Source organism: Pithys albifrons, chromosome 7, assembly GCF_047495875.1.
Source record: "Pithys albifrons albifrons isolate INPA30051 chromosome 7, PitAlb_v1, whole genome shotgun sequence".
NCBI classification, from domain to species: Eukaryota; Metazoa; Chordata; class Aves; order Passeriformes; family Thamnophilidae; genus Pithys; species Pithys albifrons.
The window spans coordinates 8930166-9074344 of NC_092464.1; the positions used below are offsets into that span (position 1 = coordinate 8930166).

The 144179-nt window shown below is 41.4% G+C and overlaps 2 protein-coding genes across 6 annotated transcripts in view; one reads left to right on the forward strand and one right to left on the reverse strand.

Annotated features, from left to right (window-relative positions):
* The first annotated feature begins 7716 nt into the window (after positions 1-7716).
* RBM33 (RNA binding motif protein 33) lies at positions 7717-111031 on the forward strand. 5 transcript variants are annotated; one of them, XM_071560965.1, is made up of 19 exons: positions 7717-7954; positions 19884-19962; positions 25442-25490; positions 27436-27512; positions 29382-29682; positions 30785-30895; positions 36794-36965; positions 44644-44852; positions 46555-46852; positions 51926-51984; positions 67881-68040; positions 68924-69255; positions 70328-70570; positions 71386-71673; positions 78868-79500; positions 93957-94160; positions 95592-95780; positions 104020-104108; positions 104304-111031. In XM_071560965.1, exons 1-19 carry the CDS (start codon positions 7927-7929, stop codon positions 104350-104352), a joined length of 3570 nt encoding a protein of 1189 aa, XP_071417066.1. In that variant the 5' UTR covers positions 7717-7926; the 3' UTR covers positions 104353-111031. The 5 variants fall into 5 exon arrangements, with proteins under 5 accessions (XP_071417066.1, XP_071417067.1, XP_071417068.1 ...); XM_071560966.1 differs by having other exon boundaries at positions 93960-94160; XM_071560967.1 differs by having other exon boundaries at positions 46696-46852.
* Positions 111032-134644: 23613 nt separating this feature from the next.
* Positions 134645-144179, reverse strand: part of SHH (sonic hedgehog signaling molecule) — a 10985-nt gene continuing 1450 nt past the window's right edge. The window contains exons 2-3 of the mRNA XM_071560811.1: positions 140054-140315; positions 134645-136543 (exon numbers count right to left, since the gene is read on the reverse strand). Of these exons, the coding sequence (XP_071416912.1) occupies positions 135837-136543; positions 140054-140315 (969 nt within the window). The 3' untranslated portion in view covers positions 134645-135836. The remainder of the gene's footprint in view (positions 136544-140053; positions 140316-144179) is intronic.

Sequence of the window (144179 nt, forward strand, 5' to 3'; positions counted from 1 at the left end):
AGCGTAGCTACTTCTATAAAAGGCTTGAACACTCATGAAAGGATTCTATTTAAAAAGTATCTGTAACATTAAGGATTAAATCTGCTAAATCCAAAGATCCTGTCCCATTTTCAATCATGTAGTGGCCCTTATATGCTTTTCTCATAAAAAACATATGCTCTTCTCTCCTTTCTCTGGAATTTCCTCTGTGTTTTTCTCCACTGAGCCAGTAGTATTATTTTGTGTTTTCCAGTGTGTTCACCTTATTCTAAGTGCCAGTTCTTGTTATTCTAAGTGCCTTAATTTCTATATATGTTTTCTGTTTATATGTCTTTATTTCACATAGATAAAGGACTAGAAAATCAGGTATCATTTAGCCTACTTGACAACACAGTCATAAAAAGAACTGTCTTGAAATTATCTGCATCCCTCATTTTCTTCTATTGCATAATCCCATTTTTTTCCTAGACATTACAACATAATCACAATTATATCCCTCTGAAACCAGCAATGAATGAATCTCTTCTATGACCACAGCATCATGTAGTCACTGGAAAATCTCCTGCAAATCAAGGGCTAAATTTCCACTTCAGCTGAGAGCTGGTGCATTGTGAATAAAAACTACATAAATCCTATTAATTTCATGCAGTGAAAACCACAGGTAACATTCTTCCCTATTACAACCTCCCTTATAAAAAAAGTCTATCTGAATCTTTAATACTAAGCCATGAAGAAAAGACAACAACATAGAACTTAAAAAATAAGGTCTTTTCAATTAAAGATTTAAAACCAGGAGAAGGCACCTTATGTACCTTTTTCTTATCTTTCAGATAAAGACCCCTTGGGTAAGCTTGGTAAATCCTTATCTGCTAGATAAAAGTCCACTATGATGGGTCTTATCGCTTAATTAAATCCTAGTACTATGTACAATGAAGTCAATAATTTGTTATACAAGATAGCACTTCAAACTGTGCTGCTTTGGATAACGCATCTCTGTCGGTTCCCTGTACCTGAGCCTGCTGTTATGGGTCATATTCCATCACCTGCTCCTGGGCTGCCAGGAATTCATCACAGTAAAAGTGCCCAGCTTAACATGGATGGGCTGTGATAAATGAATCTGTTGGACCAAGCTGATAAACTAAGGTCACCAAATGAAACTGATTTGATATGTAAGCCCTCATTCTATCATTCTTTCTGGAGGAACTTACCTGATTGTGAAAAATTTGTGGATTTTGGCCCAAATAAAATACTGATTCTGTCAACCACTGTAAGGGGAAAATAGTATAACCAAAGTTAATGTTAGAAGATGTTGTGAAAACTGTGGAACAAACACAGCTATAGAAAAAACCCGATATGATAAGGTCTAAATCCTGACCATTCTTGTGTTCATTAAGGTTCACATCACTCACTGCATTTACATCCACACATATCAGAGGTGAAAAAAGAAACTGATCAATAACAGCTATAGTAACTATCACCACATATCATGCTGGCAAGGTCTTCCTGAATGCTAAACCCAGTTCAAATGATTCTCTTTTCCACACAAACATATTTGCATAAAGCAGCCTAATAATAGCAATGCTTCATTTCACTAATTGGCTTATTGGTAATGTGCTAGAGTGATGTGTTCCTGACTCTGTTTGGCAACAACATTTTTGTGCATATGGAAAACCCATCAGATCAGGTACATTGTATCTCTGAAGGACCCCATTATAGCCCATAACCCATGACCCATCAGGCCCAGCAAACACAGAAATGGCTTTATCCTGTGATATGCATGGAACCTCTACAAGCCAGGAGTCTTTTCCTGGTAAGTATGAAAAATTTTAGACTCGAGATCTGCTACTGGCACTAGTCTTGCCCAGTAGCGTCAAAATTGAAGCTCTTTATCTGGGATTTATCTCCCTTCATTTTGATCAAAATGAGTCTTCCAAAGCTAAGAGCTGCCATTCCGCCCATCTAATGCAACTAAATGAAGAAGGTTCACACCATGGGTTTAGCTTAGGCATATGACCTTTAGACAATTAGATGTAGAGAACATTTATCCTTTCTTTAGAAAAAATCCCCAGGGGATGTCTGAGCATACATCTGTAGCATTGCTACAGGGCAGATATCTGTCCATGAAGGATGGGGCATCAAAATTTTTGTGTGCTCAGTTAGACAAAATGTCCAGATGAGGACATCGTTCATATTGAAGATGTTGAGTGCTCTGGAGTGTGTTATCTTTACTTATTATGCCAATGATGTGCTCAGTCCTACACTCTCAATATTAAGCAGAGACAACTCCCAGCCACTGGGATAAACAGAGTAACCATAAACCAAATCTAGAGTATGCCAAACAAAATCATGCCTATTAGGACTATTCTGTAAATTTAGCATCTCCACACATTCACAGGGTTCACTGCTATCAGATTCATGCTTTCATAAAGCTGAAGGCATAAAAACTGGTTCCAGGAATCACTGGTATTGATGCCAGACTAAATAGGCTCTAAGTTACTCGGGTTGTGTGCAGGAGTTCCTGGATTTCACAGCTGGGTACTTCTAGCAAATTGTACTCCTTTCTGTGCATAGTCCCAGAGGATTTCCCCACAAATACATAGACCTAGTTCTCGCATGTCTGGCAAACTCTTCTTGTATGCTTGCCAAGTTTTAAAGGGCAAGGAATCAACAGCTGATAATTTATGCCAGGAACCTACAATGATCCAAACTCACCCCTCGTGTAATTCCAGTAAAGTCAGCAGAGTTCCAGGGGAGAAGTTGTTGGCTTAGCAAAGTAAATTTTCACTGACATTTGAGGAATACACAGTATCAATTAAAGCAGAGCTAATTATTGCTACTATTATTTGCATTGCAGTAGTTCCCAGAGGCTTTTAACAGGATTATAGCTTTCTGGCACAAGGAGTTCTTAGGAACATAAACTCTGATCTGGAAGTTTTGTGTGATAGCTCACACTTGATACCTGTGCATGATGGCTCTATGTTCAGTGGGGCTCCACCAAGCACGGGGCTTTGCTCACAGGTATGGGTCACAAGAATCTGACCCACAGGAGCTCCTTGAGACACTCTGGGGCTTGTCTGGAGCCATCACATGTCCTGCTCTTTTACAGCCTGGCCTGTGTCCAGAGAAAGCAAGCTCGTCCCAAAGCTTGGCCTTTGGGCAAGGCCAACAATGATGTACGTTGGCTCCTTGTCAGGAAATCTTGGGAAACACTCCTAACCTTTATTTATTCTGATACGTTTATCATGGGGTACCACTCCCTTACTTAAGAATGGGGGATCTTTGACATTTTCCACTATATTACTTGTCAGCCACACCCCAGTTCCCCTGTTGTCCCTGACACCAGATGGGCTTCCTGGTGAAATGAAGCAACGCTTGGTCAGTAAGACTTCCAGCATCCAGACTGAAAAAAAAATTAGAAATAAAACATATTAATATATTTAATGCTTCAATTCCCTTGGTGTTTCTTGATTTCTTTTCTCTAGATCCCTAAAATATATTGTAAACACTGGGATCCAGAGCAATAACCAGGCTTCTGAGTGCTCTTAGTTCAGAACCCAAAGTACAGCTTAAACCTCCCTGCAGCCAGTTGGAGCTGGTAGTAATTTTTGCATTTCACACTACAACAAGATTTGTGTTCTGTTGAGATTTTGATCTTTGGTGGTTGACCAGCTTTCTAGGGACTCCACACGTGACACATTAATAACACAGTTGACACATTTCTTGCTCAGCCCATTTCTCAGCTCACAAGCTCTCCTGTTTTCCATCCTCAGAGCTGCTTCAGGGATGCCAGGGTCACATTGCTCTGAAGAAATTACAGTTGAAATAAGATGCATCAAGTGGATTGCAGACAACAAGGCAGATAAGATGCAACAAGAGGATAAATATGTAACAAGAATGCAGGAGGAAACAGAAAAATTATAGTGATGTCAAAATTTGGTACACATGAACACTGCCCACAGCTCTGAAACTACAGTTAGCCATCGGGCTGTGACACCCGCAGAGTATTGTCTGTCCGGTTTACCACAGCAGTGCTTTTCATATACTCTGTATTAACACTTTTACTGTTCTCTTTTCTTAAGTAAGGCATTTATTAGTTTTTAAATCTTTCCCACTTCCTAATGAACCTCTGCCTTTCACGGGAACTTGCTCAAAGACAAAGCACCTGCGTCTTTTAAGAGGCACTGCTGCCTCCTAGGATTGCTGCCACTGACAGTGTGTCACAGGTCAGGCCCAGTGACACCTTCAAGAGAGTGAATTTGCTTTTGCAGCCCTCATTTGTACAGTTTAAATCCAGAATTTCCTGTCAGGTGTAACAGAACATTTGCTGCATCAGGTGTTGCTGAAATAACCCAGGAGCAGTTTAGAGTCCCGATTGGAGAAATTCACCCCAAGACAAGTTTAACTTTGAATGGAAAATGGTGCCTTGGAGTTGGGTGCCACTTTGAGAGGTTGGACACAAGGAGGTTGTGAGCCAAACCCACAACTGGACCATCCACCTTGGGCAGCCTGTCATGCTATGAAAAGTCAGTCTAGTTTTGTCAGACTAGAAAGAAATCTCACAAAGAGGTAACTATGGTTAAAAAATAAGTTAGAAGCACATTTTCTCTAGGGAATTAGGAACCATTTGCTGTTGATAATACTGTTCTTAATGCCCTTGTATTAATCTTAAGTGTTTAAATAATTTGAAATTGAAAGGCTGCTGTACTGGATTTCTGACTGGTGATTTGAGTGTGTGTGCAAAAATGAATAATTATTTAAATATTTAAAAAGTTAAAAAAATTATTGTGCCCACTCCAAAAATTAGTTACTAAGTATTTGGAAAAAAAAAAGTTAACATCCAAAACCAATGTAAATAAAACTGATAATAACTATTTCTGTGGAAACAGCTTAATGTACAGACATTAGGACACAATAATTTTTACTGAAAGCCTTAAAAGAAGAGGTTTACTATTTTTCTCCCAGCTTAGAGAGGGAAATAAGAGGCAGGAGATGCAAAGTAACCTGCTCCAGTAAGGCAGCAAGTGCAGAACTAGGATTACTGGGTCTTGAGTTCTCGGTTATTCACTTAATCCCCTTGCAAGGCAATCTGTTGCACTCCAGACTGCAAATGCATTTGCTTTGGAAGACTCATGGGCAAATATACTCTTTATGTATAACTTTAAAAAGTATTTAATAAAATCCTCATGACTAGTTTGCATAAAAATTTTTTAATTCATGGATTCCAGAGGCTGCAAGTATGTTAAATTATAGAAATAGTACAAGCACACTTGCATTTTATAGCACACTGCATTTAGCACTGAGACAAAGGTGGAGTTTTTTATACAGAATCCACAGCAAGCGTAGTTCCTGGAATTTGAAAACTCATAGAAAATCCTGAATGAAGATGAGCAGAATCACTTACTGCTCTCTGTCATTATCATTCAGGTCCCTGTTCCACACCTGCTGAAGATCAGACATCTGGGAATTGTCACTTTTTTTGTACCAGAGCTGTGCAAAATGGCTGAAGTACCTGTATATTAACAAAATAATAGTTCAGTATCCTGTTATTCCTCTTTAACATTGGATTGGTGTGTTAAGCAAATGGAAAATTGATTTCTGTTTCGGCTGTCCACTGTAGCAATCAGATTAGATATTAAAATATAGAGCATAAAAGATACACAAAATACATTTTCTACGTATTTGAATGCCACAAAAGCTGCTCATTGTGAATACTGCTTATGTTTAACACTTAATTTAGCAGCCTCACTCAGAACGGATACAGAGAATCACAAGAGCTGTGAATTTTAACAGGCTGCAGCTGTGACTGGCTGAGTCTCACCCCACACTCTTCTCCTCCATCCAGCCTTTAATGGGTCCAGGAAACTCCCTCCCTTGCCAGGAAACCCTTTTGTATTGCAAACCAGCTTCAAACAGAAAGATCAATACCAAGGAGCAATAACTGAAATCCTGGCCCCACTGAAATCACCGTGTGTTTTTCCCATTGATAGCTGTAGTATTCACTTACAGCTCCTGTGTCAGGCAGTCAGAGCTGGACTGAGGGACTACACACTGAAATTATCAGCAGGCACTGCTGTCGATGGTTTGCTTCCTAAATTAAAGACAGAATTTGGCTGTGAGTTCATAGAACACATATAGAATAAACCTCTGGCTGCACAATTCTGAAGAAAACCTGAAAAATGAGATCAAACACAATGTAGAGACAAGTCTTCAGGGAGAGCAGAACAAAGTGACATGAGAACTTCCCTATTCTCAGAGCGAGGGTTTAATCAGATAACGCCGATAATTTAAATACTAACATTGTTAATTATTTCCATGAGGACTTGTCCACCTGGGAAAGTTTTGCCGTTTACTTGAACTAGTCTTGTTATAGTAGGCTCCATTAAACTGTTTTAGAGCAGTTCTGGTTTCTTCACAAGTAGTGGCATAATTTTATATTGCATCTAACCTGGTCTGTGCAGAATGCCACAGGTCCCGATTTCCCCTTTTAAAACTAGGAGAAGGTAGGAAGGAAACTCAAAAAGAAAACTTTTTGTAACTGCTTTTCCGTGGGATCAGTGATACAAACTGATATACTTGGCAGGCACAGGATCGCTGGGTCCTTTGGAAAGGAGAAAAGGGGAGCAGGTAGCCAAACAGCCAGGAGGAAACTGCTGGGAGCGACAGCAGAAAAGGACTCACAGCATGCAGTAAACGAGACTGAGCGTGTTGTAACCCTGAACCTGTGAAGTGTGTACTCGGGTGACGTTTCAGTGGTGAGGCAAGAACCACACGGTCTGAACTGGTTTAGTTCAGTTTATACACGTGTTCACTCCCCTACACACTCAACCTTTAAAAGGTGGGGACAGATCTGTGTAGCACTCCCCAAACCATCCATTTCGTGGTGTATTTTAACCCCATTAACTCATGGGTTTTTTCTCGCCCAACAGGCAGCTGAACTCAGGGGTTCAAGCTGGACCAACGACCTAATGAAGCCTCAATGCAGCCCAACACGGCCAGTTCTGGAGTCCTCAGTTCAGGAGGGACATTGAGGTACTGCAGCGTGTCCAGAGAAGGGCATGCGAGCTGGGGAAGGGTCTGGAGCGCAGGTTCTGTGAGAAGCAGCTGAGGGTGTTCAGGCTGCAGAAAAGGAGGCTCGGGGTGACATTCTCGCTCCCCACAACTCCCTGACAGGAGGGCGTAGCCGGGCTCTTCTCTCAGACAACCAGCGATAGGACGAGGACAGTCTCAAGCTGCGCTGGGGGAGGTTTAAGTCGGAAATCAGGGGAATTTCTTCACAGAAAAGGTGATTAGACATCATAGTGGGCTGCCCAGAGAGGTGGTGGAGCCACCATCCTGGACGTGGCACTCAATGCCATGGCCTGGTTGACACGGTGGTGATGAGCCAGACACTGAACTAGATGATCTCAGACGTCTTTTCCAACCTAATTGTCTCCGTGACTGTGATTCTATATGAGCCGGGCATTCCAGTGGTGGTGCGAGCGGCCACCCACGCTGGCGAGAGACACCTGCAGACCTTCACCAGCGAGGTGTAGGACCCTCTTCCTCGCACTTCTACTGCTTGTCCGGGAAGGTAAAGGCCCGGTTCATCCCGCTCCCTCCCTCGATCCCTTCCCCGCGTCGTCCTCGCCGCCATTTCCGCCCTCCCGGCGGCACCGCCCCCGCGCACGCGCCCTGCCCGCCCCGCCCCGCGCCTGCGCACGCGCACTGCGCTCCCCCCGCCCCGCCGCCGTCCCAGGGTGCAGCGCGGCGGCGGCAGCGGCGGCCGCCATGTTGTGTTAGTTTGTTGTTCTCCGGTGGCGGGAGCGGCGCCCGCACAGAGCTCGGTCCGGGCCCTTCCCCGCCGCCTTCCCCAACTCCCTCCCCGCCTCACCGGGACCCGCCAGGCCGGCGGGCGGGGCCGGGGCGCTGCTGTGACCCGCCGCCGCCCCTTGGGCCGGGCGAAGAGCCATGGCTGCCGCGCTGGGAGGAGGCGCAGGTGGGTGCGCGGGGGCCTCGGCCCGGGGAGCGGGGCCGGAGCGGGGTACGGGGAGCCGCGGGGTCCTGCGGGGCCGCCGGGGATGGGCGCGGGGCGAGGGCGGCGGGTCCCGCGTGGCCGGGGCCGGCGGGGCGGGGCGGGAGCTGCTCCGGCTCCGGGAGGCCCCAGGGCCGCCCATCCTGCCCCTGCGAGCCCAAGTGTCGGGAGCTGATGTGGGAGCTGCTCTGGGCCCTCGGCCGGGGCACGGGCAGGAGCTGCACCCCCTCCGGGAGGCCCCGCGGCCGCCCCTCCTGCCTCTGTTCGCCCGTGTGGCCCATGTGTCGGGAGCTGCTTTGGCTCTTGGCCGGGGCAGGGGTGGGAGGGAGAGCGGCCTCGCCACTCATGGGGACTCTGGGGGAATGGCTGTGCTTTATTTAATGGCGTTCACAGAATCAGCGAGACTGGAAAAGAGCCCTGAGATCAGCGAGTCCAACCCATGACCCAGCACCACTCATTGCCACGTCCAGGCTTTCCTTAAAATACCTCCGGGGTCGGTGGGTTTTCGTTCCCATAGTTTTTACAGGTGCAGGGCATGATTTGTTTAAGTAACATATCTCTCATCCAAGGTGTGGTTATAATTTATTTTACAGACTGTGGTTATAATTCATTTTACAGACTGTCCAGAAGTAGAAGGACTCACTTGCAAGGTGTAAAACGAAGTCAGTGTTTGACCCCAGGACTCTCAGGTGTTTCACTGTCCTTCTGCTTGATTAAAGCCACCTCTACACGTAGCATTTTTAATGACAGCTCAAAGCCCTCTGTGGTTCTAATTAGTATATTAAGCAAACTTTGAAATGAAGATATTTGATTGTGTGATTAAAGAAATGTTTGCCATGGTCACACTGGGGTGTGCTAGAGAGGTACAGTTAAGAGAACATGTCAGTTTCTGCTGCCGTGGGCCTTGATTTCCCTGGGAATAGCAGTTTGGAAAAAGACTGGTCAGAATTGTCATTTGACCCACCTGACCTTGTCTTTACAAAAGTTTGTGGTGATTTAGTCCCTGTAAACTGTCAGTGAGAAGAGTGGTGGCTCACGCCTTGCTCGCTCAGCTCAGTGTTCAAAAGAGTTCCACTGTTACTCTGAAGGATAACAGATAATTGCAGTTACAATTCCTGTGGTAAATGGCACCATACTTAAATGTTACAAAGAAATTCCCAAATGTGGGAGTCCGGATTTGGAAGAAGATGAGGAAGGACAGCACTGGTTGGTAAAGTAGCAGGTATTTAATTATCTTGGGCATTGCTTTAATGGTATTAAACATACTGCAATATAGAAGTTACTTTACAAAAGTATTTGTGCTGATTTTTGTGGTTCAGGTCAGTTCTATGTGATGGAAAAGCAATATTTGGGTTCCGTGTCTGGAAGCTTTTGCGGCATTGCAAGGACAGAGCAATTTAAAGAATGTGCCACTTCTGAAGCATTTTGGTTCCTGTGTTTAAAACTGCTGCGAGTCCCCTGAGCCTGGTTGCACAGGCAGAGGCGCAGGCAGCACCAGACAACCTTCAAAAAAGTGGTGAAGCTGCAGTTTCAAGATGGATTTGTCATTGTTCTTGTTGTAGAGTTGTTTGTGTCTGTTCTTGGATCTGGTCCCCTTCGGCTGAGAGGGCACGAGCAGTTGTTTGTTCAGCGCTAACGCCGCGCTCCTCAGTAAATGGTGGCCAATTAAACACGATCCTTGCCCCATATAAACTGTTTGTTTAGTCTTGGTGAGCTCTGTGCGGCACTTGCTGAATGAAGGAACTCAGAGGTGTCCCACACCTGTGTCCGTGTGACCAGTTGGGGAAAATTCCTGCTTGAAGGTTTTAAACACAGTTTTAAAACTCAGTAAGAAAAGTCTAGAACCTGCAGAAATGGAATGTGGACCTCTTTTTGGAAAGGGACTACTATCTAAAGGCAATAGTGGCAGCATGGGAAAGAAGCTCAGAACTAAGTGGTTGTTTGGTTTAGATGATTTCAGTCATTTAAAGTTTTAAGTGTAGAAAATAAGGTTTGGGATTTAGTTTTTGAATTTTTCATGGCAGGGTATCTCTTTAAAATATGGAGATAACAGCACCCTGGTGTTTTCTTAAAAAAAAAAGGGGCTAATGACTGGCAAATCAGTGCAGAACAGGTTTTGGAAAAAAATTTGTGTTGTTAAGTTGAAGACATTGCAAGGTAACAGTTGACAAAATGAGCTAGTTTTGACTTGTAATGATGCAGATCAAAATTAAACCATCTGTGAGGATATTTTGCAGGGTTGAAAAATGTGAAATGTCTGGCAGTTGAACATTTCAATATATTTGTTGGAAGGAAAGTGATTTGTCTGTTGGACATCGTGTGTGGTCATTTATAATCTTTTAGGCTCTTGGGAAATCCTGGCTTGATTGATAAAAATAAAATATTCATCTGTCCTTCTGTGACCCGAGGTGTTCATGCAGCAAAGCTTTCTAAGGGTGAAGGTGAAGGCTCTTTTGGTGATGTGTTTCACAAACAAACTAGAAAGTTTGCAGGTGATCTGAGATTCCTGGGAGCAGTTCAGTTTCATGTGATGTCACCAATTCTTTCCTTAAGCAGCCTGATTCAGCCTCCCTCCGATTCCAGAGTATCTGTGTGTTGAATCATAGAAATTCGAGGTGGGTGTGTTAGTGATGAAGCACCTCGAGGGCTCAGAGTTGCTCATTAGTTCACAGATAAGGAAAAGACAGCGGTTCCCAAACTTTGATTCAAACTTTCATATAAAAACAGAACCAGAGCAAACATGTTGAATCTTCCTTAAAGGGTGGGTACAAAGAAAAGAGAGGCTTTCTTTTCACAGGGAGTCATGTGGAGAAGACAAAGGGCAATGGCTACAAATTGTACCAGGAGAGGCTTCATTTGATATAAGAAAGACTTTTTTTTTCAGTGGGAACAGTCAATTACTGGGAAAATTTCTCTGGGGACATGATGGAGTCTCCATTACTGGAGGTTTTCAAGCTATGATTGGACAGGGTGCTGGATAATTTATCTCATCTACACTCCTTTTCTCATGGGAGACCAGGTGGTCCTTGAAGGGCCCTTCCAACCTGGACTTATTCTATGATTTAATGATCATTTGTTTATAGTGTAACATAAAAACTGTTCTGTATAGATGCTGAAATTTTTTGTTAGTATTTACTGCAATCAATTTACAGCTAGATTTTAATCTCATGTAGTGTGGAATGGTTACAGGGTAAGTGACAAACCACCACCAGAACAAAGCAAGGAGCTCTTCACTGGCTGCCCTACTGAACTAAGGGAAAACTATTGTAAATTTTCTTACTTTCAGATTAGTTCCCTTCTGATGAACTTCAGTGGCCTAAAAGACTTTTGAGTGTAGATGACCCTGAGATGAGCTCGGTTGGTTAAAACTTGGTTGTAATAATGCCAAGGTCATGGGTTCAATCCCCTATGTGGGCCACTGACTTAAGAGTTGGACTCGATGATCCTGGTGGGTCCCTTCCAGCTCAGAATTGTCTGTGATTCTGTGATGTCCTTGAGGTGTGAATCGTGACAGGCTGGGGTGGAGGAGGAGCTGAGTGGGGCTCCATCAACACTCCCTGCTGGAATCCTGTCCCAAGAGTAACGGAATGGGTGTCTTTACAATCACAAGCCTGTTTTGTTATTCCTCCAGCTTAAACTAAAGGTGTCACCAGTTTGATTTCATTTGAACACACATGATGGTTGCTGATGCACTCTTAGCAATGCAGTGACTTGAAAAACCCCTTGTGAAGCTGTTGATAAAAATTGGAGGGCAGCTTATACTGCTGGCACAGCAAGCACCTCCCTCAGTGCTGTGGGCCACTGTCGAATTCCAAATCTCCAGTGTGACAAATTCAGTGGAACTTGTGCTTCAGGCTATTCAGCAGCGTGTACAGGGGCTGGAAATAGATTCTGTGTTTGTGCCTGGATGAAAGTGGGTGGAGTGCTGGCTGTATTTTTGTCTCTGTGTGTATGGCATCTTACTTTAATAGATGGACTGGTGCAGCTGCTCACAATATTTTAAAGTTATATTGGAATATGCACACACTAAAACTCCTTTAAGTGCTAAGGGTCTTTATAAGGAGTTTGCAGTTCATGGAATTACTAAGATGTTGTACCAAGAACTAGTGCCAGTGTATTGCACTTAATATTGTAGTAAGAGCTACTGCCAAGAAACATTACCACCTCAGTGAGCTTGTGACAGGGAGATTTCCTTTAAACACAACATTTTTGAATCTCTCTATGCTTTTCTGACAAGCTTTCACTGAAAGTCAAGTTCTTCTGAGTGTTCTCTCTTTTCAGGTCATCTGAATTAAACATAACCTTATTATCACTTGTTTTTGCAAGAGCCAAACAAGGCTTTATTGCATCTAATATTAAGCCTCAGATTTTAGGTCACACAGAATTTGTTGTTCAGAATGAAGAGAAAACATGAAATACACTGATCGAGGAGCATGTTGGGCAATTGTTTGGTTGTTATAAATATTTAGTCACCAAATACTTAAAGGCTTCTATGAGTGATTGTTTACCAGTGTGAAGGCTGCATGATGTGTGTTCCTGAACAGATAAACTGAACTGTTCATGTCTGACTGTTGTGTGTTTGTGCATAACGTGGTAGTGGATTGAATGTGATTTTGTGGTGGTGTAGAGGGATTGATTTTCCATAGTGAGTGGGACTGTGCATGGTGGGCTTCATGCCCTGTGAGGTTTCATGAGGACCGTCTGTGTCTGTAGCACAGGTTGGCAACAGAACTCTGCCTCCAGCAGCAGCTGAGTGAAAACTCCTGGTAGCAAATTGTGGCAGCATCTCACAGGGAAAAAACACAGGTCAGAAGGAACTCCTGATTGTAAATCCATGAAGTTCTTTTGCATCACACAGCAAACAGTACCAGAATGTAGTTTGCTGTAGGGGTGTTTTTACAGAGTTTACTCAGGTGCTGAAAATAGAAATTTTTGCAATAACTGAGCTGCATTACCTTTTACAATAAACTACAAAAATATTTTGTAGAAATAAACTATTACATAAAGATAATCTGGTGAGCTGTGTATAATCTGGAGGCTTGTGCTTGAAATGCTGTCAAGCTGTCACGTTTAGTGTTTTGAATATGGTAGATGAAGATGGACACGTTCCAATCAGCATTATTTGGATGACAAACAAGTGGTGTTTTTTCCTCTGGTAAATTACTTTCCCCTCTAGTTTTCTGTTCTTTTTAAAACATTTTTAATAGCTCTCTTACCTATCATGGAATCATATTATAGGATTTGTTTTTATTTTGCCCCAAACAGTGAGGCTTAGTTACCTCAACAAAAGACCTGTTGGGTAAAGAGTGAGTGATACTTTTTTATCCTTTGAGCTGTAGGATCATTGTGACGTCATCATCTTTTGGATGAGGAGAAATCGTCAATGCTTTTTAATGCCTAAAACTGGTATCTTGATAGTGTAATATTGAAATAAACCAAAGTGCAAAATTTTGGACTGTTAAGGTTTGAGGCGGCATGTGGAGAGTGTTCTGGGAAGCTTTCAGGTGTATTTCTGGGGAGACTGATGGTGCAGTCATCAAATGTTTTCCTTAGTCCAGAAGTCTTGGCCATCTCATTGCAGTAAAATACTCCATCTTAGCAACAGTTGCTATGTGGGACTGCATTTTTAGGCTATGTTAGTAACATTTTAAGATGTTAAAAGCTCTGCAGTCTTTCTGCTGATTCATCTTCTATGCCTGTGAGACTGTGTAGCTTAAGACTTCCATTTTACATAGAAAAATTAGCGAAGGTTTTGTTGAAAGGGTGTCCATAGAGTTGGAAGCTGCCATCAGCACGGCCAAGAGGAAATGAGGCTTGTATTTTGTGGATTTCTGGAGGGGATTATCTGTTCTTATTGAACAGGAAAAAATACTCAAGTTCTGAGAATATATCATAAAACCAGAACATAAGCTGTGTAGAACAACTCGCTACACTCCTTTATGCTACACCAGGGTAAGTATAAAGAAAGTAGGAACCTTTTAGTGTGGGGCCCAAGTGTGTTTGTGTTTATTCTGGTTCACACCTGGCCAGAGCCTTGTGAGGCAGCCTGGTCTAACAAAACAGGCAGCATCAGTCTGTCTGCAGCATCCTGAATCTTCTCTGCTGCTTTGATCATGATGGTTTTCCTAGAGCTGCAGGAGGAAGAGTCAGGTGGTGGATTGTTTGGTTTTGGGGTTTTGTTTTCCTCTGTAACTGGCCTGTTCTGCTTGTTTATTCAGGTAATGCTTTTGTGATATTTGATAGGTCTTGTTCAATTCCTTCCGGGGTTTTTTTTGTTTGTTTTTGGTTTTTTGTTGTTTTGTTTTTGTTTTGTGAAGGGGGTTGTGGTTGTTTTTGTTTGGTTGGTTGTTTTTTTCCCAACTTTCTAGTGCTGCCTGGCAAGTAGAGAGGGGCTTAGTGTGTTTCGTGATCACCTCTCAGTGGCTTCCAGTTGGTGACCAGCTGATGCAAACACATCATCCTGGTGAGCTTTGCCAGGAGAGCCAGAACTGCAGGGAGGAGCTGCAGCCAGTGCATTGTGTGTCTTACCAACAATTTGTGTGTGTGGCTGCACTGAGACCACTGGAAGAACTGCAGAACCTCTTCCAACTTCTGCAATAGACATTTTCATGTTTTAAAAGCTTATCTTCATGGATTCCCACTCTCCCTTTTTTTCTTCTTGTCTCCTACACAGTAGTACTGAGAATTTTAATAAAAAATTAATGTTTGGCTGTTGCTCTCAGTGGTTTTGTGCTCTGTGGATACTGAGTTTTCTTGTTTCTGTACAAGTTGATGCTTTACAGCCATTTAACCACCCTTGGCACAAATATTGACTTAACAAGTTTCTCAAGGAGAAACCTTTATAAATCTTATGCTGACTGTTGTTTACTGCTCTGTTCCAATGTTATTGCCTAGACAGGTAGAAGAAGAATGAAACTCTGTGTGGTTTCACAAATGGAGAAAAAAAAAGATGCCTCTGGAAGTCTGTTGGGTATTTGCACTGGAGGTGCAAGGCCTGTGTCCATGGCAGTCCTTGCTGTTTCACAAGTGAGGAAGCTGGCAAGGAATGCTGTTTGTAGATGTGTGACTGTTGTGACCTCCTTTAAAGGAAAGCTACGACCTGCTTTGGGCTCTGGCAGCCCTTAATGTCAAAATGGCATAATTTGTGATGTTCATCGTGTCACCTGTCACAGAACAAATAAACATAAAAAAGGAAAGCTGTCTCCTTGTGTCCCAAAGATCTTTGTGTGTTGAGATGGGGAGAGAAGAGATGAGAAGAGAGAGGCAGTGGGAGCACATGTGGAGCAGTTCTTGCAAGCTGCAGTCACCACACAGTCATTTTTGAGGCTTTGCATCCTGCTAGAGGCAACTTGTGAAAAGGGCCTTGTTGGATGTAATTCAGCTTTGAATTTTGGTAGAAGTTACTTATAAGTAAGGAATGGGGTGTGAGAAATTTGGAGTGGTTGGATGAGCTGGAGGTTCATGATGTTGCTGGAGTGGCAGGGGTTCAGATCCACAGTGCAAATTTGCCAGGAATTTGGACCCTCTTTTGGTATTGTTCTTCTTCTTGATAACAGGTTGAAGCACTTCTATGGCTGTGAAACCTACATATCTGGCCTGCAAAAATGCTCTGAAGTGTACTGAAAACTACATCTTTTTGCTGTAGAGAGATTTACAGAGAAGTGTTTGGTGTGTGATTTCCTGTTCTCTATTAAATCTGGCTCATATGAAGGTCTCACTGAAAGAATTGTGTACCAGGAGCTGAGATCTTCTAGTGCTGTTGGTTTATGGTGCAGCTCTTTAGTTCTAATGTGGTGCCTGACATGAAAAAATATATTTTGCAAGTCAGCAGGCATTGCTTGAAAAAAAGTGAGTCTTCCTGATGGTGATCGTTGTCTTGAGCTGTGTGAGTCAATGCATGGACACTTGTAATTTGGGTTCCTGCCAAATCAGTAGCTTTACTTTTAAAAAATAATCATTGGCAGTGGTTGCAGGAAGTCAGTGCATTACAGCGGTCCAGCTGTAGGAACAGGGGCAGGGCAGGGTAGCTGTGCCCTTAGAATGTCCATGCACCAGGACAGTCACTGCAGTGTGGTTTGGAATGACCATAAGGAGAGCAAGGTGGTCTGTTTTTCAGAGACCATAAAATTGGATAATTTAGCATTCAGGAGGAAGATGGAAATGCTTATGTATATATGGCTTTTTTTTCCCTGTGGGTGACATAGGAATTGGAATAGAAGTAGGTTGTGATATGTAGGTGTTTTGAGTAGAAAAAGGTTAAACAACTGTTTCAATGGTGTTGGCCAATGCAAGTGAGTTTAAATATGAAAGATAAGTTAAAACATAAACTTACCTGTAGATAGTAAAGAACGTGATCAAGGGGAAATATTTCTTACCTAGGCTTTCAGAACAGAAGAGTTGCCACACTTGTCATGTTGCATCATAATTCATACTGAACAGTCTTTCATAGCTATTTTTGACTGAAAGTGCTTGAAGATCTACACTTTCACTTTTTAATGATTTTGCCTCCTTTTAAACTTCTGTCAGTCACTAACACCAGTATTTTGATAACATGGAGTGAAAAGTGAATAGGTTTGTCATGGCATGTGGGGAATATTCACTGAAGGATACTGGGCTGAGTTTAAAGTGTTGAAGATGGATTGGGTTTTGAAGGTTCATTAAAGAAATCAAACAAACACAAACCCCCCCAACTGAATAAAACAGTTGTGTGGCATTGTACTTGGTCGGAGTTGAATGCAAACAGAGTCAGGAGGATGAGTGGCTGTAGCATCTTAGTGATCACCAATTCAGGCTGTCAGACTGCAGGGACTGGATTGCTGAGCCTCCTGTATTTTGCAGACCATTAAACTCCAGCAGTTTCCCCCGTGTTGAGTAACTTCTGTTTGCTCATTTGTTTGATTCTTGGTGAAGTCATTACAATGTTTGGAAAGAGAGTGGATCCAGATGAGCATTCCCTGTTGGGCTGTAGCCAGAGGATGGGGGAGTGAGGGTTCAGTGTTTCTGAGAGTATGTGCTTCCAGTTTACAGAGGACAAGATAGGATGCCTGCAGAGCAGATGACCTTTGCATTTTTGTGCAGAGAAATGGAAGATTTAATATTTTTAAGTAATGAAATTGTCATTTGCAAACTAAGCTATGCAAGATGATCTAGTAGGCTAAAGTAAGGGTACTTCTTGAGAGAAATATGTGGAGCCCCAGTTGTGTCTTGGAAGGCGTGTGCCTGCTCAGGCACTCGGTGTAACCTGCCTCAGTGACTGCTCGTGGTTTTACTGCCCCACCTGACTGCCCTCCCCTGTTTGAAGTTGCTGGACTGACCTGCCTGAGGTTTCCTCCTATTTTCAAAGTGCCTTTGCAGGCTTGATAGTGATGAGCTTGTGGCCCAAAAGGCAGGTGGAGATTTCGCAGATACTGTTCCCTTCACCTCCAGTACATCCCAGTTTTGTGCATTCTGGGAAGCTCCTGTCTCTGGATTGACCTTCATTGGCAAAATTTTCCAGTGGTCTATCTCATACTCTATTTTTTCCTTGAGTAATCCTCACCTCAGCAGTGGGCAAAGGGAAAGCTGTGTAGTACATTGGGGAGTTTTTTAATTATTGAAACATGGGGGTGTTGGTTGACAGTGGCTGAACATGAGCCAGCAGTGCCCCAGGTGGCCAGGAAGGCCAGTGGCATTCTGGCCTGTGTGTGTGGCCAGCAGGACGAGGGCTGTCGTCATCCCCCTGAACTCAGCACTGGTGAGGCCACAACTCAAGTCCTGTGTTCAGTTTTGGGCCCCTCACTTCAGGAAAGACATTTTAATCACGGAATCACAGACTGAGTTGGAAGGGACCCACAGGATCATCGAGTCCAACTATTAAGTCGATGGCCCACATAGGGGATTGAACCCATGACCTTGGCATTATTATAACCAAGTTTTAACCAACTGAGCTGATCTCACATGGAGGTGCTGGAGTGTGTCCAGAGAAGGGCAGTGGAGCTGGGGAATAGTGTGGAGCACAAGTCTCATGAGAAGCAGCTGAGCAAACAGGGGGGTGTTGGTCTGGAGAAAAGGAGGCTCAGGGAAGACCTTCTTGCTCTCTGCTCCTTCCTGAAAGGAGGGTGTGGACAGGTGAGGGGGAGGCTCTTCTCCCAGGTGACAAGGGACAGGACAAGGAAATGGCCTCCTCAAGTTGTGCCAGGGTATGTTTAGATTAGATACTAGGAAAAAGAAATCACGGAAAGGTGTTACATGAAAAGGAGGGACAGAAATGCAAAGATTTCTTGTGCCGCCTGTATTAATATAAAGTTATTAGCTCTAAACATCCTTGGAACAATCAAAGCTTTATGGGCCCAGCACTGCCTGTCTAACAATGGACAGAACACAGGCTGGAAAGGTTTGTGACCTTCCTGTCAGGACCACACTTTAGCCAGGGAGAACTTATTATGTAAAAGCATCTCCAGAATATCGAAGTCTTATGAACCCAACACTGCCTGTCAAACAATGGACAGCACACAGGCTGGAAGAGTCTTCAACACTCTGCTATGAGGACCACACTTAATAGCAAAAAAAAAGACCTTTCTCCACAGCAGCTCCCAAAATAACTTTTATTAATACAGTATGCGACAGTTGTTGTGGGTTTTGTGTTGCAGGTGATAACGTTTAGCTGCATGATTGTATTTAATTGATGACCAAAAACCCCAAAAGAAACCAGCACAAAACACGTTCTGGAGAGACAAGCACACCAAATTCAAGTTTCTAGAACCCCCCCAGTCACACAGAGCGACAAAGTGACCTGCTGACCACCTTCTCTGTAGGGCAAAGCAAGAGGAAAGAATGTAGCTGTTTGCCATTAACAAATATGTTAAAAGAAGGGAACTACGTACCTTAAAGAAACAACAACTAATATAAAGTAAAATACATACTTAGTAAGTCACAAGGTGTAAAGCAAGTTAGAATTATTAGTATTAAAGTAGCTAAACACAGTTAGTAAACAAGGTGCCTTTAGAGTAGAAATATACCCCAGTGAAATTAGTGAAATTATCATCAAAGTAGCTGTGAGGTAAAAGTGAAAGCATATTATAGCAATATAAGGTAAGATACAAGGTATAGGCATTGTAAGAGAGTAAAGTATAAGATATAAAATACAGAGAGTACGTGTTTTTCTCACCATTACATTGTCCAAAGGTGTGAGGAGACAGGGCAGCTGCTCTCAGCTACCTTCACAGAGACCATGGCATTACTCCCTGGTTTTTTGCTCATGCCCAATTTCTTTTATACCTTTCTTTTTCTCTTAGGTGGTTTGAGTGGCTTTAGTCAATAATTGGTTTTGGGGTGATAGCATAGGCCTGAAGGGCTCCCTGTGTTAGAAGATACGCAGTGGATGGCCATGTCATCTTCACAAGACTCCATCCTTTGTTAATCTTATCAGTCTGGCTTTAGCACTTTTGGAAAGCCACTGGGATGTCTGTCCTCTGAAGTGGTTCTGGGAGCACCCCTGTAGAGGGCTGAGATGTTTTCCCTCAACTCATCAGGAGTTTATCAGGGCTGTCGCCCCACAAAAGGGTTGTAAAAGCATTGGAACAAACTGCCCAGGGAAGTGTGGATTCCCCATCCCTGGAAGGGTTTCAGATAATGTGTGGATGTGGCACTTGAGGACATGGTTTAATGGTGGATGTGGTTGGTGGTGCTGGGTTGCCAGTTGGACTTGGTGATATTAAAGGTCTCTTACAACCTTAATGGTTCAGTCATTCTGTGTTGGGTATTTGCTTTCCTCATGTTGACTGGAAAGGTAGGAAAAGGTATTTTTGCCTCTTGTGAGCGCTCACACCCCTCCCCATAAAATCCCGTCTGCGCGGTTGCTTTGGAAACCTTTCATTTCAGTAAGAATTATTTAACATAATCCCCTTCTTTACAGATGATGACTTTGATCAGTTTGATAAGCCTGGTGCAGAAAGGTCTTGGAGAAGAAGAGCTGGAGATGACGACTGGGACAGGTAGATAGAATGTTTTCATGTTCAGTTTCTGTATGCTGAATTGCGTTGCTGTTTTCCCATTCTGGCATTTTGTATTCCAACATTTAGAGCAGGGCACATTTAGATACTAATGAAGATGTTGGTTGTTTTGCATCTGTCAGCCGATGCTGGATCTGCCAAATGTGCACTTGCCTTGAGGAATACGAAGCACTGCGAACAGATACCATTTAAAATTGGATAAATACAAAGTATTTGTGGTGTGTAATTTTGCAATTGATGTCCTGGTTTTCCTTTTTAAATATTTAGTAGATCTTAGTGCTCTAAATACTTAGAATTTGCTAGTGCTTGAATTTGCTCAACTTAAGGAAAAGGAATATTAAAAATTAACTAGATGTTTAAATTCTTATCCTCAAAGTTCTACTTCAGTTTTTCATTGGGGAGAGTAGCAGAGCTTAGGCATGGGCTTCTTCATCAGTGTGGCTGTTGTAAAGATTTAGAAATGTGTGTGCTCTTGGTTTTTTGCAGGGAGAATAAGTGTGGGGTTTTTATGGGAAAGGAATCTGGCTGGGAAAGGAATCTAGCTGCTGGCTAGACTTCTCTGTTCTTTCTGGGAGAAAACTTATTTCTGTTACTTTTCTAGGATTCCTTTTTAGTAACAGACTTGTTCAGATTTTGCCAGTGGTTTTCACTGTAAAAGGCAGAAATATTCACAAACTCTTCCAAATAGATTTCTGTCTTCTCTAATAACCACTCAAATGATTGTAGTAAACAAATTTTATTCTCAGAGCTCAGCCCTTGGGGTGAATCAACTGCTCCACAATTGTTGTCATTCCAGAGAGATTAGTTTCCTTTTCCATGCTTTTCTGCTGGTTTAACTGGGTAGTTTTCATTGCTCTGGAGGCAAGGATGTGGCTAAGGAATTTGGACAGTAGCTCCAGCATACAGGAGGGTGTTGTGCTGTTTGCTGCTCAGGAGTCTCTGCTGCTCTCTGTCAGGCCAGCACAGCTGTTTGAGGGTTGGATGGGGAACCGCACCAAGGAACTGCTCTGGATTGAGAATGTAATTAATGTAACTTGTCCAGGCTGGGTCACTGCACTGCGCTATCTCCCAGTCCCAGGTCTGGATATTCAGAACCCCTAAAATCAGTGTTAGAGGGAAAGTGTTTTGTATTAATGTTTTTTGAACTTTTTGCCTTTGCTGACTTTGTGGTGTGAATAGGTGAGCACTTAAATGCTGACTAGTCACAGTTGCTTTTAGCTGTCCTTCTCATCTCTTCAGGAAATGTGGGGGAGTCAGGCAGCTCAGGAGTTTTAAGCTTATTCCCAGTGGTAAACTCCCTGCAGCAAAGCTGTTTTGATAGGACTTGAGAGAGGCTTTAGAGTATTTTCACTAAGCTAAGACTTTGAGGCACACCAAGATTCAGTTTCAGGAAAAAGAAATAATTTGTGTTTATTAATACTTGCATATAATTTAAGATAGATGATCAAAAATTCAATTGTTTGCTCAGTGAAATTGTAGGAGAAGTGGTTTCAGGGGCAGAGTGGAAGATTCTAGAGCTTCATTTTGTTCTTCATTTAAGAAATTTTTTTGCAACTGTATCTAATAGAATATTGTTTACACTTGTTGGAATGTTTTTTAAATACTATTACTCTTTTCAGATTGCCAAGTTGTCTTTGGGAATGTTAATCCTGTGGGTGTCTTGGCAATTACAAATGCTGCCCATGGACACGTTGCCTGATGTAACTGTGCAAGGTTTTTACCTACTGGCCTAATCTTGAAGATGGAAAAAAGGCTGAACTAATGCAGTGGCCTTGGGGTGTTTCAATCCTTCGTGCTTTATTTGGCAACCAAAGTCCTATTTTGGGGGGAAATGAGGGAGTTCTGCTGTGAGTGTCTTGATCAACCAGCAGCTTTTTCTGTTACTTGACTGAGTCCCATTCCCCAGTTATTTAAATAATTGTGCATTTCAGATATCTGTCCCTTCACTGGAGATTGATAACTGAGAGCTGGGATAACTTTGCTCTTGGAGAATTTTTCCCATTACATTTTTTTACGAGTTCTTTTCCAGAAACATTTGTGTCCTTGCTGCTGCTCATGTTTAATGAGTCATGCTCGTGAAATTGGAGGCCAGAAAGGGCCAGTCTGACGTCTTTATCACGGGCTGTTAATTTGTACATTTATTTCTTTGGGTAACCCAAAGCTTGGGTTTGGGAAAAACATGGAATTCTGCTGCTCTCCTTCAGGATGACAGGAATGATTTAGGAGTTCATTTTTGCTGAAATTCACTTGTTCTGACCCTTCCCAAGAGTACTCATTTCTCAATGATGGCAGAAAACTTCACACCTTTTGTTATCTTGTCTTTTTTATTATTTTCTTTATTTAATGAGCTGAATTTGTCACTGAGGGGAATGTTAGGTATTGGAAGTTGACAAAGCTAAAGGAAATGGGTCTATTTCTTGTGAGAGCACTGGACCCTTAGATTACCTTAACCCAAAATTTCTTAGTACTGTGGTTTTAGAAACTTTTGTGTCTTGATAGTGATGGTGAATTGACTGTGGAACTGTTACAGATATTTTATTCCAGGTCCATTTATTTTATGTGGCTTTGTGTGATAGCAGATTGCAACCATTCACTTCTGTCTGTTTTTCTAAGATAGCCTCAGATATTTTCGTATTTAGGGCTTTTTGTATGTTTTGTCTCCTTGTGAGTTTTTTGTTGTTTTTTTGTTTGTTTGTTTTTTTAAAGGTCAGATTCAGGTACTTCTGGTTCCTCTTCTTTCTGATAGATAACTTCAGACACAGCTCTTTTACAAACCTTGAGATAGTACAGCTTTACTGTGCAGGCTTTTCATTGTTACTTTGTTTATTCAAAAGGTTATGCTCATTTTAATTTTATTAATGAAAATACTGAATGACATTTAATATTTGAGAGGTTTACAACAGCATCCTGTGAAAGACTTTTGGTTTTGATAGAAGCTTGATTTATGTTCTAGTGCTAATTTTTTGACTGCCAAGCAGTAAGCCAAAGCTTGTAAAATGTAGAATATGTGTGCATTTACCTGCATTGTTAATTGCTAATCTTTTACTAAAAAATCACATCAAGGATGTTTTTAGTACTGTGTTAAATAGCCATAACTGTGTTTAGAAAATTAATTTGATATTTCACATTCTTTTCTATTCCATTTTTTAATCTGAATTTCTTACTTCCTGAACTTGTTTTTTGCCTTTGAATGCTGCTGTAACACAGACTCTTGCCATCCTTTGGAATTTTTCTGGTGCAGATTTATTAGAGGCTGTCAGTGAAGGCCCACAGTGCTGGGAAGTATTTTCAGACACTTTGGTGCATTTGTCAGATTACTGGCATTGAAGAGGTTAGTGATTTTTTTGGAGACAAAATTGGAGTAGGAAATGCTTCTGCAACCATTTCTGTTAGGCAGAGTTTCCTGTCTCTGAAATAAAGGTCTTAAATTCTATTCAGTTTGCTCTTTGCAGTGTGTCATACATTTTCTGTCCCAATTTTTGTTTAATATTATATTAAGCACAAAAGAGTTTGTTAATGTTCAGTCATTCCTGGAACTATTTGAGATCAGTAACCCTGGATAAATTCTGTGTTCTGATGACAGTGTCCTATTTAGGGCTGATTTGGTGTATCATCTGTTCTTTCCTAGCCCACAGGATTTTTATTCTTACCCCCACTCCATGTTGTCTGTGCAGTAACTGGCTCTGGAAAAGACACATCCATCTGCAAGAACAACTGTTAGCAGTGACTTGTGTCTTGGGATTGCATTCCTATTTTCAAGTATTTACCATATAGTCCTAAGGAAATTTACACAAATTCCTATTCTGTTCATGTAGCACGTTCCCACTTTGTAGGATTTCATTGTTAGGTAGTATCTAAGGCATGGGGGTTTTGTTCATTTGCTTTGTTGTTGTTTTTTGTTGTGTTTTTGCTTGTTAGTTTTGGTTCAATTTTTCTGTTTTTTTTTAAGGTGTGCAGGTAGAAGTGTCAAATTACAGCTCATATTTCAATGCACTGACGTTTAAGTGTTGATGTGCATATTCTAATACATGCAATTGTCTATAAAAAGTGTTTATTATCGAAGGGGGAATCTCCTTATTCCTTGATATTTCTTTCTCCTTATGTCACTTGATATTTCTTTCACTGAAGGGAGAATGAGTTTAGCAGTTGTTCTAAAGTTTGACCAACCTGGACTGTAGTTCTTTGTGTTGAGTTTTATTTATGGAGCAGCTGCTGTGTGATGGCAGAGGTTTGTAAGCCAGGTATTTCTGTGCTTCCTGAATTCTTAGGCACAATTATAAAAATGGTGAAACATGCATCTGATTTTTGTCACCCTACAGATGACTGTTTGACCTTACCCTCAACTTGAGGGTGAGAAAGGAGGAAGTATTTAGGGAAAATCTAGGCCTAAGCTTGGCCTTTGGGAAGGATCCAGGCTCCCAAGCCAGCTGGACTCCCACCCACCTTTCTGAGGTGCATCTTGGGCCACGTGGTGACCTGTAGGCTGGATCTTGCCAACAAGACATTCCCATCTCACTTCCTTCCTCCCCGGGGAGCTGGAAATCAGCAGTTTGGACAGAGTAGCCTTGAAGTGGAGGATCTGGAATGGGGACCTGACTGTGTTTGGCCTGGCTGTGCCTGCATTTTGGCTACATTGCTGTGTTCTTAATTGTAGAGATATGGAAGGGAGAGCATATGGAAATGAAACCACAGCAGACATTTAATACATGGGGTCTCTTGTTTAGCTGAAAATATGTATCTCCTCCTAAAAGGAAGGGCTTGTGCAGACTTTGTGGCAGTTCTCCTCATGTATCCTATAAAGTGTGAAGAAGTCGGGGCCTCAGAGAGGTCTGTAAAGATGAGGTAGGGCTGAAGCAGGAATGCACCTAACATTCAGGCAGGCCAGGCAAAAGGGGAACACCCAAGAGATAAGGCTTGAGGCTCATCCAAAATAGGGCAAAATATGCATACATAGGAATAAAACAGAACAAGCCGCCCTGAAGAAAGAAGATAAGGATTTCACAGCATCATCTTTGGCAGAACCCATCTTAAAGTCAGCAAAAATCAAGCAAAGTTGAAAAGTTCACTGAGGATGAGGAGCTGAGATATGACCCCCACCAGATGAAGTAAGAGGAACTCCCACCATAATATTCCTCAAAAAGGACGACTCCTCCCCGACTCTGCCTGAACTCCACCTGCTATGAATATTATACTCAAGTGTTGCAATAACCTGAATATGCGTGCAAAAATGATGTAACCTGTCACTGAAAATGTGTAAATACTGTAGCTCTGCACTGATGACTGTGGAGCTCTTTTGTCCGATGCTAATCGGAGGGCTCCCCAACGTTGCATCAATAAAATACCTTTACTGTTTATGGACTAAAACCCTGTCTCTAAACAGTTTTATTCTGCCTCTTTGGGCATCAAGTGTTTGATTCTGTTTTCTAAGGTTCAGCTTTTTACATTTTTTACTGTTTTCCAGTGAACTTGATGATGACTTACTTGGAGAGGACTTGTTAACGGGAAAAAAGGTAAGAGATGTGCATTAAAGTGAATTGTTACAGGTATTAAAATGGAAATGTTGTTCAACTTGGCCCCTTCAGGTATTTGGTTTGGTCTCCTGTTTTTTAAAATCACCTCCTCAAAGCCTGACAGCCACAGGTACCTCAGATCTGCCCCAATGCCAGAGCTCTGCACCCAGGGTTGTTTCCTTTTGTGAAATACCTCCAGGTGTGGCTTTTAGAAAAATTGTTTTTTTCTTGAGATAGTATTTCTTCTCATAAGACATGGTTCAAAAAGGAGATGGTTCTCAAAATTAGTTTATCTGTAGCTCATATTGACTTAACAATTGGGGGGGAAAAAAGGCAGAACAAGAAAACCCAATTAGGCCTTCTGAGTGCTGATCAGCATGCTGGAGAATTTAATTCATGTGCCAGTTCCCTGGCTATTAAAAGTCACATGTCAAAATAGCAGCAGTATTTACCAGAGAGTAAACAAAAAGGCAGTCAGTGGTGTCTGCTAAAGATCACAGTGTGCACAATCTGCTTTGCTTTGTCTGACTAGTAGGCAGAGGGTTTCCCCTTTTACAGTGAGAGGAAAAACACGGGAGCAGCTGGAACTGGAGAACATTAACAAGTTCTCAGCGTGTCTGCTCTGGTCTCCTCATGCTGATACCCATTTCCAAAACTCAGCTGTGTGAAAAGAACTGTGTGTTTGGATTGTCAGATATCTGCAGGAGAAGACAGGATTCCTGTTTGAGAAATCAAACTGACTAGTCACCTCTCTCTATATTTTATCTGCTACATGAACTCATTTAGAAAGTAGTTTTTAAAGTTTTGGTTGGAGATGAAAAGGTTTGCAAAGAAACACAGATCTCTTAAGGGTAGAGTTTTATTTGATGTGGCTTTTTTATAACCACACTCTGTATGTTGCAAATAAGCTGCTAGAAATTATTCTGTAAGAATTCCCTATTGAAGGTGTGCAGTTCCTTAGTCTCATGTAGTGGTTTGAAAATGAAAATAAAATTCCAGGAATTGCAGACATGTGTTATGCAGTTATCAAAAACATAAGCAATTAACTTTGTTTATGTCTTTGTTGTTGAAATGAGAGTTGATAAAACCACTTGCTTATCTTAAAAATTATAAATTTGCCTGTGTGAATACTAAGCAGTACTATATTCTCCAAAATATTTTTTCTTGTGCTTTTTCTATTCTTTCTTTTCAGTTTGCCATGTTATAGGGCAGTATCTGTGGGTATGGAATTATATGGTGGAGTAATTATAGATTTCTCAGAAAGTTTTTCCTGAGCTATTTAGGGTAAACTACCTTCTACTTAATCTCTAGATAAATCCACCTTTGTATAACCTTCCTACCTCTTACTTAAGGGGTTGGAAATGCTGCTTAGCAAATCTGCAGTTATCTTTTCCTACTGGGTAATTATTAAAAAACCCAAAATTTGACAGACAAATTATGAGGGGTACAGAAAAGACACAGTATTTGCTTCAATTTTTTTTTCTTCACTTACAAAGTAGTCATGATTTTCAGTTTTCTTCACATGACTGTATCATTTTCTCCAGTCTATCTCTGGTCTCTAGAAATTGCAGTAACTTCATGCATTATCTTGACTTGCCTATTGCATCAAGGTCACAAGGCCATGAACTGGAGCTAACCTTCCTTCCTTCCTGGTCTTTAAGTGAGTTGTCATCTTTGGCTGTATTTGAGAATGGATCAGGGAAAAATAGAGAAGGAAATTTGCAAACTCAAATCTTCATAAGATTGTCAGAGATGTATTTTAAGGTTTGTTGTCTTGTGTATTTTTGTCATCAAATTAGGTAATTTCCTTGGAGGTGTTGTCTTAGTCTGGGTTGTGTTCTTCTGAAAAAAATACTTAGTGTTCAGAAGTTTCAGTAGTTTGAGTACCTAACGAGTTAAAAGTTTCTATCTTTTGTGTTCATGATTGACTTTTTCTGAAACCTAGAATCAATCAGACTTGTCAGATGAGGAGCTGAATGACGATCTTCTGCAAAGTGACAATGAAGAGGAACAAGAATTTCGGTATTTCTTTCCTAAATCTTGTTTTGGATAATTCAGAGCTATTAATGACTACTGCAACTGGTAACAGATAACTAGCAAAGAAAGTTACTGCTATACACTTAAAATGGTTTTGGTTTTCACTTAGCCAGTGACAAAAATGTACAGAGCGTTGTTCTTTGCAGCCTCAGTATTGTTGTAAGCTTCCTTCTCCTGTAAAGTCCCTTTCTGCCATCTTTCCTTGAAAAATATCTTACCTTCTAAATCCCTGAGGAGGGGAATTACACACTTGGCAGGGCTTTATCTGTGGCTTAACTATTTGTGTCCAATTACACAGCAGAAAATTTTGAGCAGAGTTTATAGGCTGGGGCAGGTACTTTGTGGGAGTTCACTGAGGATCCTGCCCTGTGAATACTCTGGTGCTGCAGCTCCACAGCTGACCCATGGGCGCGACAACTCTAAATGAGTGCCTTGTTTTTACTTTTCAAGCTGGATTGAAGCAGAAGGGAAGATGCTTGTCATGCCAGAGTGATGCAATACCTCTGCTGCTTTTAATGGCCTGTGTGTTTTTCCAGCTTTTCCTTTATTTATTGCGTGCTGCACCGGGCATGTCACATGGAGGGGTATGGATGTATATATAACATACCTAGGTACCTCTGTATCTCTGAGGTCTCCTGTCTTCTGCCATAATCAGGGTAAGGAGTCCTGTCCCTGTGTTGGACTGATGGTGGTGTGATAAAACACTCCAACTATCAATCTCTCCATTGGCTACTGTTTTATTGCCTGCAGGAGTGAGGGCTGGACTATTCCCTTCAAACTGGGGAATCCCAGTTGGTCCTTGCTGTTTCTGCACACTCCTTGAGACCTCTGGACAGCAGGGATGGCTGTGTGATCACATGAGTGATGAGAAAGAGCAATAATAGTGCTCAGTGGAAGGAGGTTCTGTAGACAAGTTTTGCATTTTTAGCAGTTTTATTGCCAGAGAGTGAGAGCCTTTCCCTTCTGCTATTTTCATTCAACATGCTTCTGTATTTGGGAGGGTAATGATAATCCTGCATCATGTCTTCATTTTTGTGTTAAATCTTCTCCGTCTTAGAGATGCAAATAGCTCAGAGCTGCCTGAATCTTACTGTCCCAAATGTAGGAAAATGGTGAATAATAGGAATGGAACTTAAAAAAACCCTAAAAATATCTTTTCTTTCCTTATACCCAGAGCCCTCAAATAAAGAAGAGTTCCCCTGTTCCACTTTCCTAACTAGTCTGCAGTTGGTTGGTTGCTCTTCTACGTGTTGATGGCACTAGCTGTTGTAAACAGTAAATTCTGAGCTTTGCCTGCAGATTATAAATTTGTCAGCTTTTGTATTGATTGTTTTTTTTCAGTGTCTGTGCCAATGCTGATACTAATTAAGAAAGTCTTAAGCATTTAAAATACTATTATTGACTATATATTTTATACTCTTTTAGGCAGAACATTAAATATATCATAAAAATATAAATATGAATTCAAAATAATCAAGAATGAACTATATTAATACATTTAGTAAAAAATATTTTACTAGAGTATTCTGAAAGATTGGGAAAACAGATGTATTTTTTGTTAGTCTTGGAATTAAAATTGAATACGGTCTGCTTTGGTTACCAAGCAGGACTTCTGCCAGTTTGACCTGCTAAACCATCTGGTTCGTTTGATTCCCCTGGTCAAATAGCCTGCAGCTGGTGATAAGCTGCGGTACATTGTGCATTATGAGAACATGGCATGGAGTCAAACAGTGTATGGCGTGTAATTCTGTCCACCAACTTAGAGAATTCACGTTTGTTGGCTTTGTTTTGCTAAGTCTTTGTGAGTAGTTGACTGTTACGCTTCAGCCTCTGAATTCTTCCCCTGTCCCACAGCTCTCCGGGTGTCACAGTGAGCCTCAATGCCACATCTGGTCTGCTGACATCGTACAGACTCTCCGAGTCCATCACTGACCCGTCACTAGAACACGAGTCCGAGTATGACCAAGGGGAGGATGAAATTGGTTATGCCAAATCTGAAGCACCTGAAGAATATGCTTCAGAGTATGCAGAGGAAGGACATTATGAAGGCAATGATCCCGAACTAACAGAAGACCAAATAGAATATGGGGAGGAGCCTGGAGAAGAAGATGAAGTGCTAGACCTTGAAATCAATGAACCCCTCGATGAATTTCCAGTGAGTTTCTTTCTATTGTATCTTCAAAGATAACATTGCTTTGCGTGCATAGGGTTTTAGACTGATTTAAAATCTGTTTACCTCCCTAGGGAGGAGAAGAAATTAGACCTATTATCACTGTCTGCCAGTTTCTTTATCTAGGCTGTGACAAAGTTTGTGTTGACAGCTTGTTTGGCGGTAGGTAATGCTCCTTTGTCATGCGGAAAGGCAGTTGAGAATCATGACCTTGAGGATTGTATCCTTAAGGAAGAAAACAGCTTTGTGTGGTGGAGATACACTGCCAATTGTTAGAAGTACTTAATGCAAAAGCTTTTATCCAGGCTTTAGACAAGATCTGATAAAGTCCTTCGAAGGTGAAAAGATTATTGACCTGCTAAAGACATCTTTAAGGTGCTAATATCCCAAAGTGATTGATGTCCTGCTCGTTCATCCTTTTTGTAACTGAGAACTGTCTAAACCTGAATAAAGAGATTGGAGGTTAGTTCAGAAAATGTCACCTGCATAATTCAATACAATTTAAGCAGTGTATTAGAGAACATGCACTGGCTTTAATTGCTAGTGAAATGATTTAATCTTAATTAAACCTGTATGTGATCGGTGAGGTGTTTTAAAATATAAGCAAAATTACTTAAAGATTTTACTCTTTTATGTTCATAATTTTACAGAGTTGAACCTCCTCATATGCAAGCACTTTGCACAATGTTTTAAGAATGTTTATATTTTGATGGGGTAAAATCTGATATTAATGTAGATGTGCTATAGATGCACATTTACTTTGGTAAGAAAGTACTGCGGTGCCTTCTTCCTGAATTTGTAATCGAGAGATGTAGATATATAGAAGAAGTTGGGACCCAGTGTTAGATAGGATCTTTATTATGACATTAGAATATGAATGAAAACTGTTGATTGTGATGATGTTGAAATTATTGCCTTGTTAAAAGCCCTGCTAATTATGCTGTATATATGTCATATCACATAAAATTGACAGTTCTGATAGAGACAATAATTCTGATCCAGTCTGGAAGCCATAACAAAGCAGCCAGGTTTGCAATTCTGAACAGTTGATCTTGTATCTTTTCACCTTCATGTGGTGTTGCTTTAGGATGAAGATTACATGCAGTCATACAATGAGCAAGCAATGGAAGAACAAGGAGAATATACAGCTGATGAGGAGCTGGAGGAATCTCAGACAATGGCAAATGAATCAGAAGAGGTATGTTGTGAATTTAATGGAAACTTAAATAGTTATTTTAGAGTTTAATTTCCTAGAATTGCACCTCTTGCTGAGTAAGGACTGATGCACTTTGCCAGTGTTGAGTTATTGGTGGTATTACTCTTTGCATAATATGAATTGTGATAACATACATATTGTCAGATGCTCTCTTCCCCCTTGGAATGAAAATCATTAGGAAGAGGCTAAAATGTGCATATGGAATGTTGGCTTTGACATTAGTAACTTCAGGGGCCCATTTGGGTCAGAGAATGATGTTAACACTGCACACTGTCTGTTAAATCTCTAATAGCTGTGGTACCTCACTCTCCAAGGGGATCATTTGTGCTGTTCAGAGTGTAAATGTAGTTCTTGTTTATCTCCCTTCGAGAGGAGGAGTGTGAGCATGGAAAATTTGGTATTTTAGAATGGACTTTGCCAGATTGTTGTTTTGAAAGAGGTTGTGTTGGCACTGAATTTCCTGTGAAATTCATCTCGCCACTTCTCTGTGGCTGGTTGTGCTGGCAAAATGCCAACTACTCAAACAGAGTCAGAGTTCCCCCCTCCAAGGGAGAAGGGAAAGAAGGAAAAAAACCCTAAAACTTAGAACAGAAAACTGTGTTATATATTTACGTGAAAAAGGGAAAATTAGAAGTAAACTGCAATATAACACACACCCACACTAGTTAGATATAAAAAATAATTCTTTCACCTCCCCACCCAACAGCAAACTTAACCCCTCCGAACACAAATCTTACTGTTCTGGCTACAAAACCACCCAAGTGAACTCAGCCTCCCGAGGGACAGACCCAAACAGAGAGAAAGCCAAGAATAAACGTTTTACTTTCCTGAGACAACATAGCAGTGAAGAGCTTGGCAGCAGCATCCTCTCAGTACCAAGGCCATGGTCAGGAGAGAGAGAAGTTCCCTCCTCCCTCTTTTTTATATTTGAGATGACGTCAGAACATGGTATGGAATACCACTGGCCAGTAGAATTCAGCTGGCCTAACCCAGCTCGAGTCAGGTGTTAATCCAAAGCCTGCTCTAAAAACTAAAGCCTGAATTTAGGCCTACGTAAACCCAGAACATTCTCGTAGAAAAAAAGAATGAGTTCCTTCATTTGCAAGAAGAAAGTTTATGCCAAAGACTGCCACATGAGCATTCACTGATTATAGCCTAGAACAGTGGTATCATACCTGTTTCTAATTTGCAGCAAGTTTTTGATGGGGGATTTTTTTCCTTTCCCCACCAGGAATCTGCTTTAATATTACTTTTATTCCAGTTCTTAATTAAATAGGATTGAATGGATTACCTGCTGAGAAGTGTAGTCAGAGCGTTTTTCCTCTTTGGAGCTTTAACTCATCAGGAAATGAATTCCTTAAAGACACAGCAGTGTTGCTGTACGGAGTTCTAACAAGTGGGTGTGCTGTGATGCTCTAGTTGTATTTTAGTAAAACAACGTTTTTTGGTGGGTAGGGGTCTGCACTGAAAGGGGCCACCTGCCTTGTCCAGTCTTCACTGTTGCAACCATGACATCCTGCACCAAGTAAACCTTAATGTAGTTATTTCCTACTTCCCAAGTGTTAAATATACCCTTCAAAAGAACTGTGGAATACCTAAGTACTTTTTGTTCATTCACTGGATTATAGATACTTTCTTTATGATATTTTGGGAGTGGACTGATATGTTTTTTGCTTTCTACAGTCACAGTCTGAGATGATAGACACAATGCTCATCCTGTAAAATTAAGTACTTAGCTGGGATTCACTGTCAAATTTACTGCCTTAAATAAAGTACAGTTTCATTTTTAGAGTATGAATTAGTGAGAATTCTGTAATAATTATGTTGTCTAGATTCAGCCAATTCAGAATTAAATTCCTTAAGAGGCACCATTAATGCAAGTTTTCAATTGATTTTATTAATAGAACTTTTACAGAATTTGTTTATTATATAATGTGAACGTTTTGGTCATATCTTTATTTGGTTACTCTACATTCTGGCATTATTCTAATGGTCTACAGATTGCCACAGGTTTTTCTTTCCAGAATAGATCCATCTTTTATTTCATTATTATTTCATATTTCCTTTACATTTGGCAGTAGGCTCACAATTGCCCTCTCTAGATGAGAATACCACCAAGAGGGAGAACCTCTATGGAGTATCCACTTGTATTTGTTGCAAGGTTGGATGCTACCCTCAGCTCTGAAGAGTGTTGTTCTTTGAGTGTTACATAACATCACTTTCCTTAAATCTCAGCATTCACTGCTGGTAAACAAGGGTTGTCATTCTGCTGTAGAAAATGCAGCACAAGAATGGATCTGTATGGATGCAAAGAAATAGCATCATTATCTCTTGATTGAAATTTGGCATGTGAACAACTGAGAGCAAGCTGTTAGAGTGTTTGGTGGTGGTGTATTTTAAGCTGTTTCCACATTAAAACCAAATAAAGCCTCTTACTATATTGCATGAAAAAAATTTATAATCCAAGAGAAAAACTGACTGGATGGGAAGTTGGAACACGATGGCAAGAAACAAGTGAATAAGGAAAGTGAGACACCTGTTAGGAGTGGTCAGGTGGGAGGTATGAGGGAAAGGCAGGTGAAGTTTGTGCTCGAAATGGTGCTTAGAATTTGGATTTTAGATAAATAACACTCTCCGTGGAGCTTGCTTGAAAAATGTAGCACTGGTTCAGTAAATATTTTTGCCTTCTTAAGGTACAAAGGAAAAACAATCAATACCCAGAAGTTTCAACAGCAAATGGGTGTGGTGGAACAGTCACATGAGACAATATGTCCTAAATATTTTTAGAGGAAAAATATCACTAATTACTCCTGTGAAATGTGAATGTGAAAAGGAACTAAAAGTAAAACCTCCTGAAATTAGAATTTGTAATTTCTTTGTTTTATAGTGGAACTAATAAATAGTGTGATAGGGGATTTGTCATTGCATAAATTTAAACCATGTCTTGGGTTATGCTCATAAGAAATGTAGAGGACTTTAGTAGAGAAAACATTTAATGAAAATGTCCTACATACTACTTTTCTTTTGATAGAATGCAGGCTTGGAAAAAAAGGCCAGTGCATCTGTCTGTGTTGTTCCATCTGCGTTTAGCCAAAACTCTTCTGCATTTTAGTTCTGTTGTTGAAGTTTGAAGACACTACTTGTCAGCCTAGAGGAGAATTATGAAAAAAGTGCAGATCAAAGCAGCCAATTTTTAAACATATTTAAAGGCACTTAAGGTTTATTATTTTAGTCACATTTCTGATCTGTGGAGTTGAGGTGTCCTTGGAATAGGTGTAACATGCCCTCATCTGCACTCTTATTTCTTGATCCCCTAGGATTGAACGATTGCTGCTGGTTCACTGTTAACCTCTAGTAAATGCCTCCACCGCATATTTTCCAGCTAGTTAATAAAAGTTCTTTGTTTCACCTTTGTAATGTTTCTGGTTTATCCTTTACAATGTTTACCTGTTTTGCACATTTTCTGTGTCTGGCACTGAGCTCTCCTGAACACTTGGCAGTCCCAGGTTTGGGAGGATCCCGGTGACCAGTGTGTTCTGTTGCTTTCCGTTGGCTCTGTCTGTTACCAGCCCTGCTGAGCTGGCTGGGGAAGAGCACTGGCCCCTCCACAGTGGATCATAACCCAGCAGGGCGAGTTCTGGTCACTGGCTGGGATTTATGGAATAGCTATTTAATTAGGATGGCAGGAACCTCTGCCCTTGTGGTAGAAGAAAGGTCATTCCTTTTCTTTGTAAGGGTCAGCAAAGCTCTTTGGTAGCTTTGTGCAAGGTGTCAGAATGGGAAATGTAAAGCTCCCTTTGAGAAGAGCTGCTGAGAAGCCTTGACTGGTGAGTCCAGGCAGGTGACCTCAAGTGGCCATTCAGGGACTGTTGATGTATATGCAGAGATATTCATGATTGTATGTATGGCCAGACTTCATGAACGCAGATTTGGGAAGGGCTCTCCCCACGTGGGTGTGCCCTTCCAGCCTGCACAGTGGATTTTTTAGGTGAGGCACAGCTTGTGCAGAACTGGCACCACCGTTTCAGTCCTAAGGTCCATTTGTCACGGCCGAGCGAGCTTGGACAGTGACAGGGAAGTCCTCAGGACTGTCACAGCACCAAGTACTGACCGGGGCTGACCCTGCTGAGCATCTGAGATCTGAAGAGATGGGATGGCAGGGAGGCTTGAACTGCCTGGGGACGGTCCCACTGAGACTCGAACTCAGGTCCTTGGAATTCAGAGTCCAGAGTGCTATTTATGATTAGCAAGTATTAAAAGCAATTCCTGTAAGTACTAGTATGTCTTAATTCTGTGTCTGCAGTTGTGTCTTTCTGAAACATAGGATCCATTCATACACTGCAATCTTGGCAAAACAGCTCATCCTGTTTGGCTGGAAATTGGAAAAAAAGATCATCTAGAAGTCTTGCATGCTACAACTGTTGAACAAATTGCAGGGGAAGGGTGTGTGCTCCTACACGGCTCAGCTAACCTTTCCTGGAGCTGTATGGAGAGAACATATGGTTGGCTGTCAGACATGTTTGTGTCTCCATCGCAACTAATATAAATCCCTCAATAATACCTGTAATCAGACTTGGACATGGGTCAGTTAGCATTCTCCAGCACTGCCTTTCCTTGGTGCCTTCTTTTTCATCCACTCCTTTGATTCTTTTTTTGTCTTTGATTTTTAATGTTTGTACGCCTATTATTTGTTAATAGGTGACACGAGCATTGTGCTGATGAATAAAGTGAGTCAGACCAAGAAGACTACAGACTTGGTATAAGTGGCTAAGAATAGTATAGTGCTAGTCTAGAAAAGTTTGAGAAATATTTTTTTGTTTTATAGGTAAGTAGTTGTCTTGTAGTCTGTTACAACTTGTGTTGTTTTCTTTTTAGAGTGGATTTTTTTTCCCATAATGAATAGTTGTCAGAAGGCAACATTTTCCACAGGTACTTTCTATAGCATTTCATTAAAACATGGCAGAACTTTTCAGGACCACTCAGACTTCATTAACCTTTCTAATCCTGACTCTGAAGTCTGAGCTACACATTGAGAGCCTTGAACGAGTAAGGTTTGCACTCACAGATGAGATTACATGACCGAGACCAGTCTTTGATTAATTAAAAACTGGAATTCCAATGTAGCTTTTAAGGGGCATGGACATAGAGAGTGGATTTGTCTGGGATTTATGCTCTGAAGTAAAGCAGGAGGCTCAGTGTAGTGAGATCAATGTCTTGCAAAACAGCTGCTCCAGTTCCAACTTCCAGTTCTGATGCTGAAGGGAAAGTCTCTAAAAACAAGCACTGAGACACAGTAAACTTATTAGGGAGTTTATGATATTTAAAACATTTAATAGAGATATTGCTACTCCTTCTGGTAGTCCCTCTTTTGAAAGTAAAATCCTAATCCAGTCTTTCCCACTTGTTTGTTTTTATTAAACCACCTTAGCATCTCTTTCCTTGGTAACATCCCTCCTCTGTTCCATGAATTTCAACTGCCTGTCCTCAGAGGTGTTTTCATTATACATGGATATGTTAATCAGACCAGTTGTGCTCCATTTGGATTTGCTTTTGGGTTTTGGATTTCTTTCAGTCTCAAAGGGTGGTTTTTCTTTTTGCTTGCTTTTCTGTATGTTTTTAACTGCTTTATATATAAATATATATATAAAAATATATTAAAAAATATATATATATAATTTTGGCTAATAAGCAGATACATTTCTAAATATAACATGAGGTTGAATCTGGAGGTCAGTTCTGACTCAGGGCCAGTTCAGGCCTCAGCACTTCAAATGCCAGCAAAATTTGTACAAAGGAGCCTTTAAAGAAAGCTTTGCCTTTTGACACTGTTCACAAGAAAATAGATTTTTCATGTTGCATTTCCTCTATTTTGTGATTTAGGCAGCTATTGGATCTCTGGAACTTCAAGAAGAAACAAAAGAAGAATCTGATGAAGAGGAGGATGATGACGAAGAGTCTGGACGATTACGTTTCAAAACCGAACGGAAAGAAGGAACGATAATCAGGCTCTCAGATGTGACAAGAGAAAGAAGAAACATTCCAGAAACTTTGGGTGAGGTTTTGTGACAATGGATTACTTGGCAAAGCTGTAATAAATGAAAGTAAAAGACCGGCTTGCTCAAACGTTTTTTAGAAGAGTTTAACAGCAAAAGATACAACAGTCCCTTTCTGAGTGAGACTGGGCTATGTCCAAGTGATCCAAAGTCATATTAGTCCCTTGTAGTACATGTGATGTCTGTTTGCTTGGGAATAATGTTTAAACATATCATGTTTTGAAAGTCTTCTTTATATTTGTTTGTTGGGACTCTCGTGTCTTCAAAAGCTTTGCTGTATCCAAGCAGCAGCTCTCTGATCTGCTTCCACTACATGTTGTGTGGGAATATATTTTAAGGAATTTCTTTGAACAATTTTCAGCTGATAAACCAAATCTTGTTACTTGTGTTCTGCTCTGAAATACCTCCATGTTTGCTGTTTTCTCCCAGGAATATAAGCACACTCTGAACCTGTTGTGTTCCTACTCTGGGATTAGCCAGAACATGGAAACCCCTTTTTTCTGGATTTAGCTCTTCTAACATGAAACAATTTGGATCTCTTAAACCCTCTTACTTGTTTAGGCAGTGTCTAAAAATATAATTTCTTTGTATTTGAGTAACGAAACATGAGTGTGTTTGTTTCACTGCTCAGTGTATCTTACGAATTTGCCACTGCTAGTTCAGAAGAATGGGTAGATTTGGACCTTTCTTGCAGTTGCCCTGTTTTAGTCTATAAATAAAATCACATTTGTTTATGTCTTTGAGAATTAACTTCAAGACCTGTCATGTGCCCTGGGTGCTCAGGTATATGAAGCTGATGTATCTGCCTCACTGGGGATAACCTCTTCATGTTGGCCTTACAGTGGTGGCAGTAATAATTAAATAAAAAGTCAAATTAAAATTCTGGTTTTAGATGGGCAGAAATTAAGTTTTGCTTCCTGAAAGATGTTCCATTCTCATAGTTTTGCTACTGAACCAAAGTATCAGTTCAAACTATGGAAAAAAAAGCCCATATGTTTTGAAGAGAACCAAGAGAAGTGAACTGGTAATGAAGGCAAATTGTCAGATACTGTTGGATACTTATCAGATGCCACTGGGAGGTGTGTGGTACTTCAAGTTTTGCCAGACTGTAGGGTTAGATTCTTCACACAGGATCCTTTAGGAGGGTGCCATGCAGCCTGAGCTTGGAAGCTGGATGCTTTTGCTTTCCTTACAGATGAGTCAGTGTCTTTGGACAACAGGCATTTTGGAATTACGTTCCCAGAGCAGATACAAGATTACCAGAACTCATCTTGGTTACATTTTCCTCTTACCTTAAAAGTCTTGCTTTGCAAAGGATGCTAGTTCTAAGCATTTTTCTCTTGAATTACATAACCTAGTAATTCTTTAATCTGAATGGAAGGAATTTGGGCTGTTACTACACCTGCAAAACTTGAGAAGCCTTAACTCTGTAACAGAGGTGGTGTGGCTAAGAGGACTTGTTCGTGAGCAGCAAGGAATCAGCTGTAGATGCTGAGCTGGACCTTCACAGGATATTCATGTAGGCTGTGCCATGCTGTGAGAGAGATACCAGTGCTTGATTTTGAATGAAAGTGCATCTCATCTGTTGTTCATGTTTAGCAAATAGCTGCATTTACTTGCAATTTCAGGCAAAGAGTGTATTAGGGCCTTTATTCAGAATTGTTTTAGGAATCAGGAGTTGATTCTGATTAGCCTAAGACTGAAGGGAACCCTCTAGAGGCACAGATTAGTCTATATGGGCAAGGGGTATTTGTCTAAGGGGTGAGCTGGCAAAGTGCCAACTGCCCAATACAGAATCAAAGCCTTCTTCCCCCCCACCAAGAAAAGGGACAAAGGAAAAAAACCCTAGAAGCTCAACAGGTTTAAACCCAAACAAATTATATATATTTATTCAGAAAAGAGAAAATTAAGAGAAACTACAATATAACACACACTTACACAAATTAGAAATAACAAGAAGTAACTCCCCACTGAAAACAGATTCTATCACTCTAGATCCATAAGCACCCTAAAAGACCACCCAGCAAGAAACAGAAAGTATAGCAACAAAATGTTTCTATTTCCCTGAAACTCAAACAAAATGCAAGTAGCTGCAGCAGCAGCAGGGCCCAGACAGCAGGGCAGCAGCTGCGTGTGTCTTGCTTCTACTTAGGCCGTGATAGAATTGAGTGAACACCTCCCACTCCTGTATTCGTATGTCAGGTTTGCGTCATCTGGTATGAAATATTTCTTTGGTTACTTAGGTCAGGTGATGGCTGTCTCTCCTAATCTACGTAGATTCTCTGAGCCTGCTAATTTGAGGCCTGGCCAAAACTACCCCAGTGTTTTAGCTGGGGTGTATTCCGTGTGTGTTTACAACCATAAGACCATGTTTGCATACCTCATACAGACCATTTATTATTTACACAAAAGGTGCTGGTGGCTTTACAAAGTGTAAAATTTTAAAGACAAGAGTGCACTAAAACAAATTTCTTCACATGATAGCAAGGTGAATGACAATGGCATGTGCTTTTGTGTATCTGTGTCTTTACTCTTTATTTTAATATAAAAACAAGACCAGCCAATGAGAAAATAGTCAAGCTCTGCTGCAGGTTAAAAGAACAGTGATCTGAATGATATTTATTTTTAAATGCAGTTTTAAGTGATTTGGGGTGTAGCTCTGAGATAAAAGGAAGAAATGAAGCAAAAGTGGATGATTCTATAAAGTAAAGAGATTTTTTTGAAATTAGTATTTGCCAAAAGTACATTCTCACTGTTGTGAAATGGTTTCTGTTCATACTAGTCTTTCTTGTTAATTTGTTGATAAAGAGAGCAAATGATTGACCATGTGGTATAAAGTTAAACTGCAAAAACATTCTTGTTTGCATATAAATACCTACTTCCAATTGAGATTATAGAGCAAATTTTTACAGATGCTGTAGTTTAAAAATGAAATTTCATTGCAGACCTACATCTCCTTACTTTAAAATATGAACATAGTTCAGAAAACACTTAAAGAGGAATTAACATTTCAGTTGAAGTTACAAATGTAATTTCCATCCTGTCACATTTTGGTGACCTTTTGTGACAGCTTGTCTCTATTGGAGGAGTGCATTCTTACTTACTGATTAAAGATGTCATTTGAAACCATTTTATTACCAGCGATAGTGAAATTAATCTTGACACTTAGAGACACTAGAAAAATAATTGCTGATTCACTGCATTAACTGTGTGTGTGAGAACTTTACAGTAGTCAAGATGAGACTAAGTGTGTGTTTATGCTGGTAAAAAAAAGGTAAAAATATGAAGTGTTCTCGTGAATGTAGCTGAGATATTTCCTAAACATTTCTGTAGCCAAGATAATGTAGATAATGGCTTTTCAAAGTCCAGAGGAGAGGTATTGTAGGATAGCTGTGCAGTTGTTTTCTAGTGATACCAAGTTTGTCATCTTTGAAAAGAAATACGTAACTTCTTTCAGTGCATGTAGTTGAAGTCTTCTTGGAGTGGAAATTGCCATTACTCTCTGGATTTAGTTACTTGTTAAGGAATGTGAAGAGAAAAAATGTCTTTGTTATCACCAAACTAAAGTATTCCCTCTGTATCTCATTTAAGAAAAAAATCAAATCAAACCCTTACACTTATTCAGAACCATTTGCAAAGTGGTAACAAAGGTTAATTGGACGTGGCAGTACTTTTTTATGCCCTGCTTAGTTGGCTTATGTTCACTCTGATGAGTAGTGGCTGAGATTTCAGGCAGGACTGCAAAAATTGAAGTGAGGGGTTTCACTCTTGTCCTGTTGCAGAAGCACGGAGTGTAATCAGTGTGCAGATCTGGATGATGAGGAAAAAAGTTACAACATGCTGCATATATATGTAAATGAATATTGTCTGTGGATATATTTGTAGCTGTTTGGGAATGTGATTTGTATTAAATCTCTGCATTGCCCAGGATAATACGGATTCTGGGATTTTTCAAAGCTGTGGGCTTGAGGTGCTGGGACTCTCAGGGAGCAGTGTGAGGCAGGAGTAGCCACAGGGGGGTGTGCTCAGGGTTGGTGGAGCAGGAGCCATGGGGAGCAGGGCAGGGAGCACAGCACCATCCAGCTGGGCCCAGGGTGCTTTGGCCACAACCTGCACAAGGTCTGAGCCAGGGAGAAGCACTGGAGGGAAAGACAATCCCTTCTTCTTCTGCTCATCACCTCTTTTCTAGTTAGCAGTGTGATCTGTCTTTCAGGGAAGGCAGGGATTGTTTTCGTTGCTTCCTGCTCTGCAAAACCATCTTCCATGTTATGTCCTCTCCTTGATCTCTGTTATGTGGCACAAAGCTCTCAAATGCAACAGCACCCCAGCTAAGGACTGAGCTGCCTGTATTTTGCTGCGTGGTGATGTATAGCCATACACAGCATTTGAGGTGTTCATGACATGAGTCTTGACTTTTGCAGTCTCTGTGGTTCTGAACCAGCATTTTTGTGTCTAGGTGAAATTGTTCACAGCTACAACACTGTTGCCTTAATGGCATGATTTGTGGGGGAAGTATGTTTGATGTTAATGTAATCTGGTTTTTAAATAATCAGAAGTTTATATTGTACTTCTCTGGTCATTGATGTGAAATGCAAGTAATAATGCTTGCTGCAGTGAATTCCTGAGGGTTTTTGTTTGGGTTGGGGTATTTTTTTGCTGTTCTGACTGAAAAGCTGAACAGATGCATTGTGCCTTTAGAATCACAGAATCATAGAATTGATTGGGTTGGAAAAGACCTCTGAGATCATCAAGTCCAACCCTTGGTCCAACTCCAGTCCCTTTACCAGATCATGGCACTCAGTGCCACGGCCAATCTCAGTTTAAAAACCTCCAGGGATGGGGAATCCACCCCCTCTCTGGGCAGCCCATTCCAATGCCTGATTACTCTCTCTGGAAAGAATTTTCTTCTGATCTCCCAGCTTAAATTTCCCCTGGCAGAGCTTGAGCCTGTGCCCCCTCGTCCTATTGCTGAGTGCCTGGGAGAAGAGACCAACCCCCACCTGGCTAGAACTTCCTTCAGGTAGTTCTAGACAGTGATGACATGGCCTTTAAACTTTGAGAAATTTTTTGTAAAGTGAGGAGCAAAATTATTTATTCATTTTTAAAGAGAGTGAAAAGTACCTGCACATCAAAAGATTTTTGCATGGGTGCTGTCACCCCTTTCCCAAGCTTAATCAGCACAGTGCTCTGAAGTAATTTTGTTTGGAGCAGGCCATTTTTTTTCTAAAGTTGTTTAAATTCAGTGTCCTTCAATATGTGCTTGGGAGGCTGAGGGTCTTGGACCTAATCTTGCCTTTCAGGAAGCCTGGCTCTATTCCTGGGTTCATTAAAAGTTGCTTTCCTCACGTGTGATTTCTAATCTTTAATAGGAAGTTGCTTCTTATCATCTTGCACGATTGTTAGTGGTGGATACTTGTTGAAATAACCAAACTTCGTTTTCCAGCCTTGCTGAGTTGAGGGTTGTAGTGTGGAAAATGGCAGAGAAATTGTCCTGCCTGTCCTATTCCTGGGGAAAAAACCCACCCACAGCTGTCCAACTAGCACGATGCCCAGGATGCTCTGCAGGATTTGAATCCTCTCTGGTTAAAGGGAGGAGAGTTACTCCTTTGCAATGCAGTGACACTTATTTTTTCCCGTAAGGGAACTAGTGGTCCATCTTGCTGGTAGGCCAGGTCAAAGCCCACATTTGCCCTTTCATATTTGTAGGCCTGTGAGGAAACAAGACTTGCTGCAGGTGTGGAGAGGAAGGAGGCTTGAAATCAGAGCTCTTTTTTCCCACTAAACCAGCTTTGTTATCCCTGACAGCCCAGGATGGCTGAGGTGATTGTTTTAGTTGCATCTAATGCTTTTGATTGTTTTGGACAAGAGTACATTTGTCTTAATTTTCCTCAGGAATCACAGTGTGCACATATAATACCATACTAAGACTTGAGGGACTGTGGTTCCTAGCCTCTTTCTGAAGCATGCTGTGAGATTTTCCTGATTAAGCCTGATTGTCTTGGGCTCTGCTGATATCTCCAGGCATGTGCCTTGAGGGCAAAGGTAGCATTTCATAAGAGTATCTGCTAAGGCTTTATGCCATTTAATTGTGGTGTCAGAGGGGAGAGAAAAGGGCATAGAAAAACTTTTCTCCTCACCAGCATGCAAAAATGAAATAGAAAACTCTGTGACACATCCTGGGCTTTCGGAGGTCTGTGGTGTTTGCTCTGTTCTTACAGGCCATCATCAAACTCCAAACTTCTCTTTTTATAAAGCCACTGCTCTGTGGAGGTGCTGAATACTTCTGAAAACTGGGACATGCAAATTTACAGTCTCTGCAGCTCAGTCATGCAGGTAGTTTTTGTAGCCAAGTAAGAGCAACTGTCGCAGTGGGAATGCACAGCACTCACCCTTTTCTGCCCTTCTGTCAATCCTCAACTTCAAAGACTAATGGAGATTACTTATGAAGATGTTTAAGAGTGTGGTTTAAGTAGTTTTGGCTTTTAGACTCGCAGGAAATTTTAAGAGTTTTCTAATGGCTTTGGTTATATATTCTTGGTGGAGGATGTCTGGTGGTGTGGAGATACAGCACTGGTGTCTCAGCTGGCAGATAGAAATGGTTTTTATTCTGATATCCAAATATTACAGACACTGTGTGTAGTAGTATGAAGTATATATATATTAATTCAAAGTATGTTTTTGTCACGAGTGTTTCTTGTAGAGTAGTTTAATTTTGTCTTCTTAGAGAGAGAAGTCAATATTAAAGGTAACGAGGGATCTGATTGGCAAATGGCAAAAGTCTCAGCTGCATGTTTGAGTTAAAGTTTATTATCCTGGTTTATTATTTAAACCTGGTGTGTAACTCTTCTCATATTGTCATAGTGTGTTTCCTGTAGTCTGTTGTAGACTTTCCTCTGTATTTCCAAGTAATGTCATTAGCTGGGTCTATGACTGTGTAGTTTTTCCACTTAAAATTGTCAGGGTTGTGCAAGGTTTTAAGTAAATTTGTCAGTCTTTGTTACGTACCGCCTGTTCTCTGGTATTTACCTGTGATGTGAGTTGGGTGGGTGTTATCAACAGCCATGTGTGTGACTTAAGCTGGGCACGGATTTTAACTTGTGCTCTGTCTTTGGTGAAATGATTAGTTGTGATGTACAGCTGGGTCTTAAACCACATGCAGTAAAATAAATACTAAGTAGTTACATACTGGAAATTCACTTCAGCCACCAGAAAGTGCTTGTTTGGAACTGGACACTGTGCAGAAGCATCTGGTGGACAAAATCTGTTTATATGGGACACTCAATAGATCCTTTACTGTAAGGTTTACTGGTTACACTCTTGACATCTCTGCAGATAAGTGAGATGCTTAAGATAACAAAACTTTACAGCCTTCTCTTACAGGAGAAGGCAAACCTCAATATCATCTTAAAAAAACACAACAACCAAACCTTTTTGTTCATGTTTGTTTCATTTATCTCCTGCTTTTTGTCTGTGTAAAAGACACAAGTATGTGTGATTTTTCTTTCTAAAGATGTCTTTAATGAAATGTTAACATGCCACCTAAAGGAGATCAAAGTGCCTGCAAATTTTATCTTAGTGCAGGGATTCTTTTATAGTTCTAGCAATGTTTTTTTTCATTGTATTTTCCATCTTTTCAACACAAAGCTAAAATATTTTTCCCCATTTCTCCCTTCTCAGAGCTTTCTGCAGAAGCCCAAGCAGCGTTACGTGAGTTTGAAGAGAGGGAAAGGCAGCTGAAGCAGGGACGATACGGCTCCAGGAGAGGAGGGCGAAGAGGAGGCTCCGTTATGTGCCACGGAATGGGAGAACAAAGAAGAGACAATAATGACAGGGGAAGAATGAAGGATCACAGGCCTGCACTGCTGCCAAATCAGCCATCAACAATGGTACCTTTCAATCCTTAGTGTTCTTTGAAATTCCTTTCAGGAAGTTATGGAGAAATGCATTCTAAATCATGAATTTTTGCAAAGGTGGAATATATATTCCAATGTTGATGGTTTGCTCTTTTTTAGGCAGGATGGGCTTTGTGTAATGTGGTGATTGTGAAGTATGTGCTTCCAAATGAAAAGTGCATTTCAGCTCATACAGCAGTCAGACTTACCTGCTGATTTGCATGAGAATGGAGGAAAAACTTAATTCCTCTGAGAAGTCCTCTACATGCAACAAGGAAACATGTTCAGTCCACATTAGTAATAGTAATGCAGTTTAAAAATTACGATTCTGTAAAAAGTATGTGATTATAATCAAAGTAATATTTTTACTCTTCTTAAAAAAAACCAAACTATTTACCTGTTAGCCATGCTACTGTGGAGGTAAGTCAAACCCTAGGAAGGTAACCATCACTTCCCTACTAGATAAGTTATTTGAGATTTCAGATGAAATTTAGCTGTATTACTACTGGTTTTTTGTGTGTGCTTTGTACCACAATCTAAGAGACTTCACTTTTTCCATCCAAAAAAACCTCAACAACTCCAGCAAGTGTGTGATCAAGAGGTAGCCCACATTTATTTTAATTCACTGTCATAAAATGTACTGGAAGCTGAGATTGTAAAACAAAGCCTTGCAGGATAAGGTCATCTGTGTTAAACAGAGGTGATTTTTCCCAACAGCAGTAACTAGGTGCTGGTCACTGGCAGGAGTCGGTGTAGATGTCAGCGACTGAGAGCCCAGCAGTAGAATATTTCGTGCTTTTAAAACAGTGAAGGTTGAATAATTTATTTTTCTGTTTTTCTGCAGTCTTTGCTAGCGCTTTTGGTTTTAAACATTGTAAACATTTTTGTGCTCATCACAGTATCTTCTGTGCATACTGTGTAGCTGCTTTGCTTTATGTATATGGCTGCTGAAAAGATTGTGTCACATCTTTGCTGCTAAAAGGTTGCCTCTTTGGGACTCTTCCTGCATTACTATTTCGAAATTACTGGACTAGGACTGATATCTGGTATCAGTGAGTTTGGAGGCAGAAGAATGTCTCTGAAAAGAAACTTTTTATTAGATCTGAATTGGGCCATTTGTTTTTAAGTGTTGACAACACGAGACTTCCTTTTGTGCTAGGAAAGGTACCTTTGAAAGGTATCTTTCAAGTAGTTTTTTCTTGAAGCAGTATGGATAGGTTTGCTGAACTGGTATCTGAAGAGTCGAGCTTAACTGTATTTTGACTTTTTTTGCTAGTGCTAGGTCTGTTTTCTAAGGCTCTTCTATACATGAGACAAAAGTTAGTGGATTTGTGTTGGTACTCAGATTTCCAGTGATCTTCACATACACCTTATTGCAGCTGGACACGGTTTCCAGTGACATGCAGAACACTGCTATATGAAACTAGATTGTTTCACTGTTAAAAATAAGTGAGTGTGTCTGCATGCCCGCTGTGCTTCCTTGCTCTCTGCTCTCCTTCACATGAAGTGCCTTGATTGCTCCTTTGCTTTATTGTGCTGATGTTTCTGAATGGTTCCAGTTGATATAGAGAAAATAAGTTTTTCTGTTCATAATTGGCCTTAGTTGCTCTCCAAAAGTGTCTTGGTTTTGTGTTAATTTGTGTCAGGATATTATAACTTTAAAGCCTGGTGACACTGTTCTTTTGTCTGACTTTAGACGCACTCACAGAGGTTAATTCCAACACACCAGCAACCTGCTATGAGTCTGTTCCAGCAGCAACAACAGCAACAACAGCAACAGCAGCAGCAACAACAGCAGCAGCAGCAGCAACAGTTACAATCTGTGCTTCCTTTACAGCATCAGCATCATTCTTCTCCTCCTCCAGGGCTACATATGCCCCCTCCGATAGAAACGCCTCGAATAATGATGACTCCACCTCCAGTGACACCTCAGCAACCGAAGAACATCCACATAAATCCTCATTTCAAGGGGACAGTAGTGACACCTGTGCAAGGTAAGCTTTCTGAACACCTTTCCAGTCACGCAAGAGTGAGTCATTCTTTGCCAGAGGTGCAACAGTTTGTTTGTTTACCACTTCATGGAAATGAGCTTCAGGCTGCTGCTATTTCCTTTAAGCTTGAAACAAATGTTTTGCCTGAAGTAAGACATAATGTTGTTGGACTGTGGCCAGTGGAAATAGCAAAGCCTTTTCAGCTTTTATGTTTGTTACTCTAATGGAAAGCCTGTGAAGAGCAGTAAAAATGGAAACTGAAAAGAGAATGTGCTTTTTAAAAATAATAAATGTCAGCTCTCAAAACTAGGTAAGTTCTGCAGTTTGTAATTTCCACACGTGGTTCCACCTTCAGCTGAGCATTCACAGAATGACCATCCACCCCTTTCAGTGAGAGGGTACCGAGGCACTCCTTGCACTGTAATTGCTCTGTGAAAGGTACCAGCCACTGTCCTTTCTTGACAAGATACATGCCTTTAGTTCTCCTTTCAGGGCCACATTTGTAGTTGTTTGATTCACAGCCTGCAAGTACATTCTGTCTGTAAGTTAAACACTCTTTGGGCCACATTTCTTAGGGGAGCTTTTCAGCAAAGCTGTTAACGTTAACTGCTTATTTAGCAAGTGTTTAATCCCTAAGAGGGTAAAAAAAAGACACCTGCACAGCTCTGATTTGTGAGTTTGTTGGGACTAGATAAAGAAATACATAAATATTTTTACCATTAGGCTTTCTGTATTTTTCCCTCTTCAAATCAGCAGAACTCTAAGCCAGTGCTATCTTTGGTTCATTTATTTGACCAATGAAAAGTAGAAACTTGGCAGGGTAGCATATTGCCAGTATATGGAGATCTATTAGGCTTCTCACAGATGGTTTTGTAGTAGCTGTGTTGTAGAGCTTATTTTGCTTTTCCCTGTGGCGCTTTCCACAAAATTATGCATCAGGACAGATTATCTGGAAGCACTCCAAAAGATCCTTTACTCTTGCATTTTTGCCTTCTGTGCATTTTGCTAACATTTCCAAAGTAAAATTACTGTCTTGTGAGAAGCAAAAATTGCTTTCTCCTGTCTCCCTGTGAGACAGTCAACAAATCTGCTGTATCTTGGGGAGCAAGTGTCCTAATGATGGGAATGGCTACTGAGAACTTGTGCCTTTGCCTAATGTCAAAGGTATACCATTTTCTTTCTTTTATCTGAGGGTTTTTTCACATTATTGGGCAGCTTCAGGCTTGTCTCAGCCTTACCACTACATCTGTGACACTGTGGCTGTTGCAGGTCTCTTGCTTTATTTTGAGCATAGTCTCTTTTTCAGTCTTCCCTTGCAGATCCTTGTTTCAACAAGGTTGTGTATTTCCTTCACTTTAGGAGATCATCAGTGTTGGATCTGTAGTACTTTTTTTTTTCTTGACTTGTAAAATTCCGATTGTTCTCTTAGACTGAGTGATCAATTTTTGAATGGTGTAAGACCTAATTTCAGTAAGGAAGATCTTTGTGTGTTGATGGCTGGTTTTTATGAAATACCTTTGTGTTGTTCATTTTACTGAAGGAGTCATTGGCAAGAGTAGTGAATTTTTCTAATATGTGTGCACCATACTATTAAATGCAATCTTTTGAATCACTGTAGAAATTTAGTCTTTTTGATTAAAGAGCATGTATTGGAAGTTCTGTCTCCTGCAGTGACTGAGAGTAGTGGCCATCTCAGTCTTAATCTGCAGCAGTACAGTTACGTTACATGAAAGTGCAGATTTGCACACCTAAGGAAAATGTTGGAAATCAGGAGCCTTCTTCAGGTAGATGGGCAAAATTCTGAAATCTTCAATGATATTTGCATATTAAGATTAATTTTTAAGCAGTCACTGCAGGCAAATGGTAGTTAGAAATTCCAGTGTAGGGAGTCCTGTTCTAAACTTCCTCTTAAAAAGTGTTTCTCCATTTAATGCCTCTGCTTGAAGCCCCAGTAGGCAGAGACTGGTGGCTGACAACATAAGGATGTGTTTCACTTACAGCATTTTTTATTTCAGGTAGTGGGAACTATGAATAATAAGACTTACTTCCATGTTCTTGATGATGCCCTGCCCCTTCTTGGCTGAACGTTTCTCCAGATACATGAGGGTTTTTACACATTGGAAAATAGTCAGATAGGTGCAGAGTTTATTGGGATTCTCTTGTTGAGAACGTGATGCCTAGAAGCTAAAAATGCCATGTCTGGAAGTGTATGATATGCACATTTAGGTTCTGGTAATTTTAATGGTGTGCTGTCATGTTTCATTGTAGACTGGCGTTTTTTCCTCTCTAATTTTATGGCAGGATTAAGCTAACATACTTCTAATTGTCAGCACCAGTGACACTTTTCCCAACTGCAGATCATAGAAATACACTTTTTCAACATCTTTTTGGTTTGAGTTAGTCTTGAAATGCATTGAGTATATCAGTATTTTCTAAAATAGACTCAAACCTCTTGCAAATTGTTATGAAATTTTCATGTGAATAGAGGATCATACATGAGAGCTCTAGTAGACAGCTACTCAGTCTGAAAGGAAGTACTCTTGAAGAATCTGTCATTGGCTTATTACTTTGATGTTTCAAAGGCAGATCTCTCACAGTGGCCACCATCTCCCTGCCCAGCCTTGAATCTTGGCTCAAAAAAACGTGTTTACTTTCAAGTCTGTTTTGTTTCAAATGAATTTGTACTATTTTTAGTCTTTGAAGCTCCATAAATGATTAAGGACTCAGTCTATCAAACCTCTAAAACACAAGACTCTGTGAGTACCTGCTGCAGGTCCTGTGCAGTTGGTGCTCAGTTGTGCCTCCTGTGGCATTTGAATCCCATGTCTTCTAGATCCTTACTTGTCATACAGTTTTCTCTTTTTTGTGTCCTATTCTGTAAACAAGATTTCAGTTGTAAGTAGCAATTTTTTTGTCCAAATTTGAGTGCGATGAATTTATGCTGGAGGACTTTACATTGATGGACTGTGAATACTGATCCAACCTGTGATAACGAGTATTGAGTTTTTTCCCCTTAAATATTTGTACCACAAGTAGCTATTTCAAGAATCCTGTGGCACTGCCAGAATTGACATGGACTAATGAACAGTTTATGGCAGCTCTGTATGCTATTTACCTTTTGAAAACTCCTTGGTGTCTTGGGAAAAATCACATTATAATTCTCCTAAGTAATAAATATGGGAATTGCTTCTTCATCTTTTCAGGTATAGAATTGAAATTTACAACAAGAATCAATTTAATCTTCTTAAAATAGTGTTTTAGAACATGCTGTGTGTTATATTTGAAACATGCTTTTCAAACCTATGGAAATTTGACATCAGAAAAATGAGGGTTTATTTGAGACTTTTTTCTGCTGAAACAAGTGTCCAAGGATTGAAAGGGCACAGAGTTTGAACTACTATCTTTCATGAGTAATAAATTAATCTGTTTAAAATGTATAAATATATCTCTCACTCTGTGCTGCTGCCAGAGGCAGGATACTGAAATAGACTCGAGTGCTTTGCTCAGTTGATATGTCTCTATATTTCCCACTGTATGCCATTTTTCTTGGTGCCTCTCTGACCCTTAATACCTGAACTATTTTAAGACCAGGTCTGTCAAGAGGAACCTTTCAATTTTTTCCAGGTGGCCATGGCTGTTTGATATTGACAGATGTTCATTAGAAGTCACGATGAGACTATTTAACTCATTTTCTCATGTAATTTGATACAAAGCTTGCACACGGTCCTCCTCTGCTGAGGGATGGCTGCAGTTCGTGTGCCCCATCAGCCTCTGAACCAGCAAACCAAAAGTACTAAACAAAAGTGGACAGAAACCAGGCAGGGATATGAACTAAAAACAACCTCTAATGCATTAGTACTTTTGCCTCAGTTCCCGAGTAAAAAGAGATTTTTGAGGCCTCTTAGCAAACACCTGCACTGGGAAATGGACCCAACTTCTCCCTCAATCTGGGTTAATTTCTTAGCATCTTTCCTGCTCTGAAGTTTAATACAGTGGCTGACTACAAGTCAGTGTTTAACTCTATAGAAAACATTTTCCTGTCACTTTCAGAAGTTCTAAAAGCAAACTGAAGAATAAACAACCTTACTGAAAGTTTTTAGTAAGTGGACAAACGCATTCAGTGCTGTTTGAAATGCTTTAACTTTTCTAGGTCTTTTGTTTAACATAGAAACATTTGTATTTTTAAAGACTTAGACAACTCAGAGAGGAAATAAACAAAGGTGCACTGGAAAACGGGAGATCTGTCATTAAACTTTATGTTGGGAATCCAAATACAGATCAGTCCCCCAAGGTGATTCAGCTGTAGCACTTTGTGGATTATGCCATAACATTAAGTGAATGTTTTGGGAAATATTTTTTGTGACCAGTGTTTTGAAGTTCAGTTGTATGGACAAGTCATCTATGCTAATGCCCCTGAAATACTAGTTTTGGAAGTTATTTTTTGGGAAAGGGTCCCCTAATTAATTCTTAGTGGATCTTTATGCAATAATATTCTTTCATCTGAGAGCAGCAGTTCTGTGATCACAGTAACATACACCTCTGTGGTGGCAAGGCCAGAGTAAGTAGTTTTTGTGTGCTTTTAATTGCTGCCTGCTTCGTTTTACCCTCATGAGCAGTGATTTATACCAGTTAGTGTCTCTCATGTCTGTGCTTCTTGTGGTGGTTGGTGGTGAGACTGGGAGATACCTGGGAAATGATGAGTGGCATGAAGTAGAGAAGGCAAATTAATCATGTATTCTTCTATTTGAAACATGAAATTATTGTTAGTATCTCTGTCAGCTTTGTCTGAGAGACATCTTTGGCTGAATAACCGTTCTAGTTTTTCTTCCTTCAACAAGGATCAATTTAATTCTGGAAAATGCAGAACTAAATTATGTAAATTAACTAGGAGTCTCCTAATTACCCTGTTGCATGTTGCAGGGAAGGCAATGGTTGCCTAAAGTTAATTGTAGGAGCTGTGACACATGAGGGTAAAAGTAGCAGATTTTAACCATGTCTTTTTATTGCAACTGCTTTTGGAAATAACAACAACTGTTAGATAAAACAAATGGTGTTAAAAGGTGCTTCTTGTTTCAGTGCCCTTGCTGCCAGTTCCCACCCAGCCAAGACCTGCCATAGGACCCCAGAGATTTCCTGTGAGTAGCAGCTGTTTCTTCTTCTCTGATATGGATAAGCATACATTTGCAAGGAAATATTAATATCGCAAATAAAGGCTGTTCTAGTGAAATATAATTTTAAAGATTTGTAAATATTGACAATACACTCTGCAGTTGAAAATGTTTGTTAAAAGCTTAAGGTCAATGGATTTTTGAGAGTAGAATTAATTCTGTTTAACTGTAAAATTGTTGAACCAGTCTCTCCAGTGGGAGAGGCATGAATGCATCTTGTCTTAAGGAATATGGGCTTCATTTTATTACTTGACTCTTTCTGTATAAATAGAATCCTTATTTTATTTGATATAATAAAGGGCTATTTGAAATAATCCCTAAGCTTAAAAAGCAGTAATATTATATTTATTGTAAAACTCAGCAATCATTTTTATCATTACTTTCAGGCATTTCACTGTCCTCATGTTTTTACATAAAAAGTGGAACTGCCTTTCTCTTATGTTTCTGACTTTGAAAACAAACAAGACACTTCGCTGCTTCACCAGGCAAATTTCACTTCATTTTTTTTTAATTCTGTGAATGGAAGGAGTGCATGCTTCTAGAACTTTTCTCATAGTTACAGTTGTTATCCTAAATTTCTGGAGGAAATGGTTTGGAAAGTATCAAAATAAGCAAAAGAAAACTTAGGTTGCAGTCTGGCCTTAAATATTTTCAAATAAAGACCTGTATGTTATGCTTCCCAAACATATCAAACACAAAATAAATTATTCTCTGTTCATGTGTGCAGTGTTGAAGGAGGCAAGTGGATGTCTGAACATCTGTGTAGTATCACACAGTAAGTTGCTGGTACAGAGATCAGATGAGTTTGAAAGAAGCAGATTTCAGAAACCTGCTGTGACTTCCAATTGCCCTGTGCAGACCTGGTTTTGATGCAGAATATTTTTCATAGCAGGACATGTAGCTGAGGAATTGTGATGTCCATGGTTTGTACTGAAGCAGAGTTTTAAAATTGCTGTGTTTCTTCTGTGAAGTCTTAAAAGGTTAAGCTGTAAAATAGTTTCATTAAGTTATATTTTATCATGTTGTATTTCGTGGGGTTTTTTATTTTTCATGTTATATTTTATCTTTGTTAAAATGTTTTTGGAGTTTTTTTATTAAAAATATTTTAGTTTTCAGAGGAAATTGTTTTCTTCAACAGCTTTTAGTGTTACGTGGAGATGTTATTTACATTTTAAAAGTAATTTTAATTGTTCTTTTATGAAAACAATGTCTCACTTGTTTTTCTTTGACACTAAGTTGACGAGACAATAAATGCAATTTTGGATGGAAAAGGAATTGGAGGATAAGTATTATCTGCAAAGACATTGTAATTGGCATCGTTGAAGTGTGTTTACATCCGTGTAGAAAAACTGAAGATTAATTTTTTTAAAATTGACTGTGAAATTAGATTTTATTTCTGTTCACTTTTGGTTTTGTAAGTTGAGAAGTACTGCAAACGTAGCTAATCTATATGCAACAATTTTTAAAAGGAAATAAAATAAATGGAACATTTTTTGGTAGGACTCTTGCTCCTTTAGCCTGCAGGAAAGACTCTACTGCTTGTTGCCTTTTTATTTATATAAGTAGTACACCAGAAAAGAATCAGTGTAATTAAGTTTTCATAAGGAGAAGGAGGGCTGGCACTGCCATTGGTTGCCCTGACTGGTTTGGGTTTTTTCTGCTTCAACTGGTAACATTCTGTATGACCCTGAGAAAGTTACTTCATCTTTCCATGGCTCCCTGAGTTACAAAGTGGGTACAAAATGAAGTACTTTATAAATTTTGCATAGGTTATCAGTCATATTAAGATTAGGAATTGTGTCGCTGTGTACATATCTCATGTTTGTTTTATTAGATGTAGTATGTTGGCTCTTGAGCTGAAGTCAAATTTACTTTCTGACTAACATTCTGTCTTGCAGAACTACTTTTTTTGCTCTGTTACCTGTCAGGTGCCTTTTGTGCCATTACAATTCACTTGTTTATGTATAAATGTTGACTTTTGACAATACAGCAATTGTTAGACAACTTTGACAAGCCATGTGATGAAAAAGATCAAAGACTTGTTCCAGACTATAGTTCATTCATCCTTTACTTCATTGTATAAAGAATCTTTGGATATGTAATAACTTGAATTTGCTCTTGTTTTTGGGATTACATAATCAAAGGAATAGTCAGCTGATTTTTTTGATGACTTTATTTCTAAAAAACTGTGTGGTTAGAATCAAATATTTGCAGTCTGCTTTCCCCTTCAACTTTAAACTTGAATGGTTTCTTTTGATTGGACAGGGCACAGGTGGAAACAGGAAAAGTAGTGATGTTCTTGGAAGGAAGAGACCAGGAGTGGCCAGTGCCATAATTGAAGCAAAAAATCTGCCTCCAAGTTCCTTCCTTATCTGGGAGAGAATCCTCTCAGCACCAAGAACTTCTTGTGTTCCAAACATGGAACGAGCTTCAATCAGAGCTAATCAATTGCCAGTCATAAATCTATTGGAAACCAGGTGTTATTAATTTAGGACTGATGAAATGACTTGTAAGCATGTAATGGTTAATTCTTACAGCCCTCTGCACAAGGAAGTAATTGAAGGGTTGAACAAAGTTGTAATGAGCATGTTAACATATGGTGTGAGTTCTAAATTACTGGAAATAATGTAGCACTACACCAGGGTAGTGTTGATCAAAATTGAACCTGCTTAGAGTGCAGACTGATTAAATTAACTTAACCTTGAATCTCAATTTTAATATTTCAGGGTAGAGCTCGTGGTTCAATTATGTCTTTCTTAAAACTTAACTCATGGAATGTTTAGAGAGGAAATGCTAGAAAGGATGCAAGGAAATGAATCTTTGTTCCCTACTTGTTATTTTAACATTTACAGTAATCTTGAATCAAGCAATGAAGTTGTCTCTTACTTTGTAAGCATTCGAGGTGACTTAGTGTGAATAATGTTTGAGTGCTGTATTCCACTGATAGATAAATGGTGGATCAGACATGTGTCACAGCCAAGAAATGTGGTGGACTTGTGGTAACTGGGACTTAGACGTGAGTTCTTCTGTCTGAATTGCACAGTACGCTGTGAGTGGCTGTAGTTCATAGTAATCCAGTCTTCAAGCTTATTTTGAACATGGAAGTATGCAAGTGCCAACTGCATGTTTTATTTAAACTGTTTAAAGAACTGATTAAGGAGACCTCTTTGGGAGAGTCCTTCCAAAGGTCTCGCTTTTGTCATCTGCCTTTGCTTTAAAGTGGTTAAAATGCCTTTTCCTGAGTTCTTGTCTCAGCATCGCAGTTGGTATTTCACAAATAACAGTCTGCTTTGGGAAATGATCCATTTAAAGAAAGGTGAAAGAAGACTTTGTTCTCAGACTAGTAGTATGTCAAAGGGAAGGTGTCAGCATTCTTCAGCCAGAAATCATGAGGTATCCCTGTGATCCAAATCTGGGGCTCCAGTTACGCATTTGGAGAGAAGAGGAAGTTGGGGATAACCTGCCTCACATTGCTGAAGGCAGAAGAGAGGAATTCTTCATGTCTGAGGCCATTCCTCTCTCTCTGTGACCTGGACCCTCCTCTGAAACAGCAGCAGAGAGAGCAGAGCCTGTTGATGCCTTTTGCCAGGAAAAGTTTCGGGAAGTTGGAATATGTTCTGATTTAGGCACTGGCCTTAAGCTGCCACCCTGAGTGGGTGTGACCCAGGCAGGTGTCCACCCCACAGACACATATGATTAACTTTGGTCAACTTGAGCTTCAGAGCTGGAGTTCAGGATGGTCTGAAGTGGCTCAAAGCACAAGACAAAGGAACATCAGTCTCTACCTGACTAATCTGTGCTATTTTTAGTGCCCAGAGCTTTTCTCTTTGAGTAGAACACCTTAGTGCACTGGGTGGGCGTGCACTGGTAGATTCAAATCTGCAAATGTTGAATTTTATTGTATAAATTATGTTTTACTCAGTGTTTTTAAGACTTTATTAGAGTGACTTGTCCTCAGGTCCTTGTGAATATCTCACGTGACTTTTTGGTTCCCAAGGAATTTGGACACAATTTGGTTTTGAAACTTAGAACTCCTTTTTAAAATAATCTTTTACCTCAAAAATACATGATTTTTTTCTCCCCTTGAATCTCAAAAAGCTTACTAAAGTTTTTTTATATTCTCACTGAATGTGCTTCCACTTGATCTTAATAAGTTGATTAGTTTTGATTAATTGTGGTTTTTTTACCCTTTCTGGAAACTGTTTTGGTGAATTCTGAGCTTTCAAGTATTGTTTGTGATTCAGACATTGTTTTTAAATACTTCTTTATGATTTAATCTGTGTGAGGTTTTTAAACAAGTGACCAGTCATTACTCAAAACAGACGTTGCTGTCGTTCATGGCACTTTCTTGAAACATTTCTTCTAAAAAAGCAACTGTAAGTTAATTATAAAAGGTACATTAGAAGACAGTTTACTTATTTTCTCCCAGGTGGTTCTTGGACTGAAATGGGTCAGCCCACAACACCATTTGAGCAAACGTGGTTTGATTTAATGTTATTACACTGTATCCGGGACTGTGGCTGTGCTGCCTCTTGCAGGATGTAGAGGCAGAAATTTGTGTGGCTTTTGAAAACAAAACTCTTTGCAATAGCGTTTGCTGTTTGAGTGGGAAATGCAAATTGGGAGTAAAGTTTTTTCCCCGGTGTTTCAGATTCCATCATGAGTTGCTACATGGGAGAAAGGGTTTTTAGCCTCTGCTTTTGAGGTGGTGCCTCATGTTCTGCTGTACTCACAGTATGGACAAATTGTAAACAGTCCTGCATCTGAGCACAGTGAGTCATTTTAGACTGATAGGTTTGCAGCAGTATGTATGTAGGAGACAAACTGCTAATGGAAATAAAAAGCAACTTGTGAAAATGATTATCCTACTTCCTCACAATTATTCTGCTTTAGCTATGGCTTCACTATAATAAGTAACAGTAAATGAAATTTTCACTCTATCGCTGTGTAGCAGTGGCAGATCACAGGTAGTGTAGAGCGTTTTGTTTTCATTTAACAAGATACATGGTATCAGGTGGTGTTGATTGACATTTCTTGGATACTGCTTTATACAGCATTTCATGCAAATCATGTTTGAATGAGCCTGCTGCATCAAATTACATTTCTTTCAGATTATAGCCCTTGCAGATGTGAGACAGAGCTTGTTCAGCAGCCAGCAAAAGGCTTTCGTTTTTAACAGGTACTATTTTCACAACTTGACTGCAAAGCCCTATAATTACAGCACTTAAGATAGTGAAGGAATGATGGGCACTTTCTCTTTATCAGATCTATAAGTAGTAGCAAGCAGATGTAGCTTGAGATCCCTCCAGCTGTCAAGTATTGTCAGGCTGGCATAGAGGGAATGCAGCTTAAAATGCAGGTGACATAATACCCAACATCCTCCATTTGCTAGTGGGCTTCTGATTAATCACGATTACCATACATTATCATACCATCAAATTTAATCATATCAATGAATTCCCATCTGCAGGAGGAGCAGCAGCAGCTAAACATGAGGGTAACAGCTATTAAATAAGAGAGAAATAGATGGTTTCTAAATGCAGTAACCCTTTAACTTGTCATCCTGTCTTCAGTGTGCACATGCTCTGTAGATATTAAAATTGAGCAGAAAACTTGTGCATTTATATTTTATAGTTATTGTTCCTTACCTTTCTGTAAGTGATTATTGTCTGCAATCACTGCCAAGGAAAAAGCAGAGTTGTAAATTTTTTTTCCCTGTGTTAATGATGCAGGATTTTATTCAATCTCAGCTTTATTAATTGCTAAATACAGAATCACGGAACGGCTGAGGTTGAAGGGGAAGTCACCTGGTCCACCCCCCTGCTCAAGCAGGGCCGAATAGAGCCACTTGCCCAGGAACATGTCAGTGTGGCTTTTTTGTGTCTCCAAGGATGGAGACTCCATAAACTCTCTGGGCAACCTGTGTCAGTGCTCAAGAGTGAAAAAGTTTTTATTTAGATAGATACAGGTATGTACATTTTTTTTGTATATTTTTATGAATGAACTTTGAAGTTTCTAAAGCACTGTGAGCAAAGCACAATTTTTTTATCAAGGCAAAGAGAAAAAAATATTAAGCATATGCTATTTTGCCCTTAAGTAGGCGCTGTTAAAGAGATACTTTGGAGAAATCAAGATTTGTAAAGAAATACAAATGAAATAGACAATTGCCTTCTGAGTAGAGTTCACTCAAAGTAATCTAGTGCTTAAACTGTGAATAGAGGACTGAAATATATCTACTATAATATTAGAGAGTCCTAGTTGATAGAATAGTTATCTTCAGCTGTTTCACTGGGCTGAGAATGTCCCTTTAAAAGATGATGCTGTACATTTGTGTCATCACGATACAAAAAAAGTAAATCTGTAAACTGGTATTTCGTCATCTTCTGCACCTTCAGTTCTTGCCAGTTCTTTAGGATGAGTAAAGAAAAAAGCTTAATTCATTATAAAACAGTAAGTCACTACTGTTTACAATAATACAAGGTAATCTAGAGGAATATTATGGGTTCTGACCACAGGATACCCAAAAAGGAAAACGCGTTCAGGCCTTTTTTACACAACATGTGAGTAGTACTCACAAGCTCATTGGGAGCTCTGAGTATGTGAAGTTCTCACATCAATATGTTTGTAAGGTCATAGATACGTAGAACACCTCAACAATAGGATTTCTTTATGAACTAAAAATTGTGAATCAGGTGACTTGACTACTAAGTAATCAGGTCTGATTTTTCTAATATAGAGGAAAGTCCCTAGGTTAGCAGCAATTCTGATTTTTGTCTTCTATAAAGCTGGTTGTTTCTTGACTTTCTTTGTAGCAACCTGAGCATTTTCTGTTGAAAGGAGAAGCAGCATCCCCAAGTCAAATTGATGTTCTCAATTGTTTTTAAATTGACTGTAGCTGCACCTTCCATCTTGGAGTGTAATGTAGAAATCTTCGATTTGATATTCATGATCCAGTTTAATTGTAACCTCAGAGTTGTTTCTAAGTGTCAGTGACTTGCAGGTCACCAAAATACACAAGGTCAATAAACACTGTCACAATATTTCCATGGAGGAGTCTCTGGCAAGTCCAGTGGAGAGATATGAATTTTGTTAGATCTTTTTAGTTCTGATAGTAAAGGAGGTCCAGAGGTTTTGTGTCCCTAATTTTTTACACATGCCTAAAACTGTTGGCTTTCAGTGAAAGAAAAAAAATGCAAAGAAGGATATCATTGTCTTTAAATAAAATTGTTACGAAATTGTTCTCCATGGTACTAATGTCCCTTACACTCTGACTCCAATTTCTGTTTTACTGTGCTTCATCTTAAAAGGTTAAAGAGCACCAAACAAAAGTGATCACACATTCTTCTACACCACACTCCCGAGGAGGATTGCAAACTATTGTGAAAGTGAATCTTCCAGATGAGTTAGTGTAAGAATTGACTGTTTGAAAAGTTACTGAGGTTTTTGATCTGAGAGGTTTGGGTTTACTCTGTCTTCCTTAATGTAGTGCAGGGTGCAACAGGTTGTTGGAGACACTCTTCCTTCATCCGTACAATAGATATGTGGGAGCATGGGTTTTCTGCACATCAGCACTCTTAGGAATTTAAATCTAGAGTTGGGATTTAGTTAATACCTTTTCTATGTATTTCATTGAGGACTGTTTTCTGAAAATTGTTCTTGAATGGGAACATTTGTCCTGCAGATCCTTCTATCAAAGGTACCTTGATGGTGGAACAGCAGGTGGAGGTTCAAGAAACCTCTCCGTGAAACAGTTCTCCTGTGGAGAACTGGTTGCTTGTGGGCCCTTCTGCTTTGTTGCTTTGCTTGGAAGCATGCTGAAGTTGAGAGCATTTTTGTCTTCATTTGCAACATGAATTATATCCCTGAAACTTGCTGAAAACAGATGCTTTTAATATACAGTGGTACTAATTATTAGCTTTAGTCTCCTGAGCTCTTATGGGTTGTCTTAGTAGGGTGGGAGTATGTTTGTCTGTCTGTGTTGCCTGTGTTCCTTATTTTAGCCATTTGATCATGAGTTGGTTTAAATAACTTGGAATTCCATGGCTTTCTCTCCTTACTTGTCCTGGTTTTCCATGATGGCTGAATTCTGTTTTGAGACCTTAAACAGTGAAAATGGGGCACAGGTGATTGCTCTTACAGATGTTCTGGACTTGTGCCTAAACCTCTCAACACTTTCTTGTCTCTTGGAGTTGTGTAGTATCAAAGAGAAGCTTGTCCAAGTTGTATGGTAATATTAAGAATTGCTTTCAGCTCAGTTGAAAATATCAACCCACTCCCTCAGACTCAGTCTGCCTGTAATACCAGGGTCTGTGCAGTCCACATGCTTGAACCAGCACTTGGCTCTCTCCATGCATTGTCCCCTCAGAAAATATATTCCAGAAGCTTTGAAAAGACTCATGTATGGGTAATACATAATTGTGGTCTTGATTTTTGTGGCCACTCTGAACTTTAATTTTTGCCCTTGTTTGGCGTGTATTCTTAAATAAGGTGATCCTTTACTAAATCCTGGGGAGAGCCATGGTGCTTGGTAGGCTTCATTTCACCTTGGTGGACTTACATGATTGTCATTGGCATCAAAGGAACACTGCTGAGTCACTTAAAATGTATTTGAAGAAATACCAAAACAAATTTTACAATAAAAATTTCCATGTGTGATTCCCTTTCTGTATGGTGTGTACAGGAAATGGAAATAGTGTGAAACTTGAACATGAAGAGTCATGGTTTGTGGAATATATAGATATATATTTCTGCTTGAAAATTTTTGAACCAAATCCAACATATATGAGCAGGGTTTCCTACACAAGTGGATGAAAAGTCAGTTCCTTGCACCACAAGGTAGGCATTTTAGGAAAGCTTTTCAAAAAGTCTGGTAGCTGCTGAAATAAGAGGATTAACATCTTGTGACAGATGGCTATAGTTTTAATTGTCATAGGTTATAGTGGGCATTATTCTTTGCATTTAAACCATATAAGTAGAATTAACTGAGTGGCCCTGCTTAACTGTCAATGGGGTTCTCCTGGCTCTTTGCATTTTAAGTAAGATTAATAAATGAAAACATGTTGTAGAGGCAGGGTATATTTTATTGAAAGATTCATGAAGTTTCAATGACATTGTTAAGGTATTTAATTAGTCTCATGAAAAAAAGTTGTGACCCTTTTAGAGAAGCTGATAAGTCATATAATAGGCGTTAGATCCTCTTTATTCCTTGCTTTATAAGATTAACTTTGTGCTAAGCAATTTATGCTAAGTTTTCCCTTTTATTGGTAACCAAAGTTATCTGTGCTTCATGAATAGATTACTGGAGATAACATCATGTAATTAACAAGAGATGCAGAAAAGTAAAAGTACAATTTGTGTAAGAATTGTATGAGAGAAAATGTTAATTTCTTAACTAGGAAGGATATTTAAAGGGATAAAAGGAAGGCAAAATAGTGCAGTTCTTTGAAAGGATTAAAGTAACCTTATCTTGTGTTCTTTCAAAAGGTGGGATTGCCTGAGTGTGTGAAAGTCATGTTTAATGAGCTATTCACAACTCTAATGAATTGCAGACACAAGTTTGCATTGCCTTTTTTTTACCAAAAGTGATTGATAAGGTGTAAGTTATGCCTTGGCTATATTGAATAATGGAAAGTAGTGAAAGGAAATTGTACAACCTGCAGTCATTCCAAATTGTATGAAAATGTCAGTCTGAGGTGCTGTAAATTATGAGGCGTGTGGGAGGAAGAGTGGGTAAATTTTTTTCTTTGTAAGGGTAAACTTCATAAAATTAAAGATTTAGGACAAAATACCTGTCAGTAGCACTTCAGTGTGCAGTTACCTTCTCCTCTGAAGTATTTCTAAAACGTGGTCCCTGGAAATCCGCACAGAACTCTTGACTTCCAATGTAATTTCCTTCTAGACCGCAGTTCTTGTATTCTTACACACTGCATTTTTATGACTTTTCCAAGTAAAATTTCACAAGGATAAATTAAATTACAGAATTTAGAGCACTCCTTACAAAGCAAAAGTACAGACCTACAATTACTTTATTTGATAGTTCAAGAAAAAATCTTGGTGTTCAGTACCTTGCTTTTGGTGTTTAGGCATTGCCATGTTTTGGTTTTCACAGAAGAAAATAAAGAATGGTCAGAGCTGTGCCCCTTTGCAGCTTACAGAACCTTGCTGAGAGGCTGTTCCAGAGTCCTCCAGCTTTTCAAAATGACAATTTCTCTGTCCGGTGTTTGAACTCCTTGTCACGATGAGTGTCCGCAGGTGGTTCAGAACGGCTGCAGTGGTGGCGGTTTGGGAAGGGACGTGTATGTTGGGGTACATCTGCTTCAGATGTACCAACAGAAACATCTGCTGTTTCCTGGTTCTGTGTTCCCTGCGCAACTGCCTTTAAGTCTAGCTAAAAACTCCATTTTGGGAGCCTGTCCCTGTGATTTGGTGCATTTCTAAGTAATCATTGTGATAATGATGCTAAATAATCTTAATAATAGTATATTACCCGACAACGAGGAGAAGGGGAGAATACCCCTCCAAAAAGTTGCCATATGTGCTCTGCTTGGGTCTTTCTCATATGGACAGTTGGCAGGTCAATCATTGTAACCATTTTTGTATGAATGTGAACCAGCCTTGTGGCATCTCTCTTGAAAGGCACATAAATATTTTGTCCTTTCCCCGTGTCAGACTTGGCCCCAGTGTTGGACTGAAATGTAGAATCTTGTAGCCTTGACTTATCATAGGAATTTGCAATTTTCTTTTGTTAGGTTGAAACCTGTTAACTTGAAAATAGGTACTTTGAACACTGTGAGATTTAGTGAATAGGGAAGTTTGCTAAAAGATTTAATAATGGTGAATTAATAGTTAAAATGTTTTGTAGGGAGTCTTCGCTGGTGTTTGTACTGAATAGTTGGGTGTAATTTGAAACTGTCCGGATAGCAAAACCATGAAAAATGGGAGTAACTACTGTGCATATAAAGATTTATTATGCATCTATGTTACAGTATGCTTATTTTATCAAAAACAGACCATTATGAAACCTGTCTTTTGCACCTGCTCTTCATTAATTTTTCAAGTTAAATAGCTCTGCATGTTTTTTCCTACCAAATACCAGAGGGCGCTTGGGGGTTATTAGCAACAAATTCTTGCTGAATGTAGAGTTTAACACTAATGGTAAAATAATCCACTCCTAAAATTATAGTTTAACTACTGTTAAGCAAAAATCCAAAACCACCAAAAGCCCAACCCCACCCTCAAAAGTTTTAAGTGGTGGACAATGGTTCCATTAGTTTGTACTGGTTTCAGGACAATTCAAATTTGGCATAAGTAAAAGTTGAAATTGTAATATTATTGTATTCCAGTTAAATGGAAAAAATAATGTAATGGTATTTCAGAAAAATAGACAAACATGGCTTAGAAAAATACCCAGTATGGTTTACATATTTTCTTCTTAAAAGTTCATTTGTGTCTGGAAGTAGTAGCTCCAGTTGAACATTAGAGTTTAGTTTCACATGGAGTGTGTGAAATGAATCAATCACACAATCAAGTTTGTGTTGGAGTTATCCTGAAAGCTTTTTCACAAGAAAAATCTCAGCACTAAAATCGAAAAATACAAACCTCCCCCTACCCATGTTACTGTCATTTAGGGCAGAATTTTATTTCACTCTTTAGGGACAGTAGCAGCAAAGCTAGTTAAGGAAAAAGAGGAGGTCAGTCTTTTCTGTGGCTGCAAGAAAGAAAAAAATTAAACTAATTTTTTTACTGGTTTTTTTAAAGGCAAATATTGGTAATTCGGTTTTCAGCAAATAACAAATGTTTTTGCAATTAATTTTGCATGATTGGCATTTGGTTTTCAGCCAAGAAATGTGATCAGTCATATTTTAGTAGTTTTTCAAAATGTCATATACATAAAGTTAAAATCCACTCAGTGATCAAGTAAGTGGGTATTTGTTAGTGATACTCATGTCTGTGTATCTTGCAGCTTTGCTGTGATATGATTTATGTCAGCCATAATTCTGTAGTTCTGCCATTTTTGAAACTTGTATGTTTCAAAAACCCCAACCCTGTGGGTGCACTGGAAGGGAAGGGTCATGGTTTTGGCACTAAGGGATCCTGACAGTGAGCAGGTAGATCATGTTTATGGCAGGATACAAAAAGGATCTTCATGTTACTTTAAAACCAAAATGGAGAAGGAGGATTGGCTTTAGGATTGAAAAATATTCGTTATCTTTACAAACTGCTCAGTGAAGTTTAACTGGAATCTTACTTAAAAGTAATAAGTGGGGAAAAATCCTCCAGAATCCTTAAGTCCTAGGGGTGGAAAAAGAGAGAGGCCAATACAAAGAGTTCCAAATTTCAGATATTTCCTTCTTGCTGTCTGTTGGACTGTTTTGAGTTATTTTGACCCAAACTTGTGTTGTGGGATGTACTTGTATGAAATGTGCTACTAGTGAAACTCTAGAGAAAAAATTCTCAGTGTATCTTAGCATTTGTTGGGATTTTTTGACACCAGCTTTTGGATAGCAGTTGGATACCTGTAACTTAGTTTTACAGTTGCTCAAAGTATTTAGAGGACAATAAATTTTTACTTCCTAACCTGGATGGACACCTTTGATACTGAAGATCACAGAGAGCTTGAAATCAGCATTGCTTATATTTCTAACAGTAAAATGTCTTGCTGGTCCTTTGTGTCACTTTTTGTGGATAAACGATAACATTAGTTTTAAATGTGTGACCTTTCTTAGATCTAAAATAACCTTGTGTTACTCAGTTCTAAAACTTAGCTAAATTTTATTTCATAAAAGTGTAAAGTTTCCTTGTGATGGGAAATACAAAGCTACTCTCAGCATGTGTAATACTAACAGACTTCTGTGGCCTAAACCAAGATGGTCTGCTGGTTGCTGGCCTCGTTTTAAATCCTTTTGGTTGAAATTTTCCAAATACTTCCATTCCACGATTGAAACTGTGGAAAAATACTGTTATGCCCAAGTGAATTATTTAGAAATGTTTTATTATTTCTCAGTTTTCAAGGAAGAAAATTGAGCTTGGCTGCACTGAGGATGTTTCAGTACATAAGAGCTGTGTGAAATTCAACAAGACTTTCCATGCATTTGCAATTCAGGGCTACCTTGGCAGGAGGTAAATCTGGGTATAATAACAAGGTTGGCAGGAGAGGGAAAGCTGGTACAAATAATTGTTTATTTTAAATACAAGTAGAGGATCATTTTTAACCTGTACTCTCGCTGGCTCCAGCTTCTCTGTCAGGAGAAAGAGGAAAAATGGCCTGGAGTGAGAGTACAGGAAGGGGAGACAAATAAGAGCTCCTGACCAGCTGCCACAGGACAAGCCCACCCGCTTGGAACTGGGAAGCTGGGCGTCCATGCTGGGATTAGGAGCCAGCAAACCTGATGGGAGTGAGAGAATGTATCAAGAGCAAGCAGGACCAGGAGAACAAAAAGGCAAATTAGGCAAAAGAACTAATACGGGGGAAGATGCTTGAGAGCAGCTTAAAAATGTAGGCACAGAAGCAGAGATTCCTGCTTGTTTTGTAGCCTAAGTCTGTTGCTTTTTGGCCTTGCACTAAAACTGATGTTTGGCAGTAAGGGGAGAGGCTTGACAAGGGCTGAATACACTGAGTTTGGAAGAAGCAGGTAGAGGAGACTGATCACTGCAGTGCCATTTGGTGCTTGGAACCAAGCCCAGCCAGATCATTGCTGCTGCCAGTGCTTCAGCTCAGGTGGCAGATATGTGATACTTCGGATTCATTAGCCCAGGTTTCAGTAAGTTTCCACGTAATTTGTTTTTCATTGGCTGTTTCAGAAATGACTAAGGGGTATGTAGGCATGTATTGTGTCTAGGGGAAAATATGAAGAATCTGAAAGCTTCCAAGTCAAGCTCTCCACAAACAGGAAAAAGCAGGTTGTCTGTCAAGATCACGTTCTCTCCCCAGGTGCAATGCACACATGTGGCTACGTGCTATAAATAAGATAAAAGATAAAAACCATCTTATGTGAATCTGCCCTGATGAACTGGATTCTCCCATGCCACTGTTGCAATGACCTCATGCATTATCCAATGATAAACTAATAAATAAATAGCTGTTGGTTTGCTGGATGCCTCCCTCGAGGAGGGCATCATGTGGAAGGGCTGTGTATTCCCAGGAAGGCTCTAAAACCAGTACTTTGAGCAATAGGCTTTTATCACCAAGGCTTCTGAGATGAGGGAATGCATTTAACCTTAGTTTGAAAGTACCTCTGGCAGCTCCTACATGTGGTGATGCTAGAGGTGTGTTTTTGGGAGCAAAGGGTCAGGATCCTCAAGGTTTCTGTTCAGTTGCTCTTTTGGCAGGCAGCCAGTGCTGTCCTGCTCAACATGAGGGAAGGGCAATGCAGTTGAACATCCTTGTTCAGCTAAACCTGGACAGATTTTTATGGGACAAATAAATGTCACTTTTTCCGTCCCAGATAGCTCTGTCTTCCTCTAACTGCTGTTTGCAGGTGGCCTGTGAAATTCAAAGGCATTAGTGAGTTCCAAGGTGGCAAAAATATTGTGTTCTAACTGTTCACTTGCAGAAGTGTAGCAGCTCCTCCTACAAACAGTGTGTATGTTATGAGGACTGTCATGCTTGAGTGTAATATAATGTCTTTCCACTAAATGAAATACCCACAGGAGATTGGCTGGCGAAAAGCACTGGCAAGGGGATATAGACCCTTTAATCTCTAGGAATGATAAAGTATTTACAGTTGATGGCTGTATAATGACGTGAAATAAGTAGTCACAGTCTTGCTTCCAAATAAGAGGTCTTAGTATCTCATATATCCCCATTTAGGTGGTTTCAGGCAGGCCACAGATCTAATAATGGCTCTGATCCTCAGTGCCTCCCATCTACGTATTTGTTTTAAACTTCAAGATGAGCATCACATGCAGACAGAACAGATATTGCCACTGATTTCAGAATCCTTATAAAGAGGAAAACAAGGATATTCGTAGATTATTTTCATTACTTACTTAATTTACTCACATAATAGGAAATGTTTGATAATACGATTTATGTGAAACAAAGCTTATTGTGTATATTAGGGGTTGCCAACATTTTATCAACTTTCGTTATGAAAGTAAAAAATGATACTGTGAATTACTTGTTTAAATGTGTCTTCTTCAAAGTTCTGCTTTTGGATTAATATCCTTTCTGCACTATGCTAAAGCTCACTTTACATTTAAAAAAAAAAACAAGAAAAAACAAAAACAAACAAACAACTCAAACAAAAAAACCCCCAAACAAACAAACAAAAAAACCCCAGTAAATATCCCCCCCCAACACCTTACTGGAGAAAAGGAAATTTTGTACGCTTTCTTATAATGCTTCACATGCTAAGCTGTGAATAGACAGAAATGTTACACTCCTCTTATTTCTTGTAGAAAGATGATTTCTTTAATTTCTGAATGCCATAAATTGTCCTTCCCTGCTTTTTTTTTTATAAGTAAAGCTGCTTCACTTCTGTAGCTTACATTGTACTAAATTGATGATGAAGAATAGTACAGTTTAAGAAGATAAATGTCAGGAATGTCTTCTAAAGTAGACATTCAGATTTTTTTGGATTAATGGGAAAGAAGGTCAATAATTGCATGGATTTCAATAAGCTTGAGAAGAGATGGTATTCCTGTGGTGCTAGTGATTATTAAAACATTGTGAATTCATTTCAAGATACTGTACTCAGGTTTAATAGATCTGCCATTGTGAAGGAATGACTCAGTAAGGGCTGCCAATTTCTATAGGTGATAGGAGATAATTCGTAAAGCAGTCATATTTTTAAGAAGTTATAGTAGACTATACATAAATTTCTGGATGGTAATCTTAATTTTTATTCTGCCTTATTAAATAGGGCCCTCCAGATTTTCAGCAACATACACCTGGACCAGTTCCTACTAATTTCTCCCAAGCCCCAAGGCTGCCAATCCAGGACCAGTGGAGGGGGCCACCACCACCCCCACCACCACTGCCTCCTCCACCTCCTCAGGACAGAGATCCTTTCTTCCTAGCAGGTAAGCATTTTCATTATATTAACAGACAAAATCCACTTCTGCAGAGTGACTCTGTATTGTGTGTATCCCACATCATGAAGTGTTGGAAGAACCTGAAGGCTGGAAGATCCTGTTTGATGTAGCCAGACTGGTACATGCCAAAAATTCTGGTCATCTGATATAGTTTTACGTTTTTTGATATAATTTTATGTCCTCATCTGTAACTGCCATGACTCTGGGTATTTATACAAATACAAAGTAAAATAATATCTAGGTGATGTTGCAGTGAAGTTTTTGCACTTTGTTATCTCTCGGGTAACAAGTAGTCTCCATACACTTGCTTTTCCACCAGTAACTCTTTAAATGGCCTGGAGTGTATGTGTAGTGTAAACAGTCTATCAAGGTTAGCTAGAATGATTGAGCCTACAAAACAAAATAGATGTTAAGTGCCTGTTTATGTTTATACGGTACATATATTGTGTGTGTATGGAATGTATATGTTTACAGTATATATGTATACAGTATATACAGACATTTTACACACAGCATGTAAAAAATTGCTAAATACTGGTCTGCAAATGGTATCAATGTTTCGTGAGTTCTTGTGTTGTTTAAACTATAATCCTTCATTGATTTTATTAAAGTAGAATTTCAAAAAGGTATTGCTGATTCCAGCAAAGTACCAGTTGTGCTGTATTTCAAGGATCAATTCCTTTTATACACAACTGACAGAAGCAAGAGAAACATAACCTTGAGGGTAGCTCTTAAAATTAAATCATCTGATACAGTTGTGCATTTTGCAAATTTTAGTTTATTTTTCCGATACAAAATAGAGCTTTGCGTTTCCAAAACGTGTGTGTGTCCCAGGGACGTTGTCATTTAATCACTTACGTGATTCCCACAGATCCAAGGTTCCCAGGCCATCCCTTGTTCGAGCAGCGAAGCCCCCCACCGCCGCCGCCCCCGCCGCTGCTGAACAGCGCCCACCCGGTCCCTGCGCAGAGCCCGATGCCGTTCAGCCAGCCGGGACCGGCCTTCAGCCAGCAGGGACAGCAGCCCGTGTACCCCCGGGAGCGGCCCGTGCGGCCCAGCATGCAGCCCCAGGGCCCGGTGGGCATCCTGCACTTCAGCCAGCCGGGCTCGGCCAACCCGCGGCCCTTCATGCCCCCGCGGCAGCAGTTCCTGCAGGCTCCGGGACAGCCCTTCCTCTCCCCGCACACGCAGCCCGCCATGCAGGTATGGGCAGAGTACGGTAACCAAACCAGGGGGACGGGGGCGGGCTGGTGGGAGGTGGATGAGGCCCTAATACTGTTGCTGCCGTGCCTGGAAGGTGCTGGATCTGCCCCGCGCTGCCGCATCCCGGGATCCTGTCCCGCTCTGTCGCATTCCGGGATCCTGCCCCTGCCCCACCGCATTCCGGGATCCTGCCCCCGCGCCGCCGCATCCCGGCGTGCTGCCCCTGCCCCGCGCCGCCGCATCCCGGCGTGCTGCCCCTGCCCCGCGCCGCCGCATCCCGGCGTGCTGCCCCTGCCCCGCGCCGCCGCATCCCGGCGTGCTGCCCCTGCCCCGCGCCGCCGCATCCCGGCGTGCTGCCCCTGCCCCGCGCCGCCGCATCCCGGCGTGCTGCCCCTGCCCCGCGCCGCCGCATCCCGGCGTGCTGCCCCTGCCCCGCGCCGCCGCATCCCGGCGTGCTGCCCCTGCCCCGCGCCGCCGCATCCCGGCGTGCTGCCCCTGCCCCGCGCCGCCGCATCCCGGCGTCCTGCCCCTGCCCCGCGCCGCCGCATCCCGGCGTCCTGCCCCTGCCCTTGCCCCTTCCCCGCCGCATCCCGGGATCCCGCCCCATCCCGGGATCCCGCCCGGGCAGCGCGGGCGGCAGCGCCCTCTGCCGGCACCTCCCGCCGCATTTGCAGGGCGGCTGGAAGCGGGTAACGCCTTGGGAATTTGAAGGATCCTTGCGTGGTGGCTGTGTTCTGGACGCGGGGAAGCCCTGAAGTCTGCTGGTGCTAGAGGGGGAAAAAATAATAAACTTCCAAAGAAACAGAAAAACTGTTTACAAGTCATTAGAAAAGGGCAGAGGGCAGGAATCTTTGCATTTGTCTGTTTGCACTTCAGCTGTTGGCTTACAGAGGTTTAAATGTAGAATGGTCTTGAGTTGCTTCTGTCAGTCTGTTTTTTACTCAGTATAATTTTGATTTAATGTGGTTCGTAGCTGCTTACAGATGTTTTGAGGACTCAGGAGGCTGGAGCTACTTTTCTTCAGGTGTTCATTACCTTGAAACTAAAAAATAATCTTTTTGTTTGTGTGAAGGGTCCCATGCATCCTCCATTACAGCCTCAGCCACAACCTCAGCCTCAGCAGCACCATCACCAGCAGCAACAGCAGCACCATCACCAGCAGCAGCAACACCATCATCATCTCCAAGTGCCACCACAGCCCTTGATGCCCATGAACCAGCCGCAGTTCAGGCCTCACATGCAGGCCACGCAGCAGCAGCCAAATAACAACAGGATGCAGTGTCAGCCACGACAGGGTCCAATGAAGCCAAGGCATGTAAGTACCACATACATCAGTCTTGTCTTGCATGGTTCTTCATGAGTAGCAGGTATTTAAGCACAGGTTTCAGAACTTACCAGCGTGGTTTTTCTGTCCCATATATTCCCTTTTCGCTCGGTTTCCTTCTTTCATCATTTCTTGCTCTTTTTCTGCCTTGGTCATTTTATAATACATTGCAAAATACCACATCTATCTTCCCCTTTTTCTTTTCTCCTCTGGTCTCCAGTGTTCTTTTTCATCTGGGTCCAATAGAAGGTGTTGCAGTTGCCCAAAAACTAGCAATAAAAGGTTTTTGAACGATAGGTTTGCTTAATAAGACTTTACAAGTTTTGGTAGCCTGTGACTGTGTGGGAGCCCAGTTCTCTGATACTGTCTTTCAGCTTGAAGGCCTCTATATACTGCTGCTAGTCAGCTTTCTAGTTCAGATAGTGCGATTCATGTCATGTGAATTTGATCCCATGCAGCATATTCTGTTGCTTGGTGGGTTGGGGTAGCGCAACAGTCTGTGTAGTGCTCAAGACAATGTGACTGTAGTTCAGAGTAATTACTTTGATTAGGAAAGTAAATCACAAAGTGAAGCCAATTTCTGAGAATGGTGTTTAGAAAGTAAGATGGTTTGGCTTTTAATTAGAAAGAAAGGTTATTAAAATGGTCTCATTTCTGTAATTTTTCTTCTGACTTTGAAAACACTGTTCCTCTTCAAGCAGCTTGTTTCCCCGAACTTAACTAAATCAGGAAAATGTGAAACTGAAACCACTTTGGCCTGGTTTGTAGTGGGAGTCTGCAGAATTTTTTTCCTTTCTACTTTTCAGAATACACCATCTCAGAACATTGTCAAGCGTTCAAATCAGCAGCTACAGTCAACTGCTCCGAGAAACAGTAACTTGCGTGAGTTGCCGATAGCACCGTCCCATGCGATGGAAATGAGCAACAACAGGCGAAACTCCACCCCAGCTGCTCAGGTCAAACCCATTACCAGCACCATGTCTGCCACCAAATCTGTGGGTGGTGGTGGGACCTCCCAGGGAAGGCCTGAGATGAAAACTAAAGCAATCACACCGGTGAGCCAGGCAAAGTCAGAAGGAAAATCTGAACCAGAGGTAAGAGATTTTGTTGTTGTTGTTGTTGTTAAACAAAAGTAAAAAACCCAAACAATCAAGAAACAAAGCTCCCACCTTTTAAAAACTTCTCTAGTCTGACTTAGGAATCGTAAGCACATTTAATGTGTTGCTCACCAAATATTTTTTGGTGCCACTAGAGGCCTCCCTTCTGAACGGCACTTCTGTTTTAGTGCAGTAGCAGAAACAGTCTCCAATGACAAAAGAAAAAAAGATGGGAAGGTTGGCAAGGCTGTGGTGACTGTATTGCAGGAATTCTTATTTCTACTGTGAAAAGGCAGTATTTGAGTAAAGGTCATCAGTGATACAAGCCTCTGAACTACTGGCTTTACCGATTTTTATCTTACAGAATTTTTATATTTTTTCCCGAATTGTCATATTCTAAGTCAGAAGGCCTCTTTTCTCTTGTATGTTGTTTGGCTCTAAAGAAAAAAAAGAGAGTATTAGGAGAGTTATTTTCCTCATGCTGTTTTCCCTTAGGCTGTATAGTCTCCACTAGGGCCTTGGGCATCCATGCAGGAGATCATGGAGCTTCTTGCTCTTCAAGAAGAAAATCTCTTTTATGTAACCTTGTCACATGAGGGAAAATAGGAGATACTTTAAAGCTTTCCATTTTAGAGAACAGTATGCTATTTGCTCTTTTTTGGTTGTGCAGAGTAATAGCAGAGATGCCAGTGTTTTCAGCTCCACTGGATTATGTAGTATGAACAGATGACCATTTCCCTGGAAGCTAGAGAAGACTCTTCATGAGCACTGTTAGTTTTAGAGAGTGGGCAGGATTGCACTGATGATGCTTTTAATCCCGAGCCTGATGGCTGAATGCACCCTGTGTATTTATCAGGTTATTCTGTGAAGAACTGTAAATCGTTATAGTTAACCATGAATCTTGTCTTATGAACCAGGTTTTCTTCACCAACTGTTGAAAGCTTTAGCTATGCTAATACTGCCTTCCTTTTAAGCTGCTTATGATTACCTTTTCATCTTGTTCTTGAATTAGGGATGGTTTTAACTAATTTCCACAAATGAGACACAAAAGAAACCCTTAGCTAGCAGTGTTTGACCTCCTGTGCACTTGCTTTTCAATGGAAAAGAAAAACCCTTTTTTCAGCTTTTAATTTTCACCTTTTTTTGAAAAATTATTTAAGTAATCTCCTTCCTCCCAATTCAGTCTCTTGGAATAATCTTAGTCACAGAAAATGCAGTGCCTCATAGAGAAGCCAGTACCTTTTAGGTCATTAGTAAGGTAAGTCTTGAGGCAGATCAGCTACAGGCCTTCACATTTAAAACATCTTGAATTTATTCTGTAGTGTAGTCATATGAAAATTAAGGCATTAGTTCTGAAATATCTCTGGCAATGTTAAAAAAGGTACAATATTTTTTAATTCCTCTTAATCAAATGAATTAAAAAAAGCCCAACCAAACAAAAACCCCAAAGCAGTTATATTCTCTCCATTTTACATTTTACATGTATTCTAACAAACCTATAGTTATCAAACCAGCTAATCTTACTTTTGTGAATGCTTGGGGTATTACAAATCAAGCTTTTTTTTTTGTTTCTGAGTCAAAGCTATCTTGGAAAAACACGTTTTTGCACGTCTTTTATACACGTTTTTGCAAAACAAGAGTTGTCTTGGAAAAAAAAGTCTCCTACTGTCTCCTATTATTAGATGTAGAAGTATATACTTGACAAAAATTAGGAAAGTGTATGAATGTGTACACGCGCAAAGTCCTTCTCCTTCCAAGCAGACCTGGAATAGAGCCTTGTGCAGCAAACAGTGTAGTAGCAGTTGTGTTGTCCCTTTTCAGCTGTGCCACTGCCCTGATGCTGCTTATTGTCACTCCTATGGACAGGGTTGGTGCACTAATAATGTTCATTTCCAAGCATTTATCCGTATTCTTCACTGTTGTTGTATTGTAGGTTATTACATTTCTCTCCTTAAGCAAATTGTATTATTTTCCAGTCCTTTTGTGTGTTTTTCTTGGAAGTACCTGACTTCACCCTGTTCTTTTGTTTCTATGAAGATGTGAAAGAGTTAAGATCTGTCATCTTTTCCAGCTATATTGCTCATAACTGAATTGGGCAGGTTATTTTGCAAGTGTCTTCAACTGGAAAATTATTAATATTTTCCTTGCATTTTTCTTCCTAAAGAGGCAGTGGCCATATTTATGAGCGCCCTATCATTCAGGAAGCACAAAAAAAGAAATAGCGATATTGGCTATTAGAGGTTTTGGTCACCTTACATACAGATGTTTGAAAGGTTTGCAATGAGAATGACAAGAAGATTAAAAACTGTATTTCTGCTTTACTAAGGAAACACTTGTGTTCCTGTAAGGCTGCAAAATACTGACCTTAAATGCCTGTTTAGAATAGCTGTTACTCTCCGGGATTTACACTTGTATATCCTCAGACTGAAAAAATCATTTTGTTAATGGAATTGGGAAGTCTGGATGATGTGGACCTAATTCTGCACATGTTGAGATCAGCTGAGGATAAGAGGAATGAAGGCTGTTTTAAGCATTTTTGAGTTCAAAGAAGGGGGAAAATGGAGAAAGGTCATTTTGTAATGATGCCTCCTGTCTTGTGCTTAGAGGATTCTTTTAACAGTTTTTTCCACTTGGAAGCTGGCAAGAGAGCAGTGTGTTGCTTCAAGTAACTTTTAACCTTGTTCTTCACTCTCTTCCTGTTCGTTCAAGATATGTTTTGTAGGGTGTCTCATCTTCCTTGGGTTCGTGCCACGATGATGATGATATGTAGGTGCCCTGCATATTTAGTGCTCAGCCACACTCGGGGAAGAACCTTTTTCTGATATTCACCCTAAACCTCCTCTTCACAACTTCAGGCCATTCCCTCAGGTCCAGTCACTGATCACCGCAGAGAAGAGATCAGTGCCTGCCCCTCCTCTTGCCTTTATGAGGAAACTGTAACTGCAATAAGGTCTGCCCTCAGTCTCCTCTTCTCTGGACTGAACAGACCAAGTGTGCTCAACTGCTCCTCATATGGCTTCCCCTCAAGGTTCATACATTTTGGATCTGGCCGTACCTTTTACAAAGATTTGTCGTGAATCTTTTGACAAAATTATTCAAGCCTCTTACATTTTTATTATTACAACTGAAAAAAAATTTAAAGGCAAACCTGCTTGAATAAATTTGTGTTTTTGCCATGGATCTGATAATTTTGACCACTCTGTTCTTGCACTCATTCTACTGAGGGACACAAATGAGCCTGATTTCATGATTCCATTTTGTTCCTTAATAGCAAACCAGAATACTTAGTGTCTGGTTCTTAAAACCCAGCATTTAGTTCTGTTAACTAGTAACAAATCCTGCATATCTCTGAAAAAGTCGTGGTTTGATTATTTCTTTGGTGTTTTTTTTATTGTTTGTTTTTTTTTTTAATTCAGTACATGAAAAGCAAGCTGCTGATACTAGGACTTAAGTTTAATCCCCTGTTCTAGAGCATGTCTGTGCTCGGTCAACAGTGCCACTCTAGGTGCTCCTGGAGAAGGGTGTAGGACTCTTGCTTTTCTTATGATGCTCTTCAGCTAGATTCAGAAAAGCAGCCTGTAACATTTTCTTATGGCACTTTCCATCAAAGCTGCCCTGGACCTTAAGGCAGAAGAACCTACAGCTGAGGCTCAGTCTTCTCTTTAGACCCCAGTGAAATATGTTGTGTTCAAGAGCTCTTCAAAGATGGGTGAGAAGTTCCACTTTAAAATAAAAAAAGGAAATCCACCCTAGATAAAACTAAAACTCAAAACTTGGCAGAAAAACCCTCACCTTCAGGAAACTGAGGGAACTGATGTGCGTCTCTGGCCTTCTGTAAAAGGAGGAGCCACTTAAAATTTACTATTTCTTTGTATTGTGGAGTTTTCTGCACAAAATGTGTGAAGCATTAATAGTTTATCCAAAAAGGCTGTTCTATGTTTTTCTGCTTCTTCGCCTACAGATAATATTGCTTCCAAATGCAGGATGTGCAAAATAAAATGGTTTGAACTTAAAAGGATGTTTACTTTCTTCCAGTTGATTCTGTAGCCAAAGTGCTTGCTTGCCTTGCCTTTTTCTTTTTTTTTCTTGGCAGTGTTGTTTGTTGGACAAATCTGTACTAGGTTTACTAAACTAGTGGGATGAAGATCACTAACAGTAGGCACTCCCTGCTGTCTTCATCTTGACCCGAAATGCTGTCCTGTCTGCTCTGTATGCTGAAGCTCCTTACTACGTACTATAGGTCATTTATATATGCTATAGGTCATGTACAGACCCCCACTGCTGAACAGGAGAGGATTTAACTGCCCCTGTTTTCATCCTGGAAAGGAGTTTGCTGCCCTTCTCAGTCTGTACTGTTGGATCATTGTACCAGTAATTTCAATTAAACCTGACTTGCACAAATCTTTTGTTCATCATCACAGGACCTTTGTATTGTTTCATTTTCCTCTAGCTGCAAGGGAATTTTATTGAGAAATTAACAGTAGTAGTAACTTCCTTATGAAGGTGAAAGATTTAGGTCTACCTAGAGCCTGTTAACAGACTAATCTGCAGTTGTTATAAAACATCAGGGCTCTTAGCCCTGGATTTTGAATCTTACCCCTAAAGAAGGCATTGATTTCGTAGGATTATTCATTTCCTGAGTTGAGTTTCGTAAAGGAAGATTTTGGTTCATATTTGAGATCAAGTTGCCTGAATTGTCTGCTAAGCATTCTTCTAACTTCATATGTGTTGGTAATACAGTTTGTCAGTTGTCTTCTGTGTTTAATGTTGATGCAGTTAAAATCTGTGTATCTGTCCAAGGGCTGTTGCAGGGACGCATTAGTCGGAGTCCCTCAGGAGGTTCATTCCTTGTCTGCTGGCAAGACTCATTTTAGTGCTGCTATGTGTAACCTTTGAGTTAGTGTTCTGAACTTAGCACATCATAAGCTGCATCTCCCAAAGCCTTCAGAACTTGTTAGGTAATAAAATGAGCAAGCAAGTGCCTCATAATAAAGGGCAGCTGGTAGAAGTGCAGGTCTCATGCAGACTCGTGTTGGTGTTGGCCACCTCAGTTGAACATGAGGGAAAAAAAGATACACTGTTCCAAAGGTGTAAACCTGAAACTGGATGATGATATTTGCAAGACTTTTTAAGTAAATAGTAAGATATTCCAATCTAAAACAAAGCAAGTGAATAAACTAATTCATTCAGTGAAACAGATTTTCCCTTTGAACAATTTCAGTCGCTGTGATTTTAGTGCCTCTGAAAATGACTGAAAACTACTAATTGCATCAAGATCTGCATAACAGCACATACTTTTCCTGCCTGGAGCTTATCTGTGTTTTCTCATCCTGTGCATCCTATTTTCAAGGCTCTTAACATTTCACTGTATTTCATAAGGGTCAGATTCTACTTTTTTGCTATAATCAGCATCTTCAGTTGTCAATATAAGCTGAAATACTTGGGTTTCCTCCTGTAGAAGTATATTCTGTTACCATCTGTCAACACAGATCTGTAATCTAGTTTTCACAGTAATTAGACATTAATTGCCACCTTCATAATCCAAACAGTGTGAAGGAAGATCAGAATTTATTGTATAAGAAGCATTCTCATGCAAAGGACTGTTAGACCTCATCTCTGAGCTACAGCCCGTATTTAGAAATTAAATACAAATTTTTAAAATCTGGTTTTGTTGGAGTCTTTCTTACTTAGCCATTTTTTAAAGGCATCTGATTAGATTTCTAATTAGAAGCTTCTAATGTGAGACATGGAACTGGTTTTTAGTAACTGTGGGAGTAATCCCCATGAAAACTTGCTCAGGGAAGAAGCAGTTACAGCTGAAGGAAACAGCGTTCAGGATTTGCGCATCTCTCGTGCAAATATGACTCAGCTGGGCTTGCTGCATCTGTGAACCAACTTTAAGGTTGAATCCGTTCTACTGTTTTTTCCCTTGAGAGGATTCTGGGGTGGATCACGATTAAAAGCACTCAAATATTAATAGAAACCCAAAACCAAACCACAACAGTCGCAAGTTTGGGTCCCATATGTACAAAAATGACAGTTGTGTTGACAACAATTTGCGACCAGTACCTGCAGTATGCATAAAGGTTCATCACAGATTCCCGGGTTTTGAGAAATATTTTAGCATTCTTTATGTGTTAATTTACCAACATGCAAAAGTACTGTTACTTTGAGAGCCTGTTTCTATTAGGGATTATTAATATATCTTGATTAAAATGTGTTCATTACCATTTGTAAGCGGCCTCTACAAATCTAACTTAATATTTCAAATGTTTGAAAAGAAGTAATATGATGAAAACATAATGCTTTCTAGTTTTGAAAAATGCTTGTGATATTATTGCAAGAGCCATTTGACTTCTTTTCCAGGATGATGAGAATCTGCATTTGCTTGACTTTTCTCCATTTTTATTCAGTTTTTCATAAGAACCCATTTTTCCAGAGTTGAAATATCTTTAGAAAGGTTATTTGATGGTGTGTAGTACTTTGAGGGGCCCAGGGCTGGAATATTAAAGGCATTCTCTATATACCATTAATATTCCAACACTGCATTTGGCAACATTTTGATTCTGAAGAGAGTGCATGAGTTCAAGGTCAGAGAGATTGACTTGTGCTGTTCATTATAACCAATTATTGTGTGACAAATGAGTTTGAGATCAGGCTGAAAATTCTGAGAGAAAAATCAATAGTTCTAATCAGGGCCTTTCAGGTCATTTACTACCCTACCTTTTGTTACTTTGTCAGAAAAGAGCAAGATAAAACCTGTGTGACAGTGGGTTGCCTCTGTATTGTTACCTTCTATTTGAAACATATTTTGATATCTTGAATTATATTAATAGTTTAATTGGTTTTGGAAACTTTTAAATTAGTTTGAATTTGTAAAACTTTTTTGTAATTTTTTTCTTTTTTTTTAGTGTTCTGATCAGATTTGTCAAGTGGTATTAAAGCTTTTCTGTCTAGGAAGTGGTATATCTAAGACCTCAACCAGATTTGAGCTGTTTGTCTGTAATGAATAGCAAATAAACCTTAGCAGCAGATACACTCCACTAATAGCCTTGGTTTTGTATCTGGGGCAGTTTAAAAAGCTCTTTAGAGTTACAGCTTTACAGCATCTGAAGCAACAATTAATGTTGTTTTGACCAAGCTGGGCATCTGTTTAGAATTTTAGAAATTCATTTGTATTTTCCTTTGTAGTATCCAGACGAAGATGAAGAAACTCGGCTGTATCGTTTGAAGATAGAAGAGCAGAAGCGTCTAAGAGAAGAAATTCTGAAGCAGAAGGAGCTGAGACGGCAGCAGCAGGCTGGTGCCAGAAAGAGGGAATTGCTGGAAAGACTTGCCCAGCAGCAGCAGCCGCCTCCCACACAGCAGCCCTATGTCCAGCACGAGGATGACTCCTCTGAGTTCCCCACCAATGGCAGCCCTTACATACCCCACTCTGGCTTGCACACCAGGCACAACGTGAAAAACAGACTCCTTGTCAGAAAGCAAGAGGCAGTAGTTCCAAATATCCAGCTCAAACCCACAGAATTCCTCCAGAGTGGAGGGGAAATGCAGTATCAAGGACAGCAGCTGAGGCCAGTGAAGCAGCTGAGGCAGACCAGAACAGTTCCTCCGAGTCAGCCTCAGACGCCACAGAAAGTGTTGCAGACAAAACCTGCTGCGGCGTCGCTGCCCACGACACAGACAGCTCGAGTGGCTTCAGTACCGGCCAGGCCCCAGGAGCAGAAACCGGGTGTGAAAAGGACTGTGATGCAGCGGACAAACAGTGGTAGTGATGGGCCTCATGTCGGCAGCAAAGTCAGGGTGATTAAGTTGTCAGGAGGGGTAAGTTTCCAAGGCTCATCTCATACGTGTGTCTCGTCATGGTTTGGTTTTGTGTGTTTGACTCTATGTAATCCCAAAATAAAAAATGGGCCTAAACTGATGGGGGAAGTAACAGGTTTAGCATACCTAATAGTCCATATATTATATTTTCAGAACTGTAATTTACTAGCAGTTATTAAAAATATTAATGTTTCCTGTAACTCTTTACTGCCAGGCAGTTACCACTGAAATCACATTGAAATAATTCTCCATTCTTTGAAGTTGTAACTTAAGTCTGAAAGACTACTCAACTGAGCAACTTTTGCTTAAGGTTGATAGGTCTGATAATTGCTCAGAGAAAAGGATTTGGGTGGCTGTATTTAATTAAGGTTTGGTTAAAAAGGTAGGACCTGCTTATTTGGTAGGTAGAGCCACCTAAATTAGTTGTGTGCAGGTGTTGGTGTTATTGTGGTTTATGTACTCGAGGGAAGATTGTTGTTATTTTTTGGGGAAGAGTGTTGTGAAACTAATTTAAGCTGTATGTTGGAGAGGGATGTTTTCTGTTAGAGGTTGAGTTTAAAACGTTACCATTTCGCTTCTGCATCTAAATGAGATTTCCTTATCTTTTGATGAGGGGTCTATTATCTGCAGTGTGTCCCTTGAGCACTGGTGACATGGAAGACTCACATTGCTGGTCTTGAGGGCAGTGTGCATGTTTGAGATCAGGTTAGAAAGTCCTCTCAACCAAATTTATTCTGTCTTAATGAAAAGACAAGTTAATTTGTTAGAGCTGTAAAGAAACTATGATGAGGGGACATAGTGAGAGCATATTGTCAGAGTGTGAGGTCAGTCCTTGGGTTTGTGCTGAGGAGGAAAGAAGGGTATGATGTAGCACATTGGAGGTGTTTTTTCTGGAAGAATGTTTCTTATTAAATTATTCAGAGCATTAATTAGGCAAACTTGGAGAACTGCTGTAATCTGTAATGAAGCAAGCAGTGTGTTAACAGGGACTGAACAAGGCCTTGGAGGCTAAGGCTTTACATTTAGAAATGAAAAGGAAGTTGAAATGCTGGTCTTAACTACTTTTTATAAATGTTTCTCTACAGCTCATAAAACTTAAGTACACGTAAAATTGTGAATTGCCTAATGACTGTGAGATCTTTCAAAATATTAACAAAGAGGGCCTTACTGACTGCAGAGACATCCTGCACCTCAGGTTGTCAGCTCTAATTCCTCAGACATGGTAACTTAAGTACAGAGGAATAAAGTACAAGAAGCTGAAAGAAATTGATTCTGTTGAGCTAAAAATATTTATATATAAGTATGTCTGCAGAAATCCCACTGGCCTGTAAGAGGTATGACAGGTTTGTGTTTCATGAATAATTAAATAAAGCAGTCACGCACGATTTCTTTTACTATGTGATGAAACAAAACAATGGCAGTCACAACTGTATACAGCTCTTCATAACAAATGGTTATCAGTATCCACAGCAGCATTCACAATGAAATAGTTTTTATCACAGTGCTGTTTCAGAAGACAGTAAATGTTTCAGATAAGTCTTATGGTAAGCAAGAGCAATTAGCTTCATTAAATGCATGTGTAACCCTTCTGTGCACAGAAGCAGATTTGCTCTGTCTGTCTTAACTTTCAGTATTGAGGTTTTAGCAAGGTGAACCAGGTTCTTTACATGTAGCCTTTGTTACTGTTTTCATATTGCCGTGGACATTTTAAGTTTTCTTTCAACTGTGTGAGAATAAGAACAACCACTGCAATGAGGTATTAGCACTAATCAAGAAAGTTGATTAAGTTTTAATCAGTTAGTGACAAGTGTAATTGTGACTTTGTTTCTTTGTCCACCCAATGAAAAAGAAGTAAATTGAGCAGCAGGGCAACCAATCTTCTTGTCCATTTTTGATGGGATTTAAAAGAAGAGTTAAAAGCAGCTTGGACTCTGAATACTATCAAGATCACAGATCATACTTGGTTTCCACTGCTAATGTTTCGTCCTGCCACATGCTTTATTTATTTTCACAACTTTTGCCTGAGCGGTAAATACAAAGCAAAGGCCAAACCGCATTTTTCCTGGCCATTCTCCTTAGCATGTAATAGTGCTTTGTCTAATTCCCTGCCTCTGGCCACAGCAGTGGTTGGTGTCTCAACCTCGATCTTGCAGCTCAGCAACCCTGCCCTTGCGCTGCATCTAATCCTTGAGCTCTTTTGTGCTGAAATGTTTTGAGTACCCTTGTACAAGTGAGATGGCTCATGACTAGACAGAATGCTTTTGAATCTCATTGGATTAATTTTGGTAGAGACTTGGCAAGTCCTTTCTCTGCCAGCCAGCCACGTACGGCACTGCAGGAGAGTTCTCAGTTAAAGAAGCTGATTGAGACCAGACCTGCACAACTCTGTGGCCTAAACAAAAAAGTGGAGCAGAGACTCTTATTAATTTAGTAGAACCATCTGTAGAACCAGGATTAAATGGTTTCATGTTGCTGGTGCTGTTTTTTAACTGTTAAGGAGTGTGGTATATTGGTGAGAGCTGTGGTGTACAGATACTGTCTGGAGAGAATGGATTCTCTTCTTGAGGGCAGTGTCTTTAGCAGGCTGAGTTTCTGTCTGTGCTGTTACTGTTGTGTACTGTGGAGATCTCTGACCTGGTAGAAATATCCCTCAGTCCTTCGAAGGTAAAATGGCCTTTCATCTGTTTCCATAATATTCTCTTGTGAGAGAATTTTATTTTTGGAATTGTAAGAATTACTAATTAAATTCCAAGAATATTTTAACTTGTCTGGTTTACCGCATACATAAGATACCTTAATTCATGGCTGCTTATACTTCAGGGAAAAAAAGTAGAAAATGATTCAGTATTTCCTGTATGTCAGACTAAGTCTGTGTATCAAGGTGACATGTCTGGCACTGTCAGTAATGATTTTGTCTGTTGATGCTATTTTTTTAATTTAAAAAAGCCCACCCTTTACTTCATCCCCCCACATACTGATTTGCCCATCCCTTTCTAATACTCATGCAATTTATGCAGGAATGGCAGTACAATGAATAGCTTTTCATTTTAATTACTCCTTTAAATGTTACTTTTCTGGGAAGTGAGGCAGTGTTCAGCACATGAACTTCTGATTTTGTTTTGGTTTTTTGGGGTTTTTTTATTTCACACACACACACACACACACACACACAGTGTAGGCCCAAATATCTTTTGATAGATCCAATGTGCTTTATTTTGTGTGGCATTTCCTCAGAGGTTTCTATTTCAGGTATAGCAGTTCAGGGTATTAGCCAAGTATTCATACTAGTATATTTTACTGCTAAAACATCTGAGATTTGCCTGGTTTACTGAGAAGCCTGAGGTCACTCCTAAAGAATCACAGAAAGAATTGGGTTGGGAAAGACCTCTGAGATCAGCAAGTCCAACCCCTGACCCAGCACCACCATGTCAACTAGACCATGGCACTGAGTGTCAAATCCAGTCTTTTCTTAAAACACCTCCAGGGACAGCGACTCCGCTGCCTCCCTGGGCAGCCCATTCCAATGTCTAATCACCCCTTCTGTAAAGAAATTCCTAGTGTCCAACCTATATCTCCTCTGGCACAGCTTAAGAACATTCTCTCATCCTGTCACTGGTTGCCTGGGAGAAGAGACCAACCCCCTCTCAAGGAGTTGTGGAGAGCTACAAGGTCTCCCCTGAGCCTCCTTTTCTCCAGGCTAAGCAGTCCCAGCTCCCTCAGCTATTTCTCATGTGACATGCAGTCCAGACCTTTCACTGACTTTTCTGTCCTTCTCTGGACCTGCTCCAGCACCTCAATGTCTTTTGTTAAGTGAGGGTCCTGGAACTTGAGCTGTGGCCTCCCCAAGGCTGAGTAGAGGAGGGAATGACTTCCCTAGTCTTGCTGGCCACACAGTTTCTGATACAGGCCCCTTGCAGGATGCACCTAAGAGTAAGTTCAGTGAGATTGTGGAGTGTAGGAAAGAAACACTCTAATCACTTCAAAATGTGTTCATAAAAGTATAGAAAATAAGGGTGAAAGGACTGTAGAAATAATTTATGCTCTTGGAGGGGTGGATGAACTCTAGTATTCCTGACAGATTTGTCCAGCTGTTTTCTGAGATCTCGTTATTGGGTATTTCTTAGGCCATCTATTCCAGTGTCAAACCTGTACATTTATGACAATTTTCCTAGTGACAAAACCACATTTTCTTGCTGCACTTTTGAATCTATGACTGCTTGTATTATGCTTCAGGAGGGATGGGAAAAAATTTACCGCTTTTTGTGTCTGTCTCTCTTTTTAAAGATCTTGTAACTGTTTCTGGCACTCATATCCCTCACTCTCTCTTGCTGAGTCAGGCTTTCTGACACCTTGGCGGTTTGTGGTGGTCTTTAGGCTCTCTGTGGTCAGTCTGTTGGTAAATAGTTCAGTACCAAATGCAATTGAATTCTTTATGCTGATGTATTCGGAGTGGTTTTAGTCCTGGAAGAACAGGTATGTACCAGCCGCAACCTTATATATCTTAAAATCATATCAAGTATGTGCTGAGCATTTTTTTCATTTAGTTAGAGGTTCTGTGGGAAATTTTAGTATCTTAAAATCTCTATATCACTTGGTCATCTTATGTTGTTGTTGGATGATTTCTCTCTAGCCAGAAAATTAGCTGCCATGCTCAAAGAGATGTGTCCCAAAGGCCTGAAAATGCTGGGTTTTAAGCTGCACCAAGAACACACCAATCTTTGTCTCTGGAAGGCTGCACAATGAATATTTTGTCATAAATACATATATAGATGTAAATACATAAAGATCTCAATGTTTCCTGTTGCATTAGAAGTAGTGTCTTATTAGTGATCCTAATCCCTGAAAACCTGAAATGCTTCATATGAAAAGCTTGAAGGAAGAGTTGCCAAGTTCTTCTGTTTGAAAAGCCTGTCACAAAAATGTCAGCTTGAAAAAATGAAACGGAAGATGGACAACTTTGTTCGTATTTCAAGTAACTGAGAAGTGTGAGACTAATATGGAGTTCTAAATATGGAAAAAGAGATGATTCTTGTTTGATAATGTAACCTTGTCAATCAAGTTTGCTTAATGTTTGTACTTGTTGCCACTTGCATGTGTATGTTCAAGTTTAATTAAAAATATTTGACTTGAAAGCTCTATAGCGCCTTTCATCTAAATATGTGAGGAATTGCAAACACAAAGAATTTTGGCATTTACTTGAGAACTTCTTGAGTGAGCCCTTTACCCAGCCCTTGATACAGGAGCTCTTGCTCTGTATGGTCCATAATCTTTTAAGAAGCAGGAGAATAGCATTGTGGTTTACTCATATCCCACTATTTGACGGAGGCATGGATATTGGCAGTGGAATGAGGGAGCTGCAGAAGTGATGGTATCAAAATGGGCAATACCTTTGAAACAGTGCTAATCTAAGTGCTGTTGAAAAAGGACCCTGCCTGCCACAACCTGCAAGATTTGACTCTGGAAATATTTCACAAATGGCCATTAATATCTTAATTGTAAGAAAGTGTTGGAGCAAGTCCAGAGGAGGACATGATGTTGATAAGGGGGCTTAGAACCTCCCCTGTGAAAACAGTCTGAGAAAGTTGGGGCTGTTCTGTGTGGGGAAGAGAAGACTCTGGGGACACCTTAGAGCACCTTCCAGTACCTAAAGGGGGGGGGCTACAAGAGACCTGAAGAGTGACTTTGGACAAGGGTATGGAGTGGTAGGACAAAGGGTAGTGGCTTCAAACTGAGGAAGGGTGGATTTATCTTAGATACTGTGAAGAAAGTTTTTCTTGTGGGAGTGATAAGGCACTGGAACAGTTTATCCAGAGAAGCTTTGGATGCCTTATCCCTGGAAATGTTCAAGGCCAGGCTGGACCAGGCTTTGAGCACCCTGGTGTAGTGGAAGGTTGTAGGGATGGGGTAACCCCTTGCAAGATGGATGCTGTGGGGCTGGCTGGGAATTCTAATTTATGCGAAAGCCCAGGAGAAGGATACCCAACTGTGCATGTCTAGGAGACCTATTGGCTGCGACACCACATGTCCATGCCCTCGTAACCACCCCTTCCCCAGGATTTATAAGCATTTGTTTAACTATTAATAAAACAATTCACTTCTATGTCTCCCATGGAGACCTGGGTGAGTGTGTCTCAGCTGTCACAGGTGTCCATGCCTGTGGCAGGGGGTTGGTATTATGGCTGTGAAAACGATGTAGTATTTTCACAGAAAAATTGCTTGTTTGAAAACACCTCTGCCCTCACAGATGTCCAGTGAGGATGGTCCTTGTAGAGACGAACTGTTTCATGGCTTGGGGATCAGGAGGTGACTGTGCTGGACTGTTTGGGGCATGTTTGGTTCCGGGGGGAAATGAAATAGAAGGGCACATGTGCACACACCTAGCAACTAGAGGGACTGAAGGTGACAACCAATCCAGGTGCAGATAATACTTTTTATGGGTTTCTAATAAAGTCCTCAAAAGGAGGAAGAGATAGCTACCTAAATTGAATTTAACTTAGCTGTGGATAGCTTGGATCTAAAGTACAATAAAGTATTGCCTTTTGTAGACTGCAGAACAGATTTCTTCTTTTCCTCAGGAGACTTTTAAATTCTGGGTTGAAGAAGAATGCTGCTTCCTCCTGAACACCCTGAAAGCACAGTGTTTGATGTTGCTCGTCACTCTTGTTAAATCTCAAAGGAGAGTTTTTCTGTCATCGTAAATGTTACAGTGCAAAATTCATTTTGAGATGGTGTTGGTGTTGCGGAGTCTCTTGTAGCTCAGTTTCCTGCTAAAGACACCACTAAAGTGCATTACAAAGAGAAAGAGCCAGTTTTCATGTGAAAATGCAAGCTCTTGGGAGGTAAGTTTGCAGATTTGTGCAATTTAATATTTTGATAAGTCACAAGCCCCCCTTTGTTAAAAGATGTTTCATGTTGGACCTCTTGGAATAGACCTTTAGTACAGAGGTTTGTCACTGAGTCAGGAGACTCTTGACACCATGTTTGGGGAGGGAGGTAATGGGGATTGTCTCTGTCAAGACTATAGCAGCGTCTTAGGGAAGCACACAAGAGGGATTTGACTTGCTGTTAGTTCTAAGCTTCAAGGAACATGAACCAGAAAGACCAGACATAAGAAAGGAGGCTGTAGTTGTACTGGTTTCTGATATCCAGTATTGGCAATCCATGCCATAGTTGGTGTCCAGTTGGGAAGTGCTCCTTCAGGAGCTTTGGGCCATCAGAAGTTTTGATTCACTGGTATTTACCACAGGAGCTTTTTTTCTTGGCGATTCTCTGTGTCCAGTCTTTGCTAAAATTCATTGTACAAAAAATAGACTGGCAATTGAAAAGTGAACCAGGAAACTTTACTTGAAACATTGTTTATCTTTGTTAGGCATTTTGCAAACAGCATGTGAAAATGAAGGTATGTCTGAGTGTATTACACATGTCCATTCCAGAACCTTGACTTTGCTGTAGCTTTGACACCTTTTTTTCCATAACGATCTGGTGATTGGTTGTTCAAAACGTGGAGTTGTGATTCAACACTGATAACTCTGTCACTCCTGGTAACACTTCATGCAGCGTGGGTATGACTGGCGTTCTCTTTGGCCAGTCCTTCTCCATGCCTTCGTTCTACTCTCAGGCAGATGAGGAGATACTTCAGTTAAGAATTGTATTAGTACATGGGATTAGACGGAATTACCTGCTTTTTTTACAAGACACTTTCTTCTTGCTGTTCTGGCTCTTCATACACCATTAGGCACAAAAGATACTCATCACATCATGGCTCTCTGAAGCAGCATGGCAGTGTCTTTCTATCACAGGAAGGGAACTGTTTCTTCATTTTATTTATTTATTGTTTAGTCTGTTTGTCTTGTTTGAATTAAGCTTGCCCCATGCACAAATTTTAGGCTGGGAAAAGTAACCCATAATTCACTGACCAGCACCAGAAGTGTCTTTTTTTTTTCTGATATGAACTGGGAATACTTTGATTATTTTATCACTTTGTAGTCTGGTATAGCTTATTTCTCTATGTACTTTGAGTCAAAACGAGACCATTAGTATGTTTTAAACCAGTTGTTAATGGTGAGTTGTCCACTGATAGTGTATTGTACCCTGGAAGGAGAGCGGTTTTCTTAAGTATTGCTATTCTTGAACTTGGAGGTGAGGGGAAAAAGAGACTTTTAAAGGCCCTAGAAGGCCTGTTAAAAAAAAAAGGTCTCCAGGTGTTTCTCATTGGCATTTGACAGATTGAAAACAGATCCTCAACTGTTCAGAAACAGTGCTTGGTCATGTCACTGGGTTGTGGGATATTTGGCAAGTGATTAGGCTTCCTATTCCCAGGTCCCCAGTCTGTCAACCAGCTGTATCAAAGTGGTGAAGCATTTGGATCACCAGTCAAAGAGAAATAGCTCATTATTAGGGATTTGCCTTTAATACACATTTCTGATAATTGCAGTGAGAAAATACTCGTATATATTAGACGAAAGTCAGTCTTGTCCAACATGGTTTTTGCTTTAGCATTTCTTTCTCTTGGTTGTATTTCAGCTGTCTGTGTAGTTGTCTTTTTTTTACTAGTCAGTCACAGTATCAGTAAAATACAAGTTTATATATGAAAACCTGTGTAGCTGATGAGTAGTCGTTTTGCTTGTCCTTTAAGTGAAGATGAATTTATAAAGATGCTAATTTCTAGAAATATTGACTTAAACTGGTAATAGATATGGGGTTTCTCCTTTCTTACAAGAAATCAATTACAGTACATTTTTGTACTAAGATTTCTCTGCAAGATTGAAGTCTTGGTTGTGCTACAGAGAATTTGATTTATAATGCATCTAAGAAAAGATGACAACATTTTGCTTCTCTGTTATTTTTACACAAATCAACCAGAGTTTATTCCCTTTAAGTGCCTTATCCAGCATGTGCATCCCTTTACTACTAGTGGATGATTTTGAATTAGCTTTACAAAGATTACATGGATAGACACAGCATTGTCGTCGTTAATAGAAACCTGTGCAGTGAGGTCTGTGGGCTGCAAGATCACTAACAGTGCCAGTGACAGTGAAGTATGGCCTTATCGAAAGGGGAATTCATAAGAGGCTGCCCTGGGACACTGCACCACTGTCCTTCTGTGTATCCTGACAATGTTATCTGTCCTCTCAGTACGGAGTATCAAATGTCTGTCACGAGTACAGAAATTAATTTAATGTCACCTGAAGACATGCAATTAATCTTTTAGAGGTTTTCATAATACCTTTACAGAAAGAGTTGCCAGTTTGGCGGATTTGGATTTTGGGGTTTAGCAGAAGATAAGGAAAATTAATTTTTCATCAGGGTTAATACAAGCTAGCAGGGCCACAAAGGCTGAGAAAAATGGTTTGGGAATTTGTCAAGTGTTGTCACTCTAGAATAATGCTGCTTAACGTCTGATAGGTGTAATCAAGAGTTGAGATTTCTATAGAGGGGGATTAATCAATTTGCTCACTACAGAATGCAAGTTGGTGATACCATTCCTTCATGGGGTTTAGGAATGAAAATAAGATTTGATCTGTCAAATTGCAAGCAGCTCTGACAGTATCAATGGGCATTTTTATCAGTGCATTTTAAAGTATTTGTTATAAATAAATTTGTCCTGCTAATGTTGGTGGCAAATAAACTTCATCATGAAACTGTCATAATGATTGTGATAGAGTGGAGAGCTTCAGCTTGCTAAATTTAAGCAATCCCTCATAAAATTCTGCTTATGGAATTGGTGATCTCATCTTGGACAGAATTCTGTCTGTTTCTCAAAACACAACACTGGCTATACATGGGTATGTATAGTCAGAGACTGCTGAAAGACATCCTTGATAGGTATCAGTTCTAAAATTCATGGCCACTGAATAGCATCATTTCTTCTTTTTATTAGTCCAATTTCAGGTCAAACTGTTCAGAATCTTCCACAGTAGAAGTTTGAAAAACGTTCACATGTAGATCAAATCCTCTGCCTCCATTTTTTGAGTTTTGTTTATTTACACACAGTATTTGAAAGAAACTTGTTGTTTTGGCACTGCCAGCGATCTTACCATATTTGAAGCTTGAAAGATACTTTTTCTATGTTCCCCTGAACAGAACTGCTGCAACTTAAAAAAAAAGGCATTTTCATTTCTCCAGAATTAACTGAATATTGGTAAATTTCATTCAGGAGAACTCCTTCCTGGCTAGATATGAGATAATCCTTCTGGATCCCTTCCAACTTGAGATATTCTGTGAAGGCAGATCTTTTGTAAAACTTGGAAGTTCAGAGCTGGAAGGTTGGAATTACAAATAATTTAGAATTTCAGGAGTGGGCAATAACAGAAAAACATTCTTCTTTTATTGATTTGCAGACAGAAAATGGAAATTCGCTTTTCTGCAGAGGACTCTACAGGAACTTTGAATTATAAATTTGGAGCTCGTATCAATCAGTCCCAGGTGTCTATGATGGGCTAAGGTGTTCTACATGGTTTCAGCATTTTAAGCATCAATTATATGAGACAGGCCATGATGATGAATCTCTGAAAAATTTAGTGTTGCCCTATACATTGCAAAAATAGTATATGGAAGAATTCAGATGAAATTGTATTTTGACATGAGAAGGCTTAAAATTTTAATACCTGATTCTGTTGCTACATATTTAAATGTGGGGAGGGCAGTGATGTAAGCTGATGAAAAACAGTACAGAAATTGTCTTTAGGAAAAGTTGATTTCAGATGAGCTTTAAGTGAAAGAGATGGTAGCAATTTAGATTCTGTGATTCAGATGTCACTTGGGGTAGGTGTAACAATACAGCCTCAGTGGACTTCACCTGCTTGCCTGTAGCTTTGATTTGTGTTTTTGTGCCAGCTTATTGTGTAGCTCATGAGTGAGCACCAGGAGTCAGCATGTGTAGAGTCATCGTTACAATCAATCGTCCTTTTCTCCAAAATGTTGATGTTCTCCTATGAGCATGTGACCTACCAGTAATGTTCTGAGGTTTTGTAGCGTGAAGTCCCGTTGTTGTCAGCTCTTTGTAGGTGTTTTGCTTGACTTGGTTATTTGTTGATCATAGAATCAGTTGGGTTGGAAGAGACCTCTGAGATCATCAAGTCCAACCTTTAATCCAACCCCAGTTTGTTTGCTAGATCATGGCACTCAGTGCCACGTCCAGTCTCACCTTAAAAACCTCCAGGGTCAGAGAATCCACCACCTCTCTGGGCAGGCCATTCCAATGCCTGACCACTCTCTCTGTAAAGAACTTCTTCCTGATATCCAACCTAAACCTCCCCTGGCAGAGTTTAAGCCCATGCCCTCTTGTCTTACTGTTGGTTGCCTGAGAGAAGAGACCAGCCCCCACCTGGCTGCAACATCCTTTCAGGGAGTTGTAGGGAGTGATAAGGTCTTCACTGAGCCTCCTCTTCTCCAAGCTAAACACCCCCAGCTCCATCAGCGTGTGCTCAAGTCCTTTCACCGGCCTTGTTACTCTTCTCTGATGTGTCTGAAGTAGCCACTAATTGTCTTGCACAGAAGATTGAAGGTGGTGGTGAGTCTGATTTGCCTCTGTGGTACTACAGAGGTGGCTTAGAAGTTTGTCCTTGCATTGTCACATCTTTAACCAGTGAAAAAAGCAATGCTGCTAAAATGAGTCTTCTGAGGCTGAGCCATTTTGCTCGTTAGGCACATGTCACCTGGCAGTCACATTTGGATTTTATTTTCATAAGGAAACCACCAGGTTTTGTCTCCTGTTGAAGCCAGGCTGCCTGTAACAGAAAACTGACTTGCAGGAAGCTCTGTTAGTCCTACAACACAAAGTCACTCTCCTAAGAAGCAGTGCTGCAGTTTCATCTCTGCTTCCCATCTTCTAGTCTGCTCAAAAACAGTAAATGTTCAGAGCAGTAGTATAAAAAAAAGGGTTGGTTCAGTTACCTTTCCTTCTTTGCACAGGAACAAGCAGACCTTGTTCTGTCCCCTTTCTTTATTGCTTTGTATAGGTTTTCTTACTTCTGAAATGCATTAATTCATTTGAAAGCTCCAAGATCTTTCTACTTTTTCAGGCTTTTGCAGGAGCATCAAGCCCAGAGGTGGCATTTGGGACCTCAGCAGGGAACAAACCCCATCAGGTTTTTCATCAGTGCAAATCAGTTGTGTGCTGATGTTTTTGACTCTGCTACAGTTCTGTGTTTAGTTTATGCAGTTTTATTTGGTGATAATTGAGCTTGGTAGTTAAATATTGGGTTGTTGTTGGCCATCCTAGACTTTTATGTGAAATGATTGTTTTCTTTTGAAGTTTCAATAATGAGCATGTTCAGTGTGTTTTGTACCTGAGGGCTTTACTCTCAGATGCTGTTCCGATGTGCTGGGATCAGGTTTTGGTTTGGAAAGAAACGGTTGCAAATATTTATAGTTTTCACAGCAGGCATTTAGCAGAGATTAGATTTTTAACTCCCAGTTATTGTGTTTAAATTCCTCCTAGAATTTTTTTTGTTCCTTCTAGTTTCATCATCCTCCAGCTGCTGTAGGGTTGAATAAAAGAAATTATCTGATCAAGGCATAGGGCTTATGGTGATGCTGATATTAGAACTAATACTAAAATGAGGAGGATTTAATGCTGGCTTCCTGGTAAGGTTTTGTGTCTGTGCTTGGGTTTTTCAGTTCAGCTCTTGCTTTTACATTTTTGAATAGTAATTGAAGAGAAATTCTGAAGGGAAAGGTTTGTAATTTCTCACTAGTTGCTGCTATCCAAGGTTTATATACAAACTGTTCTGTGAAGACATGGAGCCGTCCAGTTTAGCAGAGGTAAAAAACCTGTATTTGATTCGAGATGGGAAAGACATGCAGATTTCTATTCCTTTCTCCCTTTGGACACTATGGACAAAATCCAGGACAAGCTTTGGGATTCTCTGTATGACAGATTGTGCTATTGAAATGTAAACTGTGCAAGGGGGTATGAAGGTCATTTGTCTGGGATTTATGTAGTTGAGTTCTTGGGATGCTGTAGTCTGCATATACTTTATATTACAGACGCCTTGATTTAGGGGTGTGAATTGTGAACTAGTAAACTTGGAAACATGAGACTGTCTTACACACCACCTGTACCAGACTTTTTCCTATCAAATGATAGTGAAGGGACTTAACTAGTCTTCAGAAGGTGTTTCTTTTGCTTTCGTTTCATTCTGAAAGGTAAAGATTTGTATTCTCAATGAAGATAATCTTGCTTTTAGACCATAAACCTGTTCCTTCTGCACCCCTATATTTTATCTCCTTATCCACAAGAAATGTGGCAGTATGAAATCCTCTGGGTTTTGTCATGTGTTACAGATGTTAAAGCAGTTTTGGCTTGTGAGTGTTTAAGGAAGGGGGAAAAAACCCTCTGTGTAAATAAAGGTGCTTTCATAATATTTTATGTTTCCCCCCCTAGATATGTCTTATATTTGAGAGCTTTTGCAGGGTTACCAGGGGCTGATTAGGGACTTAAGAAAAGCCTTCACCCTGTAGATAAAATATTCGCTACTATTCGAGTTCTAAAGTTGGAGTCCAGTCGAGGTATAGATATGCTGTTGAAACCATGCAATAATATGATGCATTTCTTAGATGCAAAAGTACCTGATCTTTTGTCAGGGTCTGCAGTCTCTTGCTCCATGAAATGTTTTTAAGTGATTGACCTGATCTGGACAGCCAGACACAAATTCAAGAATCACCTATTTGTAGAAGAAACCAAACTATTTGGGTAGAGGCAATGGAAGGGAATAATTTCTCCTTTGGTGCTTTCAGTTTATGCTGTTACTGTGTTTGATTGCACCAAGAGGTGTAATGGAAAGAGCTACATTGGATGAGTGAAGCCCTGAGATGGTATTCCATTGTGTTTGTGATTATAAATATATATAAGAGCTTTATAAGACAAATAAAACCCTTGAGGAACTGTTTCAAGTCTGGACAGTGTTTGAAGAAGGAGGCTGCTTACAAAGCTGCTGATGTAGAAGTAGTCAGAATGAGTATGCACTTCAAAATAGAGGCCAATTTTTGACTGAAGAGAGGTTGGAGTTTTAAACATGAGCAGAGTATTTGCTGATTTTTCCAGCCTTCGCAGTTCTTTTCTCCTTCTTCTGCAATGTGTATGTCTCTATATTAAAAAAAAAGTAATTAAAATAACACACACCATAGATCACATGTAACCCTGGGAGGAAGAATGATTTGGAAAGAGAAGTGGAAACATCCTGCCACTTTGTAAATGAAAAGACATTACTGAATGTTGTAATTACAATAATAAAGGCTAAACAAAGTAAACTGTTCTTCAGATACCACAGATTTGTTTTAGGCTGAAGTGCAATTTCCAGGCTGAGCCCTTGCACGTGCCTGCCACGGCCATCGGTTTGCTTTAGCAGGCAAAGTGCTGGACGCTCTGAGCGAGCTCAGTGTAGCAGGAGGCTGCTCAGGGTGAGGGTGTGCAGTGCCTGGACATTGAGCTGCTGTTGTGTTGTTGATTTCAGCAGGGGGGAGAGGATGCTGGCTTTTTGCACCCAGAGGGCCAGACCCAGCGGCCTCAACAACCCCTGGAGCCGAAACAGCAGCCAGTGCGGAAGGTCACATTGACAAAGGGAATGCAGCAGCACCAACAGCAGCAGCAGGCACAGATCCATTCACCAGCTCCTCAAGGAGTCAAAAACATCCAGGGAATCCATCAACCTAAAAAGGTGATTTTGAAACGCATATTGCTGCTAGAAGTTTCACTGTGTAGCTGTGTTTCTCTATTAATAACTAGCATTCTGGTTGTCAGTTGCTAGTGCAGGACTGCGTGACCCAGAGTTGCATAATTGCATATAAAGCTCTGAATCTGGAGAGACTTGTCTGTACCCAGCACAGACTGGCAGTGCCTGCAGGTTTCTTCATCTGCTGACGTTCTGGCCAGCAGAGCACTCCCTGGGGAAGTGCTTGTGTCCTAAGATACCACTGTAGGAGATGGTATCCAGTGTACTTTCTGTCTTTAAAACCAAGAGTTTTTTTGAAGTTATGTTTAAGCTATTCTGGCCATTTCCTGCATATGTAGGGAGCACACAGAGATTGTTTCAGGATGTTCTTTGCTGGATCCCCAAAGCTGGTGTTGCGTGAAACTGTTGGTGTTCTTGTAACTTGATTTTTTGCACTGGTTGTGCACTGGGAGGAGGCAGGCAAGGGTCAGGGTGGCAGCACCATGTGCCTTTTCTGCATCTGCAAGCTGGCAAATGCCTTGAAAATAGCTGGTATTTTGGCTTTTAAGTCAGTTTGTGGTTTTGAACTGTTGTCAGTTGTCTTCCTGCTTCACGTAAGGAGAAAGTTCCTTGCTGGTGCAGAAGGAATGTGGAAGGTTGCTACTTACCCATGATAGGTTTTCCAAGTGGGAATGAAGAACCTGTGTTGAGTGTTGACTCAGTGTTAAGTGTTAACTCTGTGTAATGTTTGTTACTCTGTTTCATTGTTCTTTTTCCTCTCTCCAACTGTTCAATATTTAATTTGCAAGAATTAAATCAATACATTTCCTGCTCCAGAGTATGCTGTGGTGCCAGATTTCCTACAGGATTTGGGGGACAGGAACTTTGAAAAAAAGTTATTCTATTTAGCCATATACTAGTACTCCATTCTGAGAACAGACTAAGGGTTAGTAGCAGTAGAGATTGGAGATGCTTGAAGCAATTTGCTGATCCTGTGAGTACATTAAATTTACCTGTGGGCTGGGAAGAGAAAAAGGAGAGGGATCACTTGGTTGGGTTTTTATGTCCAGATGCAAAATATATGAGCTGAACACATGCTGCTAATGCGATCAGTGTTGAAAACTAGGTTGTATTTTTGTCTGAAATCTTCCACTGCTCTGTTAATCAATCTGTGCTAGAGCTGAGTCTGTAGGCTGATTGCAATATATATAACTCAGTATATAACTTGCTGTTCTTCTAAAAGAGTTTTGTATAAGCAGTGGATGAATGTTAATAAGGGGCCTTTCAAATCAGCAAGTAGCAACATGCTGTTTAAAATCAACACGTACTTTAATCAAGTCTTTAAGTGAATTGCCAACTTTTGTATCCTCTGTCAAAAGCAGTAAGCAGAATCACTAGGTAAGTAAATCAAAATACTGTTACTTTTGTTGTTGGCAGGTCATTATGCACGGCAGAGGCAGAGGAGTAGCAGGCCAGATGGGCCGAGGACGCTTGATGCCAAATAAACAGAACCTGCGAGTGGTGGAGTGCAAACCTCAGCCCTGTGTTGTGTCAGTTGAAGGGCTTTCTTCATCAACTACTGATGTCCAACTGAAAAACCTGCTGATGTCAGTGGGACCCATTCAGGTAGGTCAACCTCGGCTTATCATTTTTGTGCCAAAAGGCTTTCATTCCGGAAAGCTCAATTAATTCCCTGACACTAAATACAATGCGTGTTTATTGGTAATTTATGTTTGAAGGCACCCCCACCCACACACGCTACACCTGGTAGCAAAGACAGGCACGTGATGATATTGCGGCAGGGGAGGATTTTGCTAACCATCACATTCCTGCTGCAAAATTCTCCTTCATTTTGGAGCTCCTGTGCTGTTATTTTCTTAAACAATACAAGCCTATCTGTTCTGTGAGGTTATTAAAGCCAGATGATCATATCAAAGCAAACACATTTTTGGTTGCTGTCCTTGTTTTTATTGTTGACTTGCACCCACTCTCTGTTTTGACATTTACCTTTTCGTGTCATTGCATTCCTGGGGTACAAAGCACTTAATGACCACTACCCAGTGGACATTTTGTACTGTGTAGCACCATCTGCTTTTTCAGATGAAAACACAGCCTTCTTTGGAGAATTTTATTGATCCTTCATTATTTTAGAAGGTTCTCTTTAGTAGGGGCCTGTGAGCAAGGTTATGACACGCACACACTGGTGTATCTGCTGTGCAGCTTCTGTTCGTAAACTGCCTCCTGGAACTGATGTGTCAGTTAAATGACTTTAGGAAAGCAGGAGGTTTTCAAAGCAGTGAAGGGCTTAGGAGGCCCTGTCCGATTTATTGTTGCTACATTTGAAAATATCAGTCAATGAATAATGAAACATACAGATGAGGAGAATTTTTTTTCCTTGATTTTTTTTTCCCCTGGTTTTGAGTGCTCCTTCTGACAAGATCAACATTTTTCAGACAAATGGAATGCATGAATTGGAGCTGTTCTGTGAGACTTCTGTATTAGTGGGATCATCTCTCTGTTGCAAAATACACTGCACTCCTAAAGATGAACACTGACTTCTTCCCAGTTTAGTAAACAGAATAATGCTGAATTATTTACATCGTCAATTCAGAGAGGTTTAATTTGTTTGGGAAAGCAGAACTACTCTCACAAAATACTTTGTGCCTTCGTGTTCTGAAGTACTCTAGGAAATTACTCATACAGTTCCAATGCACATTTATTCAGTGTTTACTTGCTAAATCTTGCATGAGAATATTAGAAGGAGATTAATAGAAACACTGCAAGGAAATATTCGCAGTTGAGAGATGTTATTATTGTGCTAAAAAATTTATTCAGTACTTGCTGTTTCATAGCAGACTCCAAACTCTGGTCTCTCAATTCAATGTCACCAATCAACTTAGAAAGGTGTACTTATAGGAGAGAAAACTATACCTGACTTTCTAGTGGGATTTGATATATAGCTGTGCTCTGCAGAACTTGCATTCTTGCACCAGCATCACCTGTACATTTGGAGATTATGCTTTCTAAATCATCATCTACTTTCACCTTACTGGAGATCTGGAAGTAGTACTTGAAAGACATGTTTGAATTTAGCTGACAATGCAGAATGCTTTTGTGCTAATTCTGCACTTAAATTTCAAGTTTGACTTGTAGAAAGCGAGAAATTTCCTGGCTTGTTTGAGACTGAGTGATGTTTCACAAGTGTGGATGGTGAGATATGCAGGGGAGAAGTGATCCTTTAATAGAAAGAGAAAGAGGTTGGTTCTACCATACGCAATATTTAGCTTTTTGGTTTGTTTTTTATGATACCATGAGAAGTGGCACCACAGAAGTGTTAATTCACCAAATGAGAAAGAGGCAGCAGCAACTTTAAGTGACTTGGAGGACAAGAACAGAAAACAGAATGTTTGAAAACCTGTGTTGTTGCAGTTCACAGCGATCATTTTATATAAATGGTGCTAAATTTTCAAAGAGGTCAATATCCTGAAATACGAGTGGATTTTCTCATGGCTGTAAATTAGTATTTTAACTAGTGTGTGTGCTCTGTGCTGAACAAAATCCCCTGCCCTGGGAATGGTCAAGAGGCTCTGATAGCAAAGGGATACTCTACTTGGTTATTTCCTCATTCTTTCTTTAAAATCTGTTTTACATAAATGACTTTGCAATGAGGAGTGCTGGAGTGAGCTGCTGGAGAGCCCAGTAGTGAATGGAAGGGCAGGTTGTGTCCACGACCAGAGCAAAGAGATCTTGGGTAGTGCAGAGCTCTGATCTTCTAAGATGAAGTGTTGCAGCTTGATGAACTGAAATAGGTGACATTTGGGGAGATGGCTGTTGTGAGGAAACAGCAAGGTGAGAAATCCTAGCTGCTTTTTTAGAAATTAGACAAGGCACCCAGGTTTTTAGCTCATGTTCTGATGAAGCTGAAGAAATAGTTAAGAGGAGAGGAGGATGAGTCAGTTGTATCTGACTCAGTCTTCAAGGTGTAGGATATCCTGTCTTTAGCTGTTGATTATATTTTTCATTTTACTTCTCTTTGGGGGAAATGTGTGTGTCAAACTCAGGCTTATTTTTTGCAGTTGAAAGGAAATTTAAATCTGAAGCAAAACCTAAGGAGTTATCTTCATGCCTCAGTAGTGTCTTGAAATGACATGTGTCAACTATCCAACACCCAAATCCCTGGTTAAAGATAAAGATTCACAAACTGTAGGACATGCACCTCTAATGTTAAGCAAACATCTTGCTTGAAAGCAACATCCAAACACAGCTCAGAAGTCTGAATATCCTGTGTATTAATTTCTGCTGCAGTGAAGATGTGACTGTGGGAATGTCCGCACCAAGGCATAATTCCCAGAGAAGGGGAAGAGATACTTCCCAAGGATCTCTCTGCCCTTTGACAAGAAGAAAAGATCTTGAGCACTGATCGCACCTGGGAGAGGATCTCTCCTACACCTTCACCTTCCAGGCTGGGGCATCTGATCAGCTCCCGTTTCCAAACCCCTGATTTTGTTACAGTGTGACAATCCTGTGTGTGTTTTCTCAGAGAGTGAATCTTTGCTGGCATAGCTGAAAGCTTTAACTTATTTGTGGAAAAATATCATTTATGAAAGAAATGAATGGGAAAGAAGAGTTTAATTTGCTTTTGTGTGTACAAAAGTATTGCGGTTTTGTTTTTAGCTTTTTCATACCCATATAATTTTCTAGGTGCATGTACCTTGCACAAACCTTGGGAGGAAAGGAAGTTAGAAATTTCCCTCAGTTTATAATGTTCAGTGCTACAAACTTTGCCATCAGCTTGCATTGAGGTGGTGGTTCTTTGAGTCAGAGTTTGGGAATAGCTGGTCAGGCAGAAGGGAAGATGGAGGAAACTTAAGGTTCCAGTTGAAAATTTAGGATTTTTCTCTTCCATACTTTGGAAATGGAGAAAATTATCTTTTCCTGTGTATAACCTTTGAAATACCCTCTGTTGCCTAATCACTGAAGGCTCTTTGTCATTGCTGCTTCACTACAACTGCTCTGACTTTAACATAGGAGAAAAAATTACCATTAAGATTCTCAACACACTGAATAGAAGCAAATCTTTGGTGCTCCAGGAATGTCCCCTTCATCATAGCTGGATTTTACAACTCAGGCATGATGAAATTAGCAGGAAAAGTGGTTCCTTGCGGCATACAGTTTACAGCCAGGCTCTTTTTGGAGAGAGTAAGCTTTCAGAAACAAATAATGAACCTGCAGTAAAATCTGAGTGTTGAATCTAAAATAATTGCATGTCATAAATAAAATTATGTATTCCAAAGTGGTGTAAAATACAGAAGATTTCTGAGCACATTACCAAAACAGAGTCTCCTGAGGACTGTACTGGAGCAGTGGCATTCAGTACACATCCATCCAGAACCACTTGATAAAGCAGATTACTAATAAGTTGCAAAGGTCATGAAAAACAGTGCTTTTTTTTTGTGTGTGTGTTCCTTAATCCGGGTTTAATGTTTATACTGACTAAAGAAGATGGTGTTCAACTAGTTACTGCCACCTTCAGATGAATTGGGGGTTTTTTTAGGATGGTAGCAGGTAGAGTGAACCATTTGCTAGATGTCCAAATAATTGAGGGATCATTCTGTGGAGGTGTTTCATCATTATCTTTAATCATGTTTTCTTATATCAAATGGTTGCAAATGCAAAACTTATATGCAAAATCTCAGTATTGCTTTGTGAATATTTAAGATCATAAATTGTAAAGCTAAAAAAAAGAGAAAAAGGAAAAAACTCTGATATACCATTACATAATCAGAGGTGATGAGAATGTTGGGATCGTTGATGTGTTTTGAGTAGTTTACAAATACCAGTTTTCCTCTGCTTAGTCATTTCTTGTCTCAGAAAAAGGCAATGTCGATGTGATTTGCTTTGCTTTGCTTTCTTAGGGTGACAGTGCTACCTAGTGCTCAGTTGGGGTAAAGGCAGCTCTGCACTGACCGCATTCCAAATTGCTGAATTTGTTTTCAGTTTGAAGAGGTACTGGTGGAAATGACCAGCACATGCCCAGAACATGAGTGCTCCTGAAGATCAGCAGGGAGATTCTCCATGAGACACAGCACACAAGGTGTACAGGCTGATGTGGTGACCAGTGTGGTCTTTCTACCTATAAAAACATTTTCAGCTGTTGCAGAAGCTGTGGGAAAAGACATGGGCAGTCCTGCTCCATCCTTGGGGCTGGGGGAACAGAAGAGCAGCTCCATCATGAGCCTGTCCTGTCCAGCCTTGATGTAGAGCAGTATGGGAGCTACAGATGCTCTCCTCACCTCCTCTTGCATGCAGAGATGGAAAGCTGAACACTTTTAAGGGCACATAGGAGGAAGTCAAAAGTTGTAGAAAAGCAGAAAGGAGGGACAGAAGATGATGGAGATCAGTTGCAACAGCTGAGGATGAAATAAATCCCTTCTGTCCCAGCCTCTGTGCCTGCTGGTAGTGGTTGGGAAGTGCTGTTGCCAGGAGAGATGCTTCAGGTGTCAGGAAACTGCAAGGATGATAAAAATGTGTCTGCATCTATTGATGGGAGGGAAGAATAAACAGAATCTGATCTTTCTGTTTAGAAGGTGCCTGCTGTGCTGCTGTTCAACTTGTTGCAGAGCAGCTTGGATCACACACTGAAGGACATGACGTTGGTTAGAAAAGTTTACACTCTCCTTTTGCATAGACCTGGTTTTTAGTAGCTCCATATGGACTGCAATCCTAATATCAAAGTTGCTGGTGGACTGAATGTGTGGTCTGTTGGGCAATCCTTTTACTTCAATGAAAGAAATGAATTAAAGAGGGAACTTTTCATTTCCCATATGTCTCCTTTAATTGAAAGGAGTGCTTGTTCCAGTCTCAGTCCTACCTACTTGGTTTCCATCTCCCAGTGCTCTGTTATCTCCTTCTAACTTATTCCTCTCTGTGTAACATCTGAGAGTTTTGGTGTCTAAGATGTTTGCTTTTTGCAAGCAATCTCTTGCTTTGTACTCATGGATGTCCTGCTGTTTGTCTCAAGGCTCTTGGTTTTGCTGTGAAGCTTTATTAGAGATAAATGTGCCAAAATCATACCAGCTATTTCAATATTGTACAAGTGTGGATTTAAGTACAGAGTGTGTGAAAAGTTGAAATGTGATGGCAGTGTAAATCTGTGGGCCTAAGGAAATCTCTGCCAGGGGAATGGTCCTTTTATATTTATGCTTTAGTCACTGGTAATAGTTCAGTTGCAGAAAAAGCGAAAGTTGCTGATTATTTTTTAAGTTGTTGAATTAAGTAGTATGTTTCAAAACAGTTTGCAGGCAAACTCTCAGTCAAGGATATGAGTGGTTATGAAATACTAGTTTTGTTTCATTTTCCATTTAACAATGGCAGTTCTTAAGGAAGCAGAAAAAGCGGGCAGTCACGATCAGTATGAACTCAGTGCTGCCTAAGTCCTTTCTTTAGAAAATACTCTTCTTCATCCCAAACTAGTTTTTTATTTTTAATGCTGGGAACATGTCAGAATGTTATCTCTCTTCTCCAGAGTCAGATGGGAACATGCTCAGCATACCTCTGATCTCAGGTTGCTATCAGGAAGTGCTGCACAGTAGATCAGTACATCCAAATCTGTAAAGTAACCAGTCACTTGAAATCCCTTGGAAGTTATTGTATGTATTGTCAGTCCTTTACACTTGAGTGGATCCAGAAAGGGGTTTTCATCCTCTGGTGAATGTCTGACTAGGTCAACTTAAAGAGAAGATGTGAATGAAGTTGTTTTCTCAGAACTGTGACATTTGGGAGGAGTGTGATATTTCAGTTTAGGAATTCATGATAGAGGTTGATTCTAGTGGAACATAGTGTGGCAATACGGAAGACTCCTGTGGAAGAAAAGTGAGTGTCTTCCCATTAAAGGAGAAGTCAAGTGATGCTGAGTAGAACCAGAGGCTGTGCTGCCTGCCCCGTGGCTCCCTGCCCTGCCCCATTGCTGCCCTGCCTGCCCCATTGCTGCCCTGCCTGCCCCATGGCTCCCTGCCTGCCCCACTGGCTTTTCAAAATCTGTAGGTCGGGGAATAATACTCAGCTCAGATCAAATTCATTCAGGTATCATATTTTGGGATAGATAGACTAATTTTTTTATCATTGCAATGAAGATTAATGGTTACTGTCGTATTTTATTTTCCTTAAAAATGAGAGAGAAGCTGTCATTAGTCCTGTCTGGTGCTCCTGGCTGCTTTGTGATGTGGCCTCAGGTCTAAGACCAACACACTGAACTACATTTTAAGAAATGTATATTGGATTTGTGTGGCCAGCTTTTGGTAGTCGAGGGGCTACAGGGATGGTTTCTGTGAGAAGCTGCAGGCACTTCCCCCATGTCCAACACAGCCAATGCCAGATGGCTCCAGGACGGACCCACTGCTGGCCAGGGCCAAACCCATCAGTGATGGTGGTAGCAACTTTGGGATAACATATTTTAAAAGCAGGAAAGAGGTTATTGAATGTTATCACCAAAAAATAACCAGCTGTCAGATTATTCAGAAAGTTGAAAAAATTTAAGTATGTTAAACTAGCAAAGTAACATGATTAAGATTTGCAAAATTAATTAATTTTGGATGTGTTTTCCTAGGATGTGTGTTTGGAATCAACAAAAATAGGATTTGGTGTAGTAAGTCTTTGAGATAACGCCTTGACTATTTTGAGCTAATAAAATACCATAGGGTACACACAAAAGTTGTTTCCTTCTGACTACAGCTGTTAACATCATCTAAATGCAGGATCAGCTCTAAACTGCAAATCCCCTCAAATTCAAAGGGACAGAAATATCCCAGTAGAATGAGTATGCTGGTATTTTACTTGAGGTTTCTGCTGAAGCTGAACTGAGATCGGTATCCCCAGCTGATGGCCCATCTGCTCAGGACAGGAAAGCAGCAGCTCAGGACCTACACACTGTGGCAAAATAGTACCTACTGTTCTGTGCCTGACAGTCAGTGTACCTACTTAATGTGTAAAGCTTCATCCTCTCGAATTTCTCACATGTCTTTCTGAAAATTATTCTATTATTACTAAAGTGCTAACTCGAGGCATCAACTTTAATCTTAAGTGTAATAACTTCTTATTACCAGGGCCACAGGACTGCTCTCTGGGATAACCTTGGCCTGGACTTCCTGCTGCAGCAGGGAACAAGGACATGAGTTCTCCCAAGCCCCGGCTGTGGCATGCTGTAGTTCTGGAGACCCCAGGGGTGTTTGTCATAGTTAGAGCATTGTGAAATGCTGCTCATGTGGCATGGGAAGCACTTACCAGATGGACTTGCCTGTATAGATGTGTGTTGCATGATTTCTCATTACTCGGAGGACTTGGAAGTGGTAACCTAATCCATTTCACTGGGGTTTTGTGATGGTGTCTGACAAAAGCTGGCCACTTGTTTTATTAAAACAATGTAAAGATATGCAATTGAGAGACCAAAACTCACCACTTCTTCCTGTTTCTGCCCTGTTTAACCCATGGAAAGCCTTGATCCTTTAGTGTACATCAGGTAAATGACTCCAGGTGCTTGTGTGGGAAGTTGAACTCTGACCAGCTGAACGCTTCTTGCTTGGAGGAAATTTGGCTCTGTGGTTTGGTTCATCTGTGTGGTTTGAGTTGAAGAGCTGTCACCTTTGCATAATGAGTGATAGTCTGGGTTTTTCAGTTGGTACAGTTCTTATGCACCAGCTCAAACACCTTCACCTGGGATCCTGACTTAAAAATCTCTTTGCATTCCAGTGGCACCAGTAAGAGAAGAGAAATGGGTTTCTGAAAGAAGAAATATGGCAAATTTTCAGTTGGTTTGATGCAAAATAAGGGTTATTTTAAAGTGGATCTTTTTGGCTTTTTGTCTCTGCAGAGTTTACAGATGCTTCCTCAGCAACGGAAAGCCATAGCAAAATTTAAGGAGCCAGCACATGCTTTAGCATTTCAACAGAAATTCCACAGGTAAATAATTAAGTGCTGCTGTGCCACCTCAGTTCCTTCCCTCTCTTCCAAAGATACAATCAGTCTCCTGCTCAGTGTTTCTGTAATCCAGTCAAGCATCTGTTTATTAGTGACCTTCAGAGAACCTCCTTGTCCATTCTCCACCCCCAGAATCCGTTTGAGTACCGTGTTTAACTTTCTTTAAACTTTTAACAGGCACATGATAGATCTGTCCCACATAAATGTGGCACTGATTGTTGAGTGATGTCTGCTGAGAGAAGCCCTGGCCCTCACCGAAGTGTACTGTGGAGCTACAGGAGACACAATGGCAAAACCATTGGGTTATGAAACCTTCCAGCTCAGTCTTTGATCGCTGTGCTGAACTACAGAAAACACGGAGATGTCCTCCAGAATGGATGGGTTTGAGAGGATCTGCAGTAGTGGAATTTCTGTTCGGTTTCTTCACATTCTGTTGTAACCACATGGAATTAGATTTATTTTTTTCAAAATGCTTTCAATGCATGTAGACACACTGTTCTTCGAGATCCTACTGTGTGACCACAGTGACTTGAGAGAGAACGTTTACAGCGAAAGATTCAAAAACTTTTCTTCATAGCAAAGAATATTTGATAATGGTTGCTCTTATCTTCAGTGTAAGGCATTTGAATGAAAACTCATTTTTCTAAAGAAAACACGTTAGTTATATTGTATATCTGACAGCACAGAAGGTATTCTTGCATAGATTTGAACATGGTCTGCTTCACTGAGTTAGCAGTTTGCCAAGAAGATTCAGAGGTGACACTGGAAAATTGTAGTTTTGATCTTTGTAATTGAGTCTGTCTTTGCATTTTTCTATTCCAACATAGACTTACATTTTCTCTTTTCAAATCCACTTATTCCATAAAACCCTGTGTAGGGATAACACTGCTGTATTTTCCCTTGGTTTTTAAAAACAGGGATCTTCACCCTTCAGCAGCATCATGGGGTAGTGAACTCCAAGTTGTAACCAGGTTGTTTTAAATAACAAAGAAATATTTGTTGGGTCACTTAAAAAATGTTACGCAGGAAGAGTGGTGCATTCCTGATAGTTCTTCTGGGCTAGCATTTTGTTGCCTTATGCATTATTCTGATTAGGTTTTTTCATTGAGATTTATTTTGTGATTGATGCTAAACCATAAGTAACCCATAACTGAAGGGACTTGTTTTGATGTGTTGTTACTGATACATATAGGACTCTAAGGACATTGTGAATCTCCTGGTGAACATGTCAGATCCCAAAAATTCCATGCAAACATTAGTATTCAAAGTGAAATTAATAATATTTCCTTTGGGTTAGAACCATCTAGATAGTGTTGCCAAAGGAACAATATTCTCAGTTACTTGTGAATAAACTTATTAAAATGTCATCTTTATACTGGATTCCAGTTTTTATAACATTTCCTTAGTTTTTAGACCATTAGCTTTTGCTTCATGCTTTATTTTAAGAATACTCTAAAGCACTCCACCTACTGTTGAAGGGGGAGACTTACAGAAACCTTGTAGGTTTGTTGTGTGAGTGACTGCAGAAGAACACTACTGGTATGTAATGAAAGAGCTGCGAATGGGATCCAAAACAGGCATGCCAAGGGGAAAAGGATGAGCTAAGCCAACTTATAGTACTGTAGGTTTTGGGGATGTTTTGAGATTTAGTGATAACCGAATCACAAATGCCTAATTGGCTTTCTTACACTTTTGGTCCAGATTTTCAATTAAGTAGAAGTTACCAAAAATGATGATTGAATAACTACTGTCAAAAGTCTTCTAGGTAAACAACCTCTCCATTCATTGAAATAATACAGAATAATATGGTACTTAGGACATAATGCACTGGGAAAAAGGGGCGAAAGAATACCCTAAAATCCATTTACCGCTTAGTAACAATGAGAGACAGTAACACAATGAGAATTTGTTCATGGAAGTGAGGTTTACACCCATGTGTATAGTTTCCCATTTATGCATAATGCTTAATAACAGCCAACACAATTCTGATACAGAAAGTGGTATTAGTGCTTCAGGGTAGACTCAAGCCCAGGACAGAGCATGAGCTGCAGGCAGGAAGTGCCCAGTGGGACCCGACCCCAAGGACCTGCAAGGTGATCAGCCCCAGGCTGTTTGACTCCTCACACCATCAGCTCTAGGACCCCTACACTGCCTCCTCAGGTTATGTAATTTTTATTTTGAAGAAATAAATGCTTATCTTTAAAACAAATCATTAAACAGTAACTCATCCCACTGTTAGGGAGCAGCTTCTCTCCAGTGGGAAGGATGGGAAGACATCTTGGAGTGGAGTAATAGCAGTGCGTGTGTGGAAATCTGGGTTAGATGCAAGTGGCAGACAGGCCAGCAGCTGAGTTCAGCAGTAGGAACATCTGCAGTTGATCAGCTGTCCTGTCAGAAGCAAACATTATTGGGGTTAGAGGGTTTCTTGGAGCCTAAGAATATGGGTTTGATTCAAAAGTCAAAGAAGTTTGTAGAAATGCTCCTGCTTTGGGTTTTGAATCCATCCCAAAGAGGTTGAAGTTCAGCCAACTTAGATTTAAAAATTTTTATTCAGTGGGGGTTTTAATTTTTTTTTTTGAGACAAATGTGTGGCTTTGGAATAAAGACATGAAGTGGCCTCAGATCTGTGTAAATGTAGGCGTGACGTAAGCAATGACTGTTTAATGACTAGATGCATCCTCTTTAACAGCAGTTGCAGTAGATTATTGCTTGTGCATAGACAGGGTATGGGCAGATTGCTGGGGTTTAACTTAGGTCCTTATTGCAGTACCTGGTTATCTTACTGTATGTAAACATACTATATGTATGTATGTCTATATTTATTTTATTATACACATATATACATACTCACACCCTCTGTTGTCACCATATCTCCCTAATATCCTAAAAAAATCAGTAGCAAAAGTAGCAGTTAGGTGAGTCATTTGTTAAAATGTTTACGTTCTCTTACTTCTCAAACCCTAACTTAAAACTGTATCTGGATCAGTTTGGATGAAACAGCTCTTTTAGATCCATTTGTTGTCTCCTCCCCAAGAAACCCAAAGGAAGTAGAAGTAAAGCCAGACAGATGTGTTCTTGCGGTGTTCTCTTCCAGCACATAGTTAAATCTTAGCATCTTAAGTTAACTTTCTTGGAAGATCTGTTGCAACCATTATCTTGTTCTTTCTTTATCATGAATTCACAGTACGATGCAAAATGAAAAAGGCATTTAATGTAGTATGTAAATATTGACCTTTTACAATTAAAATGTTACTCAAAGTGCTTACAGTCAACAACATCTTAGATATTTGTTAGTTTTTTGTGTTGTCTTATCTAAGTTTAATGGATACAGTTCCATAAATGTTGATGTGTTTTTGTGTATATCTTCAAATTTTTATAAAGATGCTAGTAAGTCAATACATATATCCTGATCTGTGTATTATTTGTTCACAGCTTCTATTAGCATAATTTTATAATAATTTTAATAGACAGCTCCAGTAGGTGGTTAAATGAAAGCAGGGTTTTGTTTCGTTTTTTTTTTTTTTATTCAAATTATTTTGTTTCCATCTTTTAGCACTGGAAAATTCACTTTATAATTAATCATACTTTGCTTTGACTAAAAGATTGGATTGCCCATATGATCTGTGGTATTTTAGTAGAATGTTCTACTTCTGTTTTATTAAAAAACCCCTAAAACAACTCTGTCCTTTAACTTTTGAGGGGAAATACAGTGCACTGTCAGACCAACGCATGGGGTTTGTAGGTTCATTCTGTGTGCTGTACAGGTACAAATTAGGTCTGTCGTGTAATATTGTTCTCAGAAGTTTGGGATATTTTGGTTTTGTGTGTAATCCTGGTTGGTCATGTAGCACATCCATCTCAGTATTGGCCACTGATGAGGCAAAGCTGCTGTGTGATGGAAGGATGTGCAGTGTTGGTGATGCTCGGGGTTGGTGGTGCTGGGCAGGAGGACGAGGACAGGTCTGTAGCATCTTCACAGCCAGAGGAGCTGCCGTGCAAATGTTCATCTCTGAGTAGTTGCAGGGAATAGGTTAAGACAGGGATACTGCTCTCAGCCCATTTGGGGAAAGAAGAGTAAATACTAGCTCCCCTTCTGTATGGTATCTTCAGATGCCTAGTTTATTCCCCTAGTTTAAATATGCAGTTTCACTTCAGGTTTCCAAATTTCTGTAAAAAAAGTCGTTCTAACCATTAAAATGCCAAGCAAGACAGCATTTTAATTGTTTCATATTAGGTTTCCACTGGAAGGATATAGCTGAGAGTTAAAGGTTATTCCAGAATAACCTTGGGGATCTTCATATTTTTTTCTTAGCATTCAGTACTTGGATAAGCAAAAGACTTTTACCTTGTGCTGAATTTTTTTAAAATCATAGTTTCCTTTATCTGTTTATCTTGAAATGATGCAATTTCTCTGGAAGTTACTCTCGGCACTTCCTGTCACTACACACAGTAACTGCATGTCTGTTTGTGTGTGGATGTGTTGCCCTTGTAGCTGAGGCGAGAGGGTGGGTGGGAGGCTAAGGGATTTCTTTTTTTGAGGGTCTTTTTTTTGTCTTTTTGTCTTCTTGGGAGATACCCTGGAGTTGTTCTCTGGTGTAGTATTGTGTTGTTGTTGTCCTTGGCATAGTACTGTGTCTGTGATACTTGAGTCATGATACTTGAAAGTGGAAATCTGTCTTCACCTGTTCACTGTTGAAAAGGCATTTTTGTTTAGAGATACACAAACCTTTTTTTTTTAAATGCATTTTTTTGGTGCTTTTAGGTTTTTTTAGTTTTTTTAAATTATTTTTTGGCAGCCTGTTTGATGAGGAATTAAATGTAAAGAAACAAATCCTGAACAGATTGCAGAAAGTTACCTGTATTATAAAGGTTATTTAGGGTAACATAGGGCTTTTGTTTCAATGTTACCTTAAATCATGCCTTATCCTCTAATTAATTCATAAACATAATACTTTAAAGTATTTTATCTTCAATTAGTATCAAATCCTAAGGATTTTCTGTAAGGTTTTTTTGTAACCTGGTGTTTAATCATTGAGATGACTTATCCACATGAGCACAAGGTCTTGTGTACAAAACCAGATTCATATTGGATCCTTGCGTATGCCAACTTCTGGTATAATATGGTTGGGAAGGATCATTTTGGTCTTTATAATGCTGCTTTTGGCAGGGGTGGGTTTTTTAATTTTAAAAAAAGCAAGCAAACAAAAAACACCCACTCCATTTTCTACTTCTGCGTATTGTGGTGGAAAGTGTGGGTCTTACTGCACTAAAAAAAACCTCAAGGGGAAAGTTAATCGCACGGGGTCTTTTAGGTGCCTTTGTTGCTCTCTCCTTTCTTGGTTGGATGCACTTCTTTTTCTAACTGGAAATGGGCTTTATATAAACACTTCTTCAACAGGTTATACAGCTATTATTTAACATAACAGCACTTGGGTTAAGCAGTTTTTTTACCATGTAAATTTTAAACAGTGTTACAGATTGCAAATATTTTTTGTAAAAAAAGTCTGTGTATGGTTAAATGTAACTGTATTGCAACGTGTGTAGTCACTTGGGAGATCACAGTTTCAAACTCTGCTATATTAATGGTATGTTTGTTCAGGATTTTCTTTGCATGCATCTAATGGTTTTTAATATTCATTGTTTTTTTTCCTAGTGTCCATCAGACTGAGTTTAAAACCTTATTTGCTTCCTCTTTCTAGAATAACAAAACCTTTTGTTTGCAGATTTTGTTTTTCAGATGATGAAACGTCTTTCAGTGATTTAACTTCTAATGAATAGACATTTTCACTTGCAGCAAAGACAAGATGCTAACACCCATTTATTCACAGCTGATTTTCTGTACCATTGCATACAATTTTATTGATTAAAGAGCCCTTGGAATAAGTCAGCTGTCTTTTTTTCTGTAGTACCCTTTGCCTCTACTCTATGCTTTACCTCATTTCCATCTCATTTGCCCCCATTTTGCCATTCCCTTGAGGATATTTGTATCCTTGTTCTGTTCCTGCTCTTTTCCTGCTGTTCATCTCTCTGGATTTTTTCCTGAGTGCGTCACATTCAATCTTTTTCTCTCTTTTCTGCTCTTTCAGCTCTTTTGAGGGTACCTGCAGCCTAGATCTCCACCTTGAACGCCTATCATACTGAATTTTCCTTTGCAGACTTTGGTGCATGAAGTTGAGATTGCTTTTTTATACAGGTGTCACACCTTAGGAGATGCTGCCCATCCCAAAGCACTGGAGAGGCATCACTTAACAATTTTGCTTTGCAGTTTTACCTGTGTTGGAGAATTTAAACATTTTGTTTATGTGCTTTAGCATTTGTGACAATCCAGAGTAACAGGATTAACAGCTCTTTTATCCTTTTCACTTTTCCAGGAGTTCTGTTCTTGAATTCAGTGATAGTAATAGCACTTTTTCTTACTGCCACGTAGAAATACGAACACTGTCGACATGATTCTACCTCCTATTACTATTACTGAATGTGATCCTTCCTAACCGGTAAAGTCTTAAGCAGTGTGTATATATATATATATGGGTGTTTTGAGAATCATTTCAAATGTACTGCTCTAATCTGGATTGCAGAGTTTGTTTATTGGCAGTTCAGGATATAAATTCAGCAGCCGACTGTATCATACTGACTCCACTGAGAGTGCGTCTGCCTCATGTTTCCTGCGGCATCATCTGCACAAGGTGTTGACTGCTAATTTCTCGAGTGTAATACTGAACTTTACCAAATCCTCTGCTTGCATAAGAGATCTTTCTGTCGTACCTATTTAAGAGAATGTAAAAATGGAAACACAAAAATGATCTCATGTACAAGCTTTTTTTACATGTAATTCCATGTTTAAAATGTGAACATGTAAATGTATTTATTGTATCTAAAGTATGTCAATAAAACTTGATTTTTATAATTTCCTGTATTGTTGCTTGATGTACAGCTTGAACTTCAAACCTTTTTAAAAAGGCTTCATATACCAGATTATTTTACCATTTTCATTATGGTAGCATCTCTGGGCCCCTTCTTTTATATCAACATCACAGAACAGGGTTCTTCCACAGCTGTGCAAAGAAGCAAAACAAAAGTGGCTGATGATAAGTGATGGTAAAAGGGACTTGTACTTGCGTGCCTAGTTCAAAGGTTCTGGAGGCTAAGAAGGATCTTGTAATATATGTCTAAGAGGAAAGCTTGTCAGTGTAAAAGTTTTTCTGGTGCTTTTTAGCCATACTAGCATACATAATAAAAGATCTCTACTTTCAAATATTGCCTATCTTAAGTTATTACATAAAGAGAAGCTCTTGACAAGCTTGGTTTGGTCACCATCAATTGTTTTCTAAACACACTATATCAACATAAATGGGAGCTAATTCCACTGGTCTATTGTGTCTCAAGAAAAGAGGTCAAAATCAATTGCCTTGCACTTTGTAGGGTTTTTTAGCAGTTTTTTAGTTATTCACAAAGTTAAATGTAAAAAATCCCACTATCATCCTGGTACCACTGGAAGTGACACCTGTGATCCAGCATATACATTTTCAGGCAAGCATTACTAGCATATGACATCATTACTGGGGATAGATCTGAAGAGAACATTATTACCTGGGAGCAGACTAATGATATCCCAAGTTGTTTGTTCTGCTTCTACCCTGATAGAGGTTGTGTATAGACCAGCAACAGAGTGACCTTAGAAGGCTCATAAAGGTAAAAAAAAAGTCTCTGATGCAATGATTTGAATAGTGAGCCACATAAGAATAGCAATCTTTGTTTACAAAGTTCCAACTTAGTTTTTAACTTGTGATTTTGTTTTGCATTAACAACAGGAGCACATTGTAAATATCTGATTGCATCATGGCTTCTTTCACATCTCCTCCTCTAGATAAGGCTCCAAGCCAAAGTAAACCTCACCAAAATCCCTCAAACCCCAACTTGATGAGTTCTGTCTCCTTGTTTCTTCGTGCCTTCTTTAGCTACCTCTGTTGAGCTGTAGGCTTAGGGCAGAAATTGTGTTTTAGTGAAGCTGATCCACTACTGAACATTGACTCATCTGTCCACTCGTGCCATAAACTGAATGGATTGACCATTGCACAGCACAGGGGCAAAACAAGCTCCCTTTTTGAGAGCACAGGTAAGAATTGGGCATAAAAGACTATGGTGTTTAGAAGTTAAAATGTCCTGCTGATGAACTTGTAATTTTGTAAGATTACAGGATTCCTGCAGGGATGTGTTTTGAGAACTGGAAGGCTGACAACTGCAAAGAGATGGAGAAAATCAATGGGGCTAAAAACTAGTTATTGAAAGGAAGGAAAGGGAGTGACCAAAGGAGGGTACAAATAAACCTCTAAAATCAAATATTGAGATGCCTAGCAGAGTGCTTCAATAATTGGTCTCTATTGACCTTAATTAATTTGTAATGATTTGGGCAGGAAGAGTTGGACCATGCTCACCAAAGCGTGTTGGGAAACAGATGAGGGAGGGCACAGATAACGAGGAGGATCAGAGTATCTTGGTGGAATTGGATGAACTAGAGAATTAGAATAATAGCGATGAGATTAAATTTAATCTTGCAAAGTGCAAGAGCATTGTCCAGTATTAATAAATAAGGATTTTTGCTGTAAAAGAGTTACTGGGAAAGAGGAAAAGCAGTGAATTAATTACAGTTATCTGATCTGAAGATGTGGTGATTTATGAGAAAAACCCCAACTGCCCTTTTAGGCTGGATGTGTCAGGCACTTCCAGAATTGAGTAATTAGCATGTGCATGTGTAGTATGAAGATTTAGTGCTGGACTTCAAAATTGCAACCCAATCAACCACCTCCCAACTGCCCTAAGTAGAAACACCCTGTGAATAATTATTTTGAGAAGCTTTTTCAAATGGTTCATCTATCAAAGATTTTCTCTACTTTCGCTCTACACATTCAGCCTTTCAAAGACCAGGGCTTAAGCTACAGAAAACATCCTTAGTTGGGTTCGATGAGAATTGACTGGTCACACGGTGCCACTGCTCCTTGGCTTCAGATGTCAATTCTGGTAACTGCTGAATATACATTAAACATTTTCACCCATCCATGTTGCTCTGAAAAGATCCCAGGGGAAGGCATGCCTTCAACTGGTGAAAAATTAAAGATGCTGACCAGGAAAATTGTTCTGTGGAGATGTGGTTGGCATTGGGGATGCTTTGGAGAGAATGTGGGAATTATGCATTTCTATTTCTTCTGACTGGAGTCCCATATTCCACTGAATGGTGCGTTTTCATTGAATTACTGATAACAGGATTCCACTTCCATAAGGAGGATTTTGACAACACAAGGATGGACTGAATCGTCCCACAGCCTTTTCCAGTCCTGTTTACTTGGATCTCAAACAAATTTGGCTGTGTCTTCTGAGACTGTGGTATTCCTGTACAGTGTCACAGTCTTCACTTGCAAAAGCCAGTAAGAACAGAGAGAGAGATTTTGGAGGGTTTTTCCTTTGTTTGTCTATATCCAGTGAGTCAGGTGCCTTCCACAGCCTTAGTTTATGTGGATCCCACTTTGCAGGACTTGAGAACTGTGGAATTAGCTAAAAGCTTCAAAGAAAAAAGTGAAAACCAGCTGTTCTATTTGTTTTGATAAGGCTCCAAAGGTATTCAGAGGGTTGGCTGCTCTTACAGCCCTCATTGCAGAGTGCAGGGCCTTCAAGCTGACTTTTTCCAAAATCCGTCACAGGAAGTTGGAGCACTTTCTCAAATATGCAGTGCCTGTTTAGTGCTGCACAGAGAAAAATGGTCCTGGGTCAGGTACTCATGAGTGTCAGCTGCTCTGGGTAATACTTTTGTTAGTGGTGGCTGGCACTGAGTATTTTGCATGCAAGCAAAATCTAGCTCACTAGCGTGGTCTAATTGTTAAAAAGTTATAATATCTTTCTGAAATCTAACATTTCAAGAGAATCTGATGGCAAATGAAATTACAAATAACACTGTGAACCCTCATCATATGAATCCTCACTACTTTGTGCTTAGGTAGGTCTTCACTAAAACAAAAGTGCTGCTGTGAATTTGTTCAGGGGTGGATTTAAGATTTCTCTGCAGATGTTCAGTGGCCCTGATACCAATCTATTCTTTGTCACTTCCTATCATTTGAATGGTTAAAAATATTATTGTTTTCGTTATTAACCTTATTATTGAAACTGGAGCTTCCTCAAACAGTAGTGGAATGAAAAATCTGAGTCACAGGGAAATAACTGGGTACAGTTTGAGAGCATAAGCATTGTTAAGAAAGTCCTTTTCTATTTCTAGCCTGGGTCTTTCTTTGGCAAAACCAATCCTGGAAGCCAAACCCCAATTAACTCAATCGGGGGATAATTTCTTCATATAGTCATCTTAAATACTGCCACAAACGGGCCTTTCTGCAAAGTGATACCCACAGTTCCTCTGCCATAAACCTTTCAGACTGTTTGGAGGTGCTGGCTTATTGAAAAGGGCTTGTGTTCATTCACTAAGGCCAGGAAAATTCACGGCTCACATCATAACAGGGAAGATGTGGTTGTTCCCAGGTCCTCTCTGTGCTACTGTTAATCAGCCGTATCCAGAGGGAGGCTGCACATCGCCTTTAAATAGGGGTGAGGAGTAGGAGGAATGTAATCATCCCTCATCAGTGAGACCCTCAATCACTGCACTTCAAACAGCAGGGGGTATGTAACCTCATCTTCATTTGAAAATGTTAGTACCTTTTCTCTCAACCACCTCCATTTTATGCTTTTTCTCTCCCCTCATAAATTTTTATGTTTTTTTTTTAAAGGAGAATTTATGGGTGAAATGGCAGGGACCGTGTGAAATGTGGAAGAGCTAAAAGGCTATCACTGTGGTAAATGAGGCTAATGGTTCTCTACCACCAGCTGTTTGGAGTTCAGTGATTGAGTCTAACTGACAAGAAATAATTACCCCCTCTCAGAGAGGTGAAATGGGTCCTCACACTGTGAATGCTGCTGATGAAGAGGCTGTCCCGGGAGAAGGCAGGATCCTTTCCAACAGTTTCTATGCATACATCTTGGATTCTTAAACCTCTAACCAGTATCCTGCTCTAAGGTTTTCTTGCATAGGGTGATGCCCATCAGTGACTCAGCACATCCCTCCTGCGCTTCTGGTCCCAGGGAGATTCAAAACCTTGGGAGAACATCTCGCAGGGATGAGCCCAGACCCAAGATATTCACTGCGTTATTGATTGTAATGCTGAGTGTCTCTTAGCCCTTTTTATTTCAAAGCAAGAGCCCGTATGCTTCTTATTGCAAAAATGTGCATTAGGATCTAAAAGCACCTGGTTTTTCTTTGTTCTTTTCTAATCAATTGCAAAGAACAAATATGATGAGTGCATTTGTTTACAAGCTGGAGAGGGTGAATACCTTGACTGAGATTGGGGAAGGAAAGGACTTGCAGTGCTCCAACAAACTTGCATTTTTGTAGATCATGCTGGAGGCAAATCCCTTTATAAAAAAAAAAAACAACAAACAAACAAAAAAAAAAAACAACAAAAAAACACCCAAAAAAACAAAAAAAAAACCAAAACAAACCAACCAAAACCACACATACACACAAAAAACCTCAAACAAACAAAAAAACCCCAAACAAGCAAGAAAGCCCCAAGAAAAACCCCAACAAATTAAACCCAAATTTTGAGTATGCAAGACATTAAATGAAATAAGAAAATACAGATAATGGCAATGGCTTGAATGCCCCTATGTTTTCCTGGCTTTATTAGTTTTGTTACCACATTGAGGAAGATACAAACACTTTGGATACACTGAAAATTATGTATCTAGTGACTAAATTGGTACTTATTCTGTAAGAGCCCATGCAGGGCCATGCTCTGTACTGCCCAAGTGAAAGCAGGTACTATCTCAGGTCAGCTCAGAAGAGTAGGAGGAGCCTCTGGCCACAGCTCGGCAACACTGTCACTATCATTACATGACTCATCTAGTTTCTTTAGAAGGTGATGACCGCGGTCACCAGATGGCTGCCGTGAGCCACCGTGCTGCAAACAGGGATTGGGGGAGCTTCAGCCGTGGCAGAACAGCTCAGTGAGGCTCTGCATCAGTCTCTGTTCAGTGACTCCTCTTTTAGTGGCTGTTTCTGGTGAAGATCTGCATTTTGAGATGAGAATTTTACCCATGAAATATCCAAGGTCCTGTGGATTATAACGGGCCAGTTAGTGCACATGCAACGCAGTATCAGTTTGGCCTTCTCCTGCTATGAGATGCTGCCTTCTTGGCTTCTTCCCCCTCAGTTTGGCCTTGGGAGGAGACAGGGTGTGCACCAGTGACAAGGCGGCATGTGAAACATTGATGAGCCTCAGAGGCAACACCCTTTGAGCATCTTGTATGTGGGAGCTGCTGCATCATCACTTTCCCCCCTCTTCTCATGGCAGTTAAATGAAGCAGGTGATTTATGGATCACAGAAATATTTGTTTTATCAAAATAGTATAAATAAATGCCCTAAAATCCTAAAAAACACCCCAAAGGAACCCAAAAATCCCACAGACAAAACCAGCCAACCCATCAAATGTAAAGACCCAACCAAGCAGGGCCTCTGTCCTCCTATCCAACATCAATGCCTCGCAGACATGGGCTCCTGGTCACCAGTGTGGCCCAACAGCTCTCACAGCCTAAAGTGTTTGCCTTTTCCTTTGCACCTGACTGCTTCTTTTCTTTCCAAAAACATCTTTGTAAAGCAGAGGAAGGGTTTGGTGTGACAGGAGCCCCCAGAACACAGCTCCAGCCAAGGTTTGGGCCTTGGGAGAGAGACTCAGCTGGAGGGGAAATAGGTCCCATTCTCACTGTGCTTCACAGTGTCCTTAAATCCCCATCTGCAGGAGCCATGCCATCAGCACCCACCTCCCTACAGGCTCCTGGGCATAGGGTCAAAGTTTGAAGGCAGGCATTTTTTGGAACATCAAAAACTTCGAAGCAAATGAAGAAATGCTGACACATTCTATTCAAACCTCCTGGATTTTATTTAAAAGTGCAGAACAGGCAGAACAACGGGTGGGAACCTTCTCCATGAAGGTAGTGTTTATTTGCAACATATTTAGGGTTGCTTTCTGAGTGAAGGTGTGAAATTACCCATGAGAGGATGTATGAAAACCAAGCTTCACAAAAGTCCTCTGAATTTTATAGGTTGGCTTATGTTAGTGAGTGTATCTTAAGGGAGGATGTGCCAGAGTGAGAGATGGAGTGAACGACCATTGCCAACTCTGTGATTTTTTGGCCCTGCTTGCAAGGACTCATGCTGAAGGTACAAAGGCTTTTCTACTTCCTCAGCCTCATAAACTCAAATAAGTAAGTCCTGTATATGTTCTTCAACCACACCTTTGCTCATCCCCAGACCAGCAATACGTGAGCAATTCCCACAGGCATGGGGAGAAATTCTTCCCCCAGTACAGCACCTCCCAATCCCCTCCCAAACCCCCTGCCCAAAGTGTGCTGCCTCTTCTGGTACAGCCATTGCCATGAGGGAGCCCTGTCCCACTTGGGAAGGGGACCCCCTATCCTGAAAAGAGCCTCCAATCCATTTTGTGGGTTGGAGTTCCATTTTGAGTGCTTACCTTCCCTTTCCTCCTCCTGTCTCCACAATAAGATTTCATGATGGAGGGACGTGGCATTTCATGGAGAAAGGGGTGATCAGAATCAATACTGGGCCACTGGGGAGGAGTGATGCTGAACAATGTGTTGGGTGTGCCAGAGTTTTACCTGTGCATGATAAGCCCAGAAGTGCCAGAAGAAGTGTCTGACCAGGGGCTGGTGTGCTGAGAGGGGCTGGCAGCAGGCAAGAAAACCAAGAACATGTTTCCCACAGGAATACAGTCCTTGTACCATTATTAGAAACAACCCATAGAAAAACAAAAAAAAACCTCTGAGAACCCCTTGTAGCAGTTTTACATCAGAATTGTTTATTCCAAATGCCCCAGAATATTCTCAGAGAACCAGTTTTAACATGTGATTTTGGAAAGGGCATGAAAAATACTTACATCAGACTGAGCCAGAGACGTAACCAGACTGAAAACAATTTACAGGAACTAATTACCAGTGTTTTGGGCAGGGTTTTTTCTTCTTTTCCCCTAGAGGTCTTTAGACAGAAGAATAATGAAGAGGCAAAGAAGCAAGCAGCTCTGGACTCCAGGGAGGATGCTCCTTGCAGGACACAACTCCTCGCTGTGGAGTGACCATGAGCTGGCCATGCTTATGCTCCATGCCAGGAGCTGGGCAGCTGGAACTTGTGACCAAGCAAAACATTCAAGGAAGCTGGTTATTTGAATCCTGCTGCTGGAGGTGGCAGTGAGCTGTGCATGACAGGCAGCGAGCTTAAGATGCTCATCCAAAATAACACTGGAAGAAAACATTCAACTTGTCAAAAAACTGAGTGAGTATAAAGCAAAGTATTTCCCCAGAGAATGTGTGACCAGGTTCCCCATTCAAGCCATCCCAGGATGAGCAGAGGAGCTCATCCTCCCCTCAGCACCAGGGCATCCAGACTCAGCTTTGTCCCCCCGTGCTGCCCTTGATGCCCAGAGCAGGTGTTTGGCTTTCTCTGTCACCATCATTGCTGGGGTTGAGGAGGCCATGACAGGGTTTATATGTCCTCAGTCCTTTTACTGCATTTTAGCCACAGCTGAGAAGGTTCTCCAGGCTCTGGCGTCATCTTTGCTGATGGAAGCAAGAACTTTGCTGGAGGATTCAGTGGAAACACTGTCCGTGTCACAGTCTTCCTCTAGGCTGTAAACCAAAGTATCATAGAATTATAGAATAATTTAGGTTGGAGAAGACCCCTAAGATCACCAAGTCCAGCTGCTAACCCAGGATTGCGAAGCCCACCATGAAACAATGTCCCCAAGTGCCACATTTACTTATATTTTAAATACTTCCAGGAATAATGACTTCACCACTTCCTTGGGCAGTCTGTTATAGTGCTTGATAACCCTTTCTGTGAAGATGTTTTTTCCTAAAATCCAATCTAAACCTCCTTCAAGTGCAACTTGAGGCCATTCCCCTTGTCCTATTGCTTGTTCCTTGGGAGAAGACACCAACTCCCATACTGACACAAACCCCTTTTAAGGAGTGGGCAATAAAATCTCCCTGAGCCTCCGTTTCTCCAGACTTAGGAGATCAGGTGGAAAACAATGGTTTAACTCAATGTTGTTGCTCAGTTACAGTGTCTGAGAGGTGCCAGAGCCTGACTGATATGTGGCAGAGGGGAAGATTAATGCAGGGAGATATGGAAGGCATGAGAGGTGTTTGCTGCCAGTGAAACTTCTTTATCTGCTGGTGGATGGCAGGGAAAACCATAACACACCACAAGCTCAGGCCACTGAGGCCATTTCTTCTCTGCATTTGGCAGAACCAAAAATTCCCAGGCCCCTGTGCTGTATGAGACTTTTTTAGGAGCAGTGTTGGCAGTTGGTGCTGATTGAAATCCTGCCTGTCAGCCTCACTTGGAAAGGGAGATTTGGATGATAGTGGAAAAGAGGTGTAATGCCTGCAATGTGGTCTCCATACTGCTGGCTGCTTTCTAAATGAGCTTCATTATACACATAATTAAAGGAAGAGAGCTGAATGCTATTTAGCCATGTTTTAGGGGTATTAATTTAAACACTAAGGGCACCTGGAGATTAAATGAATTAACTCAACCAAATCAGGTTAATTGTCATTTTCTTTACCTGGAATGAAACTGAAAAGGGAAGTTTTAAATTCAATAATTACTGTGGATGTATTAAAGAAGAGCAGGTGCTTGAAGAGAAGGAGATTGACTATGAGAAGTAGTGAATAAGGAACCAAAGCAGGCAATCGAAAAGCTGGGTGACAGTGTGAACTCTGGGATTGGGAGGGGACAGAATGAGCATATCTAGAGGACCAAAATTGGACCCTGCATCGGGCACTGCCCTGTGCAGCCTTCTGTGGTGGGAAGATGCTCCTGGTCAGGAGGAGAGCTGACCTGTGACCACACTGCAAAGGTCATAACTGCACTTCCTACCCACCTGACATCAGCCCTTTCACTGCAGCCACTAAAAATAACATCAGCCATAAGATAGGGCTCCCAGGCACCTCACCTAAACATCCCATCCAGGCATCCTGTCCAGGGCTGTGGGTCTGAACACCTGCTCCTGCAGCTGCATCTGGAGCTCTTTCCCTCCAAACCCCTTGCCTCTGGGTTTGACATGCCTGATTTACAAGAGCTTGAATCAGAATGGGTATCTTCAGTGTGACCTATGTATCTACTTGCCTTCTAACTGCTTCTCTGACATGTAGGTTAGGCTTGTCAGCCCTGGAAATCTTTTCTGGTGTAAAAGTGCAAGCTAAACACTGCTTTAAACAGCAAGTAATTAGCTATAGAGATACATGTGGAACCTGGTGAAATTCCTGAAGAGACATGGTGTGCTTATTTTTCCATGGGTTGTGTGACTGACCAGTGTTAATGTACATGAAGGAAGAGCAACCTTTCAGCAGAAGACCTGTCTCTAAGACTCCTTCTTTCAGAGTGCACAACCACCTGGGTTTCTTCCTACATCTCTGTCATCATCAGACTCACTTGAATTCTAAGGTAAAAGAATCAAATTTGAAACCCCTTTCTTCCTATGCACAGGTGCTGCTTCTCAAAGCTTTCCCCCTAACTCTGTGGAAATTCCTCACTTGATACCTCTAAGTTCATACTAACTTTTTGCATGAACGTGCCGCATTTCTGATGGTTACATGGATGTGACTAAATCCTGTAGGATGCATTTCTCCTTTCTTACCTCCTGTTTCTAATAGGATTGACTGTTTTTACTCACAAGAAGCACTTCTGATTATCATTTTCTCATAATTTCTATTATTTGGTCAAGGTTGTCTTGTGCTTCCTAACCAGTATTTTGGTGACATTTAGTGACCATGACAGCTCTCCTCTTGTCACCCACCACAGCATACCCTTAAATTTCTTCCAGGGACAATAGAATACATGAGGGAAACAATCAAGGCTTGAGGAAATCCATTTGTCTCCTCCTTGCATTTTCACAGGGATCCCTTCACAGCCCCTCATTTCCAAGCCTTCAGCTTGCACATCAGCTTTGTTTGTTTCTATCTTCATGGGCTCAGGCAGCACATACTAATGTCGCACCATTGTAAATTCTTCTTAGATCAATTCTTCTGTCTAAAAATAAAATAAAATCACTGACTTTATCAAAGAACAATTCTACATTAACCAACCCAATCAATTGGGTGCTATATATCCCATTTTCTGTTTGGCTCTCTATCTTTGATCCTTCTTTTGTCTAAAACCTGTTCTGTTTTCTTGTGCAATGACAGGATCAAGATATTTGCCTTGTGCTTGCTCCAGGCCCCTGCCACAAATTAATCTCTACCTTCACAGTTGCCCAGTCACCTGCCATCACAGCTAATTTGATGGATCTGTTTAACATCATCCTTGCTGGAGGCAACATCTCAGATGCTGGTTCCTGTCTGCTCTTGGATGGAGAACAGCAAGGCTTCTTGTTTAAAGGCATAAAAGAACAAGTTGAATTTCTATGGTGGATCCAGTAACTGTCTGTACATACCTATGAGCCATTTTTCTCTTCTTCCCATGTTCAGTATGAATGTTCTCCTGCAGACCACAGCAAGGTGTTTTTGAAGCTATACTTGTTATCTTTGACTTCCTCCTCTCTACAGGGTGAATGAAGTTATCCTTGCATGGCTTCCTCTTTACCTAGACATTTCAATAAGGTTTTGGGTTTTCCTATGCAAAGTCAAGCTACAAAACCCAGTTTATGGCAATTTTTCTTATAAACCTTCAGAAAGGTTGGTTTCTTTGTTGCTCAGAGGCTTGCCAGCTTCTCTCTGCGAGTGTGATCTGCCTGCAGTTATGTGGCTGGTTCTGCTTTGTGTAAAGGTGTCTGAAGAGGACTAGAAATGCATTTTCAACACTTCAGGGGTATCACAAAATTGACTAAACCACAGAAACAGGCCAGGAAGATACAGGGAGAAGAGCCATTAGTCTCAACACCTTCAAAGGGCTTCACAATGCTTTCAAGCAACTTTGTCATTTCAGTGGCAAACACTTCTACTCTTCCTTTTCGACATAAAATGTGCTTGGCAGCTTGAGCAGCCCCACCAGGGCCAGGGAGCCTTGTGCTGTTATGATATTTTGACTCACTCCCCTCTGGCATGAGGGATGTCTGGAGACTGGATCCATTTGGAAACCACTGCAGGAGATGCTGAGGAGGTGGGAGCAGAAGGGACCCCTCCAGCCACTCCTCTCACTTCTTGCTCTGATGTTTCTGAATCCACTCTTGGGCGCCAGGGCAGGAAAAACAAATCTTCTCAAATAGTTGTGAGAAGTCTGCAGGAGTGTATTGCATGACACTTATTTCTCCAGGCTGTTGGAGCAGTCTCTGTTTCTGCGCTTCACCAGCACTTCCAGTCCCAATGAATTCAATGAGACATTTTCTAAGGAACAGGTTTTCAAACGTACTTTCTTTACAAAAACCTTCCTCCAGACAGCAGTGAACCTTTAATAAAATATTCAACATCACCATGTTTCGCCTTCTTCAAATGAGTGCCCATGGAGCACCAGGGTGACACATTCTCTTGTGGACAGGCTGAGCTGGGTGGGCTGGTATCCAGCTGGCTGGTTTGCACTTTTTTGTAGCTTCCAGCATCAGAGAACTTAAATGTTCCAATGTGCTGTTTTTAAATAGTCTCCTGATCCCAATTTCAACTGTGCAAACTTTACCAAGACATAAATACAAGATTGTTTTAAACTCAAGAGGTTTTTTGTTTGTTTCCTTGGGGTTTTTTTTAACATTTCAGGTTAAGATTTTTGCTGCAAATAATGAAGGGTGGAAGCTAACTTGAAAAAACCCAACACAATCTGAAATTCACATGCAAACACATGCTTACACAGTCAAATTTCAAAATGTCACAAACAAGAAACCGTTTAGTAAAAGTACTCTAAAACATCCAACTATTATGCATTGTTGTTATCGGAGAAGTTCTGTCATTAAGACAATATTTCAGCAGCTTTAGACAGATGAGATTTCTAGAGAGGATTTCTAATTTGTATTTGTTTTTAATTTGGGGTTTGGATCACAGCAGCAGCAATTTGTTTTGTTTTGTATTTATGACTGCACATGTTTAAAATGGTAAATCTGCACTGACCTCTTAGACCACAGAAGTGAAACTAGCTTCTGTATTCTCATCCCTTAGCTGGAAAAATAAACCTACAGCATGCATGTATAAAATAAATTAAATTTTTACAGCTTTCAGGATAGGGAACCAAAGGCTGTGCAAGTATATTGGATTATCACAGAATTGGCTCGAAAAATAAGGAAATGGTTCTTTACCAGAAAGTGATTCTTTTAAGACCAAATGAATTTTTCTAGCTGCTGCCTTTCATTAAAGTGGTATCATTTAGTTCAAAATCAAAATGGAATTTATAAGGAGATTAATAAAATGTGCACATTTCTAAAGACACCTCAGTCTAAAAGGTAATTCAGAGTTAGCACCAGATCATCCAGTGTTGAGCCCCTGCTCTTTCTTATCCACCTGTTTTTATTGGCATTGCTGCTCATGACAAATAAAAATGTTTTCATTCAGTCTTTAAGCTTAAAAACCAAACACGAGTCATATTTGACTTAACAAGAAAAGTGGATGGGACCTGTTGCTTGGCTCCCCAGTTGCACTCTGAAGAAAGGCTTACCCAGGCAGAGCAGAGCCTGGGCTGAGTCTCTCTGGTAGCTGGATTAATTATTTGATGACAAATCTGTCTTCTGTGGCTAATTTCTAGGCCCTGGAAAAACATGTGCATCATTTTACTCACTCAAGTTGCTTCATGCCCCAGCATGGAGTAGAACAAATTCAGAAGATGCTCCTGAGTGGCAGCAGATGAAACCATAGGCTGGCAATAACAGTTCAGCAGTCAGGCCCAGTCTGGGCTCCTTGGGGGTGGACAGCAGTGGTTATTAGAAAAGCAGCCCAGTTTTTTACCCCGTGGACCCCCCAGAGAGGCAGGAAGGTCCCCAGAATCCTTCACAGGGCCAGTGGGGTACGCAGAAGGTCAGGCCGAGTCAGCAGGTTGGACAACACCCATTAAAAAACTTCTCAGTTCCATGTGAAGTCCTTCTGAAACATATCTTAGGAATGTCCCAAATGACTCTTGCTGGGAAGGTGCTGGCAAATACGGGAAGGAGTGGAAGGTGCTTTATTGCAAGTGGGTGATGAAAGTGGCACTGACCACAATAAGGGAGCGTGCACGTTTCACTACAGCGGCTGCAGCACAGCCTCCATGAAAATTACAGGGAATGCTAAATCAGCCCTGGAAATGATGCAAACAGCAGTTTGCCCGCAGCATGTCCATCGTGGAGAGCCGGCAGCAGCGAAAGAGAGCAAGATGGAAACAATGTTCTTGTCCCTCTTCCTGCAGATGCCAAACCTCATGGTCTTTATTGGATGTGGAGATAGGGCAGGAAATAATCACAGATTAGAGATTAACTTCTCTGAAACATACACAGAACTAAAGCACTTGGGTGGGGTTATTTTTCTGGCAGCAATAGGGTCCAGTTTTTCACCCAGCTCTGGTGGAGAGATTGATACAACTGATCTATGGAAGACATAATTTTTTTTTAAGTATCTGCATTCTGAGTCCCAAGAGAGCTCAACCTCTCCAGAGCATCTCCCTTGTGCCCATCCCAATCTACTGTGCCAAAAGAATCAATGACTTTTACTGCCTTCCCGAACCCCAGAATATCCCTGGAGAATATTAGGACATCTTGCTGCTGATGGAGCTTCTCCCACATTACTTCTGAATGATGACATCCCATTTCTAACCCCCTTTGCTATTGATTTTCATGGTAAACTAACATAATTTGGCTGATATACAATTTTCACTTCCCCCACCACTGATGAATTGTAACATCCCCTCTCTATGCTCTATCTTGAAAAAACTTAACAGTCTGGAAGCCAAAAGATGACCTTGTAGAGGTGAAAATCTCTCTCCTGTTGTCCAGCCTGGGTGAACCTGGGGATGGGGGTGGCTTAGCACCACAACAACACTCCACATTCCCTACACAACTGGTAATAATTTTGTGGTCAGCCTGTGACTGTTTCAAATGTAGGAACAAATGAGTTAAATCACAAATCTAGTGCACTTCCTATCCTGTCTATTCTGAAAGAACAGCAAGCCAGCAGTGCCAAAAGACACATGGATGATAAGTTACTAATAAATTCATTGTGTTGCTGATCTTTAACTGGCTAATAAAAATACTCCTTTTAACAGTGAGAATCTTGCATGAAAAGAAATGGTAGAGTTTGGAAAATATTCTATGCTTAAATTGTAGAAATTGTTATTGTAACAATCACTAATTGGGGGGGGGGGTTTGCTTTGATCAGATACTGATTGCATTTATACCATGGCACCACTCAGCCTCTGTGTGGGTGGCTGTAGAGCTGCACAGCTAACAGGGAATCACTAGAGGTCACTTTGATTCCACCTAACACAACAAATCCTAAAAGATCTGGGGCTTTGTTTCTGGGGGGTTTTTTGGGTTGTTTTTTTGGTTTATTTTTTCCCACTCTTTTTACACATGTGCATAGGACTTGTGTGTAAAAGCTCCTTGGCTTGAATTTTGTCCTGGTGTAAAGAGTGAAACTTTGAAGAAGTTTATAAAGCTGTGCCTATCAATAGGAAATTTGGCCTTGAGTTTCTTTTTTAATATGAAACATCTTCTACTGGATTTGATATTCCTGATAACAGATGTCATTATTTAACTCTCAATAAATACTTCTGTCCTGTCACGGTCTCTATAAACAGGAAAAGAATAGCTTCAATGTATAAATCTGCAAGAAGATATTCTAATTTTGCTGCTTATTCACTTAAACCCAAAGGAAAAATAACATTTAGGTGTGTTTCATTCCCAGCTTGGGTTGATAACAAAAGTACAGACATTTCCTTACTAAGAGAAAAAATAACCTTGAAGGGAACACCTTGTGATCAGGTAAAACACTTTCCTGATGCAAAGAGAAGCTCTAAAAGGACTCCAAACTTGAACTTTTTTTACATATATAAAGTGACAACTTGCCTCCATGAGAACTTACATCATGAAATCTGACTTTTCTTTCATTTTGGATGTCTGGACTTGCTTGGGCTCCACCCTGCCAGCTTCTCTTGTTGTGAGGTCACAAGCACCTGAGCCCCATGTGAGGAACCCATGCCACAGCTCCCTTGGGAATGGCATCTGTACTGTCCAGATGCCTTGGTATTCAGGCCCTGATGGGGCAGGGGCTTCATGGAGACACCCCCCTGCCCTCATGAGTGGCAGCATCCTGCCCATTGCTGACTGCAGTTGGTTTAATCCTGTTTTGGGAAAAGCAAAACCCACTTGCATGTCTGGAATCTTGGGGGTGCTTCAGTCTTTCTTGCTGTGCAGAGGTCAGGTTTCTCTGCAAATTGCTGCAGCATCCTCCAGTGCCCACCGGTGAGGTCCCACAAAGCTACAGTTTTCCTTCTGCACCTGATATAGTTCAACTTCTGCTGAAAGGCACCAGGACACCTGATGTATCTGCATGACCCCATGCACTGGCAAGTACCAATTGCCTCCCTCCCACAGTGGCACCATCAGCTCAGCACCAAGCTGCTCAGCACTTTCTAAAGTGAGGCACCAGAGCAGATTTGAGATTAAAATGCTTCAGAGGGGCTTGTCCCATGTCCTGTACTCAGTGCAGAGGATGCCCGTACTTGTGCTTGGGAGCCAGGGAGCCAAGCCTCTCCCAGAGGTGGAAAACAGCCCTGTGCATCACAGCGTTGGTTGCACAGACCAGGACACTCATTTCCCATAAATGAGTCCTTTCACATTCACACACCGCTACACAAAGGCCCGAGTGACTCTCTGGTGTCTCCATGAGTAACTTGGGAGCAGTGAGAGGGAGAGCTGTAGGCTTTTCTTCTGTGTCTGATGCCCAGGACAGCTCCTGGCATCAGTACTGAATCACCCAGCCTGAGCACCAGTGCACGGACCCAGCTGTGTCATGCCCACATCCAGACACTGGTGATTTCTTCCATTACTTGTCTAAAACCTGGGCTTTGGAAGGTAGGAGGTTCCCAAGATTCCCAAAAGTCCCAAGCAAGAGGTATATGTCAGGTGGCTGTCAGGGCAAGCCTCCATCCATGGCTCCTCTCCTTGGAGATTAGACAGTCTTGGTCTCCTGTTTTCAGTTCTAGAAACACATCACTTCTTCCCTTTGACAGTACACAGATTAAGAGGAATTTTCCAGGGACAACTCTCCATGGGCTCCATGGTGCTCCCTCAGCCCCCCACAGCTTTTTATCCCCACAGCACTGCGTGTCCCACTCCAGATCACATTAAACAATGTGATGAGCACCTCTCCCATGAGCATCTATCTTCTCCCTTCCTTTCCCCAGGGGAAAATTGAGTGGGAATAGTTTTAATTAACTACACTGTACGTGCACAGTGTTTATACCAATGCAGGCAAGGCTGAACAAGTGTGCCTAGCTCTTGGAGAGAGAGGTGATGAGGTTTGTGGCCTCTCTGAAGTACTGAGTTAATCCCACAGTGGAGAACCAGCTCCAGAGAAAGCTCTGGCGCTGGACTGCACTGGGCTTACCCCTGCATGGATGCAGAGAGGGGGTTGAATATGTCTAGGCCCAGAGCTTGGTCATTCTGCAGAACTAAGGGAAGTCTATGTGCATCCCACACCAGGACCACTGGATGAGTGAAGAATGCCCTGACTTTAACCTAGAACTTCATGTGGAGCTTTCCAGAAAACAGAGGGCTGAAGTGACATTTTGGGCAGGATTCAGCGTAAAGTTAGGACACCTACACTCAGGCATATTTGCAGGTGCCTCAGCTCTCTCATTAATTCATAGAGACTATGACCATGGAGACTCAGCCAGCCAGTCAGCAGGTACCTACCATGGATGTACATGGAAACACAATCAGAAGCCAAAATCATTTTTTAGCCTTGAGCTGGCTAGAGCTTTTGGGTCCTCCTCATGACTTCTGTGCATAGTGCAGAGTTTTATACCATGCAAAAAGCCAGCTGTACTCTTTTCCAAAGGTATTTAGAATGGACTTAAAAATCCTATGGGGAACATGCTTATTATATATATAAAGATGCCTGATACTGGCATTTGTGAGAAATTTAAAAATAAAATGCATTTTTTAATCAATGTATAAATAAGAGGGTTTTCACATAGTCTGACATGCAAAGGTTCTGGATCATCTTTGGATTTTACCATGTGCACGCATAGAAGATCCCTCAGTGACATACAGGCAGTAGATGATACCTGAATCACTGTGTTTCTCTTTATGTAGACCCCCCAGACCATGGAAAATTACCCCTGGAGATGTTTTTCTTGACTTCTCTAATGAAGGCAAGGAGACAGCAAGCTACTTGCTCAAAATCAGAAGAAACCCCATCAAAGGGACGAGAACCAAAACTGGTTACTCAAAGCCCAGCATCCTTCTGGCAACTTGTTTGTCTGTAATTAGGGATGTTTTTTTACTGTTTTCTCCTTCCTACAGCTATTTATAGTTTCACTTCATAACCAGTGGTTAATATTTTCAAAGTAGTCAAGCATGTGGTCTCCCGCACAGAAGATGTGGCTGATTCTCCTGTGCTGCCTAAGAAGTGTTGCCCATGATATTCAGCATCTTTCTGCAAAGATCAGGGGGGAGCTGTTGGCAGAGGGCAGGAAAGATGCCCTTCTGGCTTGGGAAGAAGCTTTTGCTGAGGCATCCATTGTCTGCAAGACCGTGCATTAGCTTCCAAAGCTGTTACCTTCTCCTGAAGATTACACATGTTGGAATTTAATGGCTTTATTTATTTTTCTACTAAATCTAGCCCTCCCTTTCCAAAGCCCAGCTGCTTGTTCGTGAGTACATGGGTTAAACCTTATTGCACTCTAGATCAAAGACTGGTATTTAGTGCCTTCTGCGCTGTTGTGTAGTGACAAAGTTCCTGGTGACTTAAGTGGGAGTGAGGCTGTGTCCTGGGAGACAAAACTTAATTGAGTGTAATACCACAGGGCACGTAAAGTAGGACAACACAGCCTGACCTCATTTTGCCCATACATAACCCTACTGACATCAGTCGGAGCTGCACATAAGCAGTCAGGAGATGACATTTGCCCACTCTTGGCTTCTCTAGGAAATTCTTACTTGCCTGATAAATTCTATTATTTAATGGTGCAATATGAGAGTGATGGATACGCAGGTAAAGCTGAGCAAACACAGCTCACCTCCCTGCCTGTTTGAAGTTGTGGAAAGACTTCTTTTGATGCTGTTGGTTGTTGGATTGAGCCCCACAGTACACAGTGATTCATAATCACTTTCCTCAATGAAAGCAACCAGGTTGGTTTGTTGTTATTTGTGGGATCACTTACTCATTATTTGCAAATATTTGAATGGCAGCTGGACTTTCTGATGCCTGTGAACCCCACGGCTTCCACTGGTGTTAGCAATAGCACAAAATGGTTATTCATGCAGATACTGTGCCAGAACAGACTTGTTTGGTACTGTACATTTATTACGCTCCTGTTTCTAGAAAAACTTTGCTGAGTATAAAGGGCATCATTTGGCAAAGCCAACAAAGCTTACACTGAACTGATGACTATTCCAAGAGAATTGTTCATGAGCAGTCCTGAGACTAATATTTATTTGCATTCATCACAGTATAATTAAAACCACTGCTTACTGCTGTAGAAAACAGGATGGGGCTGACTTAGAGACAAGAGGTGAGCGGGGTGAGTGAGATTTCAACTCTCTGCTCAGTGCAGGCTGCAGGAGGAGAAGCAGAGCCTGGCAGAATTCTGAATGTCCCAGATTTTGAGACTTGAGATTTCTTAAAACTAATCTTGTTTTAACTCTTTGGTCTCCTTCCTCACAGAATAAATACAAAGAGAATATAAAGGATGATTCTTGATACATGGGATACATTGCTGTTTTATTGAGGCAAACTGTTAGCTTATTTAACAATACCAGTTACTTAGAGGGATGGAGCCCCTCCATCCTTGCAGGCATGTGAGACCTGACTGAGGATCTCCTTCAGCATCTTGCTCTAAGCTGGCCCCATATGGGCCTGGATTAGACCCAGGACTGCCAGAACCTGCTTACAGCCTAAACTGTTCAAAAAAGAAGCCCATGAAATGCGTTAATGCTCCAAACTATCCAAAGCCTGAGCTGTATCCTGCTTGTATATAAGCTTCCCCCACTCAGAGAAACCCTACAACAGGTCTGTGACATAGTGCCTGTCTGTCATGATACCAAAAGGATTTTGTTCTAATTGCATGCAGATGTATCATCCATTCCCTTGCAGAGAATGCCATCAAAAGACACAAAACTTGGAATGATACAGCATTCCCAAGTATATTTTCCCTGTGAGCATGTCCTGTTTTCAAGGAGACATCCTGGTGTCCCAGAGAGCTGGTCCAGGCAAGCCTTGCCCCAGCGATGGGGTGAGGAAGGGGTTCCTGCGCTGTTCTCAGAGCTGAGCAGGCTGGGCAGACCTGCATGAAGCACACGGAGTTCTCACTGGATCCCTGCTCTCCTGACCATGTCCAAGCCCTCCTGCCCTTGGGCAGCAGCCAGTTGTGAGTTTGGTGACCAAGGGACCCTCCTCAGTCACATCACACAGAGCATCCCTTGTCACCTCTTCTCGGTAATATGAACAGACATTTGTTTACACCAAACTGAGCAAATCTAATATTTATTTCACATTTAGGTCACAGGACATCAAAACAAATATTTTTACCCCAAACACATTTCCTGAGCTTGTAGTTTTACTCCTGATTTGCAGCAGTACTTGACCAAAGACTTGACTTACTCTCACTTAAAAAAGAAAAGAAAAGAAGTTATATGGGGTCCTGCACTCAGCTTAACGTAGCAACCAAATTACCTCTGCACCCAGATCAGCTCTGGATTCCACTCTTGATTTTACTGGAACAGAACAATATATTAAACTTATATTTCCTGGACTTGCTACCTTCTTTTCAGCCCTGAAAACCAAAATTATTTGAATACATAAGCCTAAACACCCCAAATGCAAAGTATTAAAAATTATATTTAACGATCTTGGCACAGTGTCTGTGGGGCTCATCCTGCTCCTATCAAATCTGAGACAATCCCATAGCTTGTAAAAATGCATTTTTTAAAGATGATTTTTTCCCTTTCAGTGTAGGCCAAGGATCATATTAACACTATTTCTTTGAAAGCTCTGAAGTGTTCTGAGCATGAAAAATTGACCTTTTTTTTCAGTTAAGTTTGCACTAGTTTTAAGGCAGAAACTGCTGAAGAAAGAATTTCAAAAGCTTAAGAAATCTAGTGGTCCCTTATGACTTGCAGTAATGAGTAAAATGAAATGTTCTTTCTGGTTTCCTTCCCCCCGTAATTGAAATAGATGCTGTTCTGGGGCTGCAAAACTGCTGCCCAATTATCGCCTTACTGGGCTGATTTACATCGCCTGCTCAGCCTCGGTGTGGTGTGAAATGCTCAGGAGGGCCAATGTAAACATATTTGTAGTGTGGTAGGATATGCGGAGCTCTTAATATAAGGAAAATAATATTATATATGTATACATAAATATGCACATATATATATATATATAAAATACAGCTGAGCAAACTTTCAAATGTGAGGTCGCAAAGAGCTGCTGGCTGTGGCACAGCACGGCTACCTGGCTGTGAAAGATCTGGTTCATCCCAGTGCTTGGCTTGGATTTTAATTGCAGTGTGGATGTGATACTCTTTTGCTGGCGCATCCAAGACTCCCTTGGTGGGTTTACCTGATGTCTGAGCACCAGGGCACTGCTTGAAAGACCAGTCAGGTAAACACAAACAGTTCCAGTCTCATTAGGATCACTTCTCATGTTGGCTTGGATGGAGGAGGCTGGAGAGGACAAGCAGCTGCTGGTGCCCCAGACACCCCTTCCAAATGAGCTGGCTTTGCAGAGCCATGCAATATTTCACAGGTAAATGACAGACTGTCTACTTGTCTCTAGGTGGGAGAAGATGGAGATTGAGACCATCACATGAAGTGGCACAGGCATAATTCCTCATGTATTTGAAGAATTCCATGCAAATCCCACAGGATCCCCACTCCATGTTTCTATGTCAGCAGTGTAAAGATCGCAGAGTTTAGAATGTATAATCAGAATGCCATCACATATCAGACATTTCAGAAAGTCTCTGTAATTTCTTTAATTATTCAGACAATAGAGCACAAGGATAATAGCTTCAAGTACATTCTTATACATTATTTTAACAGTAATAGATATGTATTTAGTCATAAACTATTCTTTAGCCACCACTATGTGTACATTTTATACAAACTATTGCCATACTCGGACCCTGAAAATGGACAGTGACATCTCCGAGACATTTTGCACAGCATTATGACAGTACATCCTTCATACGAGAGCTGTAGCTATAGTTTGGATTGGCCCATCTAAGGAAGCACTTCTAACACACACCATGGAGGGGTGATCCAGATGGGAGGTGCCAGAGGAAGAGATGGAAAATGGTGAGAGGAAGGTATGAAGGTGCTTGAAATACGTGCAGCAGAGAACATGGTACAGCATTTCTCTGCTTGGAGAAACAGGTTGATCCTAGTATAAGACAACATCTTAACTTCTCTCACACCACAAATCTCTGAGCTCATCTTGGCCTTTTGGTGAAGGTTAAATACAGCAATGTCTGATATGGTCCCTACCAGACACATACCCCACCCTGACACAGGCATAGGTTCTGGTCTGATGGCTCATTTATGGTCTCAGTTACGATTTAGACTGAAGCCCCCAAGCGAAGGCTTTAAGTTTAATCAGTGACATCCCTAAACAACTCCGCTGCCTGACCTCTGGAGAAGGCACATTCCAACACGGTCATTTTTTTGAGTGTAAAGGCCTTAAAAACGGCAGCTACCACTCAGAGAGAGGGGTAAAAGTGCTCAGATGCCCAGACACTGACAAACAAAGGCCAAACTCTTAGAGCAGAGACTCATTTGTTCCACAATCACATTCTCACATGCCCCAAACCAGCTGCTTTTGCAGCCCTCAACACACCAGCAGACCCCAAAGACATGGAAGGGGCAGAGACTGAGCTGGGGTGAGCAGCAGGTCTCCAGCACCCACCAGGCAGTCCACAGTCCCCCATGATGCCCAACATCAGGTGGGCATTAGGGTGGCTTGGTTTCCATCCTGGTCCTGCAGCATGCTGGTAGTCACACTGAAGTCTCATCACCCTGGCCACGTCCGAGCTGTGGAGGTTGGGAGTGGTCCTGGACTAGATGTTGGAGGAAAGGAGAGACCATATTTGTTAGGGCTTGACAGAGCAGTGCTCGTCCATGGAGCTTGGCCACCATCTCCTGACAGCACTCCAAAAACTCCTAGGATTTCAGCATGGAGGAGCATCATCTACACTCTGGTGGCCACTTGTAGGGATATTCCGGAAGGCCCTGGAGCTGCCGTCCATCCCAGCAGGGAACATGGCTGTGTCTCTGGAGCAAAAGGCTGCCCAATGGATGAACGTCCTAGAACGGCGAGTAACGGAAACCAAAGAAAAGGTAAGAAGACATTCAAGGAAAGCTCCCTTCCGACACAGTCCTGTCGCAGACGTGCACACACATGCACACAAAATGTTTTGCAAAATTTTTAAAGGGTCCCTGGAAACTCTACGTGGAGGAGCATGAGGTGCAGCAGAACCTCACTGATTGGCACCTATCAAGGATGATCTGCGTGGCAGGGGTTTGGGTTTGGGACCAGACAGGGTATGCAGCACTGGCCACACCACTCAGCTCCTGAAATACGTCTCCAGACACCCATCAGTGCCTCGGGATGGACTCCTGTGTTACAGCTAAGAAATGTCTCTCAGAATAAACAAATGAATCTTTATCCTGTTGTTTGTTCTGCAAAAATAATGTTTTGCTCTGTTCTCGGTGGCCCTGTGTTGTTACTTAAAGTGACCAGTGAAATCTGGTGACCAGCTCCATCTCCCAACATTCTGCTATGAATCCCTGCTAACTCACTAAAGTCAGTGTCTCTCCCTCAGATTTCCATCTTCTAGCACCCAAATTAAAGCCAATTAAAATCCTGGTGTTGCCACAAAGTGAAGGCAGTTGCCTGCCTTCAAATTAACATGCTTCAAAGGGAAAACTTGATTTAATATCCTCAGAAATCAATTTTAAGAGCTGTCTGTAGTCTCCACACCAGGCCAGGAAGTGGACATGGAGCCAGGGCTGGAGCTGGAAGGGAGAAGCATCGCCTGAGTGCAGATGGGGAGGCAGAGCTCCAGCAAAGGGAAACAGCATCTCCCAGTCGCTCGTGCAAATAAGTGAGGTTCTACTGGTAGCACAAGAGATTCCAGGTTATGCTCAGATGTGATGGATTCATTTCATTAATTAAAGTATCAAAATTAAACGTTATAAGCAACACATCTAAATCAAATAACGGGCACTCCTTTAGGCATGTTTCCTAAACCAATAAGCAAAAAGGAAAAAAAAAAATGGGATGCACCAGGAACTCTTAGTTATTATATACTAACCAGACTGTGCATGGCACATTTTATTTCTATAAAACTATTAAAACTATTACAAAATATTCAAAAATACATTTTAGTAAATTTACAGCAGTTATTTCTCAATTTATTAATGCAAAACATCCTTTTCTCCTCTGTACAAACTACCATCTCCATCGTCACAGAGTTGCCGCCATGTGCGCTTTTTAAAAAATATTATTTTCTAATAAACTTTTTTTTGAAGTTAAAAATAACAAAGTTTCTTACGGCTTTTGCAAATAAAAAGTTTGTGTAACAGTCTTGACTTCCATGGACATGGCCAAATGGTGTTTTTACAAAGCAAAACATGGAAAACAATACAGGAAATGATGTTACATTTGAAACTATTTAAATTAAAATAATATATTCTCATATTTTACACTATTTCAAAAAACGAAATGTGATTCAGTTAAGTATTGATCTCTCAAAAAAATCTAATTTACAATTCTGTGTATAAAAATATAATTTACGGACCCCCATGAAGTTTGTCTTTTTTTGTGTGTGTCTGTTTGCTTGTTTTTTAGACTCGCTGAAATGGAGGAACAATGTAATGGAGAGATGCGTAAGTAGCGAATTTTGCTTTCTGAAAGTCAGGACACACGTGACATGTAGAAAAATAGACTCTGCGCAGTTTTGCTTGGCCTCACAAAATAATTTTTTTCCCTGTGAGTACAGTTCACATGATAATAAATTATCAAAGAAACTATTTAAGGCTCTTGAAGGTCCGGTTCATATCATTTAAAACATCTATTCAAAATACCAAAGAAATAAATATCCAGGAGAGGAGAAAAAAAAACAAACAAAAAACAACCAACAAACAAAAGAACAAATAAAAATATATATATATTTATAAACTAAACAGAACAGAACTTCCCGGGGTCTTTGTTTCCCTTAAAGTCTACTTTGGACTGTCCTACTTAATTATTATTATTTTATTATTATTATTATTTTTAAATCTTAATCCGTGCTCTCTTTTAAAAATATGTATTTTTTCTTTTTTTTTCTTTTGGGTTTTTCTTTTTTCTTTTTTTTCATCTTTATTTCTTTTTTTTTTTTTTTGTTCTTCCTCCTTTCTCTTTCTGTCTCTCTCTGTCTCTCTTTCTCCCTCCGTGTCTCTGTCTCTCCCTCGGAGGTTGGCAGGTGGCCGGGGCAGCACAGAATGCTCTCAGCTGGATGACACCACCATGCCCAGCGGGTGCAGAGAGTCACTATCCAGCACCCAGCTGCCAATGCGGTAGAGGAGACGGGAGTACCAGTGGATGCCGGGGGCTGTGGGGTCACCAATTGGGGACCCCCCACCAAAGGGACAGAAAGTGGCCAGCAATCCCTGGAGCAGGCGGAAGGGAGCGAAGGCCCAGTGTGCCCAGCTGTGCTCCTCGACGACGGCGTAGCAGGAGGCCAGCATGCGGTTGATAAGGATGGTTCCCTGGGCGGTGAGTGGGGCATACGCCCCCGACGCCTCCTCCCTCAGCGAGACGCTGTGCACAGCCACGGGCAGGAGTTCCTGCCCATCCTCACCCAACACGTAGACCCGCTGGCCTGGCCGCACGCGGCTGGCAAAGAGTGCCCGGCTGCTGGGGGTCCCTGCCTGCGACTGGTTGTGTTGAGGCGCCACGAAGAGGAGATGGGCAGCTGTCAGCAGCAGCCGGGCCCGGGGCTGCCGCGTCTCGATGACATAGAAGAGTTTGTGAGAGCCATCCTCCCGGTCCAGGAAGGTGAGGAAGTCGCTGTAGAGCAGGCGACCTTCTGTGTCAGCCACCAGTACCCTGTCTCCTGGTCTCAGGTCCTTCACCAGCTTGGTACCGCCTTGCTCCAGGTGCACTGTGGCCGAGCCAGGGAAGCAGCCCCCAGATTTGGCTGCCACTGAGTTTTCTGTGCAAGGAGAGAGGCACAGCATGGTTAGAGGAGGCACAAGCTGGGCTGGTGCATGGGGGTATGAGGGGACACACCACTTTCTCAGCTGCCCTGATGCGCCCAAGAAGAACAGGCACAAGATGCAGCCAAACTTCCCTCTGAAATTTCTCCCTCCTCGTCTATGGACATGCCCTATTTGCACTCAGTGGATTAAGTGAGAATCCTCTTCCTGCCAGGTTTGAGCCACTGCATCTCCCTCTGGGTTAGGAGTTAGAAGTGTGATTTGTCTTATTAAGGAAATGGGCCAAAATATTTCCCATAAGAAAACTGAACAAACTTCTTCTGGAAGAACTTCCAATTTGGCTACTGTTTACTCTGCACTGATATCTGATGCAAGATAAGTTGCAAGCTTTCAAGACCAAGTAGTTTTGTTGGCATAAGGTTTCTCCTCTAATCAAGTGTCTGTGCTTGCAGTGCTCAGGGTCCCCACTCAGCTCTTATTCAAGGAGCCCATCTTGGGCAGCAAAGAGCAGGGAGCAGGAGGAGGCTTTGCCCCAGGGTACATAGGAATTTGCCCCTTGCAACACTGGAAAGCAACAATGAGTTTCCTGAGTCCTCCTCCATCAGACAGCACATGACCCCATACTGTCTCCAGCCCTCACTGTTCTCCTGCTTGGCATGGTGGCTACTGGGGCACATCACCCCCATAACATATCTGCCTGGTGTCTCCAGCACTCTGGTTCACTTTTTCCAAAACAAAGCCTTTTCCACCCCACTAGAAGAAGGATGCTGTTCCCTGTCCCAAGGCACAAACAGGGAAGCAGCCCCACACCTGTGCCCCAAGCCCTAAGCAGCCCCACACCTGTGCCAGGCTCAAGCACATGGCTCCTTCACTTCCTCCAGCTCTTCAGAGTTACTCAGAGCTTAGATACTAAATGCTGTCATCAGCTGTATCTGCTTTCCAGTGCTACTGAGAGGAACAATCTCAGATTTAAAGAGAGCAGAAGCAGCGATGAGACTCCTAGTCTGTCTTGCAAATCCCTTTCTGGAAGCTTAGCCACCTGTGGGAAAAGAAACTATACCCTGTTCTAGGCTGTTCTCTGTCTTAACAGAGGGACATTGCTGTGTTCCTAAAAGCTCCGGTTTTCTAAATATTGGGTAGTAGCCCATGGTATGCCATGGTAGCAAGTGTCTGCTAAAGCCGCTGACATTCTCCATCCCCACCTTGCCTTTCCCTGGTTTCTCCTAGTTACTTCATATACCAGCTAAGCCTGGTGATTTATCTCCTAAAGGTGGACAGATTTTATATTTTGCCTCTGCGGCTGTTACTGAAACTCTTATGATCTAAATAAATCCTTGGAGTGTCTCCTAATGACTTTCTCAGGAAGGACAGGAAGGGTGAAAATTAGACCATTATTGATTTGCTAATGACTTTATCACTTCTCCTTCAGAAATGAAGCAGTGAGATCTCCAAGGCCTCCCTCTTCAGAGAGGACATGGCAACAAACAAGCTATGTGCTTTATGTGGAGGCCTCTGCTAGCAAACTACACCTTCCTACAAGCTGACAGTAAAGGTCTGGCTAGAGCTTTGTTTGCATATTCAGGGACTTGATGAATAGATGTAGTAGTGTAGCAGCTCTACAAACATGCCAGTGAATTGGCAGAGGTGTGAAAATCTGCTTCTTTGAGCAGTGCTTGTTTGGGTTCTCTAATTAAAATCCAATAAAGGATCAGCATTGTCATTCTGATTCATGTAATAAATGCAGACAACTCTTGGAAGAGAGGACACTTCCATTTTTTTCCCAGCTTCTTCTCTCCCTTTTCTTCCCCTCCCTATTTGTTCAGGTGCAGAAACCCTATGTGCCAATTCACACACATACTCTCCAAAAAACCCAAGACCTTCCAAGCACTATTTGCACAGCAGAGTCACTTTTCCAAGGCACTCAAGATCTCTATTTGAATTTTAAATGTAGAAGCTTGCTCTAAATACTTGCTGTAGCGCATTATCAATGTCCTTTTTACCACCCCTGCCTCTCCCTCCTCTGTTCTGGTGACAATAATTCAGGCCTTGGGGGAACTCTTCTTTGCATTCCAGTCTCTGGGATCATACTTTTTGCAAACAGAGATCTAGATAAAGAATCTTCCTGCCTGGTATTATGGGGTTTAATCTTCTCATGCGATGCTCTGTCATGAAACGAGTTTGGGGCAGTTTAAGATCAGGCTGAGAGGGTGGAATTCAAACCTGCTCCCTTCAGCCTGCCTCGTACAGTCACACGACCCTGCCTGACACTCTCTAAATATTGCCCCCAAGTCCGTGTGTGCCGAATCTCAATGAGCAGCTTGGGGTTACTCCTCTCCTATGAAATGCCCGGGGGGGTGGACTAGGGGGTGTGATTGGGCTAAGGTCATCACACACCACAATTAGACACCTTGCACTACGAAGCCCATCTTGGCTATTGAAAGGGATGTTTGTATCTCCACACAGACAACAGTTTTGCAGGGCCTCCTTCTGGCTAGAAAGGACTCAGGATCTGAACAAAAGCAGGACAAAGCTCACATGGGCCAGAAAAGGTGCTACGTTGACTCAGCCCCTGGAGAGCTTTGGGCTGGAGTGGGAGGAATGAATCCCTCCTGCAGAAGAGCATGGCAAAGCCAGGCTGGTATCCCTGCCCTGGGGCTGCTGGGCTCAAAACAAACAGGTATATTTAAAGAAAGCCCATTATTTTCCTTTGCAACCAAGTGTTTCCTGACACATTCAGCAGGCTGCTGGGCTAGAGGATGCTCTTAAAAATCGCTTTAGATGCCATGCAGCTGGGTGAAGGGAGGCAGTAGGGCGGGAGCCTGGTACTCGCCAAACGATTTGCTTCCCAAAAAGTGTCAAGTGTCAAGAAAAGGAACTCTGCGTGTCGGGGATTTCTTGCGAGCTGTTCCCAGATTGAGACAGCGTGTGGCGTTGTAAGCACAGGGGAGGGGAGGAAAAAAAATTATGTGCATGTGTATCCCTATCTGGGAATTTCCTAGTGGCTACTGGTGAAGGAGGCTGGGGACTACGTTACTTATTTATTTTCTTGGCCAGCTCACACTCGGAGATTAGCGCTCGCGAGTAAGGCATGCAGCCAGCAGGGCGGCTGGAGACGGCCACGAGTGTGTTGAACATGCTCCTTGGATGGGGAAAGCATCAGATCCCACGGGGGGAGGAGAAGGGTGTGTGGCTGAGGCGCAGCGCTCGTGGGAAGGCTGGGAAGCAAATCCCCCAAATAAAATTTCTTTGAAAAAGTACTGCAGCTGGCTGGGCTTTTTTTCCTTTCTCCCACCCCCATACCGCTGAGGGGAAGGGTGGCTGCGCCCTCGGGGTTCTGGTCCTGTCCCCGCGGGAGCCCCGGCGGGGCAGGTGATGGGGACCCTGCGGGAACGGAAGGAGGCAGTCCGGGAGGCACCGGACAGGGCAGAGAAAGCTCTGGGGGTCTGATTCGTGGCCCGCGGGTGCCCTCCCATCGCGACTGTCCCTGGGCAGGCTGCCTGCCTTACCTGCTTTGACGGAACAGTGGATGTGTGCCTTGGACTCGTAGTAGACCCAGTCGAAGCCGGCCTCGACGGCCAGGCGGGCCAGCATGCCGTACTTGCTGCGGTCCCGATCCGAAGTGGTGATGTCCACGGCGCGGCCCTCGTAATGTAAGGACTCCTCGGAGTGGTGGCCGTCCTCGTCCCAGCCCTCGGTAACTCGTAGCTTTACCCCGGGCCACTGGTTCATCACCGAGATCGCCAATGCGTTCAGCTTGTCCTTGCAGCGCTGCGGGATACGGGCAGACAGGTAAGGGTCATTATGGGGGTGCTGCAGTCAGGGACAGGTCCTCACTTCGCCATCTATAGCCCCTTGGGCCGCATCCTGCCCTCCCTCCCAAGACAAGTAAGCGGCAGCGCTCCTTTCCCCCAAAACGCGCCGCAGGATGGGTTCAGCCAGTGCTGAGCATCTTCTCCCCAGGTGCCAGCGAGGGATGAAGAAGCAGGTGAAGAGGAGGAAAGTGAACCCTGGGGACACGGGAGGAAGAGACGATAAAACACCATGAAGACCCACAGAGACGCAGCCGCTCCCTCCCCCGGCACCTGCTGCGGGGACAGGGAACCCCCCGCGCCGCACCACCGACGCTGGGATTGTGAGTGTGGCGGTTCAAAGCCACCTGCACGGAGCAAATTCCTGCCTCTAAGTGCCCTGTCCCTTCCAGAGAGCAAAGTTTCTGCAGAGAACAAACACTGGCCATATATCTCAGAGTCACGGATTTCCCCCGGAATGTCTCTCCGGGTATTTGCAGCTTAATTCTGTGTTGAAAAGGGTATCAATACATGTTAACAGCCTTTATGTGCTGTAGGGAGGGGTGTTTTTTTTTTCTCTCCCTTCGCCCATCACTCATTAGAGCCCTCAAAGCTGCATGGGCTGGGAGCATTCACTCCGCTTCAAACATACATCGGCGCTCGCCTACAAAGCCGAGGAAATCCATACAATAATACAGCTCTTAGTGGGAAGATGAAAAGCAAGGGAGGGCCAAGGAGGGAAGTTAAGCGAAGCAGGGATACTATGCAACTTAGGACCCCCTTTGTGTGGAGGGAAACGCTTCCAACTCCGTGGACAAGCACTGCAGGGTTTTTCATCACCCCCTTCGGAGCCACCAACCTTCCCCGGGCTGAACCGGGCCTTGCAGCATCGAGAGCCCTCAAGGACCGAGTAATGAGGGGGGCAGGATAGGGGGAGGGAGGGGAAAGGGGCCTGCAACGCTGGAGAGGGGTGAGCTACAAATGAAGCCTTGAAAGTTTTGGGAGGATTTCTCTCTTAGCCGAGGAGGCGAATAGACACAAGCGACAGTAGGGGAAAAGGATTCTCAGTGCTCCAGACACAGGAAATCAGCACCGAAAGCATTGAAAAGCGCTTGAATAAAGATGCAGAGCTAGAAACACACACGTTGCCAGCTTTCTTCCCCCTTTTAGAGAGGAAAACAACTTGTGCATATATCCAATGCGGTTCGCTTGATGAAAACATCAATGTGGAAGAAAGTCACGTCGGGACGCAGAAAACTGCTCTTCCCACGCTTTTGTTGGCCTGACTGGGATGCTTGGCCTTCTGCAGGACCATTCTCCCCAGTGTGTTCATAGCACGCCCAATAACAGACCACAAAGCCCCCCTTCACAGCTCCTGGAAAGGCAAAGCCCCTCCATTTACCCCGACGACACTACTTTTAGGGACGTGACAAGGTTGCTCAGCAAGAAAGTTCCCGTGTGTCCACCAACATCCAAAAAAGTGATTCCAGCAACACACAGGTATTCGAGAGATATAAAACACAGTCATGAGCTCACTTTGGACTCTCTGGCCTACCGCTTTACGCAGAGAGACGGATGTTTGGGTTTCAGCACCGCTCCCAGAAGCAGAACACAGCGGCACAAGGAAGTTGAGTTTATTTAATCCTTCCCCCCCATCTCTCTCTCTCGTACCTGAGAGGATGGATACGCTCCTCGACCGATTTACAGGGGAGAAGTGGGAGAAGGATCAAACTGATAAGGAGACAGCACTGCGCGACACTGCGATGTCTTGCCCCTACGGGAGACAGAGGGCTCGGAGGGCGCGAGCAGCAGTGCGGGCAGCGGTGCGGGCAGCGCCGAGAGGCTCTTGTCTCTCCGGCCATGCGAGCACCAGTTCCCGGCTTCAGGCGAAATAAAGAAGTAGAAACGGCCTCCTAAAGGACTTTCCTCGCTTTTATATTGCCTGAGCTGGATTGTCAGAGTCAAAAGCCGTGAAGCCCAGACTATTTATTAATTCATTGGGTCGTGTGCCACAAATCAAGCCCAATTCTGTTCAGCCACCGTGAAGCTCAGCAGGGCTGCCTCCACTAAAGCTTTGTGTGGAAGCAAAGTTGTTCAACAAGCCCTCTCCTGCCAGCTCCTAATCTCTTCATAAATGAATTGCTTGAAGGAAACACTTAACAGGTACCTGTCAGTGTAAACAACCTGGTGGGCTTCCTAAATGCCAAGTTGATCTCTAAATTCCTCACATCACGCACCGGTTGTGTGCCTGCATTACACCAGATTGCTATTTTATTTCATACAAATTCCAGCTTTATCATACTGACCTGGCCTCCTTATCTCTCCCCCGAATCCAGCCAATGGCTGGGGTGGGGGGGGAGGGAGGCGAGGAAGGGGAGAGCTCTTAGCAAACTGCTAGTGTCACCTGCAAAGTTGAGAACCTGTCTTACCTACCTCTGTTTGCGTTCCCCCCCCCCGCCCCCCGCGCCTTCTGGAGTTAATATTAACTAGCGGCTAATGCATTCGGCAACCACTCTGCAAGTTTAACGATTCTGTTCAGGAAAGACCTCTCCATGGTTGAAGGGCTCCCGAAGCCGGCGTTTGAAGGCTAGGATTAAACGAGAGGTTGCTGGCCGAGGGAGAGAGGGAAGGAAAGTAAGGCAGGGAGGCCGGCGGCAGGACGACACCTCGTGTCGCCAGAGAGCCAGTCGTGTCCGGGGAACGGTGGGCAAGGGAAACCCCTCCGCCCGCTCCTCAGCCCCGCTCCGCTTCCCCGCTCCCTGCCTGGCCGAGGGGTGCCGGAGCCCCGCTCGGTCCCCGACCTCGCTCCCCCACCTCTCTCCCCTCTTTGCCTCCGGGTACCCGGCGTTGCTGCCTCCCCGTCCACGCTGCTCTCAGCCCACCTCCCCCCTTTGTGTCTAAAGCACGGGAACAAGCACTGAAGGAGAAGCGCAGGGGGAGCTGGGGCGGGGGGTAGAAAAAAAAGTATTTGTTTTCGTTTCGTTCGTCTGAGGGAAGTTGACAGAAGGTCAGGAGTTCAGACGCTGCCAGCTAATGCAGCGGGAGCGGCCAGCCGCGTAGCCGGCGCGGCGTGCCCCGGGAGAGCCGCGGGGCCGGGGTCAGCCCGCAGCCCGCCCCCGGCCCGCAGCCCAGCGCTCCCGAGCGTGCCTCGGCTCCCCCCGCGCCCGCCGCCCCGCTCCGCCGCGCACACGCACCGGCGCAGCCGCGCAGGGAGGGAAGGAGAGAGGGAGGGATGCGCAGAGCCCCGCCGGGAGCCCGTCTCCCGCGGAGCCGCCGCCGCCGCCGGGCTGCGAAGGGAAGGGTGAAACCCGAGCCGCCGCGATCGATACGCGAGGGGAGTAAGTGGAGCTGAAAATGCGAGAGATGTGGCTCCAAAGGCAGCGGGGGCGGAGGACCGCGGGTGCGCGGAGGGGCGCGGGCCGCACCCTAGCGCGGACCGGCTCCAGCCCCGCTCCTCTCCGCTCCCCTGCGCGGGGCGGCGGCCAAGGGCGGGCGGAGGCGCCGCCGCGCTGCGAGGTGCGGTGCGATTTAAGGTGGTCGGGAAGAGATGGTGGCGACTGCCGGTCCTTCGCCGCGGGAGACCCGGCAACGTGCGGAAAATCAGGCCGAGGAACGGGGAGAGTTTGGGAAATTCCACCCCACACCCCCCCTTTCCCGCGTCCACTCCCCGCCTAGTCCTTCCAGGCAAGTCCTGCTCTAGCACTGAAGGTGGGGCTTAAATGTATTAATATTAAAAAAGCGCTGTTGACCTATATTTGGAGGAAACCCATTTCCAGTCTCTAGATTGCATGTAGTTTCTGAAACTCCGGGATTGGCAGAGCAATTGACTTCACCGAGCTCTCTG

What these genes read in the sequence shown, in the direction of transcription:
- RBM33 (XM_071560965.1), top strand. Translation starts at nt 7,927, where the DNA reads ATGGCTGCCGCGCTGGGAGGAGGCGCAG. An exon ending in ACTTGTTAACGGGAAAAAAG is followed by an intron (nt 25,491 to 27,435) that starts GTAAGAGATGTG and finishes TCTGAAACCTAG; the next exon opens with AATCAATCAGACTTGTCAGA. An exon ending in GTCCAATGAAGCCAAGGCAT is followed by an intron (nt 70,571 to 71,385) that starts GTAAGTACCACA and finishes TCTACTTTTCAG; the next exon opens with AATACACCATCTCAGAACAT.